Source organism: Molossus molossus, unplaced genomic scaffold, assembly GCF_014108415.1.
Source record: "Molossus molossus isolate mMolMol1 unplaced genomic scaffold, mMolMol1.p scaffold_m16_p_11, whole genome shotgun sequence".
Classification (NCBI taxonomy): domain Eukaryota; kingdom Metazoa; phylum Chordata; class Mammalia; order Chiroptera; family Molossidae; genus Molossus; species Molossus molossus.
In genome coordinates, this window is record NW_023425346.1 from 3,580,051 (window position 1) to 3,724,229 (window position 144,179).

The following is a 144,179-nucleotide window of genomic DNA, read 5'->3' on the forward strand; positions in this document are numbered from 1 at the left end:
TGTCTTATGGTAAGCATTCTTTTTTTTCTTTTTCTTTAGAGAGAGAAGAAGGGAAAGGGAGATAAAAACATCTATGAGAGAGAACATCGATTGGCCACCTCCTGCATGCCCCTCATTGGGGATCAGGCCGACAACCTGGGCATGTGTCCTGACTGGGAATTGAACCGGTGACCTCTTGGTGCGTGGGTCAACCACTAAGCCACACCAGCCGGACTTGAATTGGTTTTCTAACTTAAATAAAGTTTTTATTCTACATTGCTGAAATAAACCCAATATAGGTGTACTGCTTATACAAGATATTATGTGGGCATAGGTTTTATTTGTCTTGAATAAATACATAAGGGTGAAATCACTAGGTCAATAGACGTATTTATCATTTTACAAAAAGAAGACACTTTTGATAGTTTCTCTGCTTTGTGCTACCACTAGCAATTCCTGTCACTTTGATTCTGTACATTTTAGTGGGTGTGTTTTTCATTTACAGTAACTAATGAAATATATGGTAATGTTTCTTGTTATTTTAGAAAATTTGCTGTTTTGTTGGGTAAACTATGTATTCAAAACTTACCCCGTTTTAATTGTGTTGTCTTTTTAGTTTTCAGTTTTAGGAGTTGCCTACAATTTTTTTTCCAGGCTAAGACTTGCCTATTTCTTTGCTTACCAGTATATTCTCATGAGGTAAGTTTGTAATTTTGGTAAAATACACTTTACCATATTTTTTCTTATATAATGAAGTTTTGTGCTTTTTGAATTACATTTAAAATCTTCCCCATCCCAAGGTCACAATGCACAGCGACCTCCGACTCTGTCATTCTCTCTTGTGGCCATCCAGTGACACCGTGGTGGCATCTGATTTCTAGCGACTGGCGTTTCCTTCGATCAATAGTAGTACGTGTCTATTACATGTTTATTAAGCACTTGCATGTCTTCTTGGTGACTTGTACGTTTAAGTCTTTGTCCATATTTTATTGAGTTGTTATGCTGCTTAATGTTGAGTTGTTTGAGTTCTCTGTTTTCTGTATAAAAGCACTTTGGGGAGCAAAAGTAGGTTTACAGTTGTGAATTAAAAAAGAGTGCATTCTTGTATTATTATTTATTAATCATCGTGTTACTCATTTATATTATAACTGTAAACTTACTTTTTTTTTTTTTTATCCTCACCCGAGGACATCTTTTCATGTTTTGTTCAGACAGAGTGGGAGGGAGAGAGAGAAAGAAACATCGATGTGAAAGGGACACATGGAGTGGCTGCCACCAGCATGACCAACCAGGACCAGGGACAAACTGCAACCGAGGTACGCGCCCTTAGTGGGAGCCGAACCCAGGTCTCTCCGGACCACAGGCCGATGCTCTAACAGCTGAGCCAAACCAGCAAGGGCTGTAAACCTACTTTTGCCCACTCTATATATGTGGCAAATATTCCTTCCAGTCAGTGGCTTGTTTTTAAAAATAATGGTACCTTTTGAATAAAAAAACTATTTTTATTTTGATGAAGTCCAGTTTATCAAATTTTATTCTCTCTTTTTTTTTTAATGTGTCCTGTGCTCTACAATACATTTTTAGTGATTATTTGTATATGGTATTAGGTCAGTATATAACTTTATTTATTCTTGCTTTGTATGTGAATATTCCATTGTCCCAGCAGAGTCTGTTTGAGGTACTATTATTTCACTCGTGGACACAGGCAGCAGTGTGGTGGTTCCCAGAGGGAGGGGCAGGTGGGGAGATGGGGTGGACGGGGTCTAGTATATGGTGACTGAAGATGGTTTGACTTTGGGTGGTGGGCACAGTGCAATGTACAGATCATGTGTCACAGAAACGTATACTTGAAACTTATATGATCCTATAAACCAATGACACCTCAATACATTTAATTAAAATTTTTAAAAAATAAAGTACTATCATTTTTAGTTTCCATCCTTGCTAACATTTGTTGTTTGTTCATTGATTGGTGGTAGCCATTCGGGCAGGTGTGAGATGACATCTCATTGTGGTTTAATTTGCATTTTCTGATGATCAGTGTTGATGAAGGAAACCCCTGTGCATGGTTGGTGGGACTGTAAATTGTTGCAGCCACTATGGAAACACTATGGTATATCCTCAAAAAATTAAAAATATAAATACCTTATGATCCAGCAATTCTACTGTTGGGCATTTATCCAATTACAATGACAAGCAAGTAATATCTTGACTAAAAAGAAAATTATAGTGTTATCTCTGATTTTCTCTGTAGCCCATAGCAATTATCACAATAAAGTCTATTTTTCCAGTCTTAAAATGAGAAGTACAATAGCAACTCAATTTCTTTTCATTTATAAAAGATTAATCTTTTGTGTATGGGAAATAGTGACATTTTCTCCTCGTCCTTGGAGTTCAGAATTATTATGTGGGAAATTCTATATTTTGTCTTCAGTTACACTTCGAACTCTGATTTTTCTTATAACAACAAACTCATATGTCTCTTTAAGTCAAGGAAATTGTGGTCATTTTTTAACAATAAGTAGTTCTTATCGATTTTAGAGGACAGGAGAGGAAAGAAGGGGGGGGGCAGAGAGAAAGGTCAATGTGAGAGAGAAATATCGATCGGCTGTCTCCCCAGCACACCCTGGCCTGGGATCAAACTGCAACCTGGGCATGTGTCCTGTCCAGGTGTGGAACTGGTGACCTTTGGTGCATCGGACGACAGTCAACCAACTGAGCCACATAGACCAGGGCAAACTGTGGCCTGTTTAATTACATTTTCTCTTCTCTATTAATTCCACTTTTTTCTGAAATTATTTCTAATTGCTCACTTGTTTTCCTGGCTGCACGCGCACACACACACACACACACATACACACACGCAGTGTTTGCTATTGGGTGACATATAGGACTCTAATGCAACACTCAGCAGGTATAAAGTTCTCTTTTCAGTCCATGTATATTCAACTTTTGTTAAAAAAGTACACACTGTATATATTTCATGTCTTCATTTAAATCTACTCTTTAGTTATCTACTTTATTGTTCCTTACCTTCGTTTATTCAAGTTAACATTCATTTAAATATTTTTAGTTTCTAGCCCTGGCTGGTATGGCTCAGCGGTAAGAGTGCCGCCCGTGGACTGGAGTTTCAGGTTTGATTCCGGCCAAGAGAACGTACCTTGGTTGCATCCGTCCCAGCCCCAGCTGGGGTTTGAGGGTGGCGAACAATCAATGCCTCTCTCGCATCGATGTCTCTCTCTCTCTTCCTCTCTCTCTTCCCCCAGCTCTATCTGAAATTAATGTAAAAATATCCTCAGGTGAGGGCAAAAAAAAATTTGTTTTTTAATTTCTGTCTGCTTGTGAATTTTTGTTTTTAAGTTTCAAGGACCTAGGCAGCCTTAAGTATTGTGTTAGTTTCCTATTCTTGCTGTGAAGATTACCACAGCCTCAGTGCCTTAAAACAACCCAGTTCTGGAGGTCAGAGACTGATACAAGTCCCACTGGCTACGTGAATGTGTCAGTAGGTCCTGCTCCCCTGGAGATGCGTGGTGACAGTGTTACCCCGGCGTTTGCCAGCTGCCGGAGGCTGCCAGCCTTCCTTGACTGGGGATTGGACACCCACACTCCACTTCCCCTTCCTTTCTCCTTTCGAACACACTCTCACTGACATGCCGCTGATGCCTGCTCACGACACTCCCTCCTGACAAGCGGGGAAGCCATCCCATGCTCGCAAGCACGAGGGTCTGAAGTGTCGCCAGGCAATGCTAGGACTGCCCCCCAGCTGTGTGTGTGACACAGCCCGGGGTCACAGCACTGCAAATAAAGGAAGTGCCAGACTGAGCAGGGCTACCCAGGGGCAGACACCTCGGCCAGGGGCCTAGAGAGGGCTCAGAGGGGCGTCCCCAGCAGGCCCAGGCTGAGCTCCCTGTTGCCTGGTGCGACAGCAGCAATCCTGGCAGAGAGGGGACCAGCCTGGACACAGCTCTCAGCTGTGTCTTTGAAGGAATCATCCTGCATTTCTCTCCTGAAATAAATTATCAAATTCTTGACCAGATACTCAGATAGGGTACAGTTTTCTGTCTGCCTGGGAGTTAAAATGCAGTCTTTTCTTTCCTGTCCTGCATTTGTTTTTTGTTTGTTTAAACTCAAATTCAATTTAATAAACATAAAAATCCTTAATTTCAGTAGAGTATCCTTAAGGTGTTCAGTTTACAACAGCAAAACCTACACTTTCTGTACTATAAAGATAAAGGCTGACACTCGTACTTTTCAAAATGTGCCATTCACAGTTCATGCTAACCTCAGGACATTATAAGGGCAGCATGTCTCCCTCACTCAGGATCAGTGGAGTCTGAACTAAGTCTCAGATGAATCTGCAAACCCATTCCATGTTTATTCCCAGATATCAAGCATATACTTAGAAGAAGCATATACTTAACAACAGGAGAATCTTCCCCTTTGACAGGGTGTGGGTACCGGGGTTCAGAAGGGGCAATGCCAGCCTGCAGAGCTCGGTCAGCCTGCAGAGAGAGTAACTAGTGTGCTCTCATCGTGAGGAAAGGAGTAACCAACACACGAGATTGGTGCCAGAGCAGGGGCCATTCCAAGGCCTTGGGAGGGTTCCGGCGTCTCCGCATCACAGGATTTCATAGCGCTGCAAGGCACCATGGAGTACTTTCCTAGCCTGATCCCCTGGCTTTTAATTATGAGGAAATTGATGGAAATTTTAGCAGAGCCTGAGCTCAAATCCATAGGCATGGATTTTAAGTCCCTGAGACAGGACTTGGGCCAGGTTACACTTATTTGTGTGATGTAGATTCTCACACCCCATTCTACACATATTAAACTCAGGTCACACACACAAAAGTGGGCAACTGGAGTGCAAACCTGGGTCTCCTGGACTCTGGAGTTTTTGCTTATTTCATACAGACACTTCTTGAAAGTATAAAATAAAATAGAAAGTCTCCTTTTTGAACTCTTGGGTTTCTATGGGCAGGGGAGGTGGGGGTGACGTTCTGCTGCCCCTGGGTTCAGTGTTACATCGCAGCCTCTTGTGAACGCGCGACGTGGCATCTCTCGAGTTGGGTTTCTCTGACCACATGAGAATGGACAGGTGCTGTTGTTACTGTTTTGCCAAAGTGCACGTGTGCTGTGTGTGTTTTGGAGTTGATGCAACCACCCATCTCAGCAGGGGTACGAGCGAGCGAAGAAAAGCAAATACCGCAGTGATAACAGTGCATTGAGTGAACAGGGTCCACGTGCAAGAAGAGAGCAAAGCCCTTTCTCCTCACACTGCAGCTGCGCCAGGCTTCCTGACGTAGAAACTCCTGAAGAGCCCTTAGTGCACGTGTGAGTCTAACGTACTTTGCAGGGCCCAGGGGAGAGAGATGCGGCACTACTTCAGAGTAGGGATGAAAGCAGCTTTGAGAAGATCAGAGTACATGCCTCGCACTTGCACTAATTTTGAACAAAAAGAGTCCTGCTTGTCCTGGATGACCGATTCTGGTACAGTAACAGCAGAGAATAAAATGACAGCAATGTGTCTGTTTTCTGTCAATGTGGCAGCGGACAGGGAGGGCACTAGGCCTGAAAACACCCAGCTCCTATTGGACGTAGCAAATTTCCCCCTTGCAATCGGTTGTTACTTTAAAGCTAACTCTGATCAGTTCTTTCCCTCCTTTGTATTGTTAATGCTAAAAAACACCAGTGCCCCAGTTCCCAGTGACTATACATATATGAGCTCTGGTCTCAGAGAAAGCCTGTAGTCTCAGTGGTTTAATAATAAAGTTCATAGTTTTAGGGGGAAAAAAGCATGTGAAGATCTATATATGACAAAGTATCCCCAGAATGTTCTGGCATTGTTCTACGTATGGATTTGAAATGGACTTCATTTGTCCTTACTATAATATAAAATACACTTTGTATATCTAGTGGATAAATAAAATAGATTAAAAAACAAAACAAAACAAAAAAAAAAACTTGACAATCAGAGAAAGGCCTGTGGTCAGATATTTCAGCGTCAGGTTAGGGAAGTGCACGGACGCATCGCCGCTGTCATTTGGAGGTGAGTGGGGCACCCAGAGACGTGGCTTAGCCCATGCTTTGAATGAGTTTACTCTTAGGAGGCTTTCTGATTTTCTACTCACCAACTTCCAGGATATTTTTTATTTGTTAATCCTCACCTGAGGATATTTTTCCATTGATTTTTAGATAGAATGCAAAGAAGAGTGGGAGAGGGAGAGAGAAACATCGATATGAAAGAGATACATCGAATAGTTGCCTCTTGCACGACCTGATTGGGGCCAGGGATTGAACCCGAAACCCAGGTTCATGCCCTTGACTGGGAGTCAAACCTGTGACCCTTTGATCCACAGGCTGATGCGTTGACCACTGAGCCAAACCTGCTGGAACCAGAATATATTTTTTATTAGCTTTATTGGGGTGATGTTGGTCAGTAACATTTATAAATTTCAAGTGTACAATATATGATACATTGTGTGCTCACCACCCAGAGTCCAGTCTCCCTGCATCATCATATTTGACCCCGTTTACCCTCTTTAACCCCCTCCCCCTTTCCCTCTAGTAAGTGTCTTATGTTGCCTGTGTCTATGAATCTGTCCGTAGGTTGTGTTAGTTCCTGCGATGTTTCCTGTTTTATATCATACACACGGGAGAGATCACATGGCTCTTGTCCTTTTCCCGACTTATTTCACGTAGTGTCATTCTCTCAAGATCCACTCAAGTTGTCGCAAATTGCCATCCTTCATCTCTTCTTGTGACTGCACTGTTTTAAACTATACATATACCCATGCTCTTTATTCAGTCATTTTTCAAAGGACACAGGTTGTTTCCATGTCTGGGCTACTGTACATAATGCTGCAGTGAACATAGATAGGGTCCATGTATCTTATGAGTAAGTGTTTTCAGGTTTAGGGGGAGATCCTCAGAAGAAGGATTGCTGAGGCTTATGATAGTTCTGTTCTTACGTTATTGAAGAACATGCATACTGTTTTCCATAGTAGCTGAAGCCAATTTCCATCCCCACTAGCTGTGAATGAGGGTTTCTTTTTCTCCACATCTTCTCCAACAACTGTGATTTCTTGTCTTATTGGTAGTAACTGTTCTAAAATGTGTGAGGTACTATTTCATTTTTGTTTCTATTTGCATTTTATGTTCAGGGAACTTGATCATCTTCTCATACACCTGTTGGCCATTTGTATGTCTTTTTGTGAAGTGTATCAGTTCAGGTCCTCTGATGATTTTAATTACATTTTTATTTTGTTGTTGCTGCTGGCTGCTGAGTGGTGTGATATATATATATAATATTAGCCCCTTTTCAGAGGTATCATTTATAAGTGTCTTCTTCCATTCGGTGGGTTGTCTATTTTTTTTTTTTTTATTATTATTTATTGATTTGAGATAGAGAGAGAGCGCTCGCAGAAACATCGATCTGCTGTTTCACGTATTCATGCGTTCATTGGCTGACTCTTGCAAGTACCCTGAACAGGGACCATTGGCTGACTCTTGCAAGTACCCTGAACAGGGACCAAACCCCCACCTAATGCTTCGGGGTGAGGCTCCAACTAACTGTGCTGCCTGGCCAGGGGCCTTTCTGTTTTGTTAAAGTTTAGTACCTATGTTTTTCTTCTATGTATTTCACTGTTTCAAGTTGTAGATTTAGGTCTTTAATCCATTTAGAGTACATTGTTGTGCGTATGGAATCAAATAGCAGTCCGCTTTCACGTTTTTGCACGCGGCTTTCCAATTTTCTAAGGACCATTTATCGACGAGGCTTTCTTTCCTCTATTGTGTGTTTTTGGCCCCTTTGTAAAAAATTATTTTGGGCTCTCAATGATGTTCCATTATTCTATGTCTATTTTTCTTCCAATACCATACTGTTTTAATTATTGCATATTTGTAGTATTATTTGAAGTCATGGAGTAAGGTATTTCTGGTTTTATTGTTTTTCTCACGATTGCTTTGGTTATCTTGTGTGCGTGTGTGTGTTTATAGTTCCACACAAATTGGTTGTTTGTTCTATTTCTTTGAAAAATTCCATCAAGGATTTCATTTACTCTGTATATTGTCTTTGATAATATACAGATTGCCATTTTAACTATATTGATTCTTCCAATCAATAAACATAGAATATATTTTATTCCTTTGTGTCTTCGATTTTTTTCAATAATGTGATAGTTTTCAGTGAACAGGTCCTTCACTTTCTTTGTTAAGTTTATTACTAGGTATTTATTTTATTTTTTTTTGCAATTGTCAATTGTAATGCTTTCTTTGTTTATTTTTCAAAGCTTTAATTGTTAGTATATAGAAACATAATTTTGTATATTGATTTTGTATCCTGCAACTATACTGTATCTGTGTATCCTTTTTTTTTTTTTTTTTTTTTGGTGGAGTACTTACGATTTTCTATATATAGAATCATGTCATCTGTAAAAAGTGACAATTTTACTTTCTCATTCCCAATGTGGCTGCCTTTTCTTTCTTTCTCTTACCTTATTGCTCTGGCTAGGACTTCCAGTGTTATGTTGAATAACAGGTGTGAGAGTAGGCATCCTTGTCTTGCTCCTGATCTTAGAAACAAAGTTTAAGTTTTTCATCATTAAGTATAATAATTGCCTAAGGTTCATCATATATGGTCTTTGTTACATTAAGGCACTTTCCAACATTTAAAAAATTAATGTTTTTATTGACTTTTTGGAGAGAGGAAGAGAGATAGAAACATCCACGTGAGAGAAACATTGATTGGCTGCCTCCTACACAGCCCCTTACTGGGGATCCAGGCCAAACAGGGCATCCAGGCGGAACTGTGAATAGAGGCCAAACTGGGGATCCAGGCAGAACTGTGAATAGAGGCTGAAATCGGGCATGTGCACTGACCGGGAATTGAACTAGCGACTTCTAGGTTCATGGGTTGATGTTCAACCACTGAGCCACAGAGGCTGGGCTGTACTCATTTCTTTAGTGCTTTCATTAAAATTTGATATTGTATTTTGTTAAATGCTTTTTCTGCATCTATATATATGATACATTTTTATCCTTTATTTTATTAGTGTAATATAACACATTTATTGATTTATATATAATGAACCATGCTGTACCCCTGGAATGAACCCCACTTGATAGCGATGTATTTTCTTTTCAGTGTATTGTTATGTTTGATTTGCTAGCATTTTGTTTCAAATTTGTGAGTCTATGTTTACCAAAGATATTGCCTTGTAGTTTGCATGTGTGTGTGTGTGTGTGTGTGTGTGTTTTCCTTGCTAGATTTTAGTAATAGAATAATGCTGGTCTTAAGAAATGTGTTAGGAAGTGTTGCTTCTTCTTAAATTTTAGGAAGAGTTTGAGAAAGTTAAGTATTAAATCTTCTTTGAATATTTGTTAGATCCAAAGTCATCTAGTCTTGGACTTGTCTTTTTTGAGATCTTTGTTTGTTCATTTGTTTATGATTTTAATCAGAGAAAGAGGAAGGGAGAGGAAGAGAGAGAGAAAAATTGATATGAAAAAGAAACATCGATCGGCTGCCTCCTGCATACTCCCTACTGGGGATCGAGCCCACAACCTGGTCATGTGCCATGACCAGGAATTGAACCAGTGAACATTTAGAAAGAGGACAGGAGAAGGAAAGAGAGACAGAAACACCAATGAGAGAGAAACACTGATGCTCAACCAACTGAGCCACAGCAGCCCCAGCTTTGGGAGATTTGTGGTGACTGTTCTCATTTCCTTCCTGTTGACCAGTCTAGTCTGATTTTGCAGTTTTCCATGACTCGGCCTAGGAAGGTTATATATTTCTAAGAACCTTGTCCATTTCATCTAGGTTGTGGAATTTGGTGACGTGTAGCCTTTTATGGTAGTCTTGTAGCATCCTGTGCACTTCTGTGGTCCCATGGAAGTTCTCCTCTTATCTCTCTGTATTCCTTAGTGAATGTAGCCACAGATTTGTCCATTTTATTTATATTTGCAAAGAACCAGCTCTTTATTGTTGGTTTCCATCGTTTTTCTATTCTCTGTTTTGTTTAATACTACTATAAATTTTGTTATTTTCTTCCTTACACTTTCCTTTTATTACCACTTTTCTTGTATCTCAAAATTTTTGATATGAGGAGTTTCAATTTTTATTTGTCTCTGTATTTCTTCATCTCTTCTTTTGTTTCTTCTTTGACTTACACATGTTTCAGTAGCATGTTGTTTAATTTCCACATATTTCTCGTTTTTCCAGTTGATTTCCAGTTTCAAAGCATTGTGCCTGGAGAATATGCTTGGTATTAACTCCATCTTCTTAAATTTGTTGAGACTAGTGTTGTATCCCAACATATGGTTTATCCTGGAGAATGTTGCATGTGCACAGAGAGGATTGTAAATTCTGGTGTTCTGAGATAAGAGCGTGGTAAGTATTACGCATGTCCATTTGAACTAATGTGCCATTGAAGGCCGATATTTCCGTATTGGTTTTATGTTTGTATGATCTACCCATTGACGTCCGTGGGGTATTTCATTTTTGTCATTTTTCTCACTTCAGTTCTGTTACTAATTGTTTCATTTTGGTGCTCCCAGGATGGATGCATAATATATCAATACATATTTTGTCTTCCTGATATATTGTCCCCTTTATTATTATATAGTGTCCATCTTTGTATCTTGTTACCTTATTTTATCTTGAAATCTATTTTATCTGATGTAAGTATGCCTAGCCCCACTTTTCTCTGGATGTGATTTGTTTATAGTATCATTTCCACTCCTTCCTTTTTTTTTTTTTTTTTTTTTTTAATCCTCACCCGAGGACATTTTTCCATAGTTTGTTCAGATAGAGTGGGAGGGAGAGAGAGAGAGAGAGAAACATCGACATAAAAGGGACACATCGAGTGGCTGCCACCCGCACTACCATCCAGGGCCGGGGTCAAACTGCAACCAAGGTACGTGCCCTTAGTGGGAATCGAGCCCGGTCTCTCTGACCGCAAGCCAACATTCTAACCACTGAGCCAAACCGGCCAGGGCCACTCCTTCCTTTTGAGTCTATGTTTGTCTTTGCAGCTGAGGTGAGTCTCCTGAAGTCAACAAATGGTTGAGGTTTGTTTTTTAATCCATCCTGCTCTGTTGAGCTCCCTTCATCTATGTTTAGGGGATGATTGATGTATGAGAACTTCCTACAGCCATTCCATCTTGTGTTTTCTGTTAGGTCTGTATCTCCATTGTTTATTTTCCTTGGATTCTTGTCAGTTATTTTAGTTTGGTTGTATTCTGTGATTTTTTCCTCTTTTTTGTGTTATGTGTCTGGAGTCTAGATTTTTGTTTTGTGGTCACCATTAGGTTTAGCAAATAAAGTTTCATATGTACAAATAGTCCTTTTCTTCTGCTTTTACATTATCTCTCTTCACCTGCACACATTTGATCCTTTCCTTTTCCTATTTTCTGTTAATGTCACACATTATTTTTTATGCTATGTTTACTTCCAAATCTCAATACATCTTGTTTTTTTATTACAATTATTTTACCTTCTTTAACTTTTTTTTTCTTTATTGATTTTTTTAGAGAGAGAGGAAGGGTAAGGGAGGGAGAGAAGATCGATTGGCCGCCTCCTGCATGCACCCCACTTGGATTTGGCCCACAACTCAGGCATGTGCCTTGACCAGGAATCGAACCGGCAACCTCTTGGTGCATGGGTTGACACTCAACCACTGAGCCACATGGGTAGAAAGGGTTGTTTGTTGTTGTTTTTTTTACAGTTTCAATCTCTTTGAGAAAGTATTCCTTTTATTCATTGAGCTTGTTAACAGCTTTTCTGAGTTTTCTTATATCTCGTTGAGTTTTTGTCTTTTTTTTTTAGAACTGCACTCTAGAATTTTCTGTCATTTAAATCACAGGCTTCCATATCCTTACATCTATTTTCTGGAGATTATTTTCTTATTTTTCTGAGCTCCCTTGCTACCTTGGCTATTCATTGTGTTTGCTGAAATATCTCTCTATCTGGGCATTTGTAGAAATACAGTCTTTCATCTTAAGTATTTGAGTTGACCCTATAGCAGGTTGATTAGTCTCAGGGGTCTTGCGTTTGTTTTCCAGTAGGTGGTGCTTATGTGCAAATTTCTGTTTTATCTTTTTGGCACTACTGGAACTTCCAGACTCTCTACTGGGCACTGTAGCTTGGGCTCTGGAAAATGCCTTGTGTTCCCAGAGGAGGTGTGTGTCCCCTTTACCACCTGGTCACTTCGGTCTCTGCAAGACACTCCTGGTGAGAGGTGGCAGCCTGTAGTTCTCTTGGCTTGCGGATTCTTGGTGCCACCTTCATGCAGACAGAAACTTCCAGCCACGCTGCTCTGAGGTGTCTTATGTGTCTCTACCAGGTTGGGTACAAAAAGGGGGCTGGGTAAGGTTGCTTTATGCATCGGCTGCTCAGTTCTTTCCAGAGGGTTCAACCACAAGGGGTAGAGAACACTTAAGGTGGAAAGTTGTTACTGTCCTTTTGTGATGTGTTGAGGGAGGACTTATGGCTGGTAATCCACAGAATGATGGGGGGTTAGGGCTCCATGTGTGGCTCTCTTTGTCAGTGGTGGTGGTTTGTGGAACAATGTCACACTTCACTGTCCCTCTTCCTGGGCTCAGCCTTAATGTGTACCAGCCACCCCAGCCCAGTTAGTACCTCTGCTCCTTTGGTCCGCTCTTCATAGTGGGGATCATACCCAAATCTTTGACTGCTGTCAAGTCCCTGGGGCTTCAGAGTGTACTGGGCTGCATCTTTGTATTTGTCTCTGTCCTTCCCATCCCATTTCCCCTGTGTCCCTGTATGCCCACCTTCAGATGTCTTCAGGCACAGATCCCGTAGACATGTTAGTGTTTTGAGCAGGGAATGCTTTTGTAGAATGTGTATAGGCTAATGATTCAAATGGTAATATATGCTTATATAGATTTTCTTTAGCCCAGCCGGTGTGGCTCAGTGGCCCATGCACCAGGAAGTCACAGGTTCAATTCCTGGTCAGGACACATGCCAGTTTGTGGGCCTGATGATCCCCAGGGTGGCATGCAGGAAGTGGCCAGTCCATGTTCTCTCTCATCGATGCTTCTATCTTCCTCTCCCTTCCTCTCTATAAAATCAATAAAGAAAAATAAAATAAAGATTTTCTTTACTAAAAGTAATAATGATCTTGGTGAATATTCAAATACAAAGATGAATCATACTTAATTATGTGTTGTGATAGTCAATTTGATATGTCTATTAGGCCATAGGATACCAGGACATTTGGTCAAACATTGTCCTGGATGTGTCTGAGGATATTTCCGGGTGAGACTAACATGTGATCCGTGGAGTGAGGAGAGTGCCCTCCCAGTGGGAGTGGGCCTGATTAGGGCAAAACCTGCAGAAAGGAACTCCTCCCACTTGACCCCCTTGCACTGAGAAATCACTTTCCCTGCCTTCGACTCAGGAGGAGACACTGGCGCGGCTGCGTTGGGACTGCAGCCAGGAGGCTTCCAGACTGAACCTGCTCTGAGCTCTGGGGTTCCCGGTGCAGGAGCTGCCAGTCTCGAAGGTGTTAGTTTCCGAAATCAGGCGGGTCAGTTCTTTACAATAAACACATAAATGAATAAATAGGTATTTACAAAATTGTATTGTTACACACACACACATACATACACATAGGGTACATATTAGTGTATAATTATGTTATTATGTTATATGTAAGTATTTTATAATATGCTTTTTAACTTGTGCTAACATTGAGAAATGTGTCGTCTATGCCCATGAGCACCTCCACCATCCGGCCGTGGTCACCATGGCTGCAAAGTGAAGCACCATGGTCCAATGTCCCAAGCACTTTCTTTAAGAAAAACAGAAGCAGAGCAGAGACGAAGCCATCCACCAGGATTTCCATTGCTTCGCACAGAAGATCACAGGAATGCCACACCATAATTAGTTAGAAAGGCTGACAGGCTCTTTGGAGAAAAGTCTTGTGATTGTCCATCAACTTTCAAAGATTCCTGTTGCAAGAGTTTGACTTTATCAACACTACAAAGGAGCTCTATATAAGCACTTGGGTTACCAAAATACAGAAGGTGAAATTGCGGGGTTAATTTCAAACTTAATTCAGTGACTAATCAGATTTTGTGAATGTCATCTAATTGAAAGAAAACTGAGATCATCATTTTAACAAACAGCAGACCTTTTAATGTCAGTAAGAATGAGGTATAACCTGTGTAAATTACAATTAAGAAATACTTTAAAATGATATACAGAAGAAATATTCACCAAAATGCTGGTGTTTCCCTTTGTTGGCAAACGTTGAATATAATGTCTAGACGGTGTAGTTCAGTTGGGTGAGTATCATCCTATGCACCAGGAGGTCACCGGTTCAATTCCCGGTCAGGACACATACCCAAGTTGTGGGCTTGATCCTCAGTGGGGGGCATGTAGGAGGCAGTTGATTGATGTTTCTCTTTAACATTGATGTTTCTATCTCTCTTTCTTTCTCTCTTCCTCTCTCTGAAATCAAAATTTTATAAAAGGTTGAGTACAGTGATCATGTTTCCAGGTAAAAACTCTAACTGGAAAATGGTAAGGAAAGTTTTTACTTATGAGAAATTCATAAAATGGATGAAGTCAGACATGATGAATAAGAAGAGGTGGAATTTGCCTGCTTTATACTGGAAGAGAAATATGACAGGGAGGGTGTCCTCTGCAGTCTGGGACTGAGCAACGCCTTGGAGCAGGTCAGAGCACATGGCTGCAGAATGTGGATCTACAGAGACCTGTACCTGGCTGAGGCCATTCACAAATCATTTGTGGAGGTCACCAGCGAAGGCAGGAGGGCCATGGCTGCTGCGAACACCACCATGATGATGGGTGTGTAAGAACAATCACCAGCTTCTGTGCTAATGACACTTTTCTTTGTTTTAATCCTTACTGGAGGATATTTTTTCCCCTGATTTTTAGAGAGAGTGAAAAGGAGGAAGGGAGGGGAAGAGAGAGAGAAACATTGATGTGAGAGAGACATACCAATTGGTTGTCTCCCACCTGGGCCCGACTGGGAGGGAAATTGACCTTGAAGCCCAGGTGTGTGCCCTTGACCAGAAAGTGAACCTGCACCCTTCAGTGTGGGGGCCACGCTCTGCCTTCTGGGCCCTGCCAGCCAGATCTGACAGCCCCTCTTTTTCCTTATCTAGCACATCTAACCAAACAGCATTCTGCTCTATGGCCAATTATTTTCCCATCAAGAAATGGTTGGCACTGTTCACAACCTTCCTCCTGACTCCCAGAAGCCCACTTTTCCCTGACACTTCACAGTGTGTCTGCCACCCGCAGTGACCTTGGCAAAAATCCAAAAATAAAGGGCCTAATTTTGGAAAATAATTGTGTGTATATAATTGGTTTTGTTTCTCTGCACATCTCTGACTGATACATGGGTCGGTTCACTTCAAAATAAAATGTATGTATTTGTGTTTAAATGTATATAGCTATTTATTTACACATATTAATATATGCACTGTATTTTGTACACTGTGTAAGATATTTAAATCCCATCATATATTACATACAGAACACAGCACCATTCATGAAGAGGTATTAAAAGGGATGATGAAGAGCCATCAGGTGTTACAAGAAAAGCTGAGAAAAGCAAGTGTTTGCAGAGTCACAGTTTGGATTCCATTGTTAGTTCGACATTTACCAGTATTCAAAGCAGCTGTGTTTGGGAGGGTGGACAGGGTGTGCAGAGAAGTCTCTTTCAATTCTACATCCAGGTACGTCAGTTAAAGAATTTGAATTGTGCCCTGGCAGTTTGGCTCAGCAGTTAGAGCATCGGCCTGCGGACCTTGGGCATCCAACTTCAGTCACTGCTTTCTGAAGTGGTAGGACCCATGTAGGAACCCACACAAGGAATAAGGTAGGCACAAGGGAAACACCATTACCCATGGACATCAGAATAAAGATTTAACTGCAGAGGAAAGCAAAATAAGCAGAAAGGTTTTTATAACTTAAATATACTAACTACAAAAACTGAGGTTAATTTTTGTCTGATTGGGACTATGTTAAAAGGTCACCAGATTGCTGATATGGCCAATTCCAAGTCAGAATTGAAATTATAAGGATCTTTTTCATGAAGAAATTTTCTTTCCTTCCATTTAGAATTTACCATCTCTTTTTATATTTTAATAATATAAATATATTTATTTCATTAAGATATATAAATCTTAAAAACTAGATATATAAATTTTATAATGTATAATAGTATGTGTTCTAATAGTATGTATATATTTGAGTGTTTGATTACATGTGAATCTGACTCTGGAAATGCTTTATTTTTGTTTTGCATTTGTTTGTTTTTCTATATTTTTGTCAGTCACAAATAACATGTAACATACAAATATATATATATATATATATATATATATATACACACTTTTGTATATGTGTACACACACACACACACACTATTAATACTTTATGCTTTTGCTTCACCAGGTCTGGGGTAAGTTTCTGGAATTTGCATCTCTGACAATTTCCCAGGTCATCTCAGTGGCGACCACACATGGAAAGTTGCTGTCCCAGCACAATAACTGCAGATATTAAATTCCTCATGACAACAGACAGAAATGTCACTTTCTGGCCCAACTTCTTCGTTGGAGCTGGGCTCAGAAACCAAGGTCACTGTGTTCTTGAGAGCAGAGCCTTTGAACATTAATCAGAACATGGGGAGAAAGAAGCAATTGGTTAAAAATTGAAGCAGCCATTTGTCAAAACAATTTCATATGAATATAATTATTAATTATATAAACACATTAAGGCTGTGTGGTACTTTTCTACCAGTGACTCAGTAAATGTTTTTGTCGAGCACCGGTTCTGAGAAGACACTATTTGCGGCTCAATTGGGTTATGAACTAATTTTATACTAGTCAGACAGCTTCTGTGAGGTTTTTCTTGCATGTTACCTCCTCTGTTTCTTCGGTTTTTTTGTTTGTTTTGTTTTTTTAAATTTATTTATTTATTTTTATTTTTCAATTAATTAATTTATTTTTGTTACAGATGTTTCTCCTTTTCCCCCCACTGATTCCCCCCTCCTGCTCCCTCCCTGCCCTGTCCCCAGCTTTGTTGTCCATGTCCATTGTTCATGCATACATGCATATAAGTTCTGTGGTTTATCTCTCCCCCACTACCCCCTCTTCTGGGATTATCAGTCTGTACCCCACTTCCACATCTCTGGGACTATCCCATTCCTCAAATTGTTATGTTCATTATATTCCACAAATAAGTGCGATCCTCTGATACTTGTCTTTCTCTGTTTGCCTTGTTTCACTTAGGATAATACTCTGCAGGTCCCTCCATGTCATCGCAAAGGATAAGAGATCTTTCTTTCTTACAGCTGCATAATACTCCATTGTGTATATGTACCACTGCTTTTTGATCCATTTGTCTACTGATGGACATTTGGGTTGTGTCCAGATCTTAGAAACTGTAAATAGTGCTGCTACAAATATGGGGGTAAATATATTCTTTCTGATTGGTGTTTCAGGCTTCTTAAGGTACATTCCTAGAAATGGGAACACTGGGTCAAATGGCAGTTCAATTTTTAATTTTTTGAGGTAACAACATATTATTTTCCATAGTGGCTGCACCAGTCTGCATTCCCACCAGCAGTGTACTAGAGTCCCCTTTTCTCCACACCCTCGCCAGCACTTGTTGTTTGATGATTTTTTTTTTCCCAAATCTTTATTGTTGGATGTAAAATGTATTACAGATGTTCCACATTTTTCCCCCATTGACCCCCTCCTCCCCACTCCTGCCCCCCTCCCACCTTTTCCCACACTATTGTCTGTGTCCATTGGTTATGCATATAAATTCTTTGGTTTATTTCTTCCCACCCCACCCCCCCAACCCCTTTCCCTTTGAGGTTTGTCAGTCTAGCAATGAATTTGTGCTTCTTAATCCCTTCACCTTTTTCACTCATTCTCCCAACCCCCTTCCCAACTGGCAACCAACAAAATGTTCTCTGTATCTATGAGAATGTTTCTGTTCTTCCTGTTCATTTTGTTTGTAGATTCCATTGTTGATAGATATGTATTCATTGCCACTTTGTTTGTTCATACATTTTATCTTTTTCTTCAAAAAGACCCTTCATCATTTTATATAATAACGGTTTGGTAGTGATGAACTCCTTTAACTTTTTCTTGTCTGGGAAAGTTTTTATATGTCCATCAATTCTAAATGACAGCTTTGCAGGATAGAGTAATTTTGGTTGTAGGTTCTTGGTTTTCATCACTCTGAATATTTCTTGCCACTCCCTTCTGGCCTGCAAAGTTTCTTTTGAGAAATCAGCTGGCAGCCTAATGGGTACTCCCTTGTAGGTAACTAGCTGCCTTTCTCTTGCTGCTTTTAAGATTCTCTCTTTGTCTTGAACCTTTTGCATTTTGATGATGATGTGTCTTGGTGTGTGCCTCTTGGGGTTCATCTTGTTTGGGACTCTCTGTGCTTCCTGGACTTGTATTTCTGTTTCCTTCACCAAGTTAGGGAAGTTTTCTGCCATTATTGTTTCAAACAGGTTTTCGATTTCTTGTTCTCTCTCTTCTCCTTCGGGCACCCCCAAGATGCGAATGTTGGCACGCTTGAACTTGTCCCAGAGGCTCCTTACACTATCCTCATTTTTTTGGATTCTTTTTTCTTTTTGCTGTTCTGATTGGGGATTTTCTGCTCCCTTATATTCCAAATCGATGGTTTACTCCTTGGATTTACATACTCTATTATTGAAGCTGTGTAAATTATTCTTTATTTCAGTTAATGCCTCCTTTAATTCTAACTGTGTATCCATGATTTCTAACTGGTCCTTTTTTAGCTCTTGAGGCCCTCCCTAAGTTCACTGAGGTTCTCACTAAGTTCATTGAGCATCCTTATGAGCAGTATTTTGAACTCAGTATCTGTTAGTTTGCTTATCTCCCTTTCGCTTAGTTCTTTTATTGGGGTTTTGTTCTGTTCTTTCATTTGGGACCTGTTTCTTTGTATCCTCATTTTGGCTGCCTCCCTGTGTTTGTTTCTGTGTATTACTTAATGAGAGGTATGGGGCTCGCTGAGACCCGGTGCTGCTCGTTTGAAAGAATTTAGGAAAAACCTGAAGCAGGATCCAAGACCGGCCAATCCTATGGTTAAGCAAGTGGCAACAGCTTGGGTGGGCTTGAAAGTTGGGTGGGGTGGGGCGGGGCCTCAGGGAGTCAGCAGGGTGGGGCTACCAGTGTGAGCCAGGTTGCTGGAGTCCCAGATATGGCGGCTGTCTGCCGCCCCCGGGAAGGGCTCACCAAAGGAACAAAGGCCTCTGACAGCACGTTTGTCCACGAGGAAGCCCCCTCTCCAGCCCTCGCTACAATGCCAAACAGCTCAGTTCTTCCCTGTATGTCTCTGGTGCCCCTCGAGCTGCCTCCCCTCCGAGCTTAGAGGGAGAGAGTCGGATAAGTCCGTGCGCGGGCCCTTTAGGGAGCTGCCTGGGGCTCCAGCCGCTTCAGCTTCCCTGAGCTCAGTTCCCGCTGGTTTTTCCAGCCAGAAGTGATGGGGATTCTCTTCCTGGCACTGGAACCCTGAACGGGGCACCTGGTGTGGCAGGGGACCCCTCAGTCCTCAGGAAGGACCTTCCCAGCCGCGGGAGCCTCCTGATTTTTATCCGCCACACTTGGGTGTGGGACCAGCCGGTCTCGCTAACGTGCGCTGCTGCCGCCGCCGCCGCCGCCCCCTCGCGCCGCCGCTTGTCCTACCAGTCTGGATGTAGCTGCTTTTTTTTCTTACTTCAGTAGTTGTACGACTTCCATTCAGCTTGATTTCAAACGGTTTTGAATGATGGTTGTTCTGTGGTTTAGTTGTAACTTTGATGTGGTTGTGGGAGGACGCGATACTGCATTTACCTACACCGCCATCTTGACCGGAAGTCCTTGTTTGATGATTTGTTGATGGCATCCATTCTGACAGGTGTGAGTGATACATCATTGTTGTTTTGCATCTCTCTGATGATTAGTGATTTTGAGCATTTCTTCATATATCTCTTAGCCATTAGTATGTCCAATTTGGAGAGGTGTGTATTTAGTTCCTTTGCCCATTTTTTAATTGGGTTCTTTGTCTTCCTTTTGTTGAGCTGTATGAGCACTCTCTATATATTGGAAATTACCCCTTATCTGATATATCATTGACAATTATGCTCTCCCATATAGTGGGTTGCCTTTCCATTTTGATGATTGCATCTTTTGCTGTACAGAGGCTTTTAAGTTTGATGTAGTCCCATGTGTTCATTTTCTCCTTTTTTTCTGTTGCCTTAGGTGTTGTGTCAGTGAAAATTCTGCTGCGTATGATGGCTGAAATTTTTTTGCCTACAGTTTTTTCTAGGATTTTATGGATTCATGAGTCACATTTAAGTATTTTATCCATTTTGACTTTATTTTTGTGTAGGGTTTAACTTGATGGTCTAGTTTCATTTTTCTTCATGTAGCTGTCCAATGTTCCCAACACCATTTACTAAAGAGGCTGTCTTTACTCCACTGTATGCTCTTGCCACCTTTGTCAAATATTAATTGAGCATATTGCCTTGGGTCCATTTCTGGGTTTTCAGTTCTGTTCCACTGGTCTATATGCCTGTTCTTGTGCCAGTACCAGGCTGTTTTGATTACAGTGGCTTTGTAGTATAACCTGAAACCTGGTAATGTGATCCCTCCAACTTTGTTCTTCTTTTTCAAGATTGCTGAGGCTATTCGAGGTCATTTTCGGTTCCATATGAACTTTTGAAGTATTTGTTCTAGTTCTGTGAAGTATGCCGTCGGTATTTTGATGGGGATTGCATTGAATCTATAGATTGCTTTGGGTAGACTGGACATTTTAATGATGATAATTCTTCCAATCCATGAACCAGGTACGCTTCCACTTTTTTATATTTTCCTCTGTTTCTTTTTTCAATGACCTGTAATTTGCTGAGAATAGGTCCTTTATTTCTTTTGTTAAGTTTATTTTTATGTATCCTATTTTTTTCTTTGCCGCAATGGTAAATGGGATTGTTTTTTTAGTTTCTCTTTCTGTGATTCATCATTGGTGTATATGAATGCCATTGATTTCTTGACATTAATTTTGTATCCTGCTAATTTGCCCCATTCATTTATTAAGTCTAATGAATTTTTGATGGAGTCTTTGGGGTTTTCTACGTATAGTATCATGTCATCTGCGAATAATGACAGTTTCACTTCCTCTTTTTAAATTTGGATCCCTTTTATTTTTTCTTTCTGTCTGATTGCTGTGGCTAACACTTCCAGTACTATGTTAAATAAGAGTGGCAAAAGTGGATATCCTTGTCTTGTTCCTGTTCTTAAGGAAAATGCTTTTAGTTTTTGCCCATTGAGTATGATGTTGGCTGTAGGTCTTTCATATATGGCCTTTATAATATAAAGATATGATCCCTCTATTTCCACATTACTGAGCGTTTTTATCAGAAATGGATGCTGTATTTTGTGGAAGGTCTTCTCAGCATCTATTGATATGATCATGTGGTTTTTATTCTTCATTTTATTTCTGTGGTGAATCAGATTTATTGATTTGCAAATATTGTACCAGCCTTGCATTCCTGGGATGAATCCCACTTGTTCATGGTGAATAATTTTTTTGATGTATTGCTGGATCTGATTTGCTAGTATTTTGTCCAGAATTTTGGCGTCTATGTTCTTCAGGGATATTGGCCTGTAGTTTTCTTTCTTTGTAATGTCTTTTTCTGGTTTTGGGATTAGAATTATGCTGGCTTCATAAAACGAGTTTGGGAGTCTTCTTTCTTCTTGAATTTTTTGATATAGTTTGAGTAGAATGTGTGTTAGTTCTTCTTTGAATGTTCAGTAAAACTCTCCTGTGAAGCCATCTGGGCCTGGGCTTTTGTTTGCTGGGAGAGCCTTGATTACATCTTCAATTTCCTTAGTTGTTATTGGTCTGTTCAAGTTTTCTATCTCTTTCTCGTCCAGTTTTGGGAGACTATGTATTTCTAAAAATGTGTCCATTTCACTTAGATTGTTGAATTTGTTGCCATGTAATTGTTCATAGTAGTTGTTAATGATCTTTTCTATTTCAGTGGTGTCAATTATTATTTCTCTTCTTTCATTTCTGATTTTGTGTATTTGGGTTCTCTCTCTTTGTTTCTTGATGAGTCTAGCTTAGGGTCCATCAATCTTGTTTATTTTTTTGAAAAATCAGCTCTTTGTTTCATTGATCCTTTGAATTGTTTTTTTTTTTTTTTTTTTTGGACTATCTGTCATTTATTTGTGCTCTGATCTTTACTATTTACTTCCTTCTACTTGCTCTGAGGTTTTCTTTTTGTTTGCTTTCTAGTTCTTTAATTTGTGAGGTTAGAGAGTCTATTAGAGATTTTTCTTGTTTCTTGAGGTAGGCCTGTAGTGCTATGAACTTCCCTCTCAGAACTGCTGTCACTGCATCCCATAGATTTTGTGTTGTTGTGTGTTCATTTTCATTGGTTTCCAGGCAGTTTTTAATTTCTTCCTTGAACTTCTTGGTAACCCATTTGTTGTTTAATTACATGCTATTTAGCTTCCATCTGTTCAGATGTCTTTGCATGTTCTTGTTGCAATTGATTTCTAGTTTCATGCCATTTTGATCTGAGAAGATGCTTGATATGATTTCAATCTTCTTGAACTTGTAGAGACTTAATTTGTGTCCTAACATGTGGTCTATCTTTGAAAATGTCCCATGTGCACTTGGGAAGAATGTAAATTCTGTAGTTTTTGAGTATAATTCTCTGTAGATACCTATTAAGTCCATTTGGTCTAGTGCTTTATTTAGAGTCTCTGTTTCCTTGCTAATTTTTTGTCTAGGGGATATCCAGTGAAGTCAGCGGTGTGTTGAAGTCCCCTGCTATGATTGCATTGGTATCAATTTCTCCTTTGAATTCTTCTCCAAATTTTTAATATATGTTGGTGCTCCTATATTGGGTGCGTACATGTGTATCAAGGCTATATCTTCCTGTTGAATAGATCCTTTCAATATTTTGTAGTGGCCTTCTTTGTCTTTAGTTATGGCCTTCATTTTGAAATCTATTTTTATCAGATATGAGTATTGCTACCCCAGCTTTTTTTTCCTTTTTTGGTTTGGAAGATTTTTTTCCAATCCCTTCACTTTCAACCTATGTGAGTCTTTTGTTGTGAGGTGGGTCTCTTGTAAACAACATATAGATGAGTCATGCTTTCCTTTTTTTTTTTTGGTGGTATGTGCCCCTAGTGGGAACTGAACCCAGGACTCTCTGTTCCGCCGGCTGATGCTCAACCGCTGATCCAAACGGGCCAGGGCAAGTCATGCTTTCTTATCCAATCAGGTACTCTGTGTCTTTTTATGGGAGCATCCAATCCATTTATATTTAATGTGATTATTGATACGTATTCATTTATTGCCATTTTTGTTTAGTGTGGTTCTATTTTTCTTTCTATTTCTCCTGCTAATTACAGCCGTCCTTTTAACGTTTCTTGCAGTGCTGATTTGGTACCAATGTATTCCCTTAGCCTTTTTTTTGTCTGGGAAGCTCTTTATTTGACCTTCTATTTTGAATGATAGCCTTGCTGGGTAGAGTAGTGTTGGATTCAGATCCTTGTTTTTCATGACCTTGATTACTTCATGCCATTCCCTTCTGGCCTGTAGTGTTTCTTGTGAGAAGTCAGCTGAGAGCCTTATGGGGTTTCCTTTGTAGGTAACCTATGGCTTATGTCTTGCTGCTTTTATGATTCTCTCTTTGTCTTTAATTTTTGACATTTTGATTACCATGTGTCTTGGTGTAGGCCTGTTTGGGTTCTTCTTACTTGGGACTCTCTGTGCTTCTTGAACTTGAATGCCTTCTTCCTTCACCAAATTAGGAAAGTTTTCTGTCACTATTTCTTCAAATATATTCTCTAACCCTTGCTCATTTTCTTCTTCTTTGGGGACTCCTATGATTCAAATGTTATTACGTTTCCTGGTGTCCCACAGTTCTCTTAAGCTGTGTTTCTGGTTTTTATATTGTTTTTTTTTTTCCTTTTGGTTTTCTGATTGGTTGATTTTTTCTACCTATCTTCTAATTCACTGATCTGGTCCTCAGCTTACTCTTCTCTGCTATTTAGACCTTCCAATGTGTTCTTTATTTCTGATATGTCATTATTCATTTCTTATTGATCGTTTTTAATTTCAAACTGGTCAATTTTCAACATTTCTATGTCTTTATTCATGGTGCTCATGTCCTTACATATGCTGTTGAGCTTCCTCAAGATCATTGCTCTGAGCTAGTTCTGTTAACTTGCTTAACTGCACCTCATTTATCTCATCTTCAATAGAGGTCTATTGTTCTTTCATTTGGCTTTTGTTTATGTGTTTCACCATTTTGGCTATCACAGTGGGCTTTGAAGCCTGCCAAATTTCCCCTGTGGGTGTTGGTGTTCTGCTGTTTGTGGCTCCCTCTCCTTGGTTTTGATGAGCCAGGGAGGACCCATGGTAACCACCACTGTCAAGTCTTACTCTCCTGGTTAGAGTTACTAGCCCAGGAATGGTATAGTTATCTTCTAGCTTTTTGCCTGGAGGCTATAGTAGAAATCACCTGAAGAGCCTTGGCCTCTCAGTTGAATGTAATACTCCCTCAGGTGCTCAGCACTGAGCCACACCAGCCGGGCTGATTGTCTATTTTTTAAACTATCAGAATTCGATTATGACTCAAAGCCATATTTAATGGAAGCCAGAAGAAATAATAAGTGCTGAAAGAAAAACACTGTCAATCCAGAATTCTATATCCAACAAAATTAGCCTTCAAAAATAAAGGAAAAATATTTTTTTTCTAAGACAAAGAGGAAATACAACACTGAAGAAAACACTGCCAGCAGAGCAGTCTACAAGTGTGCTAATGAAAGTTCTACCGTGAGAAGGAATATGATGTATACCACAAACCTGGATCCTTACATTGGAATAAAAGAAAATCAAACATATTGATAAAGGGGTCAGTTCTGCAATAATATATGATATATATAAGAATATACTAAGCTTTGATATATACTTCACAACAGAGGTTCATAAGTGAGACATTATAGCACTGAAAGTGCTATAAACATACGCACAGTTACAGTTTCAGATTTCTATGCTTTCCTCTCTGTAACTGATAGAACAAATAGGTTCTAAGGACCTAAACAAAACAATTAGCGAACTTGATAAAACTGACATGTATAGAACACTCCAAAGGATAAATATTGGCCAAACTCATCCATAATGAATACAAATCTTACCACATTTGAAGAGAATTAAAACATATTAATTAATTTTCAGTCCGTAACAGAATTAAAATAGAAATCATAGCACAATCATATATGGCAGATCCCCAAATAGTTAAAACTTAAGTTACATATTTCCAAAAAATTCATAGAGCAAAGAGAATGTCTCATGGGAAATGAAAATCAGGTTAAACTGACTGAAAATGAAAGTACTACCTAACAAAATTACTGAGCCTAAGGGAAAGCACTGCTTAGAGGAAAAATAATGACAACAAATTATTATGAAAGAAAAAGACAATCATAAATATTCTTTATGCTTTGAACCAAGAGAGAGAGGAGAAAATTAAACTCATCCTTATTGTTTAATAAAGAGAAGAGCAGAGCCCTGGCTGGTTTGGCCAACTAGTTAAAGCCCTGGCCTGCGCACCTAAGGTCACATACCTGGGCTGCAGGCTTGGTCCCTGTCCGCATTTGGGTGAATGTGGGAGGCAACCAATTGATGTATCTTTCTTACATTGATGTTTCTGTCCCTTTCTCTGCCCAACTCCCTTCCTCCCTTCCACTCTCAATAAAAATCGATGGAAAAGCCCGGCCGGTGTGGCTCACTGGTGGAGCATCGACCCTGCACCAAGAAGTTGCCGGTTTGATTCCAGGTCAGGGCACATGCCCAGGTTGTGGGCCCGATCCCTAGTGGGGGGCATGCAGGAGGCGGCCAATCGATGTTCTCTCTCATTGATGTTTTTATCTCTCTTTCCCTCTCCCTTCCTCTCTCTCTAAAAATCAATAAAGAAAAAATATTTATATCAATGGAAACCATATTGTCAGTTGAGGATTGGTAAAAAATAAATAAATAAATATAAGAGCAAAAATAAATTAAATTCAAAACAAATAATACATCAAGATGAATGATACAAAGAGCTGGTTCTTTGAAAGAAGCCATAAAATACATGAAAAAATTGACCAAGAACAAAGATAAAAACAAAAATGTCAGTTATTAGGGAGAAAAGAAAAGATATCACTATTGACCTCACAGACATTCAAACGATAAGAATTAAATACAACAAACAAATTTATGTGAATAAATTCAGTGAAATCAACCAAATCTTTAAAATATAGACATTAAGAAAACTTCCTGAAGAAGAGATGGGTAACTGAACTATTCTATAATTATTTTTAAAAAATTGAATTTGTAGTTTACAACATGCTCAAATCCATGTGTTTTCACTTATAAATTTTAGTTCATTTGTAAGAAACAAATAACAATAAGATATCTAGGCTACCACATATACCCACCTGGCTAAGGGGGCAGAGACACATCATTTCTGCTCTCCTAGAGGCTGCTACTGATTCAGTGGAGAATGCAGCACTGTTCTCATTAGCACTAGTGAGACTTCAGCCTCGGCTGGGTCTCCTCAGACACCTCTGCCAGCACACAGGACAGGAGATTCTTACCTTCTGCTGGGAGTGACCTGTAGGGTTCCCAGGTGGTGTCCTCTCAATCTGAAGAGAGGCCTGGGCTCATCTGTGATGGAAGTGTTGGCCCCCTACTATCCCTTGTCTAGCATCACCCTGACCTAGACTTTGGGGTGCTTCCCTGCACCCTTGTCAGGGTATATTTTGTCTCTCCGCTCAGCTGGAGTAGCTGAGAAGGGCCTCTGCTTCTCTGTAGTTTCTTGGAGTAGAGGGTAATTCCCATAAGTTTCTCTCCTGCTAGGCTGCCCCTTTCCTGGTCCTCTGGCTTAGAAAGCAAGTTTTTTGTTTGTTGCTTTTATTTTTCATTTATTTGTTTCCAATCTGTGCCAGTTGATGTCTCCAGGTTTCTTAGCCTTCTCCTGGATTAGGTCTGGGAATCACAAAACCCTGGAAACTCACTCCCGTGCTAGTCTTCAGTGACCAGCGTCCCTAGCCAGGCTGTGTGCACCGTTTAGAGTGTCCATGTCTGTTTTATATCTAATATGCAGGATTTCAAGTTGCATTTACCAGGATGAATAAGTAAAAATATGCCCAATGCATTTCACCAGAAGCAGAAGTCGCTGCAATAAATTTTTGTTGTTGTTGTTATTCTCACCCAAGGACATTTTCCCTTTTTTTTTGTTGTTCAGATAGAGTGGGAGGGAGAAAGAGAGAAACATTGACATGAATGGGACACATCAAATTGTTGCCACCCACACGACCCAACCAGGGCCGGGGACAAACTGCAACCGAGGTACATGCCCCTAACGGGAACTGAACCCGGGTCTCTCTGGACCGTAGGCTGACGCTCTGACCGCTGAGCCAAACCGGCCAGGGGTGCAATAAATTTTTAATCAGACTATTTATATAGAGATCCCACACCTAGAGGCCAGATGGGCAGAAAGAAAACATATTTTTAGCAGAACCTTATGCCACTTCAATCTGAACTGGGGTTCTCTTTGTAAGTACAGAGAGAAAATGAGTATTTAATAGGCTGCCTGCTAAGTCTGCCACATATTCCTATTGTTTAACAACTTAGTTTAAAATAGTCAGTGCTATTGAAGGCCCCAATGAGCTTTCAGTTAATGCCATGTGGTTATAAAGAGAAAACCAAACTAAAATTTTGAAAAAATGCAACAGCCCTGGCTGGTTTGGCTCAGCAGTTGGAGCATCAGCCTGTGGACCAGAGAGTCCCAGTTTGGTTCCTGCTAGGGGCACATGCCAACAACAGCAACAACAAAAATGCAGCAGACCAGGCATGTGTTTTTACAGCAGAAGGAGTGACAGGATGATGTCAGTGACCCAGAGCTCTGCACAGGTTAACTGAGGCCGACTCCTGGGCCTCACGGGCCGGGGAAATCTTCACTTTGTTCAGGTTTAAGATAGTCATAAAGCAGCAAAGAACGTCGTTCTGAGCTCACCAAACTGGAAAGAATGGAAATCATGCTGGAAATTTGGAGGGCACTTGATACATATATTTTGCTTGTGTAGAATAAAATAAGACAGTGCCCACGATTTCACAGTTTTTCATTTTGTCACATCCCTATCACCATAGTTGAAATATACAGAAACGTGTGTCCCTATCAGACAGGTGTGCCCTAGTTAGCTCATTTCTCCTGCTAAAACGCTGGACAAGACGCAAAACCTCTACGGCCTAAGGAACCTTAGAAGTAAATGATAGAGAAGAGTCAAAACTCAGAGAACCAGCCTGCGTGTGCTGAGGGTCTCGTCCTTGTTTGTTTGATAGCTTTATGTTGCAGAAAAATCTGAGTCAGTGGTGTGCTGACAGCTAAATCTAAGGGTGAAATTGTGTCTTTCTAGGCACCAGAATCAGGAAAGGAGCATGTCTGTGCCGAAGACAGCAGGGGTACGACAATTGTTTTCTATCTTCCCTTTATTGGCGTTTCTAATGGCAAGGTACAACCAAGGAGCTCCATGACTCGGATGACAGATATTTGCCTAAGTACAAAAAGGCTATTTTTTTTGGTTCATTAAATATATACATGAATATCAAAAAAAAAAAACACCCCACATTGACAGAGTTTTATTTTATATAGATGTAATATATATCACAACTATAAAATGAAGAACAGTGGAAATGATAAAGAGTCTTGGATGTTTTTAAGACATGTGTATTCAGTGTGAATTACTAAAATGTTAAGCCAAGGAGGCTATAAAAGACTAGACATATGTTTATTGTAATCATTGGTGCAACCACTAAAACAATAATGCAAAAATGTAACCAAAAGAACAATATATAAATTAAAATGGAATGCTAAAAATTATTCATATGATCAGTAAGATATAGGGACCAGAGGAACCAGAAGCAGAAAGCACAAATGAAAAATAAATAACAAAATGGTAGCTCTAAATACATTTATATGAATAATTGCATTCAACGTAAATAATCAAAAGTCATCTAAAAACAGATACGTTGTATAAAAAATAAAGATGATTCTATTATATGCTGTATAAAACAAACTCAATTATAATATGAAGACATAGACATGTAAAAGTTAAATCATGTAAAAAGATATACCACATAACAATAATCAAAAGGATTCTGTAATGGCGAGATTGGTACAGACACAATAAGTTTCAGAAGACTGACTACTATCAAGGACAAGAAGAGACATTCCACAGTGCTAAGACTCCACAGTCCAATAAGTGTTCATTCTAAAAGTAAACAATGAATAACAGCTTTTCAGAATAGATAAAGAGAAAAATTAATAAAACGAAAACAAGAAATAAACCACTCCACAATCACAGTTGGAAACTGTGGCTCTAATTTTCATGACTGTAGAAGTCGTGAGGGTGCAGAAAATCTGACCAACTCTATCAATCAGCCGACCTAAGTTTGCATTTATCTAATGTGACAATGACAAAAATTACATTTTTTTAAAAAATGCACATGTGACATGCCCTGGCGTGGTGGCTCAGTTGGTTGGAGCATCATCCTATGCACCAACAGGCTGCAGGTTCAATTCCGGTTCAGGGCACGTACCCAGCTTGCAGGTTCAATCCCAAGTCAAGATTCCTATGGCAGACAACTGATCTCTTTTTCCTTATTAATGTTAGAAAGAGAGAGAAGAAGGGAGAGAGAGAGAGAGAAACATCAATGAAAGAGATGGTAAGCAACTGATTGATGTTTCTCTCTCATATTGATATCTATCTCTCTCTTTCCCTTCCTTCCTCTCTCTCAAAAATCAATAAAAAATAAAATATCCTCAGAGGAGGATTAAAATAAATAAATAAATAAATAAATAAATAAATAAATAAATAATAAGACATTCACCACGATAAGTCATATTCTGATTCATAAAACAAAGACTAAAACTAATAAATTTAAAAGACTAAAAAACATTATGAAGTCTTTTCTCAAACCATAATGACATTAATATAATAATGTTAAAATTGGTATCGGTAAATATTTAAGAATTAGATAATTTACTACTAATTCCATGAAGGGTGAAAAATGAAGTCACAAGGAAATTATAAAACATTTTAAGCTGGAAAAAAATTTAAAAAATGTCAAATAGTAAAAGCAGTTATTAAAGGGAAATGTATAGCATTAAATACTTAATATGGAAAAGAAGGGTATTAATTTAGTTTTCTTAGCTTCCTTCTTAAGAAGCTAGAAAAAGAAGAAAAAAATAAAAGCAAGGAGCACAGAGAAATAAAATAGTCAATAAGTACAGTAGGTATGAAATTGAAAGAATAACTAGAGAAAATCAATGAAATGAAAAACTGAGTCTTTGAAAATCAGGGTCAACCAATACATGTCTTGCTTTATTATTTGATAAATATTTAAAATTAATTGTTCTCTCAAATTATAGTAGAAAACTTTTAAGTATTCAAAATCTAGACTTATCAATTGTTAAAAATTTGTTCATTTTATTCTTATTCCGTCTCTAACACACAAATATGCACACACACACAAATATACACGTACACACAGTTAATTCATGCATTCAGTTATTTTTGCTGAACCACTGGTAGTGAGTTCTTCTCAAGAGTATTGGGTCACCAGCATCCTGGAAGAGTGTTTGCCTCAGCCCATCCTTGTCAAAACGATGCATTGTAAGGTTCAGATAGGTGAGAAAGGGCATCTAATTGTAGTTCAGCTTACAGTTCTCTAATTATCAATCCATCTGAGCACTTTCCATATGTTTAAGGCTCATTGGGACAATCTCTCACATATTTTGTCCATTTTCTTGTTGCATGTTTGGGCTTTTCCTCTAGTGGTTAACAATTTATTATATATTAAAATATTAGTCTTGTATCTGTAATATAAGTAGTAAATAATTATTTCTCACTTTTCTTGGTCTATGATTTTTGCTTACATGTTGGTTTTTTTTTGTTTTTTTTTATGTAATGCATTAAAAAAATCTACCTAATGTATTAATCTTTTTTTGCATTTGAATTTTAAGCCATAGGTAAATATATTTTTCTATACTCAAATAATAACATAATTATAATGTATTTTTTCTGATATTGTCTGTATTGTATTTTTTAACATTTATATCTCATATATTTAGACTTTATTTTGATAAATGATATTAGCTATGGATCCAATTTTTCTTTTTCCTAAATGGCTATGCAAATGTTCTTCTAGCAACATTTATTCAAAGTCTGTCTTTACTCCAGTGCTTTGAAATGTGTCATTTATCATATAAACAATTTATAATATTTTTGTTCCTAATTCTCTAGATTTTCTATTTTGTTTCCACGATGACTCTCACTGTCCCCATGTGGTGGCACCACCTGTTTTAACAGTGGAGCCTCTGTAACCAGAGCAGACCTGTTTTACTTTCAGATTTTTCTAGCTATTTTTAATAGCTTCTTCCTCCCAATGAACAGTAGAAACAACTTTTCTTTATAAATGAAAAAGTCCTCATTAAAAATATATATGGTTTTATTTTAATTTGGGGAGAAATGGCATCTCAATCACTTTTACTCCTCATTACTGGGAATAAAATTATATCTTTCCATGTGCTCATCTCCCTCTGTGTCCTTCCACAGGAAATGCCTCAAAGCTTTCTCCTCCTACGTGTAGCATACTTTTCATTCGATTTATTCCAGAGCAGTATATTTTTATGTAAGTATTTTAAGTGGGATACAATATTTTATTATGTCCTTTAACTACAAGTACATATGAATGCTATCTATGTTTGTTAGTTAAGCTTATGTTCTGCTATGCAACTGAATTATTTGTTTAATCATTGGCATAATGTGCACATATAAGTCATTTTGTGTCTCCTTTCCATATGTTAATATGTCTAATATTGTTTTCTCTGGTTCAATCACATTGCTAAATACTTCTAAGAAAATACTAAATAGCAATAGAGACAGGAGCATCCTTAATATTTTATTAACTTTAGTGGGAATGGCTTTGGGGATTTCACTTTAGCTAAGATAAATCCAGAATCTTTTTAATGACTACTTCGTATTCCGTGATATACAGATAAAACAAGTTATTTAATCAGCCATAAACAGATGAAAACTTTGAAAAATTTTAATCTTTAGCTATAACAGTAACTGCCGAAAGGATATATTTGTTCAAAAGCCATTGCTAATTTTATGAATATACTTAAGTTAGCACTAAAATAGTTCATCAAGCAGTGCCTTACATTTTTTTCTTCATTGTTGAAAGTATTACAGATAGTGTCTTAAATTTTATAGATGTTTCCAAATGCATCTCAGTATAAATTTAAGCAATGCATGTGATTATGTTTCTTTCCATCTTTGCCTATAATGTATTATCTAATGTTGTTATATTTGCCTAAGCAATAGGCAAAAATGGTATTTTTGGTGTGTTTTAATTGTAACTTAATAGGAAATATGCCAAAAGTGAACAGTTTGAAATAAAGGGAGTTGACATAGAGCATATACTATGAAAACATTGTCAACATGTTTTATAAAAAACACTTCTTCATTTGAAGAAGTATTATATGTATTACATACCTTTTATCCTTTGAAAATATGGTCAGTTTTAAGTACAGTGAATTATTGCTTTAAAAAGTTTTAGTCAATAACAAATTGCATATATGATGGTGGTTTTATAAGATTATAATGAACCCCGGCCAGAGTGCTCAGTGATTGAGCATCGATCCATCACTAAGAAGTTGCTGGTTTGATTCCCGGTCAGGGCACATGCTTAGGTTGTGGGCTGATCCCCAGTAGGGGGCATGCAGGAGGCGGCCAATCGATGTTCTCTCTCATTGATGTTTCTATCTCTCTCCCTTTCCCTTCCTCGGTCTCTAAAATTAATAACGTAAAAAATATTTTTAAAAAAATTATAATAAAGCTAAACAACTTTCTATTGCCTGTAGATATCATAGCCATCAAATGTCATAGAACAACACATCACTCAGGTGTTTGTGGTTATGCTGGTGTAAAAAAATCTACAGAGCTGCTGGTCATATAAATGCATAACACAAACAATGATGTGCAGCACATGATACTTGATGTCAATAATCAATGACTATGTTACTGGTTTACGTATTTACTGTACTATATGTTTCATTGCTATTTGAGTATACTTTTTCTACTTATTAAAATAATTTGCTATAAAACAAATATGCAATATTACACCAGCAGCAACCTCATACAACTTTCATTCACCAAAGGTCTTGATTGTATCATTTTCTGTTGTGCTTATTTAATTTCATGTTGTTTATACAGTAACATGCTTACAGGCTTGTAGCCTGGGAGCAATAGTATAGACCATATTTCCTAGGCATGTAATAGATGGTACCATCTAAGTTGGTGTAAGTTTAGTCTATAATGTTTGGACAGCAACAAAATAGCCCAACGAAGCATTTTTCAGAACAGATCCCCATAATTAAGCGACACAAGACTGTGTTTCTTTTCTACTTTGTTGTGGTGATTTCTGTCCAGCACAAGAAAATTTCTACTGTATAATCTATATTGTCATCTGTAAGGTTAGGTATTAAGGCATAACAAAAAGAGTGTTCTACATGCCCTTTATTTTTAAAAACTAAATAATCCAGGTGTTTCTACTTAGGATTTTTTATTATTTATTTTTTTACAAATATATATTTTATCTCTTTGAAATATGTTTTGGCAAATAATATGCTATTCTATCTATTTTTTTTTCTTAAATTTTAGTCTTTCTATATTCTCCAATATAGAAACAGTGTTATAAAGGTCTGTTTAGCTATAAAAATAACTGCTAACCCTTACATATCACTTACCATGTGCCATACACACTTCCAAGACCTCTCATCTAATCACCAAGAGCATGGCCTCTGTTACCTTCCTTGTGTTACCCTGGAAACTTGAAGGCTCAGAGAGGTTACAAGGTGTCCAAGTACACGCAGCCACAGGGTGGCTCCGGACGCCACCCCAGGCCGTCCAGCCGGAAGTCCATGTGCTTTTCACCACAGATACTCAAAAAAGAATTTCTGTGAATTAGCTAATGGAGTTTCCCACCCTACGTGCCACTTTGGAAATCTGTGTTGTAAATCTGTCCTTGTGATCTGTAGCTGTGGGGATCCTTCCAAGCCTTTCTGGGGCCCCACTGAAACACCTCCACATTGAGCAGCTCTCCCAAACTGCTCACCGGCTGTGTGGCATCGCGTCTGTGCGGGAGCGGGGGGCTCGCGTGAACGGGCCCAATGCTTCCGCGGAAGCGCTGTCCCTACCGCCTTGAAACCACAGTGACTAAAGGGCCCCACATGTCCATTTTGCCCCCGACCCCACATGCCAAGTAGCTGAGCTTGTCAAAGCTAAGACCCTGTCTTTCCTTTTAGATGACGGCAAAGATAAAATGAAAAGGGGTATTCTACTTCACCATTTTCAATCAAATCCAACAAGTTCAAGTTTTCCTACGATCATGCATCATAAGTGAGGATTCGAGCCAGGTGCTATATTCCAGAGACCATGATTTTTCTACTTTACCATGACACTGTCCTAAGAATAAAGACCTTATAGAATATTTTTTAAAAAACAAGTTGTTTGGAAACATCACTAAATCAAAATTATATATAAAAAGGGGAGTGACTTTGGACCACAGAGAAGACTAAGTGTACACCGAAGTCCTTCCAACCCTGGCACACTGACATGCTGAATACACTAAAACGTCAATAATTATTACATCACTGAACTTGAATAAAATCGGCATAAAAAAATCAAGAAAAATTAATAGCGCAGAAGTAAGTGCTGCCGGATGTTGCCCAGACGTAAGATGTCAGACTGCACATCGAGCCCAGGGAAGGAGACTGAGGTCCAAATGTAGGAGCAGGAGGAGCAGGTGGACACCGATGACTTCTCAGAACCTGGATCTGCAAAGAATATGCAGTTTGTACACAACAGAAAATTCTCAATTCAAAGCTAGAGAAAGGGTAAGATGTCTTGACACTTTTTCAAGAGCTTGGTGTAGAAAAATAAAGTATTACCAATTGAAAACTGAAACGCCAAATATTTCTTATTTGGAATTTTTTTAAAATATGTTTTTCCTTTATTGATTTTTTTTTTTTTTTTGAGAGAGAGAGAAAATGAGAGGGACAGAGAGATAGAAACATCGATGAAAGGGAACATTGATTGGCCACCTCCTGCATGCTCCCCACCTCCTGCATGATTGTGGGATCAGGCCTACAATCCAGGCATGTGTCCTGACTGGGAATCGAACTGGTGACCTCTTGGTGCACAGGTCGATGCTCAACCACTGAGCCACACTGGCCGGACTGGATTTATTTTATTATACACAAATACCCAAACCCCAAATTTAAGTGAGAACAAATCCAGGATCATTACATTCTTGAGGCTTGAGTTGGAGTATACTTAAAAATGCTTTATACTAAGTTATTTATTGTGCAGGCTTTACAAGGCTCCAAAGGATGATCAAACTCTAGTAAAGTAAGTGTACAATAAAAATTAAACCATAAACAGAAATGCAATCCTATTTGGAAGAGTCAGTGGGCACAATAAACAACATAATTAATGTACCAAGGACGAGAAGTAACAATATCATGTGATAGAGGCTACAATGTTATTGCTTAAATAATTAAATAGGTAAGATAAAAAATGGCATCTATAATGAAGGAATAGAAGAATATGAGAAAGAAAAACGGACTTGAAAATGAATCAATGAATCAACTAGAACATTTACAAAATGAAAATTTAACAATTGGATATTTAAAATTTACTTTAAATGCAATAACAGCTCATTATACTCTGCTGAAGACAGAATTCTATAACTGACATACTGATTCCATGGAATTGTTGCAGATAGTTAAAAAATTCTTGTTGTGATAAGAAGAGTGAAGAGCTAGGAAGGATGGAAACACAGGACCAACACAGACAGAGTTCCAGGAGAGTTTAAAAAAAGAATACAATACAACAAGCACGATACACAGAGAGTTAAAATCTGGGGGTCATTCAGAATTTAAGAGAGAGATGAATATTTTCATTAAATGCCATATTCCAGGCAGAATAAACAAATTCATGTGCAGATGCAAATATAACCCCCTGAAAAATGCAGAAAGCTAAAGCCAGAGGCAAATACTGAAATAGCTCTCTCAGTTTCCCTTGCTAGTCCGACATGCAAATAGCTTAGAAGGCATCACTCCCAACCTCAACACAAGAAAAAAAGATGAAAACAAGTAAAATGCACGACTCTCAAATCTATCAGAGAATTAAGGTCACAGGGTAAAACGCCACCCTGAAATCTAGAGACACATTTTAAAACAGAGGGCCTCAGCTCGCTGGGAACAGGGCATGATGCCGGAGCAAGGTCTACACATGAACAGTACCGACTAAGCGCTAGCGACTGAGCATGAAGTAGTTTGAGAGATACAATCTGTGGGGGCCCGGCCTTATGAGGACACACATACTAGATAGCGTTTTACCTCCAGCAGCCCTACTAACGTCTCAGAAAAAAGTCAGAGAAAAAGCCGACTGTGCTCTCTGCAGCAGGAGAGAAAAAAGTAATTTAGATACACCCATCACACCGTTCTTTTTAACAAAGCCCCTCCATCCAAGCCCCGCAAAGAAACTATTTTACCGGAGCCTGACTAACCTGGGAAGGAAAAGAGACCCTCTCCAGCCCTATCTAGACTTGCTGTCTTACCTACAGAGGAGAGAAGGGGAATTTAAGAAGCTCCTTTGAAAGTCACTGTCTATGGACTTTGTTCATAGCAACAATTGTATAACTAATCATAAGTTTAGAAAATGCTTCTCCTCTGACTGAATCTTACTACCACAGGGCTCCTGTAATAACAAGGGATGAAGGACAGCTTAAAAAAGGGCAAGTCTCACACCTCACTGAGGACTGTCTCTAGAGATACCTAAAGGCAACTGGAGAAATTAGGAAAAAAGTACATTAGAGAAAATTGTAGTCTCGGACGCAACACCCATCACGATCAATAAACACAGCCGGGCTGCCAGCCAGATAAACATGAAACATTATACTAAAGATTGGTTGCCTCCATTTCTTTTACTGATATATCATTTTTAGCTTTTCACAGAGAAATTACAAGGCAAACAAAATGCAAAAATAGACTTTGCCTTTTGCAAAAATAAATTGTTTGAAGAGGCAGAGCAAGCATCAGAATAAAATATGGCAGGTGTTTGGGAATTATCAGACTGGGACTTTAAAATAATTCTGATAAATGGTAACAGGCTGTAATAGAAAAAGTGAACTATATGCATGAAAATATGGGTAATGTAAGCAGATGAATAATGGAAATTCTACAAAACAATCTGAATGTAATGCTTAGAAATGAAAATACTTTAACAGAAATATAAAATGTCTGTGATGGACTTACCAGTATGTTGGAAGAGGACCAGGAAAGAGGGAACTTAAAGATATGAAATGATAAACTTCTGAAACTAAAGAGTAAATGTAAAGAAAAATAAGAAATGAAAAAAAAAAAGATATCCAATAATATTGGGACAATTCCAATAGTTATAACAGACATGTAATGTGAACACAATAGGAGAGACATAAGCAGGAGAAATATTTGAAAGAAAGCTGTCTGAGAATTTTCTAAAATAATGACAGATACCAAACTTCATTCAGGAGCTCAGAGAATACCAAGCAGGATAAATGCCACCCCCCAAAAAATATCTATACCTTGGCATATCATACTCAAACTGCAAAATATCAAAAGAAAATAAACAACTAAATCAAAGCCAGAGAAGTTAAAACACCTTACTTAGACCTAGGTACAAAGGTAAGAATTATGTCATGCACATCTTTAAAATTATGCAAGCAGAGTGACCTTAGAACTATGGTGGCCTGAGTAGTTCCCTTTTCCTCTCCCCTTCAGATTACATTTAAGCAAACATTCATGACCAAAAAGAGTGCTTCTGCATAGTGTACCAGGACACCGGAGAGAGCCATCCACCTGTCAAACCAAAAGTGGGTGGATTATGTCACATCAATGAAATGAAAGATAAAAATCACATAATCATCTCAGTAGAGGCAGGAAAAGCATTTGATGAAATACAGTATTCTTTCATGATAATAACCCTGCACATATTGGCTACGGAAGGAATATACCTCAATATAATGAAGGCCCTATATGACAGATTCACAGCTACTACCTATTCTCAGCGAGAAAAACTGAAAGTGTTTAGCCCCAGCCAGGTGGCTCAGTTGACTGGAACATCATCCCATACATCAAAAAGTTTTTAAGTTTGGTTCCAGGTGAGGGCACATACCTAGGTTGTGAGTTCAAGTCCCAGTTTGGGGTGCATATGGGAGGCAAATGATCAATGTTTCTCTCTCACATCAATGTTTCTTTCTCTCTCTCTATCTCTCCCTCTGGTCTCTAAAATCAATAGACATATCCTTGAGCGAGAATAAAGAAAAAAACTTTGAAGTGTTTACCCTAAGGTCAGAAATGAGAAAAAGATACCCACTCTCACAACTTCTGTTCAATATAGTATTGAAAGTCCTAGCTAGAGAAATGAGAAAAGACAATAAAATAAAAGACATTTAGATTTGGAAGGAAAAAATTAAATTGTCACTGTTTGCTAATGATATTATCTTATATACAGAAAATCCCAGAATCAGCCAAAAACTGTAGAAATTAATCAGTGATATCAGTAAAATTCCGTGATGCAAAATCAAAACAGAAATCAACTACATTACTTTATACTAATGATGATGCATCTAAACAAAAAATAAGAAATTTTATTATGTTCACAATAACATCAAAAACAATAAAATACTTAGGAATAAATTTAACCAAAGAAGTCAAATATCTGTAGAATGAAAATTAAAAAAAAAAACAAAACAAAACAAACAAACAATAAAGACCACTTTGCTAAAAAATTAAGGAAGATACAAACAAATGGAAAGACATCTCATGTTTATGTATCAGAATAATTAAAATAAAGTGGTCATATTACCCAAAGCCATCTATCGATTCAGTACAATCCACATCAAAATACCCAGAAATTTCTTCACAAAAGTAGAAGAAATAGTTATAAAATTTGTGTGGAACTAGAAAAGACCCCAAGTAGCCAAAGCAATTCTGAGAAAAAAAATTAAGTTGCAACACTTACGCTTTCAGATTTCAAAACATATGACAAAGCCATAGTAATAAAAATGGTATGGTACTGGCACAAAGTTAAAAACATTGACAATGGAACAGAGTAAACCCAGAATTAAATATCAGCTTGTATGATTTACAAATGACAAGGTAACCAAGAATTCCCAGTGGGAAAGGAGAACTTCTTCAACAAATGTGCTAGAATAACTGGAAAAACACATGCAGAACAATGAAATCAGACCCCTACCTCACGCCATTCATGTAAGTTAACTCAAAATGTGTCAGAGACTTAAACATAAAAGCTAATACCCTAAAACACTTAGAAGGAAACATAGGGAAGAAGTTACTCAATTTTGCTCTTGACCATGGTTTTTTGGATATGATGTCAACAGCACAAATAGAAACCCCCAAATCAACAAATAGGATTGTCTGAAACTTAAAAATTTCTAAACAGCAAATAAACAAAAAGAAAGACAACTTATAGAAAGGAAGAACAAAATATTTTGAAAAGCCATATATAATTAACTTATGAGCAACATCAACAAAAATCCCCACAACCCTGTTATAAAATGGGCAGAAGAACTATATGGACATTTTTACCATAGAGGACATCAAAATGACCACAGGCACATGACAAGATGCTCAGCATCACTAATCAGTAAAATGCAAATCAAATCCACAATGAACTATCACCTTGCAACTGTTAGCATGTTATTGGCAAAAGGAGTAGAGGTGCTAGTGAGGATGTAATGAAAACGTAACTCCTATACAAGTTAATTGGAGTGTAATTGGTCAAATCATTATGGAAACCTATATGGAGGTTTCTCAAAAATTTAAAAATAGACCTACCATATAATTCAGCAATTTTACTTTTGGGTATATATCCAAAGAATATGAAAACAGGATTTTGATGAGATATATGCACTTCCATGTTTATGGAAGATTATCAAAATAGCCAATGCCTAACATTGGATGACTTGATAAAAAATGTGGTTCATATAGATAATGAAATATTATTCAGCCATGAGTAAAGATAATATCCTGCCACTTGTGATGACATGGATGGATCTTGAACACATTATGCTAAGTGAGATAAGTCAGAAAGAGGAAGACAAGCACTATATTTTATCACTTATACATAGAATATAAAAAAAGTTAAACTTGTAGAAAAAGCAGAGAGTAAAATGGTAATTCTCAGAGGACAGTGGATAAGACTGATGGCATTTAAAGGTGCAGACCTCAGAAGAGTGGAATGGAAGGGAGGGAGGAGATAAAACAAAGAACTTCTATGCATTTATGTGTAACCAATGGACACAGACAACAATGCTGGGGGTTATGGGTGGATCGGGAGGAGGGTGTCCATGGAGAAAAAGGGGACACATCTGTAACAAAAATAAATTAATATAAAAAAGAAAGAAAGAAAGGTACAGACTTGTAACAAGTAAATATCAAGGACACAGTATAATGAGTACAGACAATGATATTGTACTATAATTATGTAATTTAAAAAATATCACTATATCAGCTAAAATGTTACAATGTATAAATGTATCAAAGTAACATAGTGTACACCTTAAACTTACATAAATTTTACACAATAAAAAAAGTGCAAGCAAAAAGAGAATGAAGTGAAAGATTAACATGTTGAAACAAAACAAACACAAACAAAAAAAGTGTATCCAGAAAATTATCCTTACCCATGACATAAAAATAAAGATATCCTAAAAGTAAACAAAAAGTAAGGGAATTTGTTGCTGTTAGACATCTCGCAGGAAATATAAAATGAAATTCTCTGAAAAGTAAAATAATATAGGTCTGAAATTTGTAGATACTTTAAAAAAAAAAGTGTCTTTCTGGCTGGGTTTTCTCAGCGGTTAGTGTCGGCCCACAAACCAGAGAGTCCCAGGTTCAGTTCCTGCTAAGGGCAAGTATCTCTGTTGCAGTTTGTCCCCGATCCCAGTTGGGATCGTGTGGGTGGCAACCACTTGATGTGTCTCTCTCACATCGATGTTTCTCTCTCTCTTCTTCCCTGTCTCCCTCCCACTCTGTCTGAAGATGAATGCAAAAATATCCTCTGGTGAAGATAAAAAAAAAAAAAAAAAAGCCCTGGCCAGTTTGGCTCAGCAGTTAGAGCATCGGCCTGCGGTCTGGAGAGACCCAGGTTCGGTTCCCGCTAAGGGCACATACTTCGGTTGCAGTTTGTCCCCGACCCTGGTTGGTCGTGCGGGTTGCAGCCACTCGATGTGTCTCTTTCACATCGATGTTTCTCTCTCTCTCTCCCTCCCACTCTATCTGTACGAAAAATGGAAAAAAAAAAGAAGGAAAGAACATCAGAGAAGGAACAAGTAAAAGTAAAATAAAATCTTTCATCTGTTTGTTCTTTATTGATCTAAAGATAAAGTTTGTTCAAATAATACCAACAATAAATTTGATGATTTTTCTGAGAAAGTAGAGTAATTGGCAGAAAAGTTATATAGGATTAGAGGGGGGAACTGGAAATTTCATGTTATAAGGTATGAGTATGACTTGTAAAATGGTATAAGGTTATTTGAAACTTATTTTACATTAGTAGTAAATGTACATTATAAAATATAGGCCAACCACTAAAATATTTTTTAAATAAGAATAAGTCATATGGCAAACAAAGGTAGAATATTGAATTAAATAAAAACGTCTGGTAAAACTATAGATGACAGAAAAAAGATGGAAAACATAAAATGAAATAAAAACAAGGAAAGCAAACTGAAAATAGTTACCAACATGACAGACATTAAAAATTCTCCTATATCAATAGTCACTTTACCCTCAGTTATCTAAAACATGAACTAAATGACAGAAGCAGTCAAAGTGGCTACCATAAAAGGAAATCAAGAATATGTCTATATAAGAAAACCACTTTAAAGATAACGACACAGAAACATTAAAAAAAAAATTACATAAATACAAAGGATCATAAGAATATCCTATGAGCAACTGTATGTTAAAAATTGATCAACTAAGGAGAAATGGACAAATTCCAAGAAAGATACACTCTTCCAAAACTGAATCAGAAAGAGTCAAGAAATCTGAATATACTAATAACAACTAATGAAATTGAAGCAGTAATTAAAAAACTCCAGCAAACAAAAGTCTCAGACAGATGGTGACTTCACAGGAAAAAAAAAAATGGAGAAAGTTATACCATCTTAACACCAATTAAAAGAAAGTTGAAACTGCTATATTAATTTCAGACAAAGCAGATTTCTGAGCAAGGAATGTCATCATTAATAAAGAGGGGCATCTGCCCTGGCTAGTTTCGTTCAGCAGTTAGAGCGTCAGCCTGCGGTCCAGAGAGTCCGGGTTCGGGTCCCGCTAAGGGCACGTGCCTCAGTTGCAGTTTGTCCCCGGCCCTGGTTGGGTTGTGCAGGAGGAGATGGCCACTCGATGTGTCCCTTTCACGTGGATGTTTTTCTCTCTCTCTCTTCCTCTCTCTCCCTCCCACTCTATCTGAGCAAAAAATGGAAAATGTCCTCAGATGAGGATAGTTAATAAATAAATAAAGATGGGCATCACTGAGAGAAAATGGGGAAAATTCCCCACACAGACATGCATCCTCACTGTGCATGTGCCAAGCAAAAATGTCCAAAAACATGCTGCTAAAACATGGAACTTAAAGATGAAATAATCGAGACTATTATTATAGTTGGAGCCTTCAACACCATTCTAACTTTAATAGACAAATCTATGCCCAGCCGGTGTGGCGCAGTGGTTGAGCATCGGATGCATGCACCAAGAAGCTGCTGGTTCCATTCCCGGTCAGGGCACATTCCCAGGTTGTGGGCCAAATCCCCAGTGGGGGGGCATGCAGGAGGCAGCCAATCGGTGTTCTCTCTCATCAATGTTTCTATCTCTCTCCTTCTCTCTTCCTCTCTCTCTATAAATCAATAAAGGGAAAAAAAAGACAAATCCAGCAGGCAGCAAGGAGAAAATCAGTAAGGATATAGATAAATTGAACTATACCCACAATCAATTAGATCTAATTGATACTCATGAAATATTTTATCCAGCAACACTAAATACACATTTTTCTCATGCTTATAGAGATAGAGCAAATCCTGTATATTAAAACAATAACAAAAAATGTAAGTTTAAAAGGACAGAAATCATAAAAAGTATGCTCTTACCCAGAATTAAATTAAATGAGATATCAATAACAGAAAGATAACTGAAAAAAAACCTAAAATATTTAGACATTAAATTATTTATAAAAGCACATGAATTAAAGATAATTTGAAATATTTAGGTGGATTCCAAGAAAACGTTACCAAACATTCAAAGAAGAACTAACACCTATTTTTCTCAAACTATTCCAAAAGATTCAAGAGGAAGGAAGATTTTCAAATTCTTTTTTAAATGGATAACATTATTCTTATTCTAAAACCATACAAAAACACTTCAAAAAATGAAAATTATAAGCTAATATTCCTGATGATATAGTTGCTAAATTCCTCAACTAAATATTAGCAAATCAGATCCTGCAATATATTAATGAGATCATATACCATGACCAGGTGGGATTTATTCCAGACATGCAAAGTTGACACAATGTACAATAAAAGTGATACATCACATAACAAAATGAAGGATTAAAAATCACACAATTATATGAATGGATGCAGAAGAAGCATTTAACAAACTCTAACACCCATTTTTTATTAAAACTTTCAGCAAAGTGAGAGAAACTTGACCAAAGAGGTTAAATCACCTGTACTCAGAAAACTATAGAAATTTGAAAAAAGGAACAGAGGAAGATATAAATAAGTGGAAGCCTATACCCTGTTCATGAATTAGAATTAACATTACTAAAATGTCCATACTACCCAAAGCAATCTATAGATTCAATGCAGTTCCTATTACAATACCAATAGCCTATTTCACAGATCTAGAACAAACATTACAAAAATTTGAATGGAACCAAAAAGACCCCGGAAAGCCACAGCATTCTTGAGAAAGAATAGCAAAGTTGGAGGAATTACAATACCAGATATCAAAGTATACTACAAATCCATTGTAATTAAAACAGCCTGGTATTGGCACAAAAACTGGCATATAGATCAATGGAACAGAACACAGAGAGCCTGGAAATCAACCCACACCCTCAAGGTCAATTAATATTTGACAAAGACGACAAAGCATGTAATGGAATAAAAACAGTCTTTTCAATAAATGGTGTTGGTTGCCCTGGCTGGTTTGGCTCAGCAGTTAGAGTGTTGGTCTGTGGACTGAAGAGTCACAGGGTTAGATTCCTGATCAAGGGCATGTACCTTGGTTTCAGGTTCAATCTCTTGCCCTGGTCGAGGGGTGGTATGGGAGGCAACCAATTGATATGTCTCTCTCACCTAGATGTTTTTTTTTCTGTCTCTCTCTCTCCCTCCCTCCTACTTTATCTAAATATCAATAGGAAAATATCCTGGGGTGAGGATAAATAAATAAATAAATAAATGGTGTTAAGAAAAGTGGACAGGTACATGCAAAAAAAAAAAAAAAAAATGGAAATAGACCTCCACTTACACCATATACAAGAAGAAACTCCAATTAAAGAAAATACTTAAATTTAAGTCACTGAACCATACACAAACATGCATGGTGGAATTTCAGACATCTCGTGTGTAGCAGTATTTTTGTCAATACATCTCCTAGGGCAAGAAAACAAATGAAAAAAATAAACAAATTGGACTATGTCAAACTAAAAAGCTACTGCACAGCAAAGGAAACCATCAACAAAATGATTTTGTTTTGGAGAACATACTTGTCAATGATACATCTGATAAGGGGTTAATGTCCAAAATATACAAAGAATTTATACATCTCAACATGAGAAATACAATTTAAAAATGGGCAAAGGACCTGAATAAATATTTTTCTAAAGAGGACATGCAGATGGCCATTAGACATATAAAAAAGTGCTCAATGTCACTAATCATCAGAGAGATGCAAATTAAAACTACAATGAAGTACCACCTCACTTCTGCTAGAATGGCTTCCATTTATAAATTTAAAACACAAGTGCTGGAGAAAATGTGGAGAAAAGGGAATCCTCTTACAATGCTGATAGGAATGCAGAATGGTGGCACCACTGTGGAAAACAATATAAAATTTCCTCAAAAAATTAAAAATGATACTGCATTACAACCCAGTGATCCCACTTCTAGAAATATAACCAATTAATCCTGAAACACTGATCAGAAAGAACATATGCACCCCTATGTTCATAGCAGCACTATTTACAACAGCCAATATTTGGAAGCAATCCAAGTGCCCATCAATTGATGAGTGGATCAAAAAGCTATGGTACATTTATGCAAAGGAATACTATGCAGCTATAAACAAAAAGATCTCTTACCCTTTGCAACATCATGGATGGATCTGAAGATTATTATGTGAAGCTCAATAAGCCAGTCCAAATACAAAAAAAATAACATGATCTCACTTATTTGTGGAATCTAATGAACAAAATATGTTGATGAACAATAAAGGACCAGAGGCATGGGTACCTGAAGTGGATGGACAGATCTCAGAGGGAAGGAGAATGGAACAAATTAACCCAAGAACATATATGCATAGCCCATGGACACAGACAATACTGTGGTGAAGGCCCGAGGAGGTGGGGGTGGCGGGTTGAGTAGAGGTAGAACAAAGTGGGGAAACATGGGGGACATCTGTAAAGGTGTCAACAAAAAAAATGGTACAGCTACTCTGTACAATAACTTGTCACCTTTAAATACATTTAAATGTGCAATTATCATATGATTAAACTACTGTGTTCTTGAGCACTTGTTCTAAAGATACAAAAACTTATATTCATATAAAAGTATTATTAAAAATAAAATATTTACAGATCAAAGGAAAGTAAAAATATGTTATTAAATTCTATGGGATGCAGTAAAAGCAATTCTTGGAAGAAAATTTATAGCATGAATGCATATATTAGGAAAAAACAAAGAACTAAAATCAATAATCTAAGCTCCCACTTTGGGAAACTAGACAAATCATATCAAATTAATCCAAAACTGAAGAAAAGAATTAATAAACACTAGGCAAGATAGCAAAAAAATTGAAAACAATAAACAAAAATAAAAGCATCAAAATAAAAGGTGGTTCTTTAAACTATCAATACATTTGATAAATCTATAGTTTTCCTAAACCAAGAAAAAAAGATATGAAAATTACTATGATCAGAACTAACAAATAGTTATGATTGACCTGACTGATGTTAAAGTTATAATAAAAATTCAACATTTGAAAATCAATTTATGTAATTTATCAAAACAATAGGCTAAAGAAGAAAAATCATATGAGTATATCAGTGGATGCAAGACAAGCATTTGACTAAATCCAATACCCATTCATGATACAAACTCTACATAAACTGATAATACAGTGAAAATTCCTCAACTTAATAACAAACATCTACAAAGTCCCTGCAGCATCATTCCTAATTCTAATTCAGGAGAGTGCCAGTTCAAAAATATTTTTCACCTACATTTAACTTCTTCTGGCTGAGCTAATAACCAAACCAGCATGACACACTCTAACAGAACCGTCCCTATTTTATTACGGGTTATATGTGGGGCTCCCTTAAGAATAGGAGTCGAGCCCTGGCTGGTTTGGCTCAGCGGTTAGAGCGTCGGCCTGCGGTCCAGAGAGACCTGGACTAGGTTCCTGCTAAGGGAACGTGCCTCGGTTGGTTGCAGTTTGTCCCCAACCCTGGTTGGGTCATGTGGGAGGCAACCACTCGATGTGTCCCTTTCATGTCGATGTTTCTCTCTCTATCTTCCTCCCTCTCTCCCTCCTGCTCTATCAGAAGATAAATGCAAAAAAAAAAAAAAAAAGAATTAACCGAATATAAAACCCAAATAATTTCTATATAGTAAACTAAGCTGTAAAGGTAAATAATAATAATTATTATAATTATAATTATAATAATAAAAAGAATACATCACGTGAAGACATATGGGCAGTTGAGGCTCAGATGCCGTGTTGAACTAAGAAGGGTTGGTTGGTGCCATGGTTGGGCCCCGGCCGGTTTGGCTCAGCGGTTGGAGTGTCGGCCTGCGGACTGGAGAGCCCGGGGTTCGGTTCCCGCTAAGGGCACATCTCTCAGTTGTGGTTTGTCCCTGCCCCAGTTGGAGTTGTGTGGGTGGCAGCCACTTGATGTGTCTCTCTCACGTGGATGTTTCTCTCTCTGTCTTCCCCCCTCTTTCCTTCCTGCTCTATCTAAACATAAATGCAAAAAAAAAAAAAAAAAAGTTCTCTGGTGAAGATAAAAAATAAATTAATAATAATTAATAAATTACTTTTAGCCAGTTAGGGGGAGGGTCAAGGATTTTCCTGAGTCTTTTTTTCTTAAAAATAATCTTAAAATAAGATTTAAATCAATAAATAAGCTTAAGATTAAAAAAATATATATAAAAAGCCTAAAATCAGTATCCCAAAGGCATATTTTGGTGTGGCAAATCTTTGGTTCCGGTCAAAAGCAAGTCTAAATGAAACTTACTCTGAAAATGCCGGCCGGGCGTGCGCCCCGTGGAAGGACCACTAGGCCTCTTTAACCAGAAGCGCTGAGTGCAGGAGGCGAGCACAGCGTCCAAGGGGGAAATGGTCCTGCATGCTGGCAGTTCTCTAAGTCAGAGTTTCATTCCTCAAGTTTGCTTTGCAACATAATAGCAGGAGACTTTTTTTTTTTTTTTTTTGTCCTTTCAGAGTAATAAAAGCACTATTTCATTACTAAAAGTAATGACAACTAAAATGTTCATCTTTCTAGAATATGTTGGACTTTGGATATGTGAATATAAAGACTTGACAAACGAGTGGTTAATTTTCTGTAACATTAGATACCACCAAGTTCATGTTAACTCTGTGCAAAGTAGAAGCTGTCCAGGGCTTGTATTTCAGAAGTTTTGTAAATACTGGCACTGCGCCTCATCTTGCGATAAATTCCAGTAGCATTTGACCTAATCCAGAACACGGAGGTACATTGCCAGGCAAATATCACTTAAACATGTGTGTTCATTCGGGAATCGTGTCTGGCATGCCTGCCGTCAATCCCCGTCCTGCCTGGATGTGACGGATCTGGGTGGCCTGGGCCTAGGGGAACAGCACGCTGGGTGGAAGGGGCAGGCTGATGACTCACCTTCTTTGGCACAACGACAGGCTTGTCAAGAATAAACAGAAGGCCAGCGTAAACCGCTTCCTCATGGGTGCCCACGTGTGCGTCCGGCAGCAGGCGGACGACGCTTTAATGACCGCACAGCGCATCGGCTGAGACGCTGTGCAGCGTGAGGACATCTCGGAGGCAGAAAGGCCTGGCGGCTGTGGTCCTTTGCGACTCCCTCCAGCATGTTGCTCATGAATCAGGTGCCCTCACAGGTGCGCTTCTCAGTCTCCGCTTTTAGGAATTACTTCAAAATCAGCTCTACCACATGCTCATGGAGCAGAGATTTGTCCTTTAAAAAATTGTTTTTTCTTTATTGATTTTAGAGAGAGAAGGAGAAAGAGATGGAAACATTGAAGAGAGGGAACATCGATTGGCCGCCTCCTGCATGCCCCCACTGGGGATCAGGGCCACAACCTGGGCATGTGCCCTGACCGGGAATGGAACTGGCGACCTCTTGCTGCATGGGTCAACGCTCAACCACTGAGTACACTGACTGGACTAAGGCAGCTTTTAACAAAGCACTCAGGAAGCTGACCATGGCCGTGGACAATGGCAGACACAGAATCTGTGTGTGGGTGTGGGCACAGGCAGGTTAGTTGTGAGGCTGGGCTGTAAGAGTCGGAAATGAAACAGGGTTTTACTTAGAATTTTACATGGGATTTAGAAAATATCATCTGTCTACTTAAAATAAAAAATATTCATCTCAAGCCCGACTGGTGTGGCTCAGTGGCTAAGTGTCGACCCATGCGCCAAGAGGTTGCAGGTTCGATTCCCGTCAGGACACATGGCCAGGTTGTGGGCCCGATCCCCAGTGGGGTCATGCAGGAGGCAGCCAATCGATGTTCTCTCTCATCTATGTTTCTCTCTCTCCCTTCCTCTCTGTCTAAAAATCAATAAAGAGAAGTAAAAGAAAAAAAAATATATATATATATATGCATCTCAAAATACAGATTGGGGGAGGGACTTCTCTGGGGGGAAAGCTCATTGTCATCGACATAATCAGGGCCCTGGATCTCACAGAACCATACCTGTGCTCCCCTGTAGTTTTTCATTGTTTTACTTTTTGCTCCTTTTAAAATGATTAAGAGAAGTTTGGTAATGCCAACAAACTGTATTCAGAACTCGGTGAAGCAGCGTATGTACGAGAACTCTCGGCAGGAAGTGGCACACCGTCACAGCAGAAGAAACAGAGACTACGAAACAAACAGTGAATAAGCAACAAAAAAAAAGGGCAAGCCCAGGGCTAGCTTGGCGCTGGGTACTGGCTGACCGGGACTTATCCTGCACTTCTGGCCTACGGTGCATTTCCCGGGACCTAAATGCTGCCTAAGCTTTGGTTTGCGAATGGGGCATCCTGGACAGGGGTGGCCCATCTTGTGCAAATGCAGTTCAGCACTTCCAAAGGTCCCCCACCTGCACCTCATCTCCCGGGGAAGCCTTTGGGCTCAGGAAGCCTCTTCCCCAACATGCCCAGGGAGAAGAAAGGGAGAGAGCAGTCCTTGGCCCTCGACTGACTGCTCGGCAGCAAGAAATGTAGCCTGGCAACCATACTCATGCCAGGTCTCACCTGTGCTAGACAGTTCGACAGGCCTGAGCACAGTAGCATCAATAGGCCAGTACTGAAGGTCACCAGGACAGAAAGCCCTGGGTGCCCAGCGATGGGCAACCCAGGGCTGAGAGCTCACCTCCAGGGACACCTTTCCTGCCCTAGTACGTGGCTGACCTGACCTTGCACATCTCGTTCGGTGTAGACCCCTTACAGGGGGAACGAGGGCCACAGACAGGCACCTATGACTCATACAAAAGATGACCAGTCGGGCCCTGATAAGAATCCCTAAAGAAGGAAGTAGTTATCCCCTCCCAGCCCACCCCCCAAGGAGAAAAGCAGTCCTTGCCAATGTCCTGGGGCAGCACTTTCAGACGCCTGCTCAGTCCTCACCTTTTGAGTGTGCCTTCTCTTTTCTTGCTGAATGCACTCTGTCCATTCCAGGTCTTTGCCTCTGAGTTCTTCCTGTAGCTGAACTCAAGTTCTGAGGTCTCACATTCGCCACTACCAACAGGACATAGTGAAAGCCATTTCCCAGATCCATCAGGGGGCATCCCCATTGGCTCGACATGGCTCCCGCCCCTGACATGTGTTCCACCTCCCTTGGGTGTTTCTCCTTCAAAAACCCCTTAGCAATTCACTCGCACTGGGGTCCTCTCCTCAGGTAAAGCTTCCCCGTCGCTTCTACGTGGCTCGACCTAAGACAGAGGTGAGGAGGCTCACCTCTCCCTCACGCAGGACTTTTCTAACCTCTGCCAGGATCTGGGCACTCCACTGGAGACCGGATGTCATCTGTGGGCTGGCTGCAGACAGAGCCTGCAAGGGCACGTGTTTACGTCCATTGGCTGGGCCACAGCATTCAGATATGTGGTCAAACGTTATTCTGGATGCTTCTGTGAGGATGCTTCTGCATAAGACTGAGGGGCTCGAGTAAAGCAGATTCCACTCCACAGTGCAGGTGGGCCTCAGCCGATCAGTGGGAGCCTGACCGGAATACAGACTGACCTCCTAGAAGAAGGAGTTCTGCCTTCAGACTTGACCAATAAATGTTGGCTCATCCTTAGGTTTTACCACTTTCGTATTTGGGATGTTCGTTATTCTAAGAACCCTGTTTAATACAAAGCATATGAAATAATTGTTCAGTAACTTGGAAATTGATGAGGCCACAAGGATTCTTCAATGCATGAGAGATATTATTAGTGGACAACCCACTTAATATTTTCTGCTAGACAACATAATCTAATTTCCTACCAAGAATGTGTGTCTTTTCATTTTAAATATTTTGAAGAATGCTAGAATAAGGAGTCAGAAACCAGGAATTTGGTTGTCTGAAGGAAATTCAGGAACACTTAAATAAAAACTTATCTGTATTCATATCTTTGTAAGTATGGGTTGACTTTCCAAATATTTTTGAGAGTTATTTTTCCATGGCTCTTCAATAGTTTAACACTTCAAGTGATCCGACTAATATTCCACTTCTTAGACTTTCTCCTGAAATTATTGGTAAATAGAAAAAAACAAACAAAATATCTTTAGTGTTATTGCTTTTTCTCAACACCTTCCACAACCCACTACCATCTGGAAGCCCAGGGCGAGAACATATAGGGGTCCCCCTCTAAGGTTGCCCAATATGGGCAGAATTTGTATTAAAGGAAATACTGATCATCTGTCCCTAGTAGAATGTCCTTGACTTTTACTCAGTGACACAGATCCATTCATTCTAGATCATCAGAACTTCTCTACAAACAAATGCAAATAAACATATCCACAGGTGTTAAAAGTTAATGCGGGATTCACTTCCACACCACCCGGTCCACATACATTCTAATTCACGGTCTTCTTGAATAGGATTTATATAACCCTTAAATTGCAATGTTTGCAAAGATACTAAACATCATTAAATGTGACTCTTTCATTAAAACATGAGGCTCAGTCCTGGTCAGTTTGGCTTAGCAGTTGGAGCCTGCAGACAAGAGAGTCCCGGGTTCGGTTCCCACCAGGGGCACGCACCAAAAAAAAAAAAAAAATGAAGCTCAGAGATATTCCTTGATTTTATAAAGTTACCCAGCTAACCAGCAGACCAGAAAGAACACTTGAACTAAAACCATTGTCTTTCTGAAAATGGCTTTCTTTTTTTTACTTTATTGTGGTATAATCTACAAATAACAAAATATTCACAACCATAATCTATCAGAAAGACAACTAGCCAGTGTATGTATTTCTTCTAACTGTATTCTATTCTTCCATCAAAGGTTGTCTTATTTATATTAAATAGTGGGAATATTTTAAGTCTCCTATTCATTTCTCTTTACCTATCACCAGCTACCGCCATCATGAACACAAATGTCTATGTTTTAAACCAATGTTTAGAAATAACGTGCCTCATATCAAAAATTCCAGTAAAGAATTCACTTTGCTTCATCAAACAAACAAAACTTAATCCAGGTAAAACTGTAAATTCTCTGGCAATTAAAAGGTGTTTAAAATAAAATTAAACAAATGATAAGTATTGTGACAAATTAACTTGCATAAATATTTGGACAATCTCCCATTTCAGTTTTCTTCAATCTCTAACACATGGGCATCTACCTCTTGAACATGGAGAAATAGTCGTGACCACGGGCTGTCTCAGTGACTTGCATGTTTTCCTTTCTAAGAATTGCTAGTATTCCAAAGAGAAGTGATGAGTGATCGCAGTATGGCATCTCCAGGCACACCTGGAGGGCGGACTTCTCAGCTGCTTAGATGACAGCCACCTAAGAAATACTTAGGTAGATAAATTATTGATTAGCTATCGAGGCTGCTCCCCACAGTGAATCAGGCAGCTAAAGAAACTGAACTAGACAGTCTCCAGGATGAATGCCAGACATCGTTGACTTTGAAAATCATAATTTTGAGAGATTTCAAAGTTACTGCTCATTACATTTAAAAGATGCATCTACACCAATTTGTAGCAATCAAAGGCCCCCAAATCAGGTTTCCAGATAAAATTTAAACTAATTATATCATCCAAGGTCTATTGGGAATAAAAAACGGCGCTAGTATGAATCAGTTAATTTTATGATGACAAATATCCACTGTTTATTCTAACAAAATATATGTTCTAGATATTGCTTATGTATTCATTATAGGTCTGAACAACAAAAACATTAATAAAATCCAAGGCTAATGGTACCAATTCTATTTCATACTGGCTCCAAATGACAGATATAACAAAATTCTACATTCAAAGGAGACTTTCTGAAATAACAAGAAAAAATGGTCAAAAATCTCATTTGAGTAAATTTTCAAATATTTGCAAAAATTTTCACATTTATTTGAATTAGGGCCTTATCAATTGACAACATTAATGAAATATTTAAGGTTAGTTATAGTAGCCCTAAACACAGAAACAAATGGGATATTTTTCTAAGGATTATCATTATTAAATCAATATTTTTATTGGAGAAAAATTAAATAAACAGAAGATGGATAATCTTAATACTTTTGTTACTGAAGGATCATAAAATGTTATAATTTATAAATATATACTTTAAAAAGCCAACTTTGCCCCGGCTGGTTTTGCTCAGTGGTTAGAGCATTGGCCCAAAGAGTCACGGGTTCGATTCCAGCCAAAGGCACATGTCTTGGTTGTGGTTTGTCCCCGGCCCTGGTTGGGGTCATGTGGAAGGCGACCAGTCAATGTGTCTCTCTCACACTGATGTTTCTCTCTCTCTCCCTCCCACCCCTCCACTCTATCTAAAGATAAATGGAAAAAATATCCTTGGGTGAGGATTTTTTAAAAATCCAACTTTGTTGATAGACATGTTTTTCTTAAATACTTCATAGTAGGCTATCAGAGCTTTAATTTTTTAATAATCCTCACTCAAGGGTATCTTTTTTACTGACTGAAGAGAGAGAGAAGAAAGAGGGAGAGAGAGAGTTGATTGGTTGTCTCCCACATACACCCCGACCTGGGATCAAACTTGTAACCTGGGTAGGTACCCTGACCAGGAATCAAACCCCTGATGCTTTGGTGCACAAGACAATGTTCTAACCACTGAGCTACTGGCCAGGGCAGAGCATATTTTTGAATGCTAATATATTTTAGTATCTTTACTGTCAAGATTCCTGCTATGGTGGTCAGGAGATATGTCAAAATGTAGTTAAATGAAGAAAAACAGTTGACTTGGAAGAGGTAACGAGCATGCATTTCAAGCCAGAGAATAGAATATAGACCTCATGGCTGAGACCTCACTTCATTTGGGCTAGAACCCGAGGATTACAACTGAAACAGCTACTGAGAAATGAAGGGGCCTGCAGGTGTGGCTTGGTTGGTTGAGGGAGGTGGCTGGTTCCATTCCTGGTCAGGGCACATGCCCGGGTTATGGGCTAGATCCCCAGAGGGGGGCTGCAGGAGGCAGCCACTCAATGTTCTCTCTAATCCATGCTTCTATCTCTCTGTCCCTCTCTTCCTGTCTCTGAAATCAATAAAAAGATATTTAAGAAAAGAAATTAAGGGAAACCAGATAATATTCCATAAATTAAGGTGCAAAGATATTTAAAATGTATTCATTTATAAATATGAATGCTTACAAACAACTATTCAATTAAAATACTTCCTAGAATTTCACACATTGCTGTATATATACAAACATATTAAATTACATCTGTGACATGTGAGAGAGTAATATTGCTCTGTAACTTTGCTCTGAGGACACATTTACTTATCTATAAATAATACCCTGAACGAAAGCAAGTAAACGAGATATTTCTCCATCTGTTAACTTGAGCATCACAAAGTAAAAAATAAAGGAAAAATTAAATATTATAGAACTAGTGCCACAAAATTGTGGTTGCATTTTCCACTCCAGTGGCTGGCTGACAGACTTCTCAGCTGCTCCCCGTGAGCCACACAGTCATCTTCTAAACACCTGCATTTTTCACACTTAAGGTAACTGACAGATCTAATTTGAAAATTATTATTACTGAACACAGAAAATGGCATTTATTTCAAACGCTAAACGTTTTTACAAAGTCAAGTGTATGGATACTCTCTTTCCCACTTCCTTTTGATTTGCTGTCTACCCGATATTTACCTAATAAGTAAAAAGTGTCTATCTATAAATGAACAAATGGCCCCCGGATCACAGTTACAATGGATGATAACAACGTGTGCAGATACCGCCATTGGGAACCCTCGGTTGCAGCACTCATTGTTGTAACTACTTACCGTGTTCCTGAACCACCGGGAATCTTGGACAAGGGAGGGCCACTGCTCAGGCCCTGTGAACTTTACACATATAGAGAAATTCTAAAATTTGAAGGACATGAGTGTCTTCCATCTCTCTGTCCTTAACCACACACACCACCTAGGTTAAGAATAAATGGTACGTGTCATACATATATTTGGAGAGAGAGATGGAGAGAAGAAGAGAGAGAGAGAAGATTGGAGCACCTGTCCTAAACAGTGTCACCTGTCACTGTCAAATTCTGATGGCCAATTTAATAACCTCCCTGCCTACGGTAACTCCCTACCCCTGTGACTAGCATGTCGTTTTTGAAAATGCGAAGTGTAGCCGTGTCCTGGTTTCGGCCTGGCGTGGCTTTGTGGGAGCGGCGTAGCAGAGCAGCACTCATTCTGACTTGCCTCTCCACTCTCTCCTTCTGTTCCATGGCAGCTGCTCCGACTTCAGATTAACCTAAGGCTTAGCTTTCATTTTTGTCAAATTCATTCTCACCAGGAGTTCGATGTCTCTAATAGGACATTTGAAAATTCAAAGGTGCATTGTTGGTTGGATCAATATGTGAGAAATGCGCCCAGCCTGTGTGGTTCGGTGGTTGGCGTTGACCCATGCCCCAAGAGATCGCCGGTTCACGTCCCGGTCAGGGCACATGCCCAGGTTGTGGGCTCGATCCCCAGAGGGGGCAAGCAGGAGGAAGCCAGTTGATGTTCTCTCTCACTGATGTTTCTATCTCCCTCTCCTTTCCTCTCCCTCTAAAATCAATAAAGAAAAAAAAAAATTAGTGCGTAATGCTAGTGTCACTTGGTCAGCATGGGGCAGAATGGCTAGTGCATTGGACTGACCTGTGTAACAGACCCCTGTCCCGTCCAGAGGGCAGATGGAAAGCCTTTCGGAACCCGGAGGCATCCGGAAGACCGTGCCACACAGGAGGCCCAGCATGGATCAGACTTCTCTGGGACTGGAGCATCAAGATGGGTTTATCCTAATACCCTTTAGTTCTGTACATACAATAGACTCTCATTACATGCTTGCAGATTGACCAAGGGAGTGAAATCAATTCTGGTTGCCTTCCCCAGCTCCTTCACCGTGTGCTGCATGTCCCTGCACTGGGCAGGTCCCAGGGGCTTGCACTTGAATGTGCGTTTTCTTTGTTTTTACTAAGTACATCCAACTAGCTATAAAATTTCTCTTTTTTTTCTTTTAAATGGTACAAAGGGGTATGGCAGAGGTAACAATGGGCAGATAGATATAGTGCCTCCAGAGGACAAATCTGTTTAGGGATGCATATACTTTGGGGTTTTGTTTGTTTTTGTTTTTAATCTTCACTCGAGGATGCTTTTCCATTTTATCTTTAGATGGGGGAGGGGAGAAACATCGATATGAGAGAGACACATCAATTGGTTGCCTCCCGCATGATCCTGACCAGGGTCGAGGACTGAACTGCAACCTAGATATGTGCTCTTGACTGGACTTGAACCCACAACTCGTTGGTCCACAGGCTGATGCTCCCACTGCTGAACCAAATCGGCCAGGGCAAGAGATGCATATACTTTGTACCTCAAAGTCAGAAATATGTATTGAACACTAATTTTGAAACAGACACTTTGCCTAAGTGCCTGGAGAATCAGCGATAAAGGAGACACCACTTGAAATTCTCCTTGTGCATTTTGTTTGATTGTTGGGCACCGTGAAGAACCAAATATCACTTACAAATTCTGCCCGAGCCCGGCGGTGCGCTGAAATGTTCTCTAATGTTCCAAGTTCGAGGCTGAAATCTCTCTCAACTTCGTAGGCTCACAGCACATTACGTATATTTCTGTCGCAGGATTTAATGTGGACTATTTAAGGCAGAACTGCATCACTGGATTTTTTATTTGATAAAAATCTATATTTACAGCTTGCTGTGCTAAACCAGTCCTCAGAATTTTCCAAGCAGTGGGAGAATCATGATGTTTTTGTGGATGCAGGAGCAGGGGGTAGTTTGGGCCCACCTGGTCTGAGTGATCGTGAAGGTGTCGAAGAACCCTGCACACTTACAAAAGCAATGGAAACCGGGCGTCCCATCAGTGACGGAAACTAAACTGGATTTTGCTCAGTAGACATTTCAAAGCATTCCCTATTTTTGTAAAGAATAATTAGATGTAATTGAGAATTCAAGATTTCCAGATTCACTGATGTTCCAGTTTCTCAAACCTGTTTTTTGATGTAGTATTAAAATCATATAATTTTACTGATGGACACTTGGGCTGTTTCCATATCTTAGCAATTGTAAATAGTGCTGCTATGAACATGGGGTACATATATTCTTTCTGATTGGTGTCTTAGGTTTTTAAAATATATTCCTAGAAGTGGGATCACTGGGTCAAATGGCAGATCAATTTTTAATTTTTTGAGGTAACACCATAGTGTTTTAAGCTGTGGTACATATACACAATGAAACACTATGCAGCTGTAAGAAAGAAAGATCTTTCATCCTTTGAGATGACATGGAGGGAGGGACCTGGAGAGTATTATCCTAAGCGAAACAAGCCAAGCAGAGAAAGAAAAATACCACATGATCTCACTTATTTGTGAAAAATAATGAACAAAACAAGCTGAAGAAGAAAATAGACACAGAGACATGGAAGTAGGGTACAGACTGACAAACCTCAGAAGAGGGGATGGGGGGAGGGAAGAGATGAACCACAGAACGTATATGCATGCATGCGACCCAATGGACATGGACAACAAAGCTGGGATGGGGCGGGGGTTGGGGAGGAGGGTGTCAATGGGGGGAAAAAGGAGAAACACCTGTAACAAAAATAAATTAATAAAATAATTTTTTAAAAAAACATAATTTTAAAGTCAGGCAGACATGGATCTAAGTTACGGTTCTGATCTTTGCTTCATGATCTGGGACACATACTTCTAACAATGAGTCTCTGTATAATTGTGTATAAAGATTAAAATAACACTGGGTCCATGGAGGTGGGCTGGAGGGAGTTCCCAGCTTACATTGCAGTCAAGCTAAGACGTCAGAAGAATTATAAATGTGTGTGTTAGTTCCTGACATGACACTTCACTCATTAGCCTATTATTTACAGAAATACTGGGACATCCCTTGAAATGCTAAAATACGTATACTTAGAAAACTATATTAGTGTTATGTACTGTGGAAGAAGTCATGAAATAACTAGGAACCAAATATACCTTGTTAATCCTCACCCAAGGACATTTTTAAAATTGATTTCAGAGCGAGAGGAAAGGGAGGGAGAGAGAGAGAGACATCAGTGTGAGGGACAAACGAGAACTGGTTGCCTGCCAGACGTGCCCTGGCTGGGGGCTCTAACCCGTGCCCTAGGCATGCGCCCTGAGAAGGGCTCCAACCCGAAAGCTTTTGGTTTACTGGATGATGCTCCAACAAGCTGAGCCACCAGGCCAGGGCGCCACATCTGTTTTTACAACTTTGTTTCAATGAAATACCATGATATGTTACAAACTTTGAAATGCACAGTGGCCGTAACAGCTGACTTCCCTGACCACGAGAACGCCCTTCGGTAAAACAGGCTAGGAAAACCTCCCAGCACCTGCGTTAGCTTCTGCTTTCTGAAACATGTCAGTGGCTATAATTTCCTTTTTAAAATTTGCATGTATTTGGACCCATTCTGGCCAAGTTTGAATCATAACTCTGTTTACAACTAGTGTATGATGCTGAGCAGTCATTCCGTTTCTCTGTGCCTCAGTTTCCTTCTCTGTGAACTGAAGTAATGACAAGGGTAGCTAAACAATTATGAGTTGTAAAACTTAATACAGTGGTGGGGAAAACAAGGTTAAAAATAATGATGATGATACAATAATTAATAAATAAATAATAATACAACCCGGCTGGTGTGGCTCAGTGGCTGAGCGTTGACCCTGCACCAAGAGGTCGCCAGTTCGATTCCCGGTCAGGGCACATGCCCAGGTTGTGGGCCCGATCCCCAGGGGGGGTCATGCAGGAGGCAGCTAATTGATGTTCTCTCTCATTGATGTTTCTCTCTCTCCCTCCCCCTCTCTCTAAAATCAATAAAGGAAAAAAAAAGAATAGAAAACCAATTCCATCAATTTTATCTTTTTTTCTGTGTCTCAAAGGAGACTGGCATGGCCTCACTATTAAATGGGGGTCCGTTTTTTTTATTACTGATTTTTAACTGTATCCAATAGCAGTTATTGATATCTATCCAGTTCCTTTAAGCAATGAGGCAGAGTTCAGAAAATAGGCATGCTCAGTACCGTGGCTGGGTTGTTCTGCATGCCCGCCGGCACCCAGAGGTGTTTAGCAGATACAGTTAACCTCCATCTACCTGCTCATTCTTAGCCTTCCTCAACGGCCACAGAAAAAGTGGACAGATGGAGGGGGCTCTGGAAAATAAACAGCCCAAACTGGTGGGCAGGGGCTTCTCCAACAATAGGTCCTCCTTTTACTCTGTTTTCGCCTTGGTTGAATTTCAGAGTTCAAGAACTCCAAGTCCTTGAGCCCAATTTTGTATTTAGATCATTAAAAGCCTTCTACCGCACACCTCCACTGCAGGCAGGAGAGAATGGAGGGCTGCGTGTGAAACTCAGAGGAGCCAATGCAAGTGTGTGCTCAAGCTGAGTGAAGACGCTGCATGGCTGACTGCACTGGAAACTGACGTGGCACCTGAGAGGGGTGACAGGCTGTGAGGGCGTCAGCTGAGATACTTGTGATTGGGGTGGGCACCGCTGTCAGGGAGAAAACCAGCTGGGGAGATTTAATTGCTGTCAGGATTGAGTGAAGGAACAGAGACGAGCAGGTGTCGCACTGTCTTAGAGAGTATGCTTTCAGTCATGCTGTCTTACAGTCTGTTTTCTGGAGAAAGTAGAGAGTCTCATGGTTTAATTGGCTGGAGACTGTATTGGCGGCTAATCCTACCTTTTTTTCCATCAGTTTTTGCCTATGTTCAAGCTGGCAAAGCAGGCACTTGGAACTGGAAAGCATGTTCAGGGCATTCATCAGGATGGTTCTGGTTTGCAAATGATAGAAACAATTTTAACTAGTGCAGGCAACGGGAAATGGAGCGCTCGTGAGCTCTGCGCCGGGCACGCTACCTTTGCCCTCTCCAGCCACTCTGCCTCTTCCTTGTGCACGGTGCTCAGGAGGCTGGGCCTGCGAGAACACTGGCGGGCTCGCTGCTCTCGGGCTCTGCGCGGGCGCTGTCAGCACTGGCGGCCCAGGGGAGACAGTGCAGCGGGTGCTCCTTCTTCTTGCATCAACCAGTTTGGGCTACATCCCTCTACCAATGAGCACAGTTACCTTCATAAAGTTTTCTTTTTTCTTATTTAAAAAGAATGTTTTTTATTTATTGATTTTAGAGAGAAATGAAATGGGAAGGAGAGGGAGATAGAAACATCAATGAGAGAGAACATCGACTGGTCGCCTCCTGCATGCCCCCCACTGGGGATCAGGCCCACAACCTGGGCCTGTGCCCTGACAGGGAATCGCACCTGCGTGGGTTGACGCTCAACCAGGGAGCCACACCGGCTGGGCCATGAGACTTTTAACGGTCCTTTCTCTCTGTGCTCTGGCCTCCCTCCTCCCACGCTCGCCAGGCTCAGCTCAGGCAGGGCCCTCCGCTCTCACGACCCGGGCCTCCTGCGTCCTCGTCCCGTCTTCATGAACAGTCTCCATGAAAATGCCCTCAGTTACCCCGCTTGAAACAACCGTGTCTTACTCGTTTGGATCTTGACTGATACTTTCTTGAAGTAAGAACCGAACACCCAAATGATGAGAGTGCGAGAACGTGGCTGTGTTTGGGGAGATCTAGAACCAGAGACCCACGACTACCTCCAACTTTTGTTTCTCTTGCGTCCTGTGCCCTTTTCTGTGTTGTGCAGGCTTAATTCTTTCTCAAATTATTTATTTATTTATTTACTCACTCCTCACCTGAGGATATTTTTCCATTTATCTTCAGATAGAGGGGCGGGGGTGGGGGGTGGGGGGAGACTGTGCCCTGGGACAGAATCGAACTCACGACTCTTTGGTCCACAAGCCGACACTCTAGCCGCTGAGCCAAACTGGCCAGGCTCTCACTGAAAGTAGTTTAAACACTTCCTCCAGAAGGTGAGCACACAGTGCCCGTGGTAGCCCTCAGGCCGCACAGGTCCTCCACTGACGGGAGCGGCTCTTCCTCGCTCCACTTCGAAGAAGCTGAAGGCCGGGTGGGCCGCGCTCTGCTCTCCTCGATGACCGCTCTGGACCTGGACCAAGACGTCCGCAAACAGGGCAGCTCTTCCCGGACAGAACGCTTAGAAAGATGTTTTCATCCAAGAAAACAGACAGCGCATGAAGCCAAAAACAGCCGTGACATCAAGCACACGGACTTTCCTCCCATTTGGGGAAGTAAAACAGTCGTCGTAAATAAGCCTGACCAACGAGTGAAAAAGCGACGGAGAGAGACGCGCTCTCGTTCAGGCCGTGGCCGCGTCCAGGGTTCGGTGTCCGTGTGCTCCGGGACCGACACGCAATCACACGGTCGTGGACACGCAATAGGGAGAGCTGCTGTTGTAAAATCCTAATCTGAAACTGCCATTTAATATAAAATAGTAATATAAACATTCAAATCATAAAATGTTTTTGGGTTCTTCCAAATAGGCACGTTGGTAGGTAGGTAGGTAGGTAGGTAGGAGGTAATTCTTATTTTCCCATATTATACCTTTCATAATGCCAAAGGTTCAATGGAACCAATTAATACTGAGGTTTCCACATGCCTGAAGCTGATTAAGGACGTTAATATTTACTTCTCTATTTGTTTTTCTTAATCGATGTTGGAGAGAGAGGAAGGCAGAGGGAGAGAGAGAGAGAAACACCGATGAGAGAGAACATCGACTAGCTGCCTCCTGCATGCCCCCCACTAGGGATTAGGCCCACAACCTGGGCTTGTGCCCTGACCAGGAATTGGACCAGTGACCTCCTGGTGCAGATTTGGCGCTCAACCACTGAGCCACACTAGGCAGGCGGGATGTTAATATTTAAATTAGCAATGACTAGATGGTTACAAACCATTTTCTGTGACAGTGTCACACAGACACGCCCGAGAGCTGGTGGAGCACACGCTCTGAGTGTGAGTCTTGAGGGACAGTGTCACACAGACACGCCGAGAGCTGGTGGAGCACACACTCTGAGTGTGCGTCTTAAGTGACAGTGTCACACAGACACGCACGTGAACTGGTGGAGCACAGGCTCTGAGTGTGCGTCTTGAGTGACAGTGTCACACAGACACGCCGAGAGCTGGTGGAGCACACGCTCTGAGTGTGCGTCTTGAGGGACAGTGTCACACAGACACGCCGAGAGCTGGTGGAGCACACACTCTGAGTGTGCGTCTTAAGTGACAGTGTCACACAGACACGCACGTGAACTGGTGGAGCACAGGCTCTGAGTGTGCGTCTTGAGTGACAGTGTCACACAGACACGCCGAGAGCTGGTGGAGCACACGCTCTGAGTGTGCGTCTTCCACGCTTGCACAGTCACCACCTCTTCTGCCTGCTGGAGTAAGAGTGGCCACTGGTACTCACATCGAAGGCCCTTTGCAGACACACAGGCAGGTGTGATACCTGCAGAGAAGCCGTGTGTTACTGATCTCGTCACTCTCTGGTACCAAGCCCAGACCTGTGCTCCACTGAGACATGCCAAAGGGAAGACAGCTGATGTTTAATGAAGACCAAGGGTCAGTTTCTCATCTGTCCTCTCTACTAGCCCAAGAATTCGGCATTACCATGCCCACTGTCCATATGGGGAGACTGAGGCTCAGAAAAATTACGTTAATGGTCAAGTTGACATAGACGGTGTTGGATCTGGGTTTGGAATCAGTCTTCTCGACCAGAGAGCCTCTGTGCACTACACTACTTAGTAGTTTTACCTTCCAACCCCATCTGTGGACACACCGTGCATGGCAAATGGTGTTAGGTGAGTGTGCCTCAGTCTGTCCACCACGAAGCAGCCCCACCAGGCATTAGCTGGGTAAATTGACTACAGTCTCGTGTCTTCCTTTATTTATGCAGCCTCAGAAACCTAGTTTTGTTCATTCATCCAAAGCAAATCTATCTTTGTCTATTATAATAATATCTTAGATTCTGTGATTAATGCATATGTAACCTCAGAATGCCAATACATTAATTTATGAAGAAAAAATATTATTTTAAATGGCCTTGAGATACACAGCCAAATAGTCATCTGAAGATTGATGTGGGCCATGGAATTAGAATAAAGTAAATTATGATAGAAACAGAATGTTCAGTGATATCCAGGTGAAGGCGTTCGATGCATCTATCTGTGGAATATGGCCGACCTTCCCACTGGGACGATACTTGTAGGAGCTCATTGTGCAGTTTTGTCCATGTTTACAATTGTGACTCTTTTACACATTTTCTACAGTTAAACAATTCTCTATTGCTGACCTATTTTACATTAAGCTACGTTTACACAGTCATTCAGTTAATTAAGTTAGAGAGGAAACTAGTCTCCTTAAAATTTAAACAATAACATCATCTGTCTACTTTTTTTTTTCTTTATTGATTTTGGGGAGAAAAAGAGAGGAAGAGAGAGATATAAACATGATGAGAGAGAACATCGATTGGCCGCCTCCTGCATGCCCCCCACTGGGGATCGGGCCCACAACCTGGGCCTGTGCCCTGACCGGGAATCGATCCGGCGACCTCTTGGTGCAGGGTCGATGCTCAGCCACTGAGCCACACCGACCGGGCACCTCTGTCTACTTTTCTTTTCAGGTTCTATTACCAGTCAGGACACATACTTCAGCTGTGGGTATGATCCCTGGTCAGGGAACGTACAGGAGGCAGCGGATGAATATTTCTTTCTCACATCAATGTTTCCCTCTCTCTCTAAAAATCAAAATAAATAAGCAAGCAAATAGAAGCAGGCCATGTGAAGAAACAGGCACCGGCAGGACATGCAGGGCAGGCCACGTGGCAGCAGAGGCAGAGACTGGGCCAGGGCAGCTAAAGCGGCAGCCGGCAGGACCAGGAAGCGGCCAGAACGGATACTTCCTGAGAGTGTTCGGAGGGAGTGGGGCCCTACTGAGACCTGAATTCTGACCCTGGCCCCCAGAACTGCGACACGGTACAGTCCTCTTATTGTAAGCCACAGAGTTTGTGATTGTTTTATAGTAGCCCTAAGATATTAATACACATAAAATAATCTATTATTGAGCCATAAAAAGAAGGGATTATTGATCTATGCAACAATGTAGATGAGCCTCAAAAAATTATATTAAGCCCAGCCAATGTGGCCCAGTAGTTGAACGTCAACCCATGCACCAAGAAGTCGCCGGTTCAATTCTCCGTCAGGACACAGGCCGAGGTTGTGGGCCCGATCCCCAGTAGGGGGCATGCAGGAGGCGGCCAGTCTATGTTCTCTCTCATCGATGTTTCCATCTCTCTCTCCCTCTCCCTTCCTCTTTCTCTAAAATCAATAAAGAAAAAATGTTTTTAAAATCACGTTAAGTAAACAAAACAAAATAATAAAACAGACACCAAAGGGGGTATATTGCATAAATCTATTTATATGAAATAATCACAATACGTAAATCTATAGAAGCAAAAACCAGTTTGGGCGTAGTCAGAAGCTCGGAGGAGGGGGCAGTGAGGAGTAATTGCTTCATGATACAAAGTTTATTTGATTAGATAAAAATCTTTTGAACCAGAGAGAGATGGTATTTGCACAATGATATGACTGTTGCTAAAACCAGTGAATTATTCACTTTACAATGATTAATTTCTTGTTATGTAAATTTCTCATGGATAAAAGTGAAGTTATTGATTTTACAAAGAATTATAAAGAGTTAAAAGACAATTGAGCAAATCGTAGACCAAAGCTAGTTGCTTATGCAAATTCTCTCTTGACTACTTGTGTGTCCCTCCCATGTGAGCTTTCTCTATTTTTAATTTGGTTGTATCCAAAAGCATCTTTCTCTCTAAAAATACATTGATGTCAATATTAAAAATATAACTAGGATCTCTAAGCTTTCATCGATGTCTAGAAAAACATATTTATAGATCTGGAGGTATGAGATTGCATCTCTACTTTCCGGTTGAACCTGTCAGATTCCAGCACAGCATGGATTCCCAGGCTGCCATTCTCCTACAGCTCTGGAAATAAAACCCAGCATTTAACAGAGTCTGAAATGATAGAACTACCTGGGGAAATGTCTGTGTATGCTTCCACTCAAAAAGTTATACATGTGAATTTATGCTGATTATTGGTGAATAGTAAGCAATTTAAAATAAAAATATAGTCGAGAAAACTAATCTCGGGCACATTGGCTATGAGTCACTTGTTTTATTTGAAAGAGTATTGTGTCTTCTATTCTGACCAGAAATATTCGAAGTTGGGGAAGTCCTCCTCACTGTCTCACCTGCAGCCGAGGGCAGAGATGTTCAGACAAGGTGGCCTCTCCGACCTGCACAGGTGGATGTGGCCAACAGTGCAGGACTCCTGACTCCTGGCAAGTGCACTTCCCTTGAATAATACTCTCCTGGGTATTTGATGTTCCATGCCCCCAACCTCAACAACTCGATCAGAAGCCAAAAAACTTGAGATAGTTTGATGTTTCCTTCTTATTTGCTTTCCAACAATCAAACACAGACATTGGGGGTAAATGGGAGAACAATTCTGAATTTTAAAATGTCAAGCATTTCATGGTCTCTTAAACGGGAAAGAAAACTTACTTTAATTAATAAATGTTCTTTTTTTCTGTTCAATAGTGAAGAGAATAGCTGTAGCAATCGTCTTAATCCCTCCCTGCTTGGAAGTGTCGTACCCCAATGAACACTTTTATATTTAGAAGTCAAATGCTTGTATCGACATATGATGCTCCAGAGGTGAAATCTACCAAGAGAACATCTTCTGGGATCAAGACATGCACCAAGCTAAACCAAGTCAGAAGAGGGCCACCAGGTCAGGAACTGTCCAAGGAAAACCCATTTCCCAGATCTGTTTTGCATCTCTTTAGTCACCAAGAATGTCTGTTTCTACTTACCTTGTTTCCTGGCTTTCCCTACAGGTCTTTGGAAAGATATACTTTGTATCTGTTTACGTATCATCCTGGATACATCACAGTATCTTAAGACTTTTAAATGATTGCACCTTGCTATGAGTAAGAGTTAAAACAATGAAACATTTTATTTATTCATGTATTCATGTATTTATTTTTATTTTGTTATCCTCACCTGAGGACATTTTTGCATTTATCTTCAGATAGAGCAGTAGGGAGAGAAGGGGGAAGAGAGAGAGAGGGAGGGAGAGAGAGAGAGAGAGAGAGAGAGAGAGAGAGAGAGAGAGAAACTTTGATGTGAGAGAGATACATTGACTGGTCGCCAAACTGCAACTGAGGTACATGCCCTTACTGAGAACTGAACCTGGGACTCTCAGGTCCACGGGCTGACGCTCTAACCGCTGAGCCAAACCGGCCAGGGCAAACAATTAAACATTTTAAATAATAAAGCATAAAATGTGTACTCAGGAAACTTTAGCCCTTCAGTATTAACTTATTGATTATTATGCTTCAAGATCAGGAAGAAAATGCCCCATACCTGCCTCTGTTACTCACAACATTCTAATACTTAACCCTCACCTATTGTCACCCAGTATTTCTCGTAGTTTAACATCAAGAGTCCATCTCATAGCCGATTTGCTGATAGAAACCAGCAGTACCTGGCATCCCTGCTCACGGCCTCGCTGTCTGTGCTGCTGCTCCGGCCTCCGGCCCCTCATCACTGCTAATCACATCTCACCTATTGTCCGGACCGGGTCCGTTATCTGGATTACTAAACTTCGATTAATATTTTGCTTTAATTTTTTTAGTTTCTTATTTTTATACCCAAAGCTAGATTTTTAGGTACTTGAATAGAAAATGAATCATTTATATTTTTATTGTACTGTATCTCTCCTAATATCTTCTCATGATGCACATTATTGATCAGTTGGTGTGCACTGACATAACTTGGAAAAGGACGCATGTGATACAAGAGTGATAATAATAACAATCCGTAAGGAACCTGGTCTGTGCAGTGCCCCAGATCCCCGGGGTGCTCGGGCCTCAGTGCCATCTCCACTGAGAAGCCTTGGCCACGGCTACCCCTGCTCTCTTCATGAAGTAGTTCTACTAGAGCTGGACAGTGCGGCTCAGCGGTTGGGTGTCGCCCCATGCATGGAAAGGTTGCTGGTTCAATTCCTGTCAGTGCACAAGCCCAGGTTGCAGGCTCGATCCCCAGTAGGGAGCATGCGGAAGGCAGCCAGTCTCTGTTTCTCTCTCACATCCATCCATGTCTCTCTTGCTCTCTCCAAAAAATTAAAGTAGTTCTACTGCATCATCAGAGCCAGTTCAGTCTCCCTTTCTTCTAGACAGTGATGTCCCACGGTCCTCTTCCTCCTGAGACATCTAGCACCGGCTTCCCCATAGCTGATGACCTTGTTCCTATGTCCACATGGACGCCATCTGAAGACATCACAGCTTGTCCATACATACCTGCCCAGTATCCTCAAGGGCATCCCCCAAGGTACACACTAGGGTGGCCCACGGTCCCACGGAGGAATGAGACGCAGCAATTGCAGAGGAAGGAGGCTCAGGATTCTCTCTTCTTCTGAAATCAGATAAGACGGTGCTTGAGATAAAGGCAGTGGGCAGGGACAACAGTGTGGTGAAGGCCGGGGTGGGGCAGGGACTAGGAGAAGAGGGGGAAAGGGGGTGAAAATCGGGGGACATCTGTAATACTGTCAACAATAAAAGAGAAAACAATAAAAATAAATATAAATAAATAAATAAATAAATAAATAAATAAATAAATAAATAAATCAGATACCTGATTCATTTCCTGAAAGAAAGAGACAGACCTTTTGACCCCAGAAATGAATGAAGGACATTCAGGCCTGTTGAAACACACATTGTGATTAACTAAAAAATGTATAAAAGATTAAATAAAACAAAATACAAAAGGAGACCAGACTTTGGGTGGTGAGCACAGACAGATGTTGCATTATAAGGTTGTGCACCTGACAGTTACATGATGCCGTTGGCTAATGTTATCCCAATAAATTCAATACACATATTTTTAATTTAAAAACAAAATAATAATAAAAAAAGAATCTGTAGCTTTGGGATCTGTCTTTCTGGAAGCTTTCTGGAGGCAACGGGCAGGCCCACTGAAAAGTGTGGGGAATCAGAGTCTCGAGAATAAACAGTCAGAGGAAACCCGGGCTGCGGAAGAGGCGGCAGACACCCCGCCCCTCCTGCTTGGAGTCAGGGTGCTCCGCTCCGCAGGGCCTCTGGAGCATGTGTCCTTCCGTCAAGCAGCGGTTTGTATTTCCTCAAGACTGATCACCCAGACTGTTTGCAAATCACTTTGTGCTGGCTTTTTCCTCCCCTGCTTCAGGTCCCGCCATCCCTCCGGACACTGCCCTGAGATTGCAGGACATGCCTCAGGCCTTTTCCTAGGGACCCCGCTCTGTGACTCCCTATGACCAGCCTCCTGAGACTCAGCATGAAACACACACACGCACACACACACACACACACGCACACACACACACAGAAATGACTTGAATAGGGGGTTGACAGCATCAAAGGTTGTTTCACACATTTACAGAATTTAACGTTTGCAGTAGTTCATAAACAAGGAAAATGAGTCTCAGTGAGGTAAAGGGATGTCCTCAAAATAGCAGAATTGAGATCCCAAGCTCACTCACCCTTGACACAGAGCAAAAATCCTTCTGTGATTGAAGAGATGAAACTCCTCATATTACTTGCACACCAGCAGTTTGGGGCACACAATTTGGGGCACACAGTTCTCAGGTGCTCAGTGAGGCAGGCTCCCGGATGAGTTTCTCTCCTGGAGCACTATGGGGCAGCACCGCCCCTTACACAGCCCGGCATGCTCAGCATTGCTCAGCAGCCAGGGCGGGGCCAAGAGTCCACCTGCATGTCCCCAGAGGCCTCTAGACTTTTGGCCACTCTCACAAACCGGCCACTCCATGTACTCTCTAGAAGATGCAGTGTCTCAGAACAATCTGGAGATATTCGAGTACACAAGGTAAGCGTTATCTCTTCTCTTCCCTCTAGACAGTTCACATTGTCTAAATGAACGCAGGCACACTTAGCTCTTTACACAGTGTCTCTGGGGACGATGACTTAAAGCTTTCTCAGTAGCTGGTTCAGAGACTAATAACCTTTCTGGTAAGTTTTTGTTACTGTTGAAACAGAATTTCTGGAAGAATCAAAACTCATCTGTTTTTAGCATCTCTGCTGGGACACAATATAAACATGCAAATTATTATAATAGGTTATCTAGCGATGAATTTCAGAATCACCAGTAGTAATATACTTATTATTTAATGATAAGAACAAGAGAAATAAATTAAAAAAAAAGCACTTGAAGCAGGAGCTTCTGAAAAGCTGCTAATTGGAGCTAGCACTCACCAGAATGGGAAAAGTGTAACATTCAGTATTGAGGTGGGGGCGGGACAGAAGGGACATATTGCTACAAATAACAGGAGTTCATAGCTGACATTTTTTTTTTCTTTATTGATTTTAGAGAGAAAGGAAGGAAGAGGGAGAGAGAGAGATAGAAACATCAATGAGGGAGAACATCGATTGGCTGCCTCCTGCATGCCCCCCACTGGGGACCAGGCCCACAACCTGGGCATGTGCCCTGACTGGGAATTGAACCAGTGACCTTTTGGTGCATGGGTCGACACTCAACCACTGCGCCACACTGGCTGAGCAATAGCTAACATATTTTCTGTGAGGACCTGCTCAGGGGCCCATTCAAAAGATCAGAGAGAATAAATTGTCCAAAATCCCTCTGCTGTAAAGATACAGAAACAATATCTAAAACAGTCTGCTTAGCAAACCCAAGGTAAGACACTCCGTATTGATTGTTGATTTCCCTGAATGATCAATAATAAAGAGAAAGAAGGAGGAGAAACTGCGTCAATGCAAAATTTGGGGACACCTCGTCACTTTTGTGACGGATCCCACTGGGGACCTGTGTGGCCCATGGCAGACACTGTTGGCTCTGTGGCCTCCTGTCCGTGAAACAAGACCCTAAGTATTTTCAGTCCTAGGGGGACAAGGCATATGTCCAGGAGATAAGTTTAGATTAACCTAAGATAATCATGGTCATTCTACCTTCTATGACAGTAGCAGGCTTTGGGCTGGGCTTGGGGTGAAGTCCTGGCCAGTAAGACAAAAAGTGCAGCCCCCTGGAAACATTTTTATCCCTCTTAAAAGCCACGGAGGGGACACTTTGTTGTCTTTGGCTTGCCCCTAGGGGATTTCACGAGGCTGTGACTCCGGGAACGAGCAGCCGCCACGTGGCCCTGGGCACAAGCCTGACATCCACGCTGCACAGGCACGGGACTTAGGCACCCACTGCACTGCAACCTCGGTCTCCGAAACCGAGAACAGAACTGCGCTAAATGTTGCTTTTCCAACACATGGCTTTGGTGAATAGAGTTAATGAGAAAATTAGCTATTTTTTGGTTTACCATTCCTCCCTCCCTCCCTCCTCTCCCCTCCCTCCCTCCTTCCCCCCTCCCCTACCCCTTCCTCCCTCCCTCCCTCCCTCTCTCCCTCCCTCCTTTCCCCATCCCCCCACCCCTTCCTCCCTTCCTTCCCTCCTTCCCTCCTTTCGTCCTTCCTTCCCTCCCTCCTTCCTTCCTTCCTTCCTGCTCTCCTCCCAGTAGCAGGAAAGTGACACATTACCGAGTGAGTGTGAATATTCCGCATAAGTTTGTCCAGCATGAAACATGTTTTCTAATCACAGGGGTGAGAAAGAAAGACGGTGCCATCCTAGAAAGCAGGGAAAGTGGTAGCCAGTGCACAGACCCAGCGGAGCCCAGGTAGGAGTCCGCCTGCAGAAAGACCCATCTGTACGGGATTCATGTTTAGTAACGTGGTAATCTTTGAACACACAATAGCACAGCCATTGAGACAGAAATGTACTTCACTTATGAATCAGTTTGTTCGGAAAAAAAAAACATGGGGTGAAAAGAAGAATCAAGCTAGAAGGAAGGCGTGACTGACCCTCCGATTTCTCTGGTGCAGTCCTGCTGGGACACAGCTTCCTTTGTGCACACGGGCTAATACTGCATTTCGTTCATCCTCGAAGTATCCCTGATGGTGAAATAAAATAATAACTGGGAAAAGACTTTGAAAAGCATGATCTGAATCATCATCATCATATGGTTATGACAAAAATATATTTCATTTATGGAGTCTGAGTTACTTACACGTGCATCTTACATTCCCGTAAATATATGTGGACATGACTTTTTCATATAAGAAAACTGAGATTTAGAGCAGTTGTCTAAATTTACAAAACTGATCAATGGGAGAACTGTCTAAGCAATCATTTTTATAGAGATAAATGTAGCAAAAATGTCATCATTCTTTTATTCCCCTTCTCCGTTTATACTGGGCTTGTCCTAAATGGCTGTCTGTTTCTCTTTTCCATTTAAATATGGTAGAGATTGGCCTATAGCTTATTTCAACCTATTTCTTGCCAACTCTAATGGAGGTTGATCATAGCGAACACATGTTTGCCACTTCACCCTTCAGGAGCAGTGAGAAGTTAGAACTGGCAGACACACTGGGTATACTCCATCGGCAGCTGCCTCAGAGTGGTCTTCTGCCTGACTACCTCCATATGTTGGCAGTTCCTGCAGAACACATTATGATATGAAAAGTAGCTTATTTATGAGGGATTGATGATCTGTTTCTTGTTCACAATGAAACACAAAATTTTTGTTTTTAATCTTCACCCAAGGATATTCCCCCATTGATTTTTAAATAGAGTGGAAGGGAGGGAGGGAGAGAGAGGAAGAAAGAGGGAGACATCGAAGGTATGTGATAGAGACACATTGATTGGTTACTTTCCGCACAACCCCAACCAGGGCCAGGGATCAACCTACAACCCAGGTATGTGCCCTTGACTGGGAATTGAACCATGACCTTTGGTCCGCTGGCTGACTCTCTAGCTGCTAAACCTAACTGGCCAGGGTAAAACACAGATTTTATTTTTAGTAATTTTTTAAAAGTTTATTAAAATTTAGAGCGGAGGAAGGGAGAGGGGGAGAGAGAGAGAAAAACATCCATGATAGAGAAACATCAATCAGCTGCCCCCAGCACACCCCCTGCGGGATGGAGCCCTCAACCCAAGCATGTGTCCTGATCCGATCCCAAGGGCACCCGGTCCGTGACGGTGACAATGCATATGAAGACAATATCCATAACTAAGAAGAACCACCCGAGCCACACCAGCCAGGGGAAACACAGATTGTTAAAGTTAGAAGCTAAATTACTCTTTAAAAAGGTCAAAAGCAATGACTTCAAATGAAATTGTTTTACTTCTTTGTCATGTGGGTCACTGGGAAATGCTCAGCTAAAATATGTTGTAGTTTTCTAGTGTTTCTATGTGATTACAAATTAAGAAAATCCCCTTCCACTTGAAAGTTTTAAAAGTAGATATATGTTGAATGCCTAAATTCATTTTGAATGTGTGTGTGTGTGTAGTGTTTTATAAATAGATATATATATATTTAATATGCATAAAATAATAAAATAAAAGTTGAATCATGTATTGAATTGTGGTCATAAACTGTCAGCTCTATAAACTGAAGCACTGTGTAGATCAGGCTTGGAGGCACTATATACACTGCTTAGGAGAGCTGAACATACTTTACATTATGATCCAGCATTTCTTCTCAAAATACAGGTGCGCAGCTGCAACAGTTATATGTTAGCATTGTATTTGTGCCGGTGAGGGGGCTTGAGAAGGAATTCACAGCTGAGGGAAGAGGACAGGGAGGACATGCATCTGCCCCACAGACAGGGAAAGGCCGGTACCAGGCGGCCCAGGGCCCCAGGAGCAGGGGGCTGTCGTTTCCTGGGAGGGCCGTGTTAGTCCCACAGGTGCCAGGGGTTGGTGGCCGAGGACTGCGGTGTGCTGGTTCTTAGCAGACCGCCCTGCGCTGCGCCAGGGGTTCTGGTCTCCTCTGAGCCTGTACCGTGTGCTGGGAGGACAGAGGGAAGGAAGAAGGGGAGTTTCTATTCTAAAACGGCCGGAAAGGGCCCCCCATCTGTTTTATTGGCTGTGAAACTGGACACCGAATGGTCCGGCCGCCTGTCCCTACGGGAGCCAGTTAAGCAGAGACCAGGCTGACTCGTGTATGAGCCTTTATCCAGTATTGCCGCCATGTGGGGGCAGCGGGTCACCCTGGAAGATCTGCTCTGCCCCCACTTGCCAGCTGCTTTTACAGGATAGAGACAATGACTACGCGAGCAGTGCAGTTCAGCAAAAGGAAAAGAAAAGTGGATAAACGGTCTCAGACAAGGGGGAGGGATGTGGCGGGGGTGCAGGGCTGGTCACAGCGAGTCGCAGTCACGGGTGCAGTGTTCCGACAATCAGGTTGTGCATCTTCCCATGATGTCAGGGAGTCCCCTTGTCCTCAGATCAGGAGAGGGGACGGCATTCCCAGGTGAACCCCTGGGCCTCACCTCCCAGCAGGCTAGTGGGCGTTTCCCAGTCAGAACCCAGCAGCCAGACCAACGCTGCAAAGGACGGTCAGCACTTTTCCATCTGTGGCCAGTGCTCCACTCTGACTAGTTTTCTTATTCTTCTGATATTTTCTATTAATTCTAATATTCCTGCTTGCCCCTTTCCGTTGGCTAGAAAGGCGGATTAAAGGTACAGACATCGGCATTCTTTGTGTTTAATTACCAGCTGCTTCTCATAAATTGTGGGAAAAAATCATAAAACAAACAAACAAAAAAAAGCTGTTTTCTGCCCTTACATTATATATGCCCTAAAATATGTGTACAACAATACATATGAAGACAATATCCATAACTAAAAAGTGGAATCAACCCAATGCTTAAAAACATTAGAAAAGACAAATAAAGATGGATCTCTCAGATGTGATATGTGCAAACATGTGAAATACCGAGAGGACATACTCAGGACTGCGTTCAGGTAAAGGCTAAGCAAACACGTACCGATGTTAGATCAGACAGTGTTTTTGGAGGCTTTGGGAATGTTAACTCGCAGGGCCTATGAGGGACTGTCTGGGAGCCCGAAAGGCCCCCCTAATCGATCTCTGCTCTGTGGATATTTATAGAACTTCACAATGTTGTGCCTTTAGTGTTTGTGAATGTTAGTGTATTAATTGGATACCTGATAAAATGATTCAGTAACAGATGCTAATTTCACAATTCCACATTCGAGGAAGAAATTGCACGGATTGTGTCCTCCCTGGATCCGTTCAAAGCTGGTGAGTGGACCACCCTGCGTGGCCTGGCTGGTCCTCAGGACTTGCTCAGTGGTGACCAGACTTCCCAGCTTCTCTGTAAATTACCACTGACAGCCTGAGTTTTATGCAGATTTAAAATAATGAGCTCATTTTACATTTCACTTCAAAAGTTGTCATATAAAATCACTGTCATACTTACTAGAAAAATACTATTGATCACGCTCAGTGAACAGGGCTATCCTCTGTCCGGAATGCATTTCCAATTCACAGTTAGAAAGGCTACTGCAACCCTAAAAGAGAGCAAAATAAGGCTGTCTAGGTATTACAAGTGTTGTAGTGTGAGCTGCTTTTCTTAATCCTACAGAAAGAAAAACATGAAATCATTTATGGCTTCAATTATAAAAACACTGGCTTTTTATTCTTATAAATCCTCACCCACGGATATTTTTCCCCATTTATCTTCAGAAAGAGTGGGAGGGAGAGAGGGAGAGAGAGAGACATTGACATGAGAGAGACACATGCAATGGTTGCTTCCCTGACCAGAGCAAAACTTGGGCTTTTTCAATGAACATTGTTTTATATTCTTGGTTTATCATGTACAGTGTTCATGGAAATCTTTGAACCAAGTAATTTTTCACAGTTGCCTTTAAATAGCTTTGCTTTGAGAGATAATGGTTTCATTTAGGAAGCTATTTTTAAATTATTTCTTTTATTTTCTAACCAATGTCCTTAACTGTGTTTTTTATCATTTTGATTTCTAGATGGTGATATTCATTCTCACAGACTAGAAAACTCCAATTTAAAACAAATATATTATTCATTTACACCTTTTCATTGCATTATCTCTTTACTTAAGATTATAACACATACAGAAATACCATATATGTAGGTGTATGTGTGTATATATGCACACATACATTTTTGTTTTGCCAAAGGGAATTGAGTATTGATTATCTAAAGACTGTTTTAGTCAAGTTAGTACAGTTGATTGAAATGTGTACTAATGAAGTCAAGTTTTGAGGCTCCATAACGAAAGAGAAAACAGACTTTACACACAAGTCAGATGAGCTGTCCTATAAATACCTTATAGGAGCCCTGGGACTTGGATGCCTTCATTTCTTCATCTATAGTAAATGATAAATAGATTAGTAGATGAATAGATCATAGATAGATACAATTAAATCACTTCCTCATTGATGAGATGCATAGGTGCAAATATCTGATTTTCCAGAATTTCAACATATTGATAAAATAGGTCATGCATTGCAATATATATTATAGAATCTTCAGTGTATTATTCCCCCAAATAAAGCATACATTAAGAGCCTAAAATATGGCAGGAACTGTGTATAGTGCTTACCATGCAGGGAAAAATATGACTAAATGAAACACCTCAGAATTCATAAGCGGCTGAGGGAAGATGCTGTGTGTGAAGGTGCATTGTTTAATAATTAGCATTTAGAGTGCACCAGAAAGAGTATATGCAAGAAGAGATAACAAAAACTAGCAAGAGAATGACATTATGCTAATACTTACAGGTAGGTGTGACTAGAACTTCTTTGAGAAAATTGAAGTCTTTATGAAAGAATAACAATTTCTCTACTTATTCTGTCCATTCTTCTTTTTTTTTCTGTTCTGGTAGAAAGCACCATTTTGTGTTTTTCTCACACTCTTTTGTGATTCTTGTTTTCCCCAAAATACCCTTTCCTTTAGCTTCTCTGCAACACTGTCTGGATTTCTCCTACGTCTCTGAGGAATTTCTCTCATTTTTCTTCTAATGGCTTTTTTTTTTTGGTACGTGCCCCTAGCAGGAACCAAACCCTGGTTCCGCAGGCCGACACCTCAATCGCTGAGCCAAACCGGCCAGGGCCTAATGGCTTTTCTTTCTGTTTCTTCCTAAACGCCAGTAAGACGTTTTGTTCTTAACTTTTCATAATCTATACATTCTCAGCTTAAACTACTATCTCTGTGTTTCCCAAAAGTTTGCCTTCAACATAAGCCTCTTCAGCATTGTTCAGACTTACCTTGGGAAATGTGTTTGAAACAATCACACTTGATGGAGGAACATTGAAACCAAGTTTTGAAAGATAACAAGTTAGCAGATAGAGAAACATGCTCAGCAGAGATAAGAAAATCAAGTCAAACCTGGAAGCATGAAATAATATTTTGGGTTAGAGAACTACAGTTTGCCTGTTAGTGTAAAAAAAAAGGGGGGGGATATGGAAAGAAAAAAATGTGATGAAGAGAACTAAAATTAAAATCCAAGCCAAGCAAAATGTATACAGCATCTCTCAGAGTTTAGTTTTTCTCTGTCTACCCTTCAGGAGATGCAGTGTGCTCCTGCAGTCTCAGGAAGAAGGGACACACGGCATCTGCTCTGGCAGCTGTGTGGACACCAGGTGAGGTATGTGACACGTGCAAGTACGATAATCATTCACAAGGCTCTTGGCCTCCAATGCTATAATTTTCTGTTCATCACCGTCTCCTGTGAGGACCTCTGTGTTGCCTTTTGGGTCTTTATGAATCTTCACATGGGGCCCAGTCCATATGAAGTGTCAGTCTTAGTGGCTTTTCTTTATTTTCAATTAGCCACTAATCCCCCAGAGAAATGTCTACAGACTTTTGGATAGCACACCCTGTCAATAGTGAAAACCAGTAAACACAACTTTAGAGTATGCCAATAAACATATATTGGTTTATAATTACATGGATGTCTTATTGCAGTAAATCTTATAATTATGCACAGAATAAATGTAAATGATAAAATAAAGCTGGAATTAAATGTTTTGAAACGGTTAATGTCTTTTTGTTCAAATATCCTTTTAGCTTGAAGGTGTGTGTGGATACATTGATCTCAGATGATTACTTCATATAAATGTGATACACACATATTCATATAGAGAGAGTTTATTCTTAATTTTTTAAAAATATTGCTTTAACATTGTACTATAATAACATTTCAAATAGCTGGTTTTAATTTCAGTTTATTTTAATGTTTTTTTAAAATGATTGTCATATATGAAATATATCCCTAACCAGGGAACAATGTTCAAGATATCCACTTAGGCATGATTCTTGTTTAAAATGGTAGTTATGCATTCGTACCTGTATTTCTAGTAGATTTTATTATTTTGAATGTTTCTGCTGGCTTTTTGTTATATCTAACTAGATCCCCCATTTTTTTAACCCCTGTGTTTCAATGAAGAATTCTCGTTAGAATTAGAAGTGTCAGCTCGGCCAGTTTCTATGGTTGGTTTAGCTTGCCTGAATTAGCATGATCTTTAATTACAGTTTCCTTGCAAGGATTATTTCAAGTTACATGCCTATTTTGTAAAATTATTGTAGTTGAAATTAGACTCTATAATTTATAAATCCATTTAATCGTGCACAAAAAGCTGCAATACCTTGAAATGTACCCAGAACAGACAGAAGAATGAGAACACCATTCTGAATCTTTTGTTCTTTGAACTACAAACTCTACATGCCAGTCAAAACGAAGGGTGTTAAGGTATAATTTCAAAAGTAAAACAAAGCAAACAAATAAAACAACAACAAAAAGGATGATCCTACAAAATATACCCTTGTCAAATATTTCATTCAACTCATGATTTCATGATGTAAATAGAAAAAAGGAAAGGTGGTTAAAATAATAGTTAAGGAGCTGAGTTGTTACGGGCAGTTTAATGAGTGAGAGACTAAGGTAAAATCACTTGTTTCCATGACTCATAAGGTAATAAACCAGATCCTCCAGGATCACCTTCGGGGCTTGGCATTTACATTTCTACTGGAAAAAAAAGTTGAAAAATTAGCCTTTTTAGCTCACTGCGTCTGAGAGCTTAATAAAGGATAGTGTTTTGAATAAAATACCTTCTAACGAATGAAAATTTTCACATACACTTGTTCTCACATTGATTACCTTTATTCCAATTTTCAAGTTATAAATAATGTTTCTGAACACTTTGAAATGTATTTCCAACACTTCATAGTAAGGATACAATGCAAGAACAAATTGACCCAATATAAGATACAACGTTGACTTCCTCTAAGCACAGTAATGGACAGTTGGAACCCTTAATGGTCAGTGGTCTATTTTCTTCAGGGGCTTTATTTGAACCAGAAGATACAAAGTATATTCTGTAGCATGCATTCTTGAGATAAACAAAGAAAGAAACGCAATGTGCAATTGTTTTTATTTCATCTGTAGTAAGATCTGACTATGAGCTCACTGACAGCTAAAGGCTCTATCTTGTGTGCAGAAATATAAGGACAACAGACAAAACAAACAAATGAAAACATAACTCCCTGGAAGATAACACAGAAGAACAAAGAAGTTGAGGCAGTGTGTAAACTTCTATCTTTCAGAATTCTATTATCTGATAAATAATTTATTGTGCATCTAGTTTGTATTTGTTTGGGAACCAGATATGAATCTGTGTCCTTAATATCTTTTCCTACTAATCATTTTTTTTGAGAGAGAGAGAATGAGACGTACAACAAGGTGTCCAGGTATCATGATACTAGTCGTCTCTAAGTTCAGTGTGATACATAGTAGAATTCCACGGGGTACCTGTTTGGAAAGGCTTTGCAAGGGAGAAAACATCTGAGCTCTATATCTTGAAAGATTAGAAAATATTTTCCAGATGGGCACAGTGGACAAAGGTGTGCAGAGTGGACCTGGCAGTGTAGGCAGGTGCAGGATTGCAAACAGCACTATGAGTTTGGGGAAACAGATGCAACAGTAGCTACTTCCGTGAGAATCACTGGTGGATGTTCATTCTAATGCCCTGATTGACCTTTGACATATAACTTACTGCTGATACAGCTAGTTTGGCTCCTTCTGCCTTCTTATCAATTTTTATAGGTGATAATCTTCATTATTTCTATAAGCTGATAGGCAGGTTAAAAACTGAGCCACAGAATGTATTAGTTTTCTGCCCTTAATCAGTATGACATGTGACAGTGTGGGAACAGTGGTTAAAAAAGGTAACATACACATAAAGTATTACTTCTGCGGGTTTCTAATTTTATATTAGGTATACTAGTACATCCGTAGCCTCCAACAACTAAACCACTGTTATTCACAATTTAAAAGAATATATTATTATTATTATTTGCTGCTAATAATAAATATTATATTATTCTACTACTCTAATAAATATTTGCTTATAAAAGAAGTTTTCCACAAACTTAAATACTGAAATTAAAAAAAATAATAATGTGTGGAGTTTTAATCACCCTATTAGTGGTTTGATATGAGAAAAAATAATTCACATGGTCAGATATTAACATTATTTATGAATTTAAGCCAGATTCCATCCAGCTTCTGCAGTCCTTCAATGGTGCCAAAAAATATACCTTCTGGAGAACTTTCTATGTAGCTAATACACATTATATCATCATTACTTAAGAAAAGTCTTAGGAAAAATTATCCCAAATTTGGAAATAAGTTGGTGATAGATAGAAACAAACCCTGTACATGTCAGATGGCAGTACTCTTTAGCAGGCCAGAGAAAAGATTAATTATTTCTGTAGGAGAATGGACTTTGTTTTGATTTTGTAATTTACTATAGATGCTTCTTGGCTTACATGGGGTTATGTCCTGACGAACCCAACGAAAATTGAAATATTATAAGTCCAAAATGCGTTTAATAGACCTAACCTGCTAAACATCACAGTTTAGCCTCATCTACTTTAAATGTGCTCAAGACACTTACATTAGCCTGAAGCTGGACAAAATGATCTGCTACAATGACACATTGTATCCACCACTCACTCTGGGTGTGGCCACCCGGCAGCTAGCTGCGTCTTGCTGCTTTTGTCCAGCAGTTGGAAAGAGTATGGTCTCACGTAACGTAATGCCAGCCTGGGAAAACATCAACATTCAAAATCCGAAGCATTTTCTACTAAATGCTATTACTTTCACACCTTCATAAAGTCAAAAAAATCATGAGTTGAACCATCGTATATCAAGGGACCATTTGCCTTTTATCTGAACTCAATATTGTGAAGAGGCCTGTTAACGTACACACTTTTTCAGCTTCTATTTATATTTAAGACAAGGTTACATTTCATTGCCTTACATGAGATGAACCCATTTTATTAGTCTAAATTGTTCTACTGCTACAAGGTCCAAGCTCCTCCTCAAATGCTCTTGGAAGTAGCTCTAACTTTTTCTGGACTCTTCACTGAAGATTTGTCTAAATCTTGGACTTGTGCAGTTGTTGTTGTTGAATCAACTTTTTCCAATAAAATTGTGTTATTGGTGTATGTGTTGTGCATATATATTATATATATAATACAATAGTACTGAGTTCATAAAAATGTTGTATTGGTGCTATCCTTTTGGCATAATCAGTGACAAAGAATATACATTGCAGAGTGAGACACACTGGATTCAAATCCAAGTGTCAGATCGTATTAGTTATGTAAATTCAGAGAGCTCTCTTGCTCTTTGAATCCCATGGTAATGTATTACACACAGGGGTAGCAACCACCTCCTTTGCTTGTTGTGAGGACTAAAGAGCATAAAACGTTTCCAGGCCTGGCACTTGCTAAGTGCTTAATGGGCGCTGGCTTCTGTGACTGGGAGGCAGAGGAGCTCTTGGAGTGAGGACGTTGTGAACTACGGCTGTGAAGGGCTGTGCGTGACTGCAAGGCGGGGGGAGGAGACAGCACCCGCTTACACGTGTATCCTTGTCATAACCACAGTACAATCGTCTGGGTTGTCCTGGAGGGCTCCCCATCCAAGGCAGTGGAATTGGTAAAGAAACATTTCCTGCTTCCTTAATGGGCAAATTGCTGAACTGAATTTTTTTAAGTGAAAAATGTCTACTCCTAAATCCTTTTAAGTGTGTCCTATGTCTCGAAAGACAGGTTGGGAATTGCTCTCAGGAACCAGACCCGTAATGCAAAGTGCAAAATTCAGTGAACCCTTCAAAATTTGCTCAATAATGAACTGCATGTCGACATAAGGCTAATACAGGTGATCTATGTATTATAGTCCTGCTGAAATATGAACGCTGTTTGAATAAACAAGTGTCCTCAAGTAAAAAATGTAGACTCTCCGCCCGGACTAATTAGTAGATGCATGGATTTGACGCGACCCAGGACCTCCCAGAGTTAATATTCATGTTAAAGAACTGGAAACGCTCACTGAATTTTCCTATTTATTTGTGCTTTGCTCTTCTGCAAAGTCAGTAAGGAATGAGTGCCCAAGGGCAGGAGTCAGGCCTGTGATTCACTGGTGACAATAATGTACAAGGTCAGTGCTGACCAAAGTGCGGGCAGAGTTCAAACACACAGGTTTTGACCCAGACTAAAAAGATAACAGCCAGGAAGAGGGACACCATGAAGAAGGAAGGAGCATCCATGTCATTCTTACAGGCGGCCATGACCACGCTTGGAGGATTTTTAAACCTAAAAGTGTTTCCGTGTACCACCCAGCATGCTGTAGGTGCGCTGCTGTCACTGTGAGCTGAGGTGTACGAGATGGCAGCTGTAATGACATCACCCGAACGCGAGGGCAGTTAGGGAGGCGGACAGCACCAAGCCTGTGTCTGGGAGAGAGAGTACACACTACTGAAGATGCTCTAGCCCACAGTGCTGCAGGAGACAATATCAGAAAAAGCAGATGTTGAAGGAAACTGGCTTTAGTTTACACCTCTGTGATTTCATATGTGCCATACAATCTGGGGTAGGTTTTAAACGCTCCCGGTTCAGTTTTCTCATCTGTAAAGTGAGATACTAGCAACATTTTGGGGATACCGATGGGACTAAACAAGAGCAGAGTGTGAGAATCCTCAGGGCGATGATGGATGTGAGAACAGTCCCCCGGCTCAGTCTACAGCTATCGGATGTCACTCCCTTTCACTAACCTCTGTTAGTGCTCCCTTCTGATTAATCTTCATCCGCATTATTGTTCCTGGATAATTAGCATAGACCTTCCTTCACTCTTTTGTTGCTTAATTGCTCCTTAAAATAGGTCTCCTAAGATATCTGACTATTTAAAACATCCCGTTCTGCGTTGAGACACTTTCAACAAAAAAACATTTCATCAGGCGTGAGCTTCTCTATGTTGATGACATACTTGAATTAACTAGAACAGATATTTTTCTAGAAATGCAATCATCAAGTTGGCTTTTGAATAGCAGTAGTTTCTAAAACACATGGACCCAGAGGAATATACATTTTTTATGATAATTAATCAATTTATTTTTGTTACAGATGTTTCTCCTTTTCCCCCCACTGATTACCCCCTCCTCTTCCCTCCCCACCCTGTCCCCAGCTTTGTTGTCCATGTCCATTGTTCATACAAACATGCATATAAATTCTGTGGTTTATCTTTTCCCCACCACCCCCTCTTCTGGGGATTGTCAGTCTGTACCCCACTTCCACATCTCTGGGACTACCCCATTCCTCAGACGGTTATGTTCATTATATTCCACAAATAAGTGAGATCATATGATACGTCTTTCTCTGCTTGGCTTGTTTCTCTTAGGATAATACTTTCCAGGTCCCTCCATGTTGTTTCAAAGGATAAGACATAATATTGTAAGTAGAAAACCCCAAAGACTTCATAAAAAATTTACTAGACTTGCCCTGGCCGGTTTGGCTCAGCGGTTAGAGCGTCCGCCTGCAGTCCGGAGAGACCCGGGTTCGGTTCCCGCTAAAGGCATGTACCTCGGTTGCGGTTTGTCCCCGGCCCTGGTTGGTCCTGCGGGTGGCAGCCACTCAATGTGTCCCTTTCACATCGATGTTTCCCTCTCTCTCTCTTCCTCTCTCTCCCTCCCACTCTATCTGTACAAAAAATGGAAAAATGTCCTCGGGTAAGGATAAAAAAATAAAATAAAAAAAAATAAAATAAAAAATTTACTAGACTTAATAAATGAATTTGGCAAAGCAGCAGGAAACAAAATTAACGTCAAGAAGTCGAGAGCATTCTTATACACCAATGATGAACTCACAGAAAGAAAAACTAAAAAAATAATCCCATTTACCATCTAGGCAAAAATATTAAGATACCTAAGAATAAACTTAAACAAAGAAATAAAGGACCTATTCGCAGAAAACTACAGGTCATTGAAAAAAGAAATAGGGGAAGATATAAAAAAGTGGAAGCACATACCTTGTTCATGGATTGGAAGGATTGTCATCATTAAAATGTCCATACTACCCAAAGCAATCTATAGATTCAAAGGAACATAATTTTTTTAAGAAAAAATGTGTAGTCTGAGAGTTATACAGGTGATTGGGACTCTCAGTGGAATATGGCCCATCGGAGAATGAATGCCCCACAGCGAACACGTCCTGGTTCTGTATGAGCAAGAACACAGGTTAGAGAGAATCATCTAATGTATTTCTGCTCAGTAGTGCAATAAATGGCTGTCTCTGGTCAAGTTCGGGGGAGAATTCTGCACACACCGTCACATAGTTGAATCATGAATGAATCCAAGGGCAGTTACATGAATTTGTTCTGAGAGTGCATTCCCACTTATTTCCAGAAATCCGTTCTGTCTTAACCTAGATACCATTTCTGCTAAATCTAGGATAAGCCCGTAATTCTGCCACTGACATGTTGGCATCTGTCACCTACATGAATGCAAACTTTCAATTTGATAGTTTTTAGTTACATACATGTATTGGCTGAATCTTATAAAAATATTGCATTTACTTTTCCCAATTACCCCTTAAAAACTAGACATTTCTAAAGTAAGGAGTGTCCCGGTGTAACACCCTGGCCTGATAGCAGTGTCTGAGAAAATGTGTTATAAGAGAGAAGTTGCCACCTGGCCAGTGTGGCTCAGTTGGTTGAGCATTGACCCTGCACCAAGAGGTCACCGGTTCAATTCCCGATCAGGGCACATGCCCAGGTTTTGGGCCTGATTCCCAGTGGGGGGCCTGCAGGAGGCGGCCAGTCGATGGTCTCTCTCATTGATGTTTCTATCTCTCTTTCCCTATCCCTTCTTCTCTCTCTAAAATCAATAAAGACAAAATATATATTTTTTAATTTCCCTAGTAGAAATCCAAATCTCTTTTTTTTTCTCCAGTGCCTGATCAGCACTGACTTCCACTGTGCAGATGAAAAATAAAAAAATCTAGCATGTGAGGACAGACCATAATCATAACACTCTTCCAATTAATTGACTAGTCAAAAGACAAAACAAAAAAACTCCTTCCTTACTTTTTTCCATATATATCTTCATAAATTGCTTTGCATATTAGTGTTCTTGTCCTCTTCAACTTCATCGCAATAAATATTTTATTTATAAGAAAAACAAGCCCAACCAGTGTGGCTCCACACTGGCCAGGCGGCAACTTCTTTCTTATAATGCATTTTCTCAGACACTGCTATCAGGCCAATATTGACCCCTGCACCAAGAGGTCGCCGGTTCGATTCCCAGTCAGGGCACATGCCCAGGTTGTGGGCCCAATCCCCAGTGGGGGGCATGCAGGAGGCAGCTAATTGATGTTCTCTCTCATCGATGTTTCTATCTCTTTCTCCATCTCCCTTCCTCTCTCTGTAAAGTCAATAAAGGAAAAATAAATAAAAATACAGTACAAATGTGTTTCTCAGAACCATGAAAATGTTTACACTCTGAAGCTTAACTTCAAAGACTAATTACCCCACAAGCTATACATTTTATATTTTTTTAGTTTCTCAAGTCCCCCGTCAATCCATGCTGTGGCCAACTGACTACCTACACTGTGCAGAGAGCATGATGTGCATGATCACTTGAGACAACAGTACGAAGAATGCCTGTTATGTTTTAATGTTTTACTAATAAATCCCCTGTTTGCCATATCTTTTTTCCTTTGACATTTTTGCATTAATCTAGCTACAGAGTAATGCAACGTCAGATTGGTGGGACATCCACTTCTAATTCATTCTTTTTCCATATTTTGCTTGCTTGTTTTTCATTATCTCATTTATATATAATTGACAAACAAGATTGTGTAAGCTCAAAGTGTACAACATGTTGATTTGATGCACTTAGGTATTACAAAACAATTCCCACGGTCACATTAGCTAACACTTCCATCATGTCACATAATTATCCTTTTTGTTATTGTTGTTGTGGTTAGGATATTTAAAACTTTCAATCATAGAATGCATTATTATTCACTGCGAGAACACCCTGGCGCGTGTTGGCAAGGCGTTTGGGAAAATGTCCATGGCATCTGAAATAGTCTTTCATGAGCTGAGCAATTTGGAACCCCCTGAGCTGGAGTTAATCCCTTGACCTGCTGAATGTCTCACTCCCCACAGCAAAGATCAACACTGAACCCCTGACCAGCACTATCTGCTAGGAAGACATACAAGCCACTTAACTGATAGAAACTTGATGATTCTGGTCCTTTATTTGTAGAGAAGACATTGATTTCTCGTTAGGAAATATGAGCTTTTTCTGAGAAATGATTTATGTTTTCACTATGCAAGACCTCTGCTGTACCAATCATCTGATTGAACGGTCATGGAATTTCACACATGATCACGTCTTGCTATGATATTCATTTTATGGATGAGGAGATGTAGCAAAAGGCTCAAGTCTAAATTCGGTGTCATTTCCTTATAAACAGATCAGTGCCAAGGACGCTCGCTGGAAGTCACCACCCTGAGATGGTGACGAGCTGACCTCCAAGATACAATATAAACCTTAAACTAGCATCCAGAGTCTGGTAGTGTTTCCCCAGAGCTGGGCTCCCAGGCAGCATAGGAGTGTCCTCTGCCGGTCCTCGTCGCTCTGACACGTGCTAGAAGCTTTCAGGCTTCCTGTCCCTGCAACAAGGGCCTTGGCGAGTGCAAAGGTCCTGTTGACGAACGGAAAATCCTGCCACTGCGAAACGCAGTCATGGTTTCAATAAAGTTAATTTTGAGAACGAGGTTGAGCATTTCAGATCCTTCATACCACTGAATTAGGCAGAGAACGGGACATCACCAGGGCGACTGATCGTGGCCGCCACGGACGAAGCGGCGAGTGCCACGCAGTGGGTGCGAGAAAGAACGTGCCCACTGGCGGGATTCATTGGAGTACCTGCCTACCGCAGCGAGGACAAGGTGGAAGGAACAACTGAAACCTGCGGTCGTCTAAGTGAGGTCTGAGTGTTCGGACATTCATTTCTGTTGGTTTTCTTCAAACAAGGTGTGTACTATAAAAAATAGCTAGTGCCCCCTCTTCTGCTTGGCTGATGACAACCAACCAGAGAAAACACACTCATCTAGTCTACTGTAATTATAAATCCACAAAGAGAGGAGGTATTATTATCAACAACCGCTTTCCAAAGTTTTAGTGGTCAAAAAAAAATTACAATTAATATTTTATTTTGTAATTACAGAGGTGTGTTTTATTTACAGGTCTTCATGACTGTTTGTATGTACGTTTTTATTTGCATTTTGTTTTCCTTCAGCCCTATGGCATGTGTCGGTGCCGTTGGCCTTGCTGTGTTGGTGAAACCTTGAGGCAATTAGGATTTATTTTTGACATTAGAAAAAGAGTTCACAGGTAAGAAGTCCCTTTAAAAGTGCAAAGAATAGGTTTAGAAGAGATAGCAATAAAAAAAGAAGTATATTTTGCACTTAGTAAATTAAGATAAGCCCCACTTCACATTACAAGCACTTTTTAATCCTGAAGGTCTTTTCCCACTAATGAGAAGACTCTACAGCACCTCCTTAGAACAAAGGTTTCTGATGCTGAGAGATGTGTGTTCAAATTTTAACTCTGCCGTCTCCTAGCTGTGCAGTTCTGGCAAATTTCTAAAATTGTCTTAACTATAAACACACACACATATATACACACACACACACATATATATACACATACACATATATATACATACACACACACATAATTGCCTCACTTTTAATACTTAATTCAACAAATTTTCATACCATAATTTAATAATAAACACTAAGTTATACAAATATGTGCAACAACTACAAGATACATTTACTAGGCAATTATTTCTGCTCAATCAGTAAAAAAACCTCAGATGCCACAATATTAGAAAAACGGTGCTCTTGAATAGTTTATTTCCAGACGAATTGCCAACATCGATAACCTGAACAGTGTTGTGGAAAATGAAAGTACAAACGGAGTGAAGAACATACTCATGTACACAGACGGTAATGCACGGGAAGGCGGAGGAGGCAGAGGCCGACCCCCCACGCAGCAGCCACCAACACTGAGGTGCACGTTCTCTGTGGCTTGTTCAGGCTGACATGGTCTGCACCAGAGCAGCAGCACCCCCTCCTGGAGGTAATGACACCTCACAACACCTGATGGGATTCATACATCTCGCCCTAGTCATCTGCCTCAATTTAAGTCTCTAAGCACATTCTGTGCAAAACAATTTAACATAAGGACAGAAAACAAAACCGCACACAGCCCACGCCTACAGCAAAGCTGGGACGTTCAGAACGCTACCATGTTTAATTCACTGGAAGATCAGTACATAAGCATCTGAAATTACTACAACCGGGTCTGGACCACTCTCAGGGGGAAGTCAAGACAGGACCACGCACTAATGGAGCACGCTTGGGATCTGGGGGGTGATCCTGGTTCTGATCACCTCACACTCAGAGAGGGTCACCGGGAGTGGGGGATAGCTGACGTTTCTAAGACCTGGTGGACTTCAGCGCCATCTACTGAAGCTTGGAACGTCTGAGGGATGGAGAATCCCATCAGGGGTTGTGAGGTGGCATTGCCTCCGGGAGCGGGTGCTGCTGCCCTGGTGCAGACCATGTCAGCCTGAACAAGCCACAGAGAACGTGCACCTCAGAGCTCCTGTGGGAAAGGGATGCAGTGTGACTGAGAAAACTGTCTCCAGGCTTACCGGAATGGATTAGAAGAAAATGAAAGGTAGAAATAAAAGGATTGACAAAAAAATTGCACACACTGAAAAAAATCACCCAAAATATCACACAACCACTTAGGCCACCAAAAACACACAAAAAGTAATGCATTAGATACATTGCCCTTCATGGTTCCAACAAAAGACTACGAATGTTTGCTAAGAAAATAATTGGCCAAGACATGTTTTTACCATTTCCCATGAATATATCAGATGTTACCAGTCCAGAATATATGAAACACCTATGAAACAAACATGGAAAGACAAAATCCACAAATAACCTCTGTTAAGAAGCAAAACGTAGATATACAAGTTTTCATTGATGAGAATAGAACCTCTGAGTCTCAGCCACAAAGCAGATAAAACAGGAAATAAATGCCATTAAATAGCCAAATGAAGATACTGAAGAATGTCTAAATTTAGAAATTTAAAACCTCAGAATACAAGTAAACATATAAAAAGAAACTGTAAAATAAAATAAGAAAAATTGAACCAAAAGACCCAATCATCTGAGATATGAAATCTGAGTTCCAAGATGTTAAAGGGATAATAGTTTTGAATAAAGATGTAAGTTGAGAGTAAGAAGATTAATAAAACAAAATGAAGATTTAAAAACAAAATCATAGTCTGGCTGCTGTGGCTCACTGGTTGAGCATAGACCCAGGCATCAAGAGGTCGCTGGTTTGATTCCTGGTCAGGGCACATGCCCAGGTTGTGGGCCCGATCCCCAGTAGGAGGCATGCAGGAGGTGAGTAGTCGATGTTCTCTCTCACCAATGTTTCTTCCTCTTTCCCTCTCCCTTCCTCTCTCTTTAAAAATCTATGAAGAAAATATATTTAAAAACAAAATAATAGAGGAAGTCATAAGCACCACAGAGAAAGTAGAAGACAGAAAAACTAGGTGTACAGACAAAGACAAGTAAGTACCCAAGGAAGAACACCAAATTGGTATGTATATAGAACTGTTATTTGGAAAGATAATATAAAAATAAACTCTCTGAAAATAGGAGGAGATGTAAAGAAGTACATGTTAAATGGATCCACAATTTACCTGAGAAAACAAACTGGTCAATCATAAAAGACACCTTAGTAGAACCAATAGACTTTACATATATATATACACACACACCTACATACACACACATATATACATATATGTATATATATATTTTATATATGTGACATATTCATATAGAGAGACATATATATGTTGTATATAGATACATATATTTTATACACACGCATATATATATATGAATATGACCCCACAAAAAGAATAAGCTACACTGAGTGAAAGAAAACAGGACAGAAGCCGATTTTGCAAGAGCATCATAGAAACCAAGAAGCCAGTAGAAAAATATCTGAAAACAGTCAAGGAAAAGGGAGACAATGCCCGTGATGAGAAATGCAACACTGGTGTCATGAGCTCCTTCTCCCAGTCACTACCCAAAGTTAGCTGTTATCTTGCTTCTGTTCCCAGAGATTAATCTTACTTTTGGTTTTTTGTGGGTTTTTTTTTTTTTTTGAGTTTTATATAAATGGAGTCATAAAGCATCATTTATTTTATTTCTAGCTTTTTTTTTTCTCAACACCATGTTTGTGAGATTCCTCCATGTCTTTTTTGCAGCAATAATTTATTTTATTTTTACTGCTGATAGTAACACTTCTATGATTACATGATATTTTATTTCGTTATCCTAGTGTTTATTAATAGAGTTCCAAGTTTGGGGATAATATGAATGGTGCTAGTATTCCTGTAGCTGCCATGTGACATACACCTGTCCCATTGCTGCTGGGATACACATGGAGCGGAATTACTCACTCCCAGGAGATCCTGCCGAATTGTCTGTGACCAAAGCTCCTTCCACCAGGGATGCAGAATTGCTGCATGCTCCAACTTGGCATTTTTGTCTGTTCATTTCGTCCCTGTGCATTGAGCCAGTGATACCTCCTCCAGGTTTCTCTAACATTTATTTCCCTGATGGCTCAGGAAATTGAACACATTTTATGCATTCACTTATTCCGAGTTTCTCTTTTTGAAGATATTTGCAGCTTTTGCTCATTTTTAACTTGTGTGTCTGCTTTTTTAGTAATGAGTTATTTATATATTTTATATATAAAATATTTGTTTAAGGGTACATGCAAATACAGATAGTGGGGCCATCTGCGGCTCCCCGGGCGGCGGCTTTGCTTTCACAGTCCTGACGATGCTGCTTGATGATCATGCGTGCTTCGTTTTAGTAAAGTTTACATCTCCTCTTTTGGTACGTTTTTCTTTTAATTAGGAGTACATATATATTGATGGCTTGGGCATGAGTCATATTTTGTTTTGTACTTATTTATTTACTTTATTGAATAGTAAATGCATTGATATAATGTAAAGTTTTTTAAGTGTACAGAGAAAAGTTTCCTTTCTGTTCCTCATGTATTCAATTCCCACATTCTCTGATAGTTAACTATTATTATTAATTCTTATGTGTCTTTTTGTAATACCCTTTATATAGATAATACATAGGAATGTGACTATATTATTTTTCTTGTGTTCTTTTTTAAAATGTGAAGAAAACAGATCAACATGGAGTTAAACCAGGTAAACATACATCTTGCTTTTCTATTCATACACCTACGAGATCATTCTGTTTCAGGCCCCTTTTGTGTGAACTGTAATTTATAATGTATATTTTATGATGTATACTTTATGATGTATATTTTATGTTTCCAATCTTTTGCTACCACAGAAATCATTGCAATGAATAGCTTAGTACGTGCATGATTTCACACACGGAGGAGCACATCCTTAGACGAGCTCCCCAGAATGACATTGTTGTGTCAAAGGATGTTATACGTTGGTAATTTTGACAGCTATTGCCAAACTGTTCTCTACTGGGGTTTTAAAAACTTGACAATCTTATCAGGGGAGTGAGCAAGTGTGTGTTTTCCCACAGCCTCATCAACATTATGCTACCAAACTTGCTGTGTTTTGCTAATCAGATGGAAAAAGAAACCACTTCACTGGTTTTATTTTGTATGCCTATTACTATGAGTGAGGATAAGCCTCTTTTTTAATAGACTTATTTTTTAGAGCAGTTTTAGGTTTATTGTAAAACTGAAGAAAAGGTGCAGGGAGTCCCCATGTACCACCCTCTGCTCACACCTGCACTGGGGTGCTACCTTTGTTACAGCTGATGACCTGCAGTGACACACCGCTATCGTCCACAGTCGACGTCAGAGTATACTCTTGGTGTACGTTGTATGAGTTTGGACAGATTTGCAGGACATGCATCTATAGCATTATAGGGTCATACAGAACTGTTCCGCTGCCCTGAAAATCCTCTGTACATCTCTTCTGCCTCTCTAACCCCCGACAGCCGCTGATCCTTCCCTTCTCCACAGTTTTGCCTTTTCCAAAATGTCATATAGTTGTAACATACTGTGTGAAGCCTTTTTAGATGGGCTTCTTTCACTTACTGATAAGCATCTAAGGTTCCTTTGTGTTTATTGCATGGTTTGATAGCTCATTTCTTCTCAGTGCTGAATAATATTTCATTGTCTGATGCACCGAAGTTTATGTATCCACTCACCTACTGAAGGACATCTGGGGTGCTTCCAAAATTTTCAATTATAAATAAAATTATAATAAACATTTGTAGGCAGATTTTTGTATGGACATACATTGTCAACTCATTTTGATAAAAACCAAGGCGTACGATTGCTAGATTGCATGGTAAGAGTATATTTAGTTCTGTGAGAGACTGCCAAACTGTCTGCCAAAAGTTTGTTCCAATATTTTGCATTTCTACTGTAATAAATGAGAGTTTCTGTTTCTCTATGTCTTTGTCAGCATTTAGAGTTATTAGGGTTTTGGATTTTGGCCATTTGAATAAGTCTGTAATGGTATCTCTGTGGTGTTATAATTTGCAATTCTTTAACTGTATGTGATGTCATAATCTTATTTGCCATCTATATATCTTCTGTCAGTTCTTTTGCTCATTTTTTAATTAGGTTGTTTTCTCATTGTTGAGTTTAAGAATTCTTTGTATGTTGTCAACAATAGTCATTCATCAAACACATCTTTTGCGAATATTTTCTTCAATTCTGTGGCTTGCCTTCTCATTCTTCTGAAAGATGAATGTTTTTTTCATATTTTTTTACTTTATTGATTTTAGAGAGAGAGATAGAATCATCAATGAGAGAGAACATGGACTGGCCGCCTCCTGCATGCCCCCCACTGGGGATCAGGCCCACCACCTGGGCATGTGCCCTGACAGGGAATCAAACTGGCGACCTCTGGGTGCAAGGTCAACACTCAACCACTCACCACCCAGGCAGATGAATGTTTTATTTTATTTTATTTTTTTATACAGTGAGGAGCCATTCTAGTTCTTTTCTATGACGTGTTTATTCAAGTATCTTGATGGGCTCGGGTTCTGGTGGAGGAATAGGGACTTGGGGGCACTGCCCAAGACACAGGGCAGAAAATGAGTAGTGTGGCTCGCGGCCTGGAGGACGTCTGCGTCGTCGCGGGACTGAGCGTGTCCTTACTGACGGCTCCACCTTTCCTGTGCTGAGTCCTCCCCCGCGGACGATCTCAGCCCAGCGTCCTGCGTTCTATTTCCTCGCGGTTAACCCAAGGTCAAGAAGATACACGGACAACATTTACGAGTTTTATTTATTTATTGTTTTACCTTTCATTCACGGCTACACCTTCCATTCATCTGGAAAGAATTTTTGTGTATGGTATCAAGTAGGGATTTTTTTCTCTTAATTACCTTTTTTTTTTTTTTTTTAAATGGGGACTTCTTCAGCACTACTTTCCAAAAAATAAAATATTTGTCTAATTCACTACAGTGGTACCTAGTCACAAATCAAGAAACTATATTTCTGTGGATCTGTTTTTAGAGTTTTTCTGCCACTGGTTTTAGGCATCTTTGTAAGAACAACGTTGAATCTCTTCAGCTGCCTGTGTCTCCAATGTCTTCCTGTGTGTTTCCATCGCTTTAACAAAGTGAATGCCAGTCAGACCGTCGAAATAGGATAAACTATTGATACAACAATCCAAAATGATGAAAATTATTTTGTAAATATTTTTTTATTGATTTATTTTTATTTTTTTATTATTTTTATCCTCACTCGAGGACATTTTTCAATATTTTGTTCAGATAGAGTGGGAGGGGGAGAGAGAGAGAAACATCAAGGTGAGAGTAGAATCCCTGTTGGCTGCCTCTTGCATGGCCCACCTGGAGATCCAGCCCACAGCCTGGGCAAGGGACGATGACCAACCAACTGAGCCTCGCTGACCAAGGTGGAAAATTAGTTTGAGTCAGACTAACCAATACGAAATGTTTGCATATTGCATGATTTTATTTATATAACCTTCTGAAATGACAAAATTATAGAAATGTAGACCTGATTAGTGCTTCCCAGGGATTAAAAAGAAGGTAGAGGTAGGAAGCCAGAGTTGGTGTGGCAGAAACAGGCGACGTAATGGAACTCTTTGGTGATGTGCATGTCCCCTAGCTGGGATCTATCGACGTTGCGGCTCTGCTTGTGACGTTGTGCTACAGTTTCACAAGAGTTACCACCGCTGAAAGCTGGGTAATGGCCATGCCCCAGGGTCTTTCTGTATCATTTCTTACAGTTACAATTGCATGTGAAGCTACAATGATCTCAACATTTCACTGAGTGAAATTTAGGAAAAAAATGTTTTTAAAGCAAGAAATTTAAAACCGATGGGCTGTGCACCAAGAGGGCCTAAGGAGGTGACACAGTAAAACTAAGAGTTCCTGCGAACATGTTATCGCCAAAATCTCAAACCCAAACAGAGACCAATATAATCTACATTTACCCCACGTTGAGTTGCAGTTAATTAATACATCTTCACCGAATGAAATCTACATTTAATATAGCAAAAGCACAGAGAAGGCAATTTTCGTTGATTTTGCCAACTCTTGGGCTAAATGACTTTGAAAAGGAAGCTCTTGTGTGATATTCATGAGGTCACAACTCCCAGACCTGGAGCAGAGAAAAGGAGAGAGGGGGTAAGCCTGAGGACCTGAAATCCCTTCACCTCTGAAACTCCAATCTATTTTACATGTCAAAGGAGAACCACAATACCCTTCTTAATGAGAAGTAAAATTACTTTAAAAGTTAAATAAATATTGAAGTAAAAATAAAAGGATTGGTGTGGATGAACTTTTCAGTGCAGAGATTATTGGAGAATTAAAGTGTTGTTACTGGAGGAACAACAGGTTCTTCCCTGGGGTCACAGGAATGGATTTCAGGGGCACGGCGGTAGGCACTTGCATTGGAGTGAACACAAGGACAGGCTGGGGCAGCAGGGCAAGGTCCCGGCCATGGCGTTTGCCTATATTGGCTGCCTAGGCCCAGGAAAGTAGTTCTAGATGCAGGAAGGAGGGTCCTTAAATCCCACTGCTTCCCTGGGTGCAAGTCTCATGGGGACCCTTAGAGTTTAGGAGGAAAGAAAGCAAAGATACCAGGCAGGAGAAGGAAAGGAACGCAGGACACAGTTCCCCCCAAAAAGGCTGCAGCGCTGGACAAGGCGCCTCCCCGGGGGTCAGCAGCAGAGGCCGGTGGACGCTGTCGGTCTGCCCCAAGGTGATCTCGCCCGATGCCTCATCCCTGACCAGGTGGTACAGCTCTGTCTCCCTGTGGGCGACGTCCAGTTTCTGGACCTGCAGGGCCGCACCTGTGCCCACTGGGGCAAGGGGGACCAGGGTCCATGATGTCAGTGCCATCATCACTGGTACCCAAGGCTCTGAAGGTCCAGTACAGTCTCTGCCCCTGACTGTGTCCGGCCAGTGTGGCTGCTGGACAGAGGCTGGGGCCCTGGGGTTTGGGGGGTGAGCGGGCATTCTTTCAAACTATCCAATCTCTCCTGGCGTTTCCCTGGCTTGTGTCCTTACCCTATCCCACCTTTTCCCCAGGTTGTCTTCCCCCTTTTGTGATCACCAGCTTGGCTGCTGCTGTCCACGAACCCGGTGAAGAGGATTTGCCCCTGCGCAGCCTCCCCTGTTAGTGGGGCGGACCCCCTGCGACTGCTGGCTGAGTCGGTGCCTGCTTCTGACGGGCCTCTCCCTCCCTGCAGTTAGTGTTACTTCCCTGCTGACTCGAACAATGTGATCTATTACAAACTTCTAAACTTTTCCTTTTTTAAAAATGTATTTATTTATGTATTTTTGTTACAGATATTTCTTGTTTCCCTCATTGTCTCCCTTCTTCCAATCCCGACCCCGCTCAGCATTACTATGTCCTTACACATACAAGCTTAAATGTTCTGTGGTTTATCTCCCTCCCCCCACATCTACCTCTTCTGAGGTTTGTCAGTCTGCACCCCACTTCCATGTCTCTGGGTCCATTTTGTTCTTCAGCTTGTTTTGTTCATTATATTCCACATTTAAGGGAGATCATATGTTATTTGTCTTTCTCTGATTAGCTTGTTCTGTTTAAGATAATACTCTCCAGGTCCTTCCATGTCGTCTCAAAGGATAGATCTTTCTATCTTATGGGTGCATAAAATTTCATTGTACATGAATAAAAAATCAATAAAAAAGAAATACATGGCTTAAAATTTCTTTTTTTCTTTTTTCTTTTTGTTTGTTTGTTTTTTAGAGAGAGAGAGAAAGGAAGAGGGAAGGAGGGGAGAGAGAGAAACATCAATCAAATGCCTCCTTTATGCCTCCGACCAGGGATCAAGACCACAGTGCAGGTATGTGCCCTGATGGGGAATTGAACCTCCAACCTTTCGGTGCACTGGACAAAGCCCAAGCAAATAAGCCACATCAGCTGGGGCTAAACCATGATTTCTTATATCTTTTTGGTGAGGAGGAGTGTTTCTTTGGCTGATGGTGTTAAATAACTGAAGAAATTATCATATTTTTACCTAAACCTATTTTATTGATATTACTGTGACAAGAGAAACTGTATTAGCAAGCCCTTTTTATACATAGTTACACCAAAACTGTACCACAATATTGGCTCTTGTATTCGATTTTATAACAATCCAGAGTCAGAGACACATACGTTCAAACTACCTGGAGGATAAAGCTAGAAGCCATCGCGGACACCTCTGTGTGAAGAGACCAACGTGCTGGAGCAGTTTCTGTGGTTTGAAATAGTGGTTTGAATGTCACTGTACTGAACCAAGTGATGAGGTGACGTTCTGATCTTGTGCCGCTGACAGAGCTACCCTGCAACACCCCACTGAGAAGGAGTCACAGTGTCGCTAGTACAAGAGATTCTCCAAAATGCTAAACGTAGCTAATGTTTGCATTTCTAATACAACAAATACACCAAACATCTACCTTTATCTCAACGCATCATTCTGAGAAACTTTGAAAATATGTTCAGTCCTACAGAAATTATACAAAAGTGAGGCTTTTTCTTCGGTTGCTTTCCAAAAATATTTTTTATCTGTAAAGTAATTGCGATGCATAGAGAAATTTTGAGTTAGATATTTTGGGAATCAAGTTGTTATTCTTTTTACAAATAATAAAATTTTTTTAAAAAGCTGGCCTAAAATCTATTGCCAATGATAAGAATAAATACAACTATTTTCTCATTCTGAATTATATTGTTTTTCTTACTCAGCTATTTTAAAATGGAGTTTTAGAAGAAACTTTACTAATATTCCTAAACCATTGTAGGAGATAAAAAAAATATTAATGTTTTTTTCTCCCCCCTTCTAACTTTTTCTGGCTGGACTAAGAAACAAAATAACAGGGAGAGATTACAGGAGGACATAAGAGGTTCGAACACGCACGTGAGGGCCGCACACAGACGTGGTAAACCATGAGCACTGCAAAGGCAGGCAGCTTGGGTGTCTGAGACAGTCTGCACAGAGGGGAAGGGGGCACGCGAGGGGAGCACTGGATTTCAGAAGTGAGAGCGGGAGAGGACCGATGTCCAGGGCAGAGGGCCTTGTCTCCCGTTGCCCTTAGGAGGGGACTTCTCATGGTCTCCCGAGGAAAAGGAGGTTCTGAGACACACAGAAGGATGAGCTGTAGCAGGAAGCTTTATTTCTGGGGGAACAAACCCTGCATTTCCAGGTCCAGTTTCCCTCAGTGGCACCAAGGACGACACCCCGTTTCCCCCGGAGCAGGGCTCAAGTCAGAGCTGGTGTCTGGAAGATTTTCCATGTCTGCACAGCCCAATTCCGCATGAGGCTGGCTCAGTCCCTGTTCCAGCTGCCGTCGTCAGTCCATTGCATCTGGGGTCCACTGAGCCACATGGCTATGGAGGGGACCGGGGAGTGCTAGGAAGCCAAGAGAGAGCCAAGAGCACTAGAGAGAGAAAACCCCCTTGTTTAGGAGATTATGTATTCCCAAATGTTCCGGCGCTTGCAGTGGCCACACCCAACTTGGCCAATGATCTCTGTTCCAAGGTGTGACTGATAGGCATGTACCTCCCCAGTGTCTCCCCAGCTTTGCTGGACGTGGGTCTGTCTTCCCTTGCCTTTGTTGGATCCCTTCCCCTAGAGAGAGGAAGGGAGAGGGAGAGAGAGAGAGAAACATCAATGAGAGAGAACATTGATTGGCCGCCTCCTGCACACCCCCCAATGGGGATCAGGCCCACCACCTGGGCAGGTGCCCTGACTGGGAATGAACCGGCGACCTCCTGGTGCATGGGTTAACACTCAAGCACTGAGCCGCACTGAGCCACACTAGCCGGGCTGTCACCAGCTTTAATAAACATCCTCTGGAATTTTCCTGGACTCGTGTTGTGAAACTTTTCCTGCGCAAATTCAAGAACCCACACACTGCGGGCCGGCCCCAGGCAGACGTGCTCAGAGCCAGGTCCCCTTTCCGGCAACACTACTGTGAATAACTAGCTATTACAATGTATCTCAGGCAGCTGAGGAAGAGCGGACACCCAGGGCAGGAACATTGCTCTGAGCGACTCAGACACAGTGGACACAGGGGGCAGCTGCCTGAACCACACTGAATTCCCATTTACCACATGGAGTTTAAGTTACTGTAAGGTGGACGCCCCAAGATCTCCTTCCTGAAGCATATTTCTTTGTCCAAATCTTTTGGGGAGAAGGTAGTGGTTCTTTCTGAGTCTAGGTTTTTAATAAACAGTTTACCATCAATATCCTAAAAAAGCAGCTTCGGTATGGAAGGATGTTGGTCCCTTCACTGTATACTGTCCTTTTGAAATAACATAATTTTTCATTGTTTCTGTATTTTGAAATATTAGACTAAAGCGTTATATACAAATAACAAGGTACTATTTTTTATTGTTCCATAAAATCATAATCAGGACTTCTAACGCCTCACTGAGAATTCAAATTAAGTACAAGACAGAAGAAAGCGTACTCGCTCTAACATACGCTACACCCAGTAAAGCAGGGCACACCTACAGCAGCTTGGAAAACCGTGCCATTGTTACCCTGCATAGTAAATGGAAATTAATTTGCCGTATGTATTCCTTATAAAAATGTCTATGGAATTCTCTGTAATTTGTCTGAAGTGATGTATTTAATGAACATTAAACAAAAACAAAATATTCATCAGTTCACTGCTGACCGGTAACGACTCCACTCTTACTTACGTACCATATAAAACTGCACGTTTTTTCCTTGATTAAGAAACAGAATAAAAACACTTCAAGTAAGAATAACCTACTTTCAGAATAATAGATATGCCCTGGAGAAATCAAGGAAACATTGTAAAACTGTTAGTGTCGGTAGCTAGTTTTATGTGAGGAAGAAAGCAAAAGGTAATTAAATAATAGTTTTATTAAACTGGGAAGCTGAAGCAGGTATCAGGACAGCATTGTTTGCTGGGAAACAAAACAGACTCATTCACACACTGCAGGGAACCCCTGGGAAGCAGCCGTGCTCCTGGGAGCCTGGTGCTGAATTCCCAGAGGGAGGAGGAGGGGCAGTTCCTTGGCTGGGCACATGCTCAGTAGAAACCACAGGATGGAACAGAACTTTTGGGCATGCGCAGTGAGGGCCAGGGTGAGGACGTAGAGGGACGCCCCTTAGCCTGGGGAGAACTGGAAAGGTAATGGATCGGATAGAAGGCGGGAACCCAGTTAGGTCCAGGGAAATGATTTGCTGAGAGGAGGACCCAACTCAGGCTGGGAAAAATTCAGAACGTTGTGTTGGTTGGTTTGAATGGTGCCAAGAAAATACCTGGAGGAAAATATCCGGAGGGTCATGGCACTTGTTTCTAGAGTCTGTCCCCCTGAGGGCGTGTTGACGCCCTTAACCCCAAATACAATCTTGTCATCATATTTAAATTTTCCCATGCACATGCTGTTGGAAATTCTTTTCTCTCAACACCACAAAAGAACTCCTTTCCACCCTTAACAAAACGGCACTTCTTTGGACCATTTGGCAACTTATTTGAATTTTCTTTAATAATATTTTAATTTACCAATATACCCCTCACCCCCCAAAAAACTGCTTTGTGTAAAGGTCAGTAGTGATTTGCCTTTCAAGGTCTAATGCTAGGAGGGCTGTTGACATCTTGCTGTTTTCCTATGTTTTTATCCATGCTTAAAAATAAAATATGCACGTTAAGAAAATAATTTCAAGAATGATATAATGTTGACGACGTTCTAAAATATTATCCTGATAATGAAAATAAACAAACAAACAAGGTATACTTATCATGTCTGTACATTTAATGACCCTACCCATTCGGCATTTCTTAATTTACACTGACAGCCCAGAAGGTGTGACATTATCACTGAGGCGGGTATCTGGCTGAGGGCTGAGTGTGGGGACAGCTGACAGGAAAGTTGAAATCAGCTCTGAAAGGAGGATGACTCCTGAGAGCCACGGAACAAGAGCAATGAACTAGCCCCGATTTACACTGACCACCTGTCAAATGCACAATTGGTCCTAGCCTGTTCCCCGCACCGTTGTAAAATAAACTGTTTTTCTTCATTCATGTCAGTCTAGCATAAAATAAGTGCCACAAGAAAAGTTTTTTTAAATTTTTTTTTTCTTTATTGATTTTTTAGAAAGAGAGAGAGGAAGGAAGAGGGAAAGAGAGATGGAAACATAGATGAGAGAGAACATCGACTGGCCGCCTCCTGCATGCCCCCCACTGGGGATCGGGCCCACAACCTGGGCATGTGTCCTGACCGGGGATCAATCAGCCACCTCTTGGTGCAGGGTCAGTGCTCAACCACTGAGCCACACCAGCTGGGCAAGAAAAGGACAGTTTTTTTTTAAAAAATGTTTTTATAACAAAGAGTTGTAGCATATTAAAAACACTTGAGAAGAAACAGGAAAAAGAAGACCTCTAAAAACTGGGAACAGTCTATAACTAAGACATTTGTAGATAGCAAAAAAAAGTCAATAAAATATATTTTAATTATTTTCAATCTCATTTACAAATATATTTTTAAAAAGTGAGGTAATCTTATGAACCCTGAGAGGACAGGAGGAAAAATAAAAGACATCTACTAAGTAGGGCTCCTGATGGCTAACTGGTCTCACATTTTATTTTATTATTATTTTTTTTTCTATCCTCACCTGAGGACATTTTTCGATATTTTGTTCAGATAGAGTGGGAGGGAGAGAGAGACAGAGAGAAACATCGACATGAAAGTGACACCTCTAGTGGTCTCCACCCACGTGACCCAACCAGGGCCGGGGACAAACGGCAACCAAGGTACGTGCCCTTAGAGGGAACCAACCAGGGTCTCTCCGGACCACAGGCCAATGCTCTAACCACTTAGCTAACCGGCCAGGGTTGGGCTCACCTTTTAAAAGAACAGAGCCAGTCTGGCCAGTGTGGCACTATGGTTGAGCATTGACCCATGCACCAAGAGGTCGCTGGTTTGATTTCTGGTCAGGGCACATGCCCAGGGTGGGGGCCGATCCCCAATGGGGGGCATGCAGGAGGCAGCCAATCGATGTTCTCTCTCATCGATGTTTCTATCTCTCTCTCCCTATCTCTTCTTCTCTCTCTCTCTCTAAAATAAAAAATAAATAAATATATAAATAAAATTTAAAAAGAACGGAGACTAGCAGTCACTGACCTGCCCACCTGCACCATGTCCCTGCCATCAGAGCAGCCCTTATTATTAAGGAGTTTCTTGAATCTTATTCCAAGTATTAGGACTGAGACGTTTCCTATCCAGATGGAGCTGTGCACCTTCAACCAATCAGAGCTGATCTATTCTGACCAATCAGGACAATTGTTTTTTTAACAATCAAACTGCAAGAATTTGGAGTCCTCATTTGCCTAAGGACGGACCAATCAGGGACCAGGAGTAGGGGCTGCTGTCCCTATAAGCCAGCTCCCCTCTGGCTTGGGGGCACTTTCCTTCCCCACTGATTATTGAAGACTGCTTCTCTCCCGCTGAGCTGAGCTGATCCCTGAGGAGGTCGAACGGGCAGAGCAAAGCAGACCAGGGCCCCAGGGCCTGCCGGAGAAGACCTGCCCAGAACAAAGCAGCAGAGCGGAGCAGACCAGCCCAGCGCAGAGCAGAGCTGTCCAGCAGGAGGCGGTACTGCCCCTGCCACCGTCCCCAGAACTGTCCCCCAGCCCTGCTCTTCCACAGCCAGCCAATGAAGTCCCCGTTTTCACTGCATGGCAAGTTGGGGTTCCTGTCGGCCTTGAATTGACACCAGTGACCACCAGTTGACACTCTCACAATGCAAGGATGATATCAGAATTTTACTGAGAGATCTAGAAACTAAATTTCATGCAGGAATGGTGGCATTTAGTAAACCTAAATCAGAAGTCAGAACTTTATTTTCTATCTTAGTCATTATATTTTTGATATTTAGTATAAGGAAGTAATAACAGATGTGCATAAAGGCTTATTTAAAATCATAAATACCCTTTAACTTAAGATAATGACAATTTTTAAAAAAATCTCTAAATTCCAATAGTAGAGGATTAGTAAATACATTACAGTATTCACATATTATTCAATTATTAAACTTGTTTTCAAAAGAATATTTTTTGGCATGTGTGAAATGATTTCAATGTACAGCTATTTATTTAAAAGGCCACAGATGCTATGTATAGTAATGTCTATTAGGTAACAGACCTAAAGAGGTTTGGAGAAGTGGATAGCAAAAGTCAATGCTGGGCTTGGCAAAGGCAAACATAATATTGTTATAAAAATTTCAGAAACTTTTAAAAATATAGTTTATTTTTAGATACATTTTGGATGTACAGAAACATTGCAAGGACAGTAAAGAGAGCTCAAGTATACCTCACACCCAGTTCTTTGTATTAACAACTCACAATAGTGAGACACATTAGTAACAATTAATGATGCTAATTAACTGAAGTCCAGAGTTTATTCAGGTTTTATTAATTTTTACCTAATGTCCATTTTTCCCCTCCTATGATTCCATCCTGACTGTCAGCTTACATGCAGTTGTCATGTCTCTTCATGCTCCTCTGGGCTGTGACATTGTCTCATATTTTCCTTGTTGTTGATGGTTTTGAGGTGGACCTGTATTTTGGTACCCAAATTGGAGTTTGTCTGTTTTTCTCATGATCAGACTGCTGTCGTGGGCTTTTTGGAGGAAGACCACAGAGGTAAAGAGCAATTTTCTTTGCATCTTACCGGGGTGCACTCTACCTGCTGATTTCTGCTGCCGGTGCCGGCCTTCCTCACCCAGGAGAGGCCCTGTCTGCCAGGCTCTGTAGAGCCCCCCAGATTTCTCCCGTTCCGCACTGCTCTTTGAAGGAAGTCACTGTGTGCACCCAGTATTTAAAGAGTCACAGTTTCGTCTCTCCCACCTGATTTATTTATTTAATCCAGCCATTTTCAACCTTTTTCACTCCATGGCACACATAAACTAGTTACTAAAATGCTGTGGAAAACCAAAAAATATATGTTTTTGCCAGTCTGACATAAAAAAGGTATAGTTTTGATTCATTCACACCCGATGACTGTGGTGTTGGCTGTTGTCTCTGTTTTATTTGACAACCTGAATGCAAAGAGGTCCTATTGTACTTTTTAAAAATTATTGTGGCATACTAGTGTGCCTACCATGGCACAGCGCTTGAAAACCGCTGATTTAATCGTTTATTTATATCAGTGTGAGCTCATGGTATTTATTTTATACTTTGGATTATAATAAAATGCAGTGCATTATGTTGCTCAAAGTGTCCCAGCTTTGGCCTTTGGTGGCTCCTATGTACTTTGACAAACCCCATCAACATTGGCTTCTTCTTCTTTTTCTTTTTTTTTTTCTTTATTGATTTTTGAGAGAGAGGAAGGGAGACGGAGAAAGATAGAAACATCGATGAGAGAGAACATCGATTGGCCACCTCCTGCACGACCCCACTGGGGATTGGGCCCACAGCCTAGGCATGTGCCCTGACCAGGGAATTGAGCCGGCGACCTCTTGTTGCATGGGTTGACGCTCAACCACGAGCCACACTGGCCAACATGGGCTTCTTGATCTCCTGGCCCACACTTAAAGATGCTCCGTGGTCACCTTACACATTTCCTGCCCCAGTCCTAGAATCAGCCATTTCTCCAAGGCGCCTTGGTTCTTTTTATTGAGGAAAATTATTAGAAACCAATAGCTGGTGTTAGAAATGCTCGTCGCAACTGAGGTAACCATGGTTCTCTGGCTGCACAGCCAACTGAACACAGAAATGTGAACACGTGTTCTATAGCCAATCTGTATAAACATCTTTAAACATATGTGCATGTATGCTTCTCTATCCTATAGGAATGAGTTATGATTGATGATATTTCTAACACTAATCCATATATATAGTCATGAATATATATAATCATGAATATATATATATTTGATTCTAGTCTGATTCCCTTGGTTATACAAGCTTCAAGTCCAACAGTGAGAAACCTGGGTTCCTCTAGCCAGTATCTGTTTACCTAAGTATTCAATTCCAGCATTCATGTAGAGTGGTTCCAGCCTTGTTATTCTGTACCTTCAGGGCAAACACTGTCATCGGGGAAATTAAGGTATCTATGTGCATTTATGTTTGCCTTTAGTCTTATAGACGCCGTTCTTACCAGGGAAGTCAGCACCTCTTCCCGGACCCTCTCTGTGAGACTGCTTTAGATATCTGGATGCTATTAAATCTCTGCATCCTGTATTTTAGCCTGAAACCCTCTACTCTCCCAGAGATATATGTATTTTACATCTTCTTACAGCAAGATTAACTAGCTGCTTGTGCTATAAAGTTCTATGGGTTTTGAGAAATGCATTGTGTTATAGCTACCATTACAATATTATATATGGTACTTTTACCATCACACAGAATTCTACTTAATACCCCCTCTTCCATCCCAAACTCTAGAAACCATGGGTATTTTTTACCATTTCTATACTTTTGCCTTTTATAGAATGTCATAACTGGTGGAATTTCTGGAAGTAAAACCCATCAAAGAGCTGGTGCCGCCCGAGATGGCCGACCCCAGTGGTCTGAGTGCACACTGAACAATTTTCCAAAATTGCTATCAGATTATTCGTATCAGTAAATCACTCAAGCAACATCTCCCCAGGCAAGCAGGTCTCCACCGTAACTTTCCAGACTTGCCTAGAATTCCAGATGTTGGGATGGCCATTTGTCCAAAATCTTCAGGTTTCTCACGTTCTAAGAATAGTTACTGAGTTTTTATTTTTTTCAGTTTTGTCTCGATGTAAGGATGGGAGTGACACTCTTTATAGGTTGAATAGACACCAAACGTTTTCAGGGCTTTTTGAAGCATGTAAGTTAAAGTGTGGAGACATTGCCCAGGCCTGTGTGGTTCCGTCAGCTGGGCCTAGTCCCATGAACCGAGAGGTTGCAGTTTGATTTCCAGTCGGGGCACATGCCTGGGCTGCCGGCAAATCCCAGGTGTGGGTGTGCGGGAAGGCAGCTCGTTGATGTTCTGCTCTCACATGGATGCTTCTCTCTCTCTCTCTTCCTCTCCTTTCTTCTTTCTCTAAAAATCAATAAAAATGTATGTTTTAAGAAGTGCAGACTCTGTAAGATATATGGATTTGGAAGTTTACAAAGATATCTGGACTGCCGATATGTTTGTGTGACTCCTGTGCTCAAGTGATCATTGAAGCTAATGGCATGTGTGCGATCGCCTCGGGGACTGTCGGAACAGGAAGCAGGACCAAGCCTGGCAATGCCAACATTTCTAACAGAAGATGGACCAGCAGAGGGCTGGGGTAGCCAGCATGTTAAGAGAAAATATGCAGTGTTGCAATTACACAAAGGAGATTGTTTTCACATGAGACAGATCAGATGAAGATTGAAAAATGTAGCTATTCGATGGAGTAGGGGTGTTTGGTGACATTGGGGGTATTTCAGCAATGTAGGCTTCTGGCTAGTTTTCAATGATTAATGAATCATTGGGGAAGAGTGAATGATGAAGTTTTTAAAACAAATCACATTTTAAGGATTGGAGATAATTTATATAGTAAGATTGTTGGGGAGGATATATTTGAGAAATGCAGATCTGATAATATAGAAAAGAAAGATTGTGATCAGTAACTTCAGTGAGTAGGGTTAAATACCCAAATATATTAGCAGCTATTGTTTTGGGTTGGTGGGATTATCTGATTTATTTATTTATCTTTTTTAATTGAGCTTGTTTTGCCAAATCATCTAGCACTGATCATATCCTAGCTTGTAGATTGAGGAAAAATGGACAAAAACAAAAGCAGTGACAAAAGTGTATATAAGCAAACCAAGACTCATTTCTGGCTTTTCTCTGACTCAAAACTACATGAGTAACAGTCTAATTTTTCTACATTCCTGTAGTTTACATCCTAGGAAAAGGAACAATAAAGTATGTAGGACATTTTGTGTTTTTAAATGACAGAAATTTATTTACCTTTGGTTCGGGGCTTCAAGCCTGAGATCAAGGTGTCAGCAGGGTTGGTTTCTTCTGAGGCCTCTCTCCTTGGAGTACAGACGGCTGTTTTTTTTTACATTGTTTTTTTCCTTTATTGATTTGAGAGAGCGAGGAAGGGAGAGAGAGAAACACTGATGAGCGAGAACATTGACCGGCCGCCTCCTGCATGCCCCCACTGGGGATCGGGCCCACAAGCTGGGCATGTGTCCTGACCGGGACCTCAGCCGTTGAGCCACACTGGCTGGGCCAGATGACTGTCTTCTTTCTGTGTCTTCACATGGTCTTCTTCTTGTGTGTGTCTGTGTTCTAATTTTATCTTTAAAAAATATATATTATTGTTAATTCATTTATTTTTGTTACAGATGTTTCTTTCTCCTTTTGGTAATAAATACCAGTTGAGTTTATATCTGAGGCTACGAAAATGGCTAGATTTTTCAAATAAAAGAGATTTTCATGTAATTTAAGCACCCTATCCATGGCAAAAAACAGCAGCATCATTGACTTTGGTAACTGTTAGTTTGGAGAAACGACTTATCTTTGTGGATGTGCAGAGGGAGACCGTCCCTGTGCGTACCTGTCTAGTGATCGGTTCCTCAGTGTCGCAAGTTCATACTGACTGACAGGAGGGCCACAGAGCATCCGAACACTGGGAAGGAACTACCAGGTTTATCCGTGATGAGTACAATTGACGGCTGCAGAAGTGCAGCTACTATTCCAAGTACCAAGTTCACAAGGTCATTTACGCATAAGCTCTGCCTGCCAGTTTCTGTCTCCTTTTCGACTGAAGTTCTAGTGCCTGGAGCTCACTGAAAAGACAAGTGATGGACTGAGATGAGATTTTGCTGTTAATGACTAGGGGAAAGCATGAACAAACACAGTTTTTCATATACAGTGCTTTTCGTAAACATGATTTTAACAGAAAAACCTTTGGTTGGCCCCGCCAGTGTGGCTCAGTGGTTGAACATCGACCCATGCACCAAGAGGTCACTGGTTCGACTCCCGGCCAGGGCACAGTGGGGGGCGTGCAGGAGGCGGCCAATTGATGTTCTCTCTCATCTATGATTCTCTCTCTCTCCCTTTCCCTAAAAATCCATAAAGAAGAAAAAGCTTTGGTTGTCTTTCTTAGATGCTTAGTTTATCTAATGAGTACATTCACTATGATGGTAAATTATATATAATAACCAGAAAAAAAAAACACGATGGTACCCAGAAGTCAGGCTTCCTCATTTTTGGACTTAGTTATTCTTAGAAGGATTGCATTTTTTTTCACTTTCAAGTTATTTTCTGACTTATTTACCTGTGTGTTCCAGTCACACTTTCATTGGTAATAGTACTGGAACGTGGAAAACAAATTTTTCAGACACGAATATCTCCCATTGGCTACTAAGAAACTGTACATCCAACGTGACTTTGCTCACAGATTTCCATCCGGATATTTGAAAAGACTAATGATTTGATCAAAGTCTTTCACTATGACCCCCCCTCTCCAAAATAAACCAACTTCCTTGCCTGGAATTAGAGATTCTCTGTCATTTGAAAAGAAATCTCCACCCCAGCCTTGTTTATCACCATTTCCTTTTCTGTGATGTTAACACCAAATTGAACTCAATCCCAGGCCCTCTGGGAATTATCACACATATTGTGATGATAAATTACAATTGATGCAAATGGACTGCATAATTCAAGGCTGCTGATCTGAGCCATGGCGTTTGCATGTGAAAAATAACATGTACCCCGAAGGAGCCTGCAGCAAGGCTCTCAAACAACTTTATTAATCAGGACCATCTCTGTTTAATTCACTGTTAAATGACAGTGTCTCTGTTAAATAACATTGTCTCTTTGGTGCTCATCATAATCTTGGATGGATCAAAAGCATTTACATAATATCTGCCATAAAATTAAGCTCACTGAGCAATGTATATCACTGAGTTCTGGAAGTCAAATTAAGTGGAATAAGCTAAAGTAAATTAAAAATGTGCTTCCCCAGAGATGTGATGAATTCTATTATCATTCTCTCTCCCTGTTTTGTCTGAAGGCAGATCTGGTGTCTGTGGAGAACCGGCACCGGCAGGGTTTGTAGTGGGGAAGTAGGAAGCAAGTCTAAATAGAGTGTGTGCTCCAAACTTGAGTTTACCCAATATTTAGTCTTGTATGTTTCTCTTAGCCTAAAAAAAAAAAAGATTTTTACCATGTGGACATTGACATTATTGAAATTAAAGTATTGGGTAAATATTTTAAATGTTATATCCTCTTTTTTCAAGAGTGGACACTAATGTCACTGGACTGTGCCCAGAAGGCAATATCTCCCTTCGCGTCAAAATTCACGAAATTCATCATCCACATATTTTACTGGTGGAACAAGAATTTAAATCAAGTCGAGCTTTTTTTTTTTTTCTTCAGAAATGCATGAATAAAATGCCATCTAAATTGTAACATAATAATAGTAATAAAGCAAGACTTGCAGAGATGCTAGAAAATACTGTGCTTGTAACATCACACGGCTCCAGGAGCTGGAAGGGGATAGAGGACAACCTGAGGCAAAGGGACTTAAGCTGATGATGAGGTACATTTCAGAACATTCCTTTGCTTGATTCCCGGCAAGAACACCCCCCCCCCCCCCCAGGCAGTGCCCCTGTCTACCACATTGGTATTGGTACGGGCCCTTAAAGCAGAGTCTGATTTCAGCACGACCACAGATCTCCTTGCACGTGGTATTGGATGAGATGCTACACTCTCTGAGCTTTACTTTATTTTCATTTGTGAGGATAAGTGGTGACATAACCCTAGCCCTGAAGTTCTTGTGAGGAATGATTGAGCTAGTGCTCTGAACACATCTAGAACACTCTCTGGACAGGTTTTTAATAGATAATATTCTCCTTTTCTAACTCCTTCCTTTTTTTCTCTTTCATTTCTTTTTAACATTTTCCACTGTGATTCAAAAAGAGATGAAATCATTGTCTTCACAGAACCGCTGCACCAAAAAGTCAAAGATTTATATGCGGGTGCTTGACAGTGTAATAGATATACAATTATAATGTAATTACAGAGAATTATGAAGCAATACTATCATTAATCAGACATTTCAGGTAGAGAAAAAGACTTAAACAAACTCAGATATATTTCCAGCTTTGGGGAATAATTGTTTAGGACATATTGTGATTGTGTGTTTGGCAAACACCTGCATATTTCATTTCTAGTGAACTCCACGGATTCCTGTAGTGAATACCCACAGCCGCCCCTCCCTCCCCACCCCAGCTGTTGAGAAGCCTAAAGCAGTAGTTGTTAACAACTACTTCTGACCTCATGATTGCCTTTGCAACTCAACCTGGGATCAGATTACATTCTGTCATTGGCAAAATAGACTTTTGCTTACAAGGAATTACTCAGAAAATCTTTTCCACTGACATTCCTAAGTATCAATTGTTTGTATTTTTGTCATTTAAAGGGACCCCAGTTGTATATTTTGTAAAGGAGGAAGTTCAGGACTGATGTTCACCCAGAGTGTATTTTGTTAAATCTGGGACTGTGCTTGGCCATGGATGATGCGAACGGATTCATTAGCTTTGACCAGGGGAATAGAACTGACTAATTCCTCATGCCCAAATCAGGCATGTGTTCAGACCAGACCAGGGCCAATGAGAAGCAAGTACTGAAAAAAGGTCAAAAGTCAAACCCAAGCCCGGCCAGTGTGGCTCAGTGGTTGAGCATCGACCCATGACCCAGAGGTCGCCAGTTCGATTCCCCGTCAGGGCACATGCCCGGGTTGTGGGCCCGATCCCCAGTGGGGGGCATGCAGGAGGCGGCCAGTCGATGTCCTCTCTCATCGATGTCTCTCTCTCTCTCTCTCCCTCTCTAATAACAATAAAGAAAAAATATTTTTTTTAATTCAAACCCAAATATAACATTATCAAGACTTCATAACCATTCTGCTAGTGCAGCTGAAGGTGAAGCAAAAGTAAGGGGATGCCCGGGTGGGAGATGCAGAGCGCGGGGCAGCGCCACCGGGCTGCCTGCTCCTCCCTCCAGGCCTCCCTGAGCGCACTCTGCTGTCCTGAGGGCTGAGGCCTCCCTGGACGCAATCGAGGCTGCCTTGGTTTCCCCCGGAGCGGTGGTCTCGAGAGCCCACGTGACTAAGAAGCACTGCTCCTTGACTGCTGTGAGGTAGCTGGACCTTCACAGAGGTTGTTTGTATTCATATTCCAACAGCGATCAATGAGCAAGTGTTCATTGTTAGGATTCTTATTGAACTGTTCATATGACATATATTTATTCCACCCTGAGTTTATTATATTTTTTCATTCATTCCAAGTTTAAAGAACTGCATTTTTATAAAATATCTTAATTTCAATGACATGAGCTCCCTGATGATTAAGTTTCTTCTTCACAGTGGGTTTCGAAAGGTTGAGTTAATGCCTATGCCGGGTGTCACATTTAGAACTTTACATTTACTTTGTCTCTGGGAACAGCAGAAACCTTGAAACATAATGACTCCATTAAACCTCTGCACTAGGAGGTGACGCGACTCCAGACTGCCTTCCAGAGGCAAAAGGCTTGACCTCAGCCCCAGCCCCCCAAATGTCTGCCTGAAAAAGTTTCACACTGCCAGGAGAATTTATTGGTTGTTCTAGCCAACATGGGACAAATGGCCTCTGACCTCGCCTTTGTGGAGCAACTATTAAAAAGGGTTTACAATTGTGAATTGGATCTCTTACAAGTCAGGAGTATCTTTCTCAAGGCCCAGACAGTCATTCCTTTGAAAAATAATTATCGGGAGAGAGAGGGCCCCTGTCTTCCAGTTTCTGTGTGGAAGTAGAATCCCACTCCCTCCACTGCCGACGAGCTAGCTGAACGGAGGGCAGACTGCATGGACGGACCCTTCCAATTTTCACTCCCCAGACTCTACTCAGCCCTGCCGGGCCCCTCCCTTCTCCTTCACACTCTCTTAAAAGTGCCCACTGACCTCTGCACAGATCACATGGAGCGGGGTCTCTTTTCCTACCTCAGCACTGACTGAATTAAATCTATTTTTACTGCTTTAATTAATAGCTGGCTTTGTTTATCTTTGACAACTCTTAACCTTCAGTATTTCTGATGAAAGTGATCTACATTATACAGATGCAAAATCAGAGGCTCAGAGGAATTAATTATCCCAAGGCTGCTATACTTCGTCTTGGGCAGGGCTGAGGTTTTAACCCAGATTAGTTTTAGTCCCAAATGTTAATTTGTTTTGTTTTGTTTTCCTGTGGCGAATAGTCCTTAGCCTGCATCATGAAGTGACAGTAGTAAAGATTCATTTTCATTCCATGTATGCATTCAGAACTATCCTCAATCCATCACATATATAAAGCCTCATCTCAGACATGATACATAGGAAACTTTAGAAAAAATTAACATTAGAGAATTGTAGTACCTCTAGGAGTCAACAAGCCAAACATTTCAAGGAAATGTTTTCAATGATTTCAACAGAGGAAATTCATTGATTAAAATAGGCAATATCTTGGACTTAGAAAATGGGAAATGTCTAAAAAGAAATCATCCAATTTGGCATTGATTTACTAATTAACACATTATATTAAGATTTTAGTGTATTCACCATTTCATTTTTTTTTTTCTTTACTGGTTTTAGAGAGAGAGGAAGTGAGAGGCAGAGAGAGAGAACATTGACTGGCTGCCTCCTGCATGCCCCCCACTGGGGATTTGGCCCACAACCTGGGCATGTGTCCTGATCGAGAATAGAACCAGTGACCTCTTGGTGCAGGGTCCATGCTCAGCCACCAAGCCACATCGTTGGACTGTATTCATTATTTCTAATCACACTGTGAGTTTATTGGCTCCAATAAAACTCTGAGTCGGACCTTGCTGTCTGAACCAGTATTCCCTTCTCTAGTCTTCCATTTGTTTAAATGCACTAAGTCTATTTTCATCCATCAAAAATAATTTCAGACGGATGTCATTCATTTGTACCTTAAGGTGAATAAATCACTGAGCTGCTTTTTCCAGTGAAATTATTACAAGAACTGTTTTTGATTGTATGTGAAAAAACATGTGATGGTTATCCACCCTCAAAATAGTTTCAGACATCAGTGCAGGTATGAGAGAATGGGGTCAGTGCAGGTGCAGAGATTGGAAGGACAGGACATTCTGGAACCCTTAGGCATGTTCCATTTATTGCCCTTGGGATGAAATCCAAACCAAGTCATTTTCTTAAACAGATTTTGTCTAATGCCACTCCCCTCACTGGTACAGAAGCTAAGTTAAAATTTAAAGAGTAGAGTTGTATTAGCCATTTCTTTTTCTTTCTTGAGTTTTTAGAGAGAGAGGAAATAAGAGGGAAAGAGAGAGAGAAACATCGATGAGAGAGAACATTGATTGGCTGCCTTCTGCGTGCCCCGCACTGGGGATCGGGCCCAAACCTGGGCATGCGCCCTGACCAGGAATGGAACCGCGACCTCTTAGTGCAGGGTGGACTCAACCACCGAGCCACACCAGCCGGCTGTGTTAGCCATTTCTAAGAAGCCTTAAATCAGAACATCCAGAACACTTCTCTTTAAAGGTCTTTCTCTTTCCAGGCAGTGACACCCATAAAGCAATCACCCAAGGATTAAGTAATATGGTAAGGACAGTCAACTCTGAAGGTTTGGCATTCATTACACATCTGTCACCAGGAACCGCCGCAGACTCGGGAACGAATGGCTGAGTCCCATCTGGCTCTGTTTTCCTCCACTGCAGAAAGGAAGACAATTAACCTCATTCTTATTGCTTTACCTGTAATGATAGAAGCACTCTGGATATTATGATGCTAAACCATGTGTTTAATTACTTAATTAGAGACTGGAGAAGTGCTCCAGTTAGTCAACAGCATGGCAGAGCGAGGGAACGGCATACGAGGAACACATTTGCGCGAGATGGTTTCGTGTGATTATTTAATGTCAACCAAGCCGTTTACTTACAGGGAAGAGAAGTGAATATTTGATTCTAGTTTACATAGTAGATGAAAAGCACACCTGGGATTTAAAGTCTGTGTTAGTGATGTATGGTGTATCTGAAATACCTGGTAAGACATCTGGCATTCCAACCTTTCAGGAAGGAAGATAAACGCAAAGTAAGAATTAAGAATAAATGAAGGATCTAACAGAGAAATAAACGACAGTGTTCTGAATTTAATAAAGAATTATTTTATAGTAATTGTCTTGCGCCACTTGTAAAACTGATAAGTACTAGTATCCCCTCCAAAAGGTATGGAAACACTTGGCACTCAGCGAATGCCCAGGTGACAGAGAACCTTTTTACCTGGAGCCTCAGGGAGATGTAGGCTTCACCGAGTCCGGACACGAACAGGGTGATGTGTGTGCATAGTTACATTGGAAGAGCTATTGTGGGGTTTTCTTCCTTCTTTATTCTTTTTTTCCCTTCCATTAACTTGTAATGTATCTTGAAAAATAATTGAATGATAAATATCCCTGCTCTGAGCCATGACATACATTTTATATAGAGTGCCATTAAGGACATTTACTTTTTTTTTTTAATCCTCACTTGAGGACATTTTTTTTTTTCCATTTTTTGTTCAGATAGAGTGGGAGGAAGAGAAAGGAAGAGAGAGAGAGAGACATCAACGTGAAAGGGACACATCGAGTGGTTGCCACCCGCACGACCAACCAGGACTGGGGACAAACTGCAACCAAGGTACGTGCCCTGAGCAGGAACCGAACCCGGGTCTCTCTGGACCGCAGGCCGACGCTCTAACCGCTGAGCCAAACCGGCCAGGGCAAGGACATTTACTTTTCAACCCAATGGGGACCCATCCTCACCATCAAAACAAAAAAGCATTGATTGTTTCACTTTTGAAAAGAAACAAATTTTATTACATAAAACCACTAAGTTGTATTTTGATAATGTAGATATTTTAGAGTATATGAAAAGGTTTGATAACAGGAGGAAAAAAAAGTTCATTTAAAGTAACTCACTCATTTAACACTTTTTTCAGAGTATTTTTTGCATATTTATCATCATTTGGATTGATTTTTTTTTTTTTTTCTAGCTCATATGGGTCTTTTACAAAATGTTTCAGCATTTTACTAAGTGTTTCAGCATGGGTTTAAGCAACAAGCTCTCACGCTTTCTTTTTCCAAAAAAAAAAAAATCTCATTCTTGAATGATGATTTAGAGGGTATTTTTTCCTGAGCAGTTTAGAGATAATTCCCCGTTGTCTTTGGAGAACACAGGAGCTGTTGAAAAAACAACCTATTTATCTTGCTTTTGGGGAAACTCTATCTTATTTTAAGATATTTTAAACACTCTTAGACACTGTTAACTTTTTGATAATACAATCAGTTTTAGATTTAGGGATTTAATCAATTCTAAAATATTTTCACTCATTATTGTATCAAGTATTGTTTTAGTGTTTAATAATAGGATATACTACCTTTTTTTAACCCAAGAATGTATTTTAGACTAACACTGAAACTCTTATGCTGTCTTCCATATTTTTGAATGTCTTTCTTATGGTTTGTATTTCTTTATTGTTTAGAGTTGCATTTTGGACTAATCTCCTCATGTTTACCTTAAAGTTTACTTATCTGCTTTTTTAATTTTATGAGTTTCTACCACAGTTTAGAATATATAGATATATAAACAGTTTAGAATTTGTATATATATATTCTAAACTGTGGTAGAAACTCATAAAATAATCACTTTTTAAAAATGTGCCTTTTATAGTATTTTCCTGTGTTTACTCACTGTATACATATTAGTTTAACAGATTAATTCAGAGTACTCTATTGTCTTCTATTAATTCAGAGTAAATCTCTGCAACTTCTGAGGAATCATTTCTTGGGCTATGGACATGTCTTTCATAGCATTTTTAAAATTTTGTTTTTGCACATGGGACTACATCAAACTCAAAGCTTCTGCACAGCAAAAGATACAATCATGGAAATGGAAAGGCTACCCACTGTATGGGAGAGCATAATTGCCAATGATATATCACATAATGGGTTAATTTCCAATATATGTAGAGTGCTCATACAACTCAACAAAAGGAAGACAAAGAACCCAATTAAAAAATGGGCAGAGGACACCTCTCCAAACAGGACATACAAATGGCTAAGAGACATATGAAGAAATGCTCAACATCACTAATCATCAGAAAGATGCAAATTAAAACAACAATGAGGTATCATCTCACACCTGTCAGAATGACCGCCATTAACAAATCATCAAACAAGAAGTGTTGGAGAGGGTGTGGAGAAAAGGGGACTCTAGTACACTGCTGGTCGGAATGCAGACTGGGGCAGCCACTATGGAAAACAATATGGTGTTACCTCAAAACATTAAAAATTGAACTGCCATTTGACCCAGTGATCCCACTTCTAGGAATATACCCTAAGAAGCCTGACCAATCAGAAAGAGTATATGTACCCCCATGTTTGTAGCAGCACTATTTACAATAGCTAAGATCTTAAGACAGCCCAAATGTCCATCAGTAGACGAATGGATAAATAAGCAGTGGTACATATACACAATGGAGTACTATGCAGCTGTAAGAAAGAAAGATCTCTTATCCTTTGAGACGACATGGAGGGACTTATAAAGTGTCATTCTAAGCGAAAGAAGCTAAACAGAGAAAGACAAGTATCATATGATCTCACTTATTTGTGGAATATAATGAACATAACAGTCTGAGGAATTGAGTAGTCCCAGAGACGTGGAAGTGGGGTACAGACTGACTATCCCCAGAAGAGGCGGTGAGGGGGAGAGATGAACCACAGAACTTATATGCATGTATGCATGAACAGTGGACATGGACAACAAAGCTGGGGAGAGGGCGGGGAGAGAGGGGGTGGGGGGAATCAGTGGGAGAAAAAGGATAAACATCTGTAGCAGAAATAAATTAATTAATTAAAAATAAATAAATAAAATTTTGTTTTTGCCTAATGGATCATTGTATACCCATTCTGAATGATTTTTATGTTAATATTTAATTTTTATAAATCCTACAATACATAAGTAAGGTGAACTTAATCTTCTAGTTTCTTGTATAGTACACCTGACCATAAAAAAGAGTATTATCCCCCATTTAAACACAAGGTAAATGGCAAATTCCTCATGGTCTCTATGCCAGTCCTGAAAGACAATATATAATACATTCATATTAGAATATTTGATAAAACAATGATAAAAATTGTTAGAAGATATAGGCAAGCTGTAAGAAAATCAAACACAGTAACACTCAAAGTCTTCGGGACACAACAAAGCAGCCTAAAGAGAGAAATGTATTGCATTAGAGGCCTGCCTCACTTAAAGGAACCTAAACACACACACACACACACACACACACACACACAAGTCCAAAGTAAGCAGAAGAAAGGAAATAATAAAGATCAGAGCAGAAATAAACAAAACAGAATCTGATATCAAGAGCTGGTTATTTAAAAAGATAAACAATATTGACAAACCTTAACCAGACTCATCAAGAAACAAAGAAAAAGGACCCAAATAAATAAAATAAAAAATGAAAGAGGGGAAGTAACAGTTGACTACACAGAAGTACAAGGGATTATAAGAAAAATTACAACTATATTCCAAAAGATTGGACAATCTAGAAGAAATGCCTAAATTCCTAGAAATATACTCTCTCCCAAAACTGAATCAAGAAAAAACAGAAAATTTGAACAGGCCAATTACAACCACCAAAATCAAAGCTGCAATAAAAATACTTCCAACAAACAAAAGTCCTGGACCAGATGGCTTCGCTGGTGAATTTTACCAACATTCAAATGATAATTAACACCTATCCTTCTCAAACTATTCCAAAAAATGCAAGAGGAGAGAATGTCAAACTTATTTTATGAGGCCAGTATTATCCTAATTCCAAAACCAAACCAAGACACTACAAAGAAAATAAAATTATAGGTCAGCAACCCTGATAAATATAGATGTTAAAATCGTCAGCAAAATATTAGTAAACAGGATCCAGCAATGCACTGAAAAGATCATTCACCATGATTAAATGATCTTTATTCCAAGGATGCAGGGTTGGTTCAATATCCTCAAATCAGTAAACATGATACATCACATTAAAAAAATGAAGCATATGAATCCCATGATCTTATCAATAGATGCTGAAAGGCATTTCATAAAATTCAGCACCCATTTATGATTAAAACTCTCAAAAAAGTTAGAATAGAGGGAACATACCTCAACATCATAAAGGTCATATATGACAAACCCACAGCCAATATACTCAATGGGTAAAAATTAAAAGCATTTCCTTTAAGATCAGGAATAAGACAGGGATATCTGCTTGCATCACTCTTACTTGATATAGTACTGGAAATTCTAGCCACAGTGATCAGACAAGAACAAATAAAAGGCAGCCAAATTGGAAAGGAAGATATGACACTGTGTACAGAAACATTAAGACTCCACAAAACTACTAGAAATAATAAATTAATTCAATAATGTTGCAAAATAAACATCCAGAAGTCAGTTGCACTTTTATATATCACTAATAAACTATTAGAAAAGGAAACTGAGAAAACAATCCTATTTATGATTGCATCAAAAATAATAAAACACCCAGAAATAAATTTAACCAAAGAGGTAAAAGACCTTTACTTAGACTTATACAAATAAGTGGAAACATAAACCATGTTCATGGACAGGCAGAATTAACATTGTTAACCCAAAGCAATCTATAGATTCAACAAAATTCCTATCAAGATACCAATGACATATTTCATAGAAATAGAACTCATATTTCAAAAATGTATATGGAACCAAAAAAGACTCTGAATAGCCACAGCAATCTTTAGAAAGAAGAACAAAGTTGTAGGAATCATGCTATCTGATAACAAATTATACTACAAGGCTATAATAATCAAAACAGCATGGGACCAGCATAAAAACTGCCATACAGATCAATGGAACAAAATAGAGAGCCCAGAAATAAAGCCTTATCTTTGCAGTCAATAACTATTTGACAAAGGAGGCAAGAACATACAAAGGGTAAACATAGAATATTCAATAAATGGTGTTGGGAAAATTGGACAGATATGTGCAAAAACATATATAACTAGACTACCTTCTTACACTGCACACAAGAATAAATCCAAAAATGATTACAGACTTAAATGTTAGATTTGAAACCATAAAAATCTTAGAAGAAAACATAGAAAATAAAATCTCAGATATTTTATAGCAATTTTTTATTTAAATAATTTAAATAAATTTATTTTTCTTACAGATGTTTCTCTTTTTTCCCCCACTTACACCCCCTCCCTACCCTCCCCACCCTGTCCCCAGCTTTGTTGTCCATGCCCATTGTTCATGCACACATGCGTATAAGTTCTATGGTTTATCTCCCCCCAAAACCCCCTTCTTGGGATAGTCAGTCTGTACCTGTCTCTGGGACTACCCCATTCCTCAGACTGTTATGTTCATTATATTCCACAAATAAGTGAGATCATGTGATATTTGTCTTTCTCTGCCTTGCTTGTTTTGCTTAAGATAATACTTTCCAGGTCCCTCCATGTCATTTCAAAGGATAAGAGATCTTTCTTTCTTACATCTGCATAGTATTCCATTGTGTATATGTACCACTGCTTATTTATCCATTCATCTACTGATGGACATTTGGGCTGTTTCCAGATCTTAGCTATTTTAAATAGTGCTGCTATGGACATGGGGGTACATATATTCTTTCTGATTGGTGTTTCAGGTTTCTTAGGGTATATTCCTAGAAGTGGAATCACTGGGTCAAATGGCAGTTCAATTTTTAATGTTTTGAGGTAACACCATATTGTTTTCCATAGTGGCTGCACCGGTCTGCATTCCCACCAGCAGTATACTAGAATTCATTTTGCAATTTTTTTTTCCCTTATATGTCTCCTTGAGCAAGGGAAACGACAACAACAAAAAATAAACAAATGGGACTACATCAAACTAAAAAGCTTTTGCACAGCAAAGGAAACTATCAGCAAAATGAAAAGACAACCCACTGAATGGGAGAACATATTTGTCAGTGATACGTCTGATAAGGGTTGATATCCAAAAATTATAAAGGACCCATAGAACTTAAGACCAAAAATTCAAACAATCCAATTTTAAAAATGGGCAAAGGACCTCAATAGACACTTCTCCAAAGAGGACATATAGATGGCCAATAGACATATGAAAAGATGCTCAACATCACTAATAATCAGAGAAATGCAAATTAAAACCACAATGAGATATCAGCTTGATCCTGTCCGAATGGCTACCATCAATAAACGACAAACAGTGTTGGTGAGGATGTGGAGAAAGGGAACACTTGTGCACTGCTGGTGGGGATGCAGCTTGGTGCAGCCCCTGTGGAAACATTACAGAGTTACCTCAAATAATGAAAATGGAACTGCCTTATGACCTAGTGACTCCACCTCTGAGAATATATGCAAAGAAACCCAAAAACACTAATTCAAAAAACTATATGCACCTCTATGTTCATTGCAGCATTATTTACAACAACCAAGATTTGGAAGCAACCCAAGTTTCCATCAATAGATCAATGGAAAGTGTTATGCTAAGTGAAATCAGCTGATATTCTAGAAAAAAACAAAACTAAGGAGACAGTAAAAAGATTCAGGGCTGCCAGGTGTTCCAAGGGAGGGAGGAAAGATGAATAGATGGAACTCAGGATTATTAGTCCAGTGAAAATATTTTGTATGATATTTTAATGGTGGATACATGACATTGGGCATTTGTCAAAACCTGTAAAAATAGCCCTAGCCAGTTTGGCTCAATGGTTAGAGCATTGGCCCATGGACCGGAGAGTCCGGGATTCGGTTCCCTCTAAGGGCATGTACCTCCGTTGCAGTTTGCCCGCCCCAGTTGGGGTCATGTGGGTGGCAACCACTCCATGTGCCTCTGTCACATGGATGGTTCTCTCTCTCACTCCCGCTCCCTCTCCTGCTCTATGTGAAGATAAAATGCAAAAAAAAAAAAAAGTCCTCAGGTGAGGATTAAAAAAATTAAATAAAATAATAGAGTTTATTTTTTAAAAAGTGATAGAATTGTTACAAAGAAGATACAATAACTTGGTAACTTGGGGGTGGTAACAGAAATGCTCAGTGATGGACACTGATTGAAGGAGTGAGAAGACAATCAGTTGTAAATCCTTATTTGATGGCCCCTGCCAGTAGTTCATGGAAGCCCCTGTGTTTGGCCTCACTGGAAATGAGAGGCTAGGGAAATAAATACCCACCCTCCCTTCCATGCCTTCCTTTCCTGGCTTGTACTCCCCTTGGTGAACCCCCTTCTAAATCCAGAAGGCAATCTAGCCTGTTGATGTGGTTTCCACACATCAGGGTTCTGGAGAATACTAGGCTAAAGAAGGATGACAGGTGCATTTTAGGGGGTAAGGGGAGGGACACAGAGTCGTTTTCTTATTGTTTTTTTTAGAACTATTTACAGTAAGGGTGTACAACCCATTAACATATAATAATTGCATTGTCTTTTCTAACCATGTAATTAAACATTTCCTCTCTAATCACTTTATGAATATTAGTATCTGAGCCTGAGCATGTTGCTACATAATTACAATTTTGAATATGTTCTCCCTCAATGCACACGTTCACAAAAATGTAAACAATTATATCCAGTCCCTATACTTCCTTCTCTTTGTGTCTGGCTTTGGAAAAGTCTCTCTTTTTTATTTGCTTGGCCATAAGTAAAATTTGTGTTTTTATCCCACACTTTTAGGAAGGATTTCATTTAATTTCCTGGACTTTGAATCACAGAAAAACTTGGTGCATGGGTTGGTATCTAAAAGCTACAGCTAATTAATAATTAACAGAGGTGCTGTTGACTAGTGTGTATCGGTGCCTATTTATTGGGATTACTTAGAGGAGGAGAAGAGGAACAGATGACTGCTCTGCTGCTTTTCAGGTTTGGCTTCGTGGACTGTGTACGATTAATACCCTCAAAAGACATCTGAAATTTCTTTCCAGGATGCTGCCCCCCACCCAAATCTAGAAAGGATGGAGACATCAGCATAGGCAAACACACAGATCAGAAAAGATCCGTAAAATAAAGCCAGAATGAAATACCATTTCAGAAAAATAAATGATCAGGTATTAGGTTAAATTATGACAAAGAGTACTTACATTGAGCCCACCTGTTGTGGCTCAGTGGTTGACTGTCAACCCATGCACCAAGAGGTCACCATTCTGATTCCTGGTCAGGGCACATGCCCAGGTTGTGGGCCTGATCCCCAGTGGGGGGCGTGCAAGAGGCGACCAATCGATGCTCTCTCTCATTGATGTTTCTAGCTCTCTCTCTCCCTTCCTCTCTCTCTAAAATCAATAAAGAAAAAAAAATTTAAAGAGGACTTACATTGAGCTTTAATCACTTGAAAAATATATATATATATTTTTAAATCAGCAGAAATAAGCATACCAATGAAAAGAAGCAAACCATACTAACAGAACAGCAGAGTAAACTTAAGAACACACTATGTAAAATACAGAAAATAAAAAAATATAAAAAAGAATAACCTAGACTGTTCCTGCCAATAGAGCCTATTTAGTGGGTAACTGTTAATATACATAACCAGTGCATAGAGATGGAGGTCTCAGAGAGTTATATGTTACAATGTATTGATTCTGCTCCTGGTTAACCCAATGATAGAAGTTCCTCGGTTCACCCAGTTCTCGAACTTTCCTTTGAGTTTCTGCCTCCGAGTCTGACAAATTCCGTTGCCCAACTAAACCTTGTCCTGCTCTGTCCTGATCAGACTTCTGTGGCATCACTTATGTTTCATTTTTTATTCCTCATCAGAGGATATTTTTCTATTTATCATTAGATAGAGTGGGAGGGAGGGAGGGAGAGAGAGATAAGAGAGAAACATCCATGTGATAGAGCCACATCGACTGGTTGCCTCCCGCACGACCAGACCAGGGCTGGGGACAAACTGCAACCGAGGTACGTGCCCTCGACCGGAATGAACCTGAGACTCATTGGTCTGCGGACTAACGCTCTAACCGTTGAGCCAAACCAGCCAGGGTATCTCTTCTGGATTCAATTATATTTATCGCACAGTTTTGCTACACCCTTTGTATTATAGACACCATGCTAGATATTGGATATAAAACAGAAAAAAAGAAATAGATAAGACTCGTACCTCTTGGAACTTAGACTAACAGAAGATAGAAATAGGTACCTAATTAAACACATTTATGATAAAAAATTATATATAGTTACTCTGAAGAAAAGCAACTCTGGAATGAGATTTGTTGCAGGAAGCGATGGCCATTTATTTAGCCTTAAACTGGAGCCAGTACAATGTTTCCTGGTATGAACTATAAAATGAAAAACATGAGGAAATGAGCTAGATAGTCAGGAAGCAGAGAAAAGAAATACGTTGTTGCACACAAGTGGACAGCGCCCCTTCGTGATGTTTTAAGAACCCACATGACCCTGAAGACCTGTGTCTTTGGGTCGGTAGATGCATCACATGGAAACCAAGAGTTTCTTGCTCTCCTGCTGTCATTCTGAGGGGATTCCAGAGAAGGGGCTGCTTTGCAGTCCTGTGAGCGCTTATGTCTCACACTGGGAACCTGAGTTGTCACAGACTCATGCGTACAGGTGGGCCACAAAGAATTAAAAGCTCGGTATAAAAGAAGCAATTAGACTAGAGGGTGTCTTATTTGCTAAACTCTAGGTACAGTGTAAGCTGACTGGGATTCTCCATGAGGGTCTATACTTGGATTAGTACAGACAGGAAGTTATCAAAGGGAGACATGTAGCCAAGTGGGATGTTCACTTACAGGTTCCCCTGAACTGCTCGACGAACGTCACCTGGGTCACACGAGGCCTATGGGCTTTACACTGCTCCTGGAGTATCAAGGTCTTTGAAAATTTAGGGGAGAAAATGTGCAAATAGAAGTGCCAATTTCACTCAATAAAAAGTTACTCCTTTTCTAAGCAGTAACTTTAACTCTCTGTTCTGTTATTAACCAGTGATTGAAAAAGGCCTCAGTCTCTCATTATTGAGGATCTACAGGAAACAGGGCTCTTAATTATTCAGCAGCCCTACAGGCAACCTCCGATGTTCAGATAAAAATAGACTTCTATCAGCTGCAAGACTGAAGCCGCAGCATGGGGAGCAAATCACACCTTTCTATGGAGATGCAAGGTGTTCACGGGGATGATCTAAAGCAGGACGCTGCAGTCAGTGCCTGGCTGCAGGGGTCTCCGTGCAGTGACTAATTATGCTTTCACATGTCACATGCCAGGCACCACGTTTTAATAGTGGCCGTGCCAGTGACAGCTTTGTTCTGTCACTCAGCCTTTCAGGGAACAGAAGTGAATGTAAATAGGAATTAATGGAAGGAATTAATGTAGGAATTAATGAGTAGATTCTACCTACAAAACCACAGAGAGAAGAACATTTCCAGCCCTCTGCTGTCCTTCATCACAAGTAAGTCCATTTGCAAGGCAGAATCTCCTAGAGGGCCTCCGGAGTAAAGAGATACATTGTGTCACTGGATTGTATAGGGTTTGGTTTCTTGTTAAGCTATGATGTACACAGAGTCCACTGAGTTCTAGTTCTAGTTCTGTGTTAATGGGCAACTTTCAGTCAGTGTTGTCAAACCAAAATAAAATGTAAGACACAAAGAAAAGGCCCATTTGTAATTTTAAATTTCCTAATCAACATATTTAAAATATAGGTTGTGCCCGGCCAGTGTGGCTCACTGGTTGAGCATCAACCCATGCACCAAGAGGTTGCCGGTTTGATTCTGGTCAGGACACATGCCCAGATTGGGGGCCCAATCCCCAGTGGGGGGCAGGCAAGAGGCAGCCAGTCGATGTTCTCTCTCATCGATGTTTCTATCTCTCTTTCCCACTCCCTTCCTCTCTCTCTAAAAATCAATAAAGAAAAAATTTTAAAAAAGCATGTTACTTAAAAAAAAATGTAAGTTGTAAGAGATAAAATTAATTGCAATCATGCATTTTATTTAACTCAATCTATGTAATAAATTATTGTTTTAACATGGAATCAATATAAAATTGTTAGATAGTTTATATTTTTCAGCGAAGTGTTTAAAATTCAGTGTGCCTTTTACACTTAACAGGACATCTTGATCCAGACCAGTCACAGTTTAAAACGTATCTGACTGCCCAGTTTGTACAAATCTCCAGTTCTCTGAGTTATTATTTCTTAGTAGTTCATGACATGGAAAGAATTATTAGTGTAGAAATTTCTCACATATGAATGGTTGAAAAATCAGGACAAGCTTAAAATATAATACTGACAGTTTTTGATATTTGAATGAATACACCTAAAATTATAACAAGACTGGGGTGTTACAGGTCTAGATTGGCAATTGATGAGGAAATGTGTTAAGAAGAAAATAAAAAGTTGGAACTCATTTGGTAGAAAGTGCAAAAATTATCTTGTGGAGCAGGCTGGTAGGCACAGGGGACATTTAACCCATACAGAAAAGAACAATTAGGAAAAACAATACTTATCTTTAAATAACAACTGAAAAGACTTGTAAAGAAAAATTAAGATTTTTCTAGATTAACTGAAGAGACATACTTAAGACCCAAGTATTTACATAAATTAATTCAATAAGTATATATTAAGCACTTACTAGATAAATTCAGCATGCTGTCCGCAGGGAAGCAAATATGTGGATTAAAAAAGTACACAATTTTTGATAAAATTGGAGATAAAGTAGGTAATTCTTCATTGAAAAGATGCTTCAAAATGGACTGGAGGGCAACTGGAATGTGCAGATGTGTATATGTGCAGATGTGTATATGTGTAGAGTTTTCAGTATCCTATAAAAACAGTATACAAGAGTGCCCCTGCTGGCAATGATGTACTAGACTATTTTAAGCCAATCATATTGCTGAGAAATACATGAAATATGACTTTTAAAAAATAAATAAAACTTATGATTAAAGACATCAGAGAAATTTCAAGACAGTAAAGATTTGGGGATCTGCGTTCAGATGCAATGAGGGTGGTTTGGAATGGCAAATATGATTTCTGCTGTTCATTTTCCCTTTCCCGCAGCCGAGAGGCTGAGGCACAGAAAAGTCTTTTACACATTCAGATAATTAGTTAGGGGCATATCAATATTCTTAATCTGTAGCAATCCAAAAAGAAAGAAAAGTAATAACAGGTTCAAAGATAAATTTTCTTTATTTTCACTGGTAATAATGTTTAATTTTCTTTCTTAATGGTATTATTTTATTTTTTACAATTTTGTTGAATATGATTGACATACAATATTGCATAATGACTTGATATATGTTTATAATGTAAAACGATCATCAGTTTAATTAGCATTGATCACCTCAGTGTTAATTTTTTTCTCTTAATGAGAAATTTTTAAATCTACTCTCTTAGCAAATATAACTTTCAAATATATAATACATTACTGTTATAACCATAACGCTATATATACATTCCCTGAACTTGAAGTTTATACATTTTCATGACCACCAAACCCTCCCCACACCGGACACATGCACGACTCCTGAGTCTGCAATCACAACATTTTGTTTCTATTAGTTCATTCATTTAGATTCTACATGTAGGAAGGTCATATAGCATTTGGCCTTGTTTTTCTGACTTATTTTATTTAAAATATTTCTAGAAGGCCTATCTATGTTGTCACAAATGGCAAGATTTCCTCATTTTTATGGCAGAATTATATATATCACATTATATTTATCCATTCATCCTTTGAAGGACACTTCGGTCCTTCCCATGTCTCAGCCAATGTAAATAATGCTACAATAAACATGGGGACGCAAGTATGTCCCCTAGGTGGTCATTTTGTTTCCCTCAGTAAGTGTCCAGAAGTGGAATTGAGGGATCACAGGCTGTTTGTGTTTTATTTTTTATGGAACCTCCGTAATGTTTTTCGCAGGGGCTGTACCAATGCACTTTCCCACAAACAGTGTACAAGGATCCCTTTCTGTATATCATTTCCAAACTTACGTCTCTTTTACATGACAGCCATTTTAACAGGTAAAATTGATACATCAATTGAGTTTTTTTTTTTTTTTTTTTTTTTTTTTTATCCTCACCCAAGGACATTTTCTATTTTTTTGTACAAAAAAATGTGATGCAGGGCACCTTTACATGCGCTACTTGGCCATTTGTGTATCTTCTTTCAGTCAATGATTATTTCGATTCTCTGCCAATTTATTAATCAGTTTTTTGGCTTTTTTTGCTATTGAGTTGGATGAATTCTTTACATACTTTTCATTTTAACTCCTTATTAAAAATGTGATTTGCAAACTTTTCTCTTTTTTTTTTATGATCTCCTTTGCATTACAAATGTTTTTATTTTTATTTTTATGTAGCCCTGCTTGCTTATTTCTGTTCATATTGCCTTTGTTTTCACGGTCAATGCAAAAATCATTTCCAATGTCAAGGAGCTGACCTCCTGTGTTTTCTTCTAGGAATTTTATTGTTTCCAACATTGTTTTCAAGTCTTTCATTTGTTTTGATGTGACTTTTGTGTATGGGGTAAGATGGGGGTTCAGTGCTGTTCTTCTGCATGGGCTGTCCCATTTCCCAGCACTGTCATTAAATAAACTACCTTTCCCCCTTGTGTATTTTCAGCTCCTTTGGTGCACATTAATTGACCACACATGTGTGGCATTTTTCTGGATTTTCTGTTCTGTTTCATTAATGTATAAGTCTTTTTATGCTAGCACCATATAGTTTTGATTACTATGGCTTTGTGATATAGTTTGAATCAGGAAGTGTGATGCCTTCAGCTTTGTTCTACCTCCAGTTTGCTTTGACAGGTTGGGGTCCTTTGTGGTTCCCTACAAATTTTATAATTACTCTATTTATGTACAAAATGCCATGGACATTTTGACAAGGATTGTAATGAATCTATAGATTTCATGGGTGGTATAGTCTTTTGACAGTATTCTTCAAATCTATTAGCATAAACTATATTTTCATCAATTCATGTTCTTCAATTTCTTTCATCAGTGAATTATAGTTTTCATTATACAGATTTTTTACCTTCTTCGTTAAATCTCTTACTCAATTTTTTATTATTGTTGATGTAACTCTAAATGGGACAGTTTCCTTCATTTCTCTTTATGAAAGGTTGTTGTAAGTGCAGAAACACATCTGGTTTTGATATATAAACTTTGTAATCAGCAATAGAATGTATTAATTAGTTTGATTGTTGTCCCTCACACATGATGGGAAATTTATCTTCATTAGTAGAAACCTGCGCTTCTTAGTCTTTTCCTGAATCTCCTTAATGCTGAAGTGCTTTTGCAGAAACACTTTTGCAGAAGTGTCAGAGTGAAACAATAAGTATGTAAATGACAAAAGACTTAAACATAGTCATGGTTAAAGATTTGATAAAGTTTGTTTCAATGCACTTGACAGGAAATTTGGTTATTTCTTTGACATACATTTTAGAATTATGATAACATATAAGGATGAACCCTATTTTTAGAGATTCCATCCTATATGCTCTAAAGGAAGTTTAGCATTACTTCTTGTTTGACAATTAAACCTGCCATATAGGGCTACTTTTTTTTTTTTTTTTTTTTGGTACGTGCCCCTAGCGGGAACCAAACCCGGGACTCTATGGTCCGCAGGCCAATGCTCCAACCATAGAGCTAAATGAGCCAGGGCTAGGGCTACTTTTTAAAATATATCTTTTTTAGCCCAGCCAGTGTGGCTCAGTTGATTGAGCATCATTCCATGGACTGATAGGTCTGAGTTCAATTCCAGGTCAGGGCACATGCCCAGACTGTGGCTTGATACTGGTGGGGGGCATATGGGAGGCAGTTGATCGATGTTTCTCTCTCACATCAATGTTTTTCTTTCTCTCCTTCTCTCTCTCTCTCTCTCTCTCTCTCTCCATATATATATATATATATATATACACACACACACACACACACACACACACACACACAAACACACACACACACATATAAACATATTTTAGCCCAGCCAGTGTGGCTCAGTGATTGAGCATTGATCCATGCAGCAAGAGGTCACTGGTTCGATGTTCTCTCTTATCGATGTTTCCATTTCTCTCTCTAAAATCAATAAAGAAAAATTTAAAAATATATTAAAAAATATTTTAAGTAACAAAATAAAATATGTGTCTTTTATAAAAGAGAACACATGTTTTGCCATGTTCCATGAGTCCCCTCTCCAAAATCTCAGTTAGGTAAATTTCAACAAGACTGCACTTAGAATTTGTTTTTGAAGACTATCAGAATATCAAAAGGTTTTCAAACGCCTGATTTAATAGTATTCTAGATCACTGTGAAGCAATATTTAGTTATCCACTTAACAAAAGTGACAAAGATTTTAAAGGCAAATAGATAAAATTACATAGTTGTGGAAAAAAACTTAGCTCCTTTAATAGAGAAGACTCGGTTCTCTCAAGTCTCAGATACCCGAGAAGGCAACATGAAACTCAGAAACGTATTTGGATCTTTCAGAAACTTCAGAAACTCAGAATCTTTGATTTTTGAGGCAGAAAAACCTTTGCAATCCCAGTGACAACACACCAATAATCTAAGAGAATTTTGTCCTGTTCGCATATAAAAAAATTCAGTTTCAGCTTTATGTAAGTACCCTACTTATAGTCAAGTTTACTTTTATTTGGGTCAGATAAATAGAGCGCCCTTCTACAAGTTCATCCTGGTGATCCTTTCAAGAGGCAGACAACAATCACAGATATGTAACATGTAACTACAGCCCCTAGATACACAGACAGACACAGACGGAGACATCACAGCTTTAACTCTATTACCCCGGACACAGGACCCTATCAAGGCTCCACACTAGATTTTTGCTAGAAAACTTCTATAACAGTCTATATTTAAAATGTTTCTTACCCTGGCTGGTTTGGCTCAGTGGTTGGAGCATTGGCCTATGGACCAGAGAGTCTCAGGTTCGGTTCCCACTAGGGGCACGTATCAAAAAAAAATGTTTCTTCTCCTTTTATTCCTCTGTCTCAGGCAATCCTGGGCCTTGTTTTAGTTATCTCCTGGAGTGTTTATATTTCAAAGATGTGATAAGATTTACAACTTCAAGGACAAATAAAAAGTGCAGTATTTCTCCTAGGAGTCCTGGGAATATTGTTCTGTTATCAGTAGTCAAGGCTAATTACTACTTAAAAGGTCCTTTGGTACTAAGGCTTGGCTTGCATAGGGGCGCTCCATCTGTTTTATTGCTAGTCCAGCTCAGTCTTTGTCATAAGCACCGAGACCTTAATTCATGGCAACTGGTACCCGCCCAGCTTTGCAAAATGATCACTACAGTCCTCAAGGTATTCTTATGCTCTCCCACCTGGTCTTTCAGCCCCGAAGCTGGCAGAGTAGTGGGCAACCATGTATCTTTCTCTGACCTCAGTTTTTCTTACAACTTTCTAACCGGAGCTTGATCTTCCTGTTGGGCATCAGTGGCCAGCAGAACTGCCCACAATAGAGGCCCCCACCCCAGCCCCTTGTTTTCATTTCTGCCACAGTGTATTATGTATTGATACACTGAAGCAGATGATGTTTCTGAGGGCATCCTCTTAGTTACGTGATGGTTCACAAGCCGGTAACATAGGGACCACCCTCTCTACACGGAGGTAATGGCCCACTTGGATTCCACGGCCCATTTCTTGGTCTCCTGGCTGGCTCAGCAGCTGTGGGTTTCCAACCTGACTCCTGTACACAGGGCAAGTAGAGACTAGAAAAAGAGGCAGACCATTCCAGACAGGCAGCCGTTGAGACCAGCAATGAAATGAAGTACAAGGCTTGTCTTGCATGGTCTCAGGATGAGCCGGTCTCTGCACCCACCCATCAGAATCTTACATTTCATATGGAGGCCTGGACTGAGTTCGTCGCATGTACCATCCAGATGGTTAGGACAGCGTTTCCTTCCACAGCGATGTCCTCGGAACAGCTTCCACGGTGGTAACAGTAGGAAGTGTACATTGTGTGCACAAGGATGGGGTAAGCAGTCTCTGATGGCTGGCGTCCAGCTCGGAGGACAACTAGTGGCAACATACTTCATTACCTTCAACAGTCTGGGTGAATTTAACACAGTGAAATGGAAAATAGGCTCATTAGTATTTGGTAAATAACATAAATCAAGGCAAGATCCAGACATCAGTGTGATATAGTTTTAAGCAATGGGTGCTTTTCCAGGCAAGAATAGAAAATAAAAGGTTCATAAGATTAAGTATAGAAATAAAGGCTTAATTCTGTAAGCCTCATTCAGATATCAGAATGAGGACATTAGAATTTGATCTATAAATTAGAAGAACATCAACTCTTTTTAAATAATATTGGATTCAGAAATCGAGTGCCTACAACCAAAGCAAATCATCTTCCATCACCGAATGTTTGACCCCCTTGACCCTTTGCTATCCCTGTACCTGCGTTCCTTCCAGTGACCATATTGTCCCTGCGTATGTTTCAGTTGTATATCCACATGGGCGTGAAATCATATGGTTCTTCGCCTTTTGTGACTAAGTTTTCAGGGTCCATTCTGTCGCAAAGGCAGTATTTCATCTGTTCTATGGCTGGCTGAGTAGTGTCCATAGTATACATGTGCCACGCCCTCTTTACCCAGTCCTCTATCTAAGGACACTTTGTTGTCTCCATGTTTGGCCACCATGAACATAGGGATGCATATATGTTTGTGAGTAAATGGTTTAGAGTTTTTCAGGTAGATACCCATTAGAGGGCTCATTTGATAATTCTAGTCTTAATTTTTTGAGGAACTTCCTTACTCCTTTCCATAGTGGCTGTACCAGTTTACATTTCCACCAGCAACTATGGATTAAAGTAGATATGACCAGTTATAATGGATGGGCCTCATTTTGGATATTGATTCAAACAAATCAACTGCATAACATTTTTGTGGAATCAGTAATAAAAGGAAAGTGAGGAAGCTTTAAATGTGTAAATTATATAATCACAGCTAAACAACCAATGGACCTCAAACATATCCATAAAGAAAGTTAGAAAATTACTGAGAGAAATAAAATTAACACAATAGCCTTGGCCGGTTTGGCTCGGCAGTTAGAGCACTGGCCTGGGGTCCGAAGGGTCTCTGGTTTGATTCCCGGTCCAGGTATATACCTGGGTTGCAGGTTCGATTCTAGCCCCAATCATAGTTGCACAGGAGGCAACCAATCGCTGTGTCTCTCTCACATCATGTATCTCTCTCCCTCCCTCCCTTCTACTCTATTTAAGAGATAAACCCAAGAACTTATGCATATGAATTTAACCAGTGGACATAGACAACAGTGCTGGGGGTAGTGTGGGAATGGGAGGAGGGTGCCAATGGGGGGAAAAGGAGAAACATCTGTGACAAAAATAAATTAATTAAATAAAAATATGGAAAAACAAACAATAAATAAATGAATAAAAATCAATGAAAGCCCGGCTGGTGTGGCTCAGTGGATTGAGTCTGGTCCCATGGACTGAGAGGTTCCAGTTTGATTCCTGTTCAGGGCACATGCCGGGTTGTGGGCTCCATCCCCAGTAGGGGGCGTGCAGGAGGCAGCTGATTGTTGTGTTTCTCTCACATCAATGTTTCTATCTCTCTCTCCCTTCATCTCTCTCTAAAAATATCAATAAAAAATAAAATAAAATAAACATGAATGAAAAAATATCCTCAGGCGAGGATTAACAAAAAATAAGATAAAAATAACAATAAATAGAATCTTTGAGATACAAGTAAGCAGTGCTTAAGTGGGATTCGTAGTGTAAACAACTATATTTAAAAAGAAAATACGATCACACGTCAATAAGCTAGCTTTCTTACTTTATGAAATTAGAAAATAAAAAGCAAACTAGGAAAAAAAGTAGAACAAAATTTAGTAAAAAAAAAAAAAACAGTATCAAAATCAAGAAATAAAATATTAGTTCTTTAAAAATATCATTGTAATTGATTTTTAAATAGTCTGGCCAATGAAAAAATGAAAAAGTACTCAAGTTACTAAAATAAAAAATGAAACTGGGACATCAGTACTGACCTAACAGAAATAGAATTATAAGAAAATACTATGACCAAAGACATACTGAAAACTTAGAGAATCTAGAGCAAAAAGAAAATTTATATTAAAAAGTAACAACCAAAACTGCTTAAAATGAAATAGAATGTCTATAAAGACATATAATAATTTAAAATTTGATTAATTATTTTAAATTATTTAAAAAGATATCAGGCCCTGGCCGGTTTGGCTCAGCAGTTAGAGTGTTGGCCTGTGGTCCAGAGAGACCCAGGTTCGGTTCCCGCTAAGGGCACGTACCTAGGTTGCAGTTTGTCCCCGGCCCTGGTTGGTCGTGCGGGTGGCAACCACTCGAAGTGTCCCTTTGACGTTGATGTTTCTCTCTCTCTCTCTCCCTCCCACTCTATCTGAACAAAAAATGGAAAAATGTCCTCAGGTGAGGATTAAAAAAATAAAATAAAATAAAAAAGATATCAGTCCCAGGATTCATTATCAAATTCTACCAACTGTCTAGATGAATCGATAAAAAAGCTGTGGTACATATACACAATGGAGTACTATGCAGCTGTAAGAAAGAAATAGCTCTTATCCTTTGAGATGACACGAAGGAACCTGAAGAGTATTATCCTAAGCCAAGCAGAGAAAGACAAGTATCATATGATCTCAGTTATTTGTGGAATATAATGAACATAACAGTCTGAGGAATGGGGTAGTCCCAGAGACGTGAAAGTGGGGTACAGACTGTCAATCCCCAGAGGAGGGGATGGTGGGGAAGAGATAAACTACAGAATTTATATGCATGTGTGCATGAACAATGGATATGGACAACAAAACTGGGGACGGCGGGAAGGGAGGGGAAGAAGGGTGTCAATGGGGGGGAAAGGAGAAACATCTGTAACAAAATAAATAAATTAATTAATTAATTAATTAATTAATTAATTTAAAAAAAAGAAAAAGAAAATTCTACTAACTGTCTAAAGAAGAATTAATACAAATCCTTCACAAATTCTTCTAAAAATAGAAAGAATGCTTCAAGTCTTTGGATAGAGACCAAATTATCTTGATTCCCAAGTAAGCAAATGTATAACAAAAAAAATATAAATATATAAAAAAAAAGAGAGAGAGAGAAAGAAAACTACAAGAGAACTACAGAATAATTTATCTTAATAATACAGATATAATATTTTCCCAGAATACACCAGCAAATTCATCTCAGCAATATGTAAAATGGATTGCATACCAAGATGAGATGATTTATAACATGAATGTATGTTTTGTTTAACATACAAAAATCAATAAATGAAGTATATCAATTGATAAAATAAAGGGTAGAAGCCACAAAATTATCTCAATAGAGGCAGAAAAAGCATGTGACAAAATCTATAATCATTTTATAATGTAACACATTTAACCTACTACTAGTTATCAACAGGATCTCTCAAAAATCCATAGCTTACATCATACTTACTACTGAAAGTCTGAATGTTTTCACTAATATCAGAAATGACAAAAAGATCTGTTCTACAATTTATTTATGTATTTATTTATTTTATTGTATTTATTTATTTATATTATTTTATTGTTCAAAGTATTACAGATGTCCCCCTTTTTTCCCTCATCGGCCCCCTCCTCCCTGCTCCCTTCACCCTCCTGCTTTGCCCAACCTAAAATCTGTGTCCGCTGGTGGTGCACATATGCATATACATTCTTTGATTTATCTCTTCCCACCCTCCCACACCCCAACCCTCTGAGGTTTGTTAATCTGTTCCCTACTTCCATGACTCTGGATCACCTTTGATCTACAGATTATTTTGTTCATAATATTTTATTAAAAAATGACACCATGCATTACTTGTCTTTCTCTGAATAGCTTATTTCACTTAGCATAATACTCTCCAGGTCCCTCCATGTGGTCTCAAAGGGTACGAGGTCTCTCTTTCTTACAGCTGCATAGTATTCCATTGTGTAAATGTACCACAGTCTTTTTATCTACTCATCTACTAATGGATACTTGCGCTGTGTCCAGAACTAGCAACTGTAAATAGTGCTGCTATGAACATAGGGGTGCATATATTCCCTCTGATTGGTGTTTCAGGCTTCTTAGAATATATTCCTAGAAGTGGGATCACTAGGTCAAATGGCAGTTTCATTTCTAAGTTTTTGTGGAAGCACCATATGGTTTTCCATAGTGGCTGTACCAGTCTGCATTCCCAGCAGCAGTGATTTTGAAGAGACACAGAGATAGAAACATCAATGAGAGAGAACATCAACTGGCTGCTTCCTGCATGCCCCCGACGGGCGATCAGACCCAAAACTTGGGCATGTGCCCTGACTGGAAATCAAACCAGCGACATCTTGGTACATGGTAGATGCTCAACCACTGAGCAACACCAGCTGGGCAACATGATAAACTTTTTTTGTTTCATTTGTTTTTGTTACAGATGTTTCTCCTTTTTTCCCCATTGAGACCCTCCTCCACATCCCTCCCCACTCTGTCCCCAGCTTTGTTGTCCATGTCCATTGGTCATGCATATATGCATATAAGTTCTGTGGTTTATCTCTTTCCCCCCAAAGCCATCCTCCTCTGAGGCTTGTCAGGCTGTACCCCACCTCTATGTCTCTGGGTCAATTTTGTTCATCAATTTGTTCAGTTCATTATATTCCACAAATAAGTAAGATAATGTGATATTTGTCTTTCTCTGCTTGGCTTGTTTTGCTTAGCATAATACTCTCCAGGTCCCTCCATGCCATCTCAAAGGATAAGAGATCTTTCTTTGTTACAGTTGCATAGTATGCCATAGCGTACATGTACCACAGCTTTTTAATCCACTCATCTACTGATGGATACTTGGGTTGTTCCTAAATCTTAGCAATTGTAAATAGTGCTGCTATAAACATAGGGGTACATATATTCTTTCTGATTGGTGTTTTAGATTTCTTAGGGTATATTCTTAGAAGTGGGAAGACTGGGTAAAATGGCAGTTCAATTTTTAACTTTTTGAGGTAACACCCTAGTGTTTTTCACAGTGACTGTACCAGCCTCCATACCCACCAGCAGTGTACTAGAGTTCCTTTTTCTTCACACCCTCACCAACACTTGTTGTTGATGATTTGTTGATGGCAGCCCTTCTGACAGGTGTGAGGTGATACCTCATAGTTGTTTTAATTTGCATCTGTCTGATGATTAGTGATGTTGAGCATTTTTTCATATGTACCTTGGCCATTTGTATGTCCTGTTTGGACAGGTGTCTATTTAGGTCCTCTGCCTATTTTTTAATTGGGTTCTTTGTCTTCCTTTTGTTGAGTTGTATTGGTTATATTTGGGAAATTAACCCCTTATCTGATGCATCATCGGCGATTATTTTCCACCATATAGCGGGATCTGTTTCCATTTTGATGGCTGTTTCTTTTGCTGTGCAGAAGCTTTTTAGTTTGAGGTAGTCCCATGTGTTCATTTTTTCCTTTGTTTCTCTTGCCTTAGGTGTTGTATCAGTGAAAATTCTGTTGCTTATGATGTCTGAAATTTTGTTCCTGGATTTTCTTCTAGAATTTTTATGGATTTACGAGTTACATTTAAGTCTATTATCCATTTTGTGTTTATTCTTGTGTATGGTGTAAGTTGGTGATCTTGCTTCATTTTTTTGCAAGTAGCTGTCCAATTTTCCCAACACCATTTATTGAAGAGGCGGTCTTTACTCCATTGTATGCTCTTGCCACTTTGTTGAATATTAATTGAGCATAATATCTTGGGTCAGTTTCCAGATTCTCTGCTCTGTTCCATTGATCTATATGCCTCTTCTTATGCCACTACCAGGCTGTTTTGATTACAATAGCTTTGTAGTATAACCTGATATTCAGTATTGTGATCCCACTTAGTGTGTTCTTCTTTTTCAAGGTTGCTGTGGCTATTCAGGGACTTTTTGGTTCCATATGAATTTTTTAAGTGTTTGTTCTAGTTCTGTGAAGTATGTCATTGGTATTTTAATGGGTATTGCATTGTATCTATAGATTGCTTTAGGTAATACAAACATTTTAATAATGTTAATTCTTCCAATTCATGAACAAGGTATATGCTTCCACTTTTTTATATCTACCTCTATTTCTTTTTTCAATGACCTGTAGTTTTCTGTGAAGAGGTCTTTTACTTCTTTGGTTAAGTTTCTTTCTAGGTATCTTAATTTTTTTTGCTGCGATGGTAAATGGGATTGCTTTTTTAGTTTCTCTTTATGTGATTTAATCATTGGTATAAGAATGCCATTAATTTATTGATGTTAATTTTGTATCCTGCTACTTTTCCAAACTCATTTATTAAGTCTAGTAAATGTTTGATAGAGTCTTTAGGGTTTTCTATGTACAATATCATGTCATCTGCAAATAATGACAGTTTCACTTCCTTTTTTCCAATTTGAATCCCCTTTAATTTTTCTTCATGTCTAGTTGCTGTGGCTAAGACTGTCAGTACTATATTAAATAAGAGTGGCGAAAGGAGGCATCCCTGTCTCGTTCCCATTCTTAAGGATAATTCTTTAGTTTTTGCCCATTAAGTATGATGTTGGCTGTAGGTTTTTCATATATGGTCTTTATTATGTTAAGATATGATCCCAGCCCTGGCCAGTTTGGCTCAGCGGTTAGAGCGTCGGCCTGCGGTCTGGAGAGACCCGGGTTCGGTTCCCGCTAAGGGCACGTACTTCGGTTGCAGTTTGTCCCCGGCCCTGGTTGGTCGTGTGGGTGGCAGCCACTCGATGTATCCCTTCACATCGATGTTTCTCACTCTCTCTCCCTTCCTCTCTCTCCCTCCCATTCTATCTGTACAAAAAAATGGAAAAATATCCTCGGGTGAGGATAAAAAAAAAAAAAAAAAAAAAAGATATGATCCCACTATTCTCACATTGCTGAGCGTTTTTATCAGAAATGGGTGCTGGATTTTGTTGAATGCTTTTTCAGCATCTATTGATATGATCATATGGTTCTTATCTTTCATTTTGTTTATGCGGTGTATCAAACTTATTGATTTGAGAATATTGTACTATCCTTGTATGCCTGGGATGAAACAAACTTGGTCATGATGAATAATTTTTTGATGTATTGCTTGATCCCATTTGCTAATATTTTGTTAAGGATTTTGACATTTGTGTTTATCAGGGATATTTGCCTGTATTTTTCTTTCTTTGTAGTGTCTTTATCCAGTTTTGGAATTAGGATTATGCTGGCTTCCTAAAATCAGTTTGGGACTGTTCTGTCTTCTTGGATTTTTTGGAAAAGTTTGAGGAGAATGGGTATTAGATCTTCTTTGAATGTTCAGTAAATCTCCCCCATGAACCCATCTGGGCCTGGGCTTTTGTTTGCTGAGAGTTTCTTGATTACATCTTCAATTTCCTTTGTTGTTATTGGTCTGTTCAAGTTTTCTATCTCTTCCTGGTTCCGTTGAAGGACTGTGTGTTTCTTGAAATTTGTCCATTTATCCTAGATTGTCCAATTTTTTGGCGTATAATTGTTCATAGTGTGTTTCAATGACTCTTTGTATTTCTGTGGTGTCAGTTATTACTTCTTCTCTTACATTTCTGATTTTGTCTATTTGGTTTCTCTTTATTTGTTTCTTGGTGAATCAATCTTGTTTATCTTTTAAAAGAACAAGCTTTTTCTTTTATTGATCTTTTGAATTTTTTTTTTTTTAGTCTTTGTGTCATTTATTTCTGCTCTGACCTATATTACTTCCTTCCTTCTACTAGTTCTGGGTTTTTCTTTTTGTTTACATTCTAGTTCTTTAAGTTGTAGGGTTAGAAAGTCAATTAGGAATTTTTCTTGTTTCTTGAGGCAGGCATGTAGTACTATGAACTTTCTTCTCAGGACTGCTTTTGCTCTGTCCCATAGATTTTGTGTGGTTGTGTGTTCATTTTCATTGGTTTCCAGGAAGATTTTAATTTCTTTCTTGATCTCATTAGTAACCCATTCGTTGTTTAATAACATGCTATTTAGCCTCCAAGTGTTTGAATGTTTTTGTGTGTTTATATTGTAATTGAGTTCTATTTTCATGCGACTGTGATCTTAGAAGATGCTTGATATGATTTCAATTTTCTGGAATTTGTAGAGACTTGCTTTGTGTCCTAACATGTGTTCTATCTTTGAGAATGATGCATGTGCACTTGAGAAGAATGTATATTCTGCAGCTTTGTGGTGAAATGTTCTGTAAATATCAATGAAGTCCAATTGATCGAGTTTGTCTTATAAGAACTCTATGTCCTTATTAATTTTTTGTCCAGAAGATGTATCCAGTGGTGTCAGTGGCATGTTAATGTCACCCACTATGATTGTGTTGCTATTGATCTCTCCCTTGAAGTCCTCCAGAAGTTTTTAAATATATTTTTGTGCTCCCATATTTGGTGCATATATGTTTACCAGGGTTATATTCTCTTGTTGGATTGATCCTTTTAATATTATGTAGTGACCTTCTCTATCTCTTATTATGGCCCTTGTTTTGAAGTCTGTCTTGTCAGATATGAGTATTGCTACACCAGCTTTTTTTCCATTTGCTTGAAAATTTTTTCCTATCCCTTCACTTTGATCCTGTGTGAGTCTTTTGTTGTGAGGTGGGTCTCTTGTAGACAGCATATACATGGGTCATGTTTTCTTATCCAGTCAGCTACCCTATGTGTTTTGATTGGAGTATTTAAGCCATTTACATTTAAGGTAATTATTGATAGATAGTTATTAGTTGCCATTTTAATTTTATGCCTCTCTCTCTCTCTTCTGTCTTTCTCTCTCTCTCTCTCTCTCTCTCTCTCTCTCTCTCTCTCTCTCTTTCTTCCTCTTGCAACAGTTCCTACAGCATTTCTTGCAGTTGGTTTGGTGGTGGTAAATTCCTTTAGTTGTTTGTTTTTTTGTTTTTTTTTATCCGTGAAGCTCTATATTTCTCCTTCAATTTTGAATGACAGCCTTGCTGGATAGAGTAGTCTTGGATTCAGACCCTCACCTTGCATTACTTTGTATACTTATTGTCACTCCCTTCTGGCCTGTATCGTTTCTATTGAGAAATCAGCTGACAGTCTAATGGGAGCTTCCTTTATGTGGTATGTTTTATGTAGAAAGAGGTAACTCTCTTTCTCTCTCTTGCTTCCTTTAAGATTCTTTTTTTTGTCTTTAATATTTGCCATTTTTATTATGATGTGTCTAGCTGTGGGTCTTCTGGGGTTCATCTTGCTTGGGACTCTCTGTGTTTCTTGAACTTGTGTGACTTTTTCCTTCACCAGTTTAGGGAAGTTTTCTGTCATTATTTCTTCCAATATATTCTTTCTTTCTTTCTCTGATTCTTCTCCTTCCGGTATCCCTATAATGTGAATATTGTTACGTTTTGTATTGTCCCACGACTCCCTTAAACTTTCTTCCTGCTTTTTAATTTTTTTTTCCATTTGCTGTTCTATTTGGGTGTTTTTCTCTACCTTGTCTTCTAAGTCACCGATTTGGTCTTCAGCGTCTTCTAATCTACTATTGAACTCTTCTAAGGTATTTTTCATAACCACTATGTGATTTGTTATTTCCTCTTAATTTTTATGCATAGCTTCTACCTTTTTTATTAAGCTGAAGTAGTTCTCAGTGAGCTCTTCATAATTCTTATTAAGTTGCTTGTAGTTCTCACCAAATTGTTTGGGCACTCTTAAAATCATTGCTTTGAATTCTTTTTCTGACAAGTTGCTGTCTTCTATTTCCTGTAGTTCCTTTTCTGGTGATTTTTCTTTTTGTTTCCTTTGGGTGTTTTGTTTCCTTTTTGTTTCTGCTGGTGGCTGGGGTGTTGTTTCTTTGTCTCCCTATTTTAGCTGTTTGGTAGTTCTCAACCTGGTGAGGGATGTTTGGACATGTAGGCAGCTTACTGTGTATTAAATAAGGCCACAGTGTCTCCCAGACTGTTTGGTTGTGTGTAGCCTCTTACCTGCTGTGGATCCTGGAGGACAGACTACAGGGGCTGGTATTGGTGTGTCCTGGTAGGTGCTGCTGCTGGATCACATGGGCCCCTCTGGAGCTGTGTTCCCAGCTGGTCGCTGGTGCCACCTGTAGCTGTGTAGCTCAGGCCCTGTTGGAGCTGCACTCCCTCCCTGTACTGTGGGCAGCTGTGTTGCACAGGCCTCTGTGGAGCCCCAGGTCCCACCACTGGTGGCTGGGGAGTGCTGCTGCCCTGTGGGTCTCAACTCCTGCTTAGCCTTTGCTGTAGTTTTTGGGGATGGGTCTCAGCTGCTGGTCTGTGCTTCTGTTGCCTGGGGATGGATGTCTGCTCCCAGTCTCTATTGCTGTGGGTATCTTGACTGTGATCAGGCTGCTACTGTGGGGGATGGTGCTGGGCTCCTGGCAGTCTGCAGCTTTCGCAACCAGCACCTTGGCAGCTCCACTACTGTGCACTGCTCTGTGTTGACACAAGGTGTCCACTGGTCTGATGGTGCCAATTGCACTGGTGGTCTCAGGTTGCTGGGCCCTGGATGCTCCCACTGCCTCCTCCCAGGGAAGATCTGGAATCTTCCAAAATGGTGGGACCTCCCCATGGTGTAGGAAGACGCGCCCTGAAGAGCCTCTTGTCAAGGTAGCCAGCTGCTCCGTCCACAGCACAGGAACCTTCTGCTCCACGTCTCTGCACTGCACAGTTTGGTCGTCCACCTTCAAGTCCACTCACACTCTCACACACTAGTTCACTCTCTCACACACTCACCCTCCCTCAGGTCCTGCCTGCTGCCATCTTCCATCCTAAATTCAACATGATAAACTTTTAATTAACATATTAATAAATATATTTCTGTTTTGTTTTGACCAAATTCCTCATAACATGCCTATGTAAATTTTGTTTTTGTTTAAGAACTTTTTAACAGTGACCTGATGTGTTTAATTGGCAATGGCAATTTTCTGCTCTTATTTCTACCAATATTACTTGTGCCCTATTGTGTCTCTTCTCTCTCTCTCTGGGAATCCAGTTACAAGCAGGTCAGACCTTCCAAGTGCTTCCCATATTCAGTTACACTATAGTAGGTTTTGTTTTTGTTTTGTTTATATATTTTCTCTTATCCTCTTTTCAGATGCACTAGTCCTATCTTATTCTTCATCCAATGTGTTGTTGAAACCATCCACTGTGGTTTTACATTCAAATATCTTTGTTTTAATCAATAGAATATGAAGTTAATTATTTTTATATAGATTCCAACATGGTGTGCACCTTTTTCATTTTTACACATGAAGTTTCCATTTCCTGGTCAATTTGATATCATGTCATTTAATTTCAGGTCATGTAAATTTAGAAGGCAGTACCCTTGAATATACTTCATCATCATTTTCCTTCTTCTTCTATATTTTTGTCATATTTACGTTATTATAATGTAATATGTTAAATGTTTTTCCTTTGGGCACTATATTTAGATAAGATACTCTCCATTTAGTCCCCAAATAAATAAAAATTGCAGTCTCTTTCCCCCTCTGATCTCTGGGTGGGGAATGTGTCTTAGGTTAAATCATTTATTGTTTTGCATCCTCATGACAATAGGAATCACTCAAGAAATATGCAACAGGGCTTTCTGGAAAAACTGTGGGTTAAAACAGTGCCTGGCTCCACTGGGGTTCCCAGTTCTGAAAACTATAAATCTTGGGGTGATGGGAGCCCTGTTTTCTGGAATATAAAGAAAGCCTGACTATAGAATGGCAGCAATGCCCGAGGGAATTTCAACTGATAGATGAATAATTAGGGACAACTAAAGATGTAAATGGGTTCTTGGACCCAAACATCCATAAATACAGGTCCTCTCCAGGATTTCCAAATTACTAGAGTAAGGAAATGCCATCTTTCCTGAATGTAGTATGAGTTTTGTGTTTGTTATTTACAACCAAGTGGTACAGTTAAAATGCATATCAAATTATAACGGTAATTCAGTCTATTGTTCTTTGAATTTGGGGTTCTCGTATCCAGTGCTTCATTGTAATTATATAAATGTTCTTCACTGTAAAACCAAGTATCAACATTCACTGTTCTGTTAAAGAAGATATGACAAATATTACAAAACAAAAAGTTTACTTTTAAATCACCAAAAATTGATAAAAAATAATGCTATGTGTCAATTTTCTTCATATTTGAACAATTTTTCCATTTATTTTTAGCCACAACAGATACAAATACTTCATTTTTTTAATGATGCTATTTTCCATATAAGTCTGCTTTCTTTTGAAAGGTATGTTTTATTTTTGGTCTCATAGCACTGAGACTTTCCTTTTAATAAGAGAAAGGAATATTCTTGTATCTACTGAATAGATATCATCTTTGAATTTTTGATTCTGATGTTCTGGGTTTTATCCCCTCTATCCTGATTTTATAGTTTCTTCAACTTCTTTTTACTTTTAATTTTCAATACAATGTTTTCTTTTCACAAAGATCGAGTGGTAAGTTAACTGAATTCTTACATAAACAATTTTAATATATTTTAACATTTTATTAAATACTACTTTACATAAATATTTATTGTGATATTTATTATACTTTGTAAGGCTCAACTTGTTAGACATATTTTGTGTTTAGAAGCAGCTGGTATGAACATAGCTACTTTTCTATGAAGAAGCAATTCATAATCTTACAGGACTATTAACTCTTATATAAGTCTTAGAAGATAGACTGGTCAATAGCCCTTGTTATTTGTTAAACAATTTATTTACCACAAAACATGAAGCTACTACTAGTTATATATATAATTTTATACATATTTGCATATTTAATTTTTTTATGTTCTACATGTATCTGATAAATGTATATTTACAAATTACTAACATTTAATATCAGTTTTTGGGAAGTGACTGTTAAGAAAGAGACCTGTATATTTCAGAAATATTATCAGTGACGATTTAGAGAATAGCTGTTTGTCCACCACTGGTCTAGGCACCAGATGGGTTTGTTTAACAAGACAAACAAAGTCTCTAAAGAAGTATAATTTTTTGTAGTTGTGAATATAATTTAAATCATGTAAGAATATTTTTGATTAGAAAAAAATTGAAGTGGTAAATCTAGTTATACTTTTAACAAGTTTTGTGGAAATATTACATTTTATTTTTTATGACTAGGCAAAAAATATCAGCTAACGGAGGTTAGCCAGAACACTGTGGAACAGCTATTACTTTTACTTGTTCTATTAGCTTTAATAGCACGTTGCATTTTCTTTTAACTGTGTGGTGATGGTTAATTTAGTTTTTGTTTAACATACATAATTCTTAATTCCACATGGCTGAAAAAGCCAATATTATTCTAATTTTAACTCAAGCACTGAGTCTGGTATCTCCTTTCAATGAATACTTATAAAATGACTGTTTGTTAAGTTAATAAAACCATGTAATTTATCTCAAATAAGGATCATCTGAACTCTAAGTATCTGACTAAAAGAAGAAACAATGATTTCTACTCTTTAAAAAAAAGTTTTTTTCTTTATTGATTTTTGAAAGAGAGGAAGGAAGAGGGAGAAACATCTATGAGAGAGAACATCAACTGGCTGCCTCCTGCATGCCCCTCACTGGGAATCAGGATCACAACCTGGACATGTGCCCTGACCAGGAATTGAACTGGTGACCCCTTGGTGCATGGGTTGACACCCAACCACTGAGCCACACAGGCTGGGCAGATTTCTACTCTTAAATCATGATCTTGATAGAAGATTTGTAGGAAATTTAAATCATACAGTTCTATAATTTTGTAATTTGAATTTATTTTAATATGCAATAATAATTCTAATATTTCAAAGAAAAGCTATAGATGTGTACCTTGTATGTTAAACATGACAAGATATTGTAATATTCATACAGTAGAACTTCAGCTCTCATACTTAACTTTTTCCAAAGGCAATTTCAGAAGTGATTTGTTGGAAGACAGAATCCTTTTTCCCGTTAGAAATAATGCAGATTGAATGAATCCATTCCAGACCCCCAAATGATTCCCTTTTTAACCTTTCTTATAGACAGCACATGTTTAATATACTGTGAGATCTATAAACAAACACTCTGTTCCTAAATTTATTGATCCACCCCGGCTGGCCTTGAACGAGTCCACTG